This window comes from Leptodactylus fuscus, chromosome 5 (assembly GCF_031893055.1).
Source record: "Leptodactylus fuscus isolate aLepFus1 chromosome 5, aLepFus1.hap2, whole genome shotgun sequence".
Lineage (NCBI taxonomy): Eukaryota > Metazoa > Chordata > Amphibia > Anura > Leptodactylidae > Leptodactylus > Leptodactylus fuscus.
The window spans coordinates 1,083,407-1,227,585 of NC_134269.1; the positions used below are offsets into that span (position 1 = coordinate 1,083,407).

A 144,179-nucleotide genomic window follows, 5' to 3' on the forward strand; every position below is an offset into this window, starting at 1 on the left:
AGACTCCATGGACTGTTATAACCAAACCCCCCCCCCATACCCACCACCCACCCAACCCAACTCCCCCCCCCACCCACCCACTTTACTAGCTTTGGCAATGCCAAATACCTATTCGGACGTGCCAATAAAGCATTTTTTGATTTGATTTGATATATATATATATATATATATATATATATATATATATATATATATATATATATATATATATATAGTCCTAGCAGTCCTGACAGTGTCATACACTATGTATTATAGATATATATATAGTCCTAGCAGTCCTGACAGTGTCATACACTATGTATTATAGATATATATAGTCCTAGGAGCCCTGACAGTGTCATACACTATGTATTATAGATATAATTAGTCCTAGGAGCCCTGACAGTGTCATACACTATGTATTATAGATATATATAGTCCTAGGAGTCCTGACAGTGACATACACTAAGTATTATAGATATATATAGTCCTAGGAGTCCTGCAGTGTCATACACTATGTATTATAGATATATATAGTCCTAGGAGTCCTGACAGTGTCATACACTATGTATTATAGATATATACAGTCCTAGGAGTCCTGACAGTGTCATACACTATTTATTATAGATATATAGTCCTAGGAGCCCTGACAGTGTCATACACTATGTAATATATATATATATATATATATATATATATATATATATATATATATATATATATATATATATAGTCCTAGGAGTCCTGACAGTGACATACACTATGTATTATAGATATATAGTCCTAGGAGCCCTGACAGTGTCATACACTATATATTATAGATATATATATAGTACTAGGAGCCCTGACAGTGTCATACACTATGTATTATAGATATATATATATATATATAGTCCTAGCAGTCCTGACAGTGTCATACACTATGTATTATAGATATACAGTCCTATGAAAAAGTTTGGGCACCCCTATTAATCTTAATCATTTTTAGTTCTAAATATTTTGGTGTTTGCAACAGCCATTTCAGTTTGATATATCTAATAACTGATAGACACAGTAATATTTCAGGATTGAAATGAGGTTTATTGTACTAACAGAAAATGCGCAATATGCATTAAACCAAAATTTGACCGGTGCAAAAATATGGGCACCTCAACAGAAAAGTGACATTAATATTTAGTACATCCTCCTTTTGCAGAGATAACAGCCTCTAGTCGCTTCCTGTAGCTTTTAATCAGTTCCTGGATCCTGGATGAAGGGATTTTGGACCATTTCTTTCTACAAAACAATTCAAGTTCAGTTAAGTTTGATGGTCGCCGAACATGGACAGCCCGCTCTCAAATGATCTGAAAACAAAGATTGTTCAACATAGTTGTTCAGGGGAAGGATACAAAAAGCTGTCTCAGAGATTTAACCTGTCAGTTTCCACTGTGAGGAACATAGTAAGGAAATGGAAGAGCACAGGGACAGTTCTTGTTAAGCCCAGAAGTGGCAGGCCAAGAAAAATATCAGAAAGGCAGAGAAGAAGAATGGTGAGAACAGTCAAGGACAATCCACAGACCACCTCCAAAGAGCTGCAGCATCATCTTGCTGCAGATGGTGTCACTGTGCATCGATCAACTATACAGCGCACTTTGCACAAGGAGAAGCTGTATGGGAGAGTGATGAGAAAGAAGCCGTTTCTGCACGTACGCCACAAATAGAGTTGCCTGAGGTATGAAAAAGCACATTTGGACAAGGCAGCTTCATTTTGGAAACAAAAATTGAGTTGTTTGGTTATAAAAAAAGGCGTTATGCATGGCGTCCAAAAAGAAACAGCATTCCAAGAAAAACACATGCTACCCACTGTAAAATGTGGTGGAGGTTCCATCATGCTTTGGGGCTGTGTGGCCAATGCCGGCATCGGGAATCTTGTTAAAGTTGAGGGTCGCATGGATTCCACTCAGTATCAGCAGATTCTTGAGAATAATGTTCAAGAATCAGTGACGAAGTTGAAGTTACGCCGGGGATGGATATTTCAGCAAGACAATGATCCAAAACACTGCTCCAAATCGACTCAGGCATTCATGCAGAGGAACAATTACAATGTTCTGGAATGGCCATCCCAGTCCCCAGACCTGAATATCATTGAACATCTGTGGGATGATTTGAAGCGGGCTGTCCATGCTCGGCGACCATCTAACTTAACTGAACTTGAATTGTTTTGTAAAGAGGAATGGTCCAAAATCCCTTCATCCAGGATCCAGGAACTGATTAAAATCTACAGGAAGCGACTAGAGGCTGTTATCTTTGCAAAAGGAGGATCTACTAAATATTAATGTCACTTTTCTGTTGAGGTGCCCATACTTTTGCACCGGTCAAATTTTGGTTTAATGCATATTGCACATTTTCTGTTAGTACAATAAACCTCATTTCAATCCTGAAATATTACTGTGTCCATCAGTTATTAGATATATCAAACTGAAATGGCTGTTGCAAATACCAAAATATTTAGAACTAAAAATGATTAAGATTAATAGGGGTGCCCAAACTTTTTCATAGGACTGTATATAGTCCTAGGAGTCCTGACAGTGTCATACACTATGTATTATAGATATATAGTCCTAGGAGTCCTGACAGTGTCATACACTATATATTATAGATATATAGTCCTAGGAGCCCTGACAGTGTCATACACTATGTATTATAGATATATATATATATATAGTCCTAGCAGTCCTGACAGTGTCATACACTATGTATTATAGATATATATAGTCCTAGGAGTCCTGACAGTGTCATACACTATGTATTATAGATATATATAGTCCTAGGAGCCCTGACAGTGTCATACACTATGTATTATAGATATATATAGTCCTAGGAGCCCTGACAGTGTCATATACTATGTATTATAGATATATAGTCCTAGGAGTCCTGACAGTGTCATACACTATATATTATAGATATATAGTCCTAGGAGCCCTGACAGTGTCATACACTATGTATTATAGATATATATAGTCCTAGGAGCCCTGACAGTGTCATACACTATGTATTATAGATATATATAGTCCTAGGAGCCCTGACAGTGTCATATACTATGTATTATAGATATATAGTCCTAGGAGCCCTGACAGTGTCATACACTATGATATATATATATATATATATATATATATAGATATATATATATATATATATATATATATATATATATATATATATATATATATATATATATATATATACACACTCACCGGCCACTTTATTAGGTACACCTGTCCAACTGCTCGTTAACACTTAATTTCTAATCAGCCAATCACATGGCGGCAACTCAGTGCATTTAGGCATGTAGACATGGTCAAGACAATCTCCTGCAGTTCAAACCGAGCATCAGTATGGGGGGGAAGAAAGGTGATTTGAGTGCCTTTGAACGTGGCATGGTTGTTGGTGCCAGAAGGGCTGGTCTGAGTATTTCAGAAACTGCTGATCTACTGGGATTTTCACGCACAACCATCTCTAGGGTTTACAGAGAATGGTCCGAAAAAGAAAAAACATCCAGTGAGCGGCAGTTCTGTGGGGGGCGGAAATGCGTTGTTGATGCCAGAGGTCAGAGGAGAATGGCCAGACTGGTTCCAGCTGATAGAAAGGCAACAGTGACTCAAATAGCCACCCGTTACAGCCAAGGTAGCCAGAAGACCATCTCTGAACGCCGCACAGTACGTCCAACTTTGAGGCTACAGATGGGCTACAGCAGCAGAAGACCACACCGGGTGCCTCTCCTTTCAGCTAAGAACAGGAAACTGAGGCTACAATTTGCACAAGCTCATCGAAATTGGACAATTGAAGATTGGAAAAATGTTGCCTGGTCTGATGAGTCTCGATTTCTGCTGCGACATTCGGATGGTAGGGTCAGAATTTGGCGTCAACAACATGAAAGCATGGATCCATCCTGCCTTGTATCGGTAACGGTTCAGGCTGGTGGTGGTGGTGTCATGGTGTGGGGAATATTTTCTTGGCACTCTTTGGGCCCCTTGGTACCAATTGAGCATCGTTGCAACGCCAAAGCCTACCTGAGTATTGTTGCTGACCATGTCCATCCCTTTATGACCACAATGTACCCAACATCTGATGGCTACTTTCAGCAGGATAATGCAATGCCATGTCATAAAGCTGGAATCATCTCAGACTGGTTTCTTGAACATGACAATGAGTTCACTGTACTCCAATGGCCTCCACAGTCACCAGATCTCAATCCAATAGAGGAGCATCTTTGGGATGTGGTGGAACGGGAGATTCGCATCATGGATGTGCAGCCGACAAATCTGCGACTGCAACTGTGTGATGCCATCATGTCAATATGGAGCAAAATCTCTGAGGAATGCTTCCAGCACCTTGTTGTATCTATGCCACGAAGAATTGAGGCAGTTCTGAAGGCAAAAGGGGGTCCAACCCGTTACTAGCATGGTGTACCTAATAAAGTGGCCGGTGAGTGTATATATATATATATATATATATATATATATATATATATATATATATTTATATATATATATATATATATATATATATAGATATATAGTCCTAGGAGCCCTGACAGTGTCATACACTATGTATTATATATATATAGTCCTAGGAGCCCTGACAGTGTCATACACTATGTATTACGGATATATATTCCGAGGAGCACGGACAGTCTCAGACAGACGTAACTCATCTTATATCCAGACTACAGGTGTAACATCTGTGGTAAATGTACTGCTATATACCATACAGAGTCTGTATATACCTCCATTTCCTGCCGTATCTCATCTTGCTATTACTTCCACAGATTATTGTTACATTATATAGAAGCTTCTCCCATTTTTACAACCACTTCTTGGGCAGATTTTGTTTTTGTCAGTGACTACTTTTGGAGTTACATAAGACTGCACCCACCTGTATTATCACAATGGAGTTAATTGACTCTGATAACAGGTGACTGTGCAGAGACTCTTCCCTAATAATTGACAGCTTGTGATTTTATTACACAGAGGACAGGTAGGTCACACCTACCTCAGTTATGTCACCGCTCACACGGTATTCTGCCCTCATCCGAATAACAGTTACAGAGAGACAGAGACAGAGCTGACTACATGGCGCGCCGCTGGCGTCTCGTCCTCATACCAGTCCTGGTACTGACCTGTCTCATATCCAATCTGTACCTACAGAATCGAGTGGGGAATAGTCATAGGTAAGTCAGTAGTATGGAGGTGCAAGAGACTGCGTGTGAGAGAGAAGAGACTGTGTGAGAGAGCAGAGACTGTGTGTGTGAGAGAGAAGAGACTGTGTGTGAGAGAAGAGACTGTGTGTGAGAGAGGAGACTGTGTGAGAGAAGAGACTGTGTGAGAGAGCAGAGACTGTGTGTGTGAGAGAGAAGAGACTGTGTGTGAGAGAAGAGACTGTGTGTGAGAGAGGAGACTGTGTGTGAGAGAAGAGACTGTGTGAGAGAGAAGAGACTGAGAGAGAGAAGAGACTGTGTGAGAGAGAAGAGACTGTGTGTGAGAGAAGAGACTGTGTGTGAGAGAAGAGACTGTGTGTGAGAGAGGAGAGACTGTGTGAGAGAGCACAGAGTGTGTAAGAGAGCACAGACTGTGTAAGAGAGAAGAGACTGTGTGAGAGAAGAGACTGTGTGAGAGAGAAGACACTGTGTGAGAGAGGAGAGACTGTGTGAGAGAGCACAGACTGTGTAAGAGAGCACAGACTGTGTAAGAGAGAAGAGACTGTGTGAGAGAAGAGACTGTGTGAGAGAGAAGACACTGTGTGAGAGAGGAGACTGTGTGTGAGAGAGGAGACTGTGTGTGAGAGAGGAGACTGTGTGTGAGAGAAGAGACTGTGTGAGAGAAGAGACTGTGTGAGAGAGAAGACACTGTGTGAGAGAGGAGACTGTGTGTGAGAGAAGAGACTGTGTGTGAGAGAAGAGACTGTGTGAGAGAGAAGAGACTGTGTGAGAGAGCACAGACTGTGTAAGAGAGAAGAGACTGTGTGAGAGAAGAGACTGTGTAAGAGAGAAGAGACTGTGTGAGAGAAGAGACTGTGTGAGAGAGAAGACACTGTGTGAGAGAGGAGACTGTGTGTGAGAGAGGAGACTGTGTGTGAGAGAAGAGACTGTGTGAGAGAAGAGACTGTGTGAGAGAGAAGACACTGTGTGAGAGAGGAGACTGTGTGTGAGAGAGGAGACTGTGTGTGAGAGAAGAGACTGTGTGAGAGAGGAGACTGTGTGTGAGAGAAGAGACTGTGTGAGAGAAGAGACTGTGTGAGAGAGAAGACACTGTGTGAGAGAGGAGACTGTGTGTGAGAGAAGAGACTGTGAGAGAGAAGAGACTGTATGTGAGAGAGAAGAGACTGTGTGTGAGAGGGGGGGAGAGAGAGATGAAGAGAGAGACAGGGGCGAGGGGGAGATATTATCTATATTTTCAAATAGAATCCTGTAGTTCTGATCCATTCACAAAGATCAATAATATACTGAGACTTCTCTGCAGCAGACACGTCCCTTCATTATTGTATTTTGCTTACATATTTGGCGCCATCTTCTTCCTCTGCCCCTATTAGATGTTGTCCGCACTGTCTCAGGCGCACAATCTGCATTCTTTATCAGTATGTTTTTGAAAACAAACACAAGGAAAACATGCAAAGTCCTCGTAGTTGTCATCTTTGGCTTAATTCCACTCCAGGACTCCAGCAAAGCAAGACAATAGTGCTAACCAATGAGCTAGCCTACTAACCACTGAGCCAGCATACTAACCACTGAGCCAGCGTACTAACCACTGAGCCTGAATACTAACCACTGAGCCGGCGTACTAAGCACTGAACCAGCGTACTAACCACTGAGCCTGAATACTAACCACTGAGCCAGCGTACTAACCACTGAGCCAGCGTACTAACCACTGAGCCTGAATACTTACCACTGAGATAGCCTAATAACCACTGAGCCAGCATACTAAGCACTGAACCAGTGTACTAACCACTGAGCCAGCTTACTAAGCACTGAGCCAGTGTACTAACCACTGAGCCTGAATACTAACAACTGAGCCAGCCTACTAAGCACTGAACCAGCGTACTAAGCACTGAACCACCATAGTAAGCACTAAGCCAGCCTACTTACCACTGAGCCAGTGTACTAAGCACTGAACCAGCATAGTAAACACTGAGCCAGCCTACTAACCACTGAGCCAGTGTACTAACCACTCATCAAGCCTTACTAACCACTGAGAAGACTACTAACCACTGAACCAATGTACTAAGCACTGAACCAGCTTACTAACCACTGAACCAGCCTACTAACCACTGAGCCAGTGTACTAAGCACTGAACCAGTGTACTAACCACTGAGCCAGCTTATTATCTACTCAGACAACATACTAACCACTGAGCCAGGATACTAAGCACTGAACCAGAGTACTAACCACTGAGCCAGCTTACTATCTACTCAGACAGCATACTAACCGCTGAGCCACAATACTAACCACTGAGCCAGCCTACTAACCACTGAGCCAGCCTACTAACCACTGAGCCAGTATACTAAGCACTGAACCAGCGTACTAAGCACTAAGACAGTATACTAAGCACTGAGCCAGCTTACTAACCACTTAACCAGCCTTACTAACCACTGAGAACCCTACTAACCACTGAGCCAGCCTACTAACCACTGAGCCAGCATACTAAGCACTAAACCAGCGTACTAAGCACTAAGACAGTGTACTAAGCACTGAGCCAGCTTACTAACAACTGAGCCAGTGTACTAACCACTTAACCAGCCTTACTAACCACTGAGAACCCTACTAACCACTGAGCCAATGTACTAAGCACTTAACCAGCTTACTAACCACTGAACCAGCCTGCTAAACACTGAGGCAGTGTAATAAGCACTGAACCACCATACTAACCACTGAGCCAGCTTACTATCTTCTCAAACAACACACTAACCACTGAGACAGCGTATTAAGCACTGAACCAGCATACTAACCACTGAGCCAGCTTACTATCTACTGATACAGCATACTAACCACTGAGCCAGCATACTAATCACTGAGGCAGCCTACTAACCACTGAGTCAGCATACTAATCACTGAGCCAGTCTACTAACCATTGAGTAAGTTTAGTAATGACTGAGACAGCCTACTAACCAATGAGCTAGTGTACTAAGCATTGAGCCATCCTAATAACCACTGAGTGAGTTTGATAACCACTGAACCAGCATACTAACCTCTGAGGCAGCATATTAACCACTGAGTCAGTGTACTAACCACTTAACCAGCCTTACTAACCACTGAGAACTCTACTAACCACTGAGCCAGCCTACTAACCACTGAGCCAGCATACTAAGCACTGAACCAGCGTACTAAGCACTAAGACAGTGTACTAAGCACTGAGCCAGCTTACTAACAACTGAGCCAGTGTACTAACCACTTAACCAGCCTTACTAACCACTGAGAACCCTACTAACCACTGAGCTAATGTACTAAGCACTTAACCAGCTTACTAACCACTGAACCAGCCTGCTAAACACTGAGGCAGTGTAATAAGCACTGAACCACCATACTAACCACTGAGCCAGCTTACTATCTTCTCAAACAACACACTAACCACTGAGACAGCGTATTAAGCACTGAACCAGCATACTAACCACTGAGCCAGCTTACTATCTACTGATACAGCATACTAACCACTGAGCCAGCATACTAATCACTGAGGCAGCCTACTAACCACTGAGCCAGAATACTAATCACTGAGCCAGTCTACTAACCATTGAGCCAGTGTACTAACCATTGAGTAAGTTTAGTAATGACTGAGACAGCCTACTAACCACTGAGCCAGTGTACTAAGCATTGCGCCATCCTAATAACCACTGAGTCAGTTTGATAACCACTGAACCAGCATACTAACCTCTGAGGCAGCATATTAACCACTGAGCCAGTGTACTAAGAACTGAACCAGCATACTAACCAATGAGCTCGCTACAGCACACTGATGGTCCATCATGTCAATGTGTTTCACAATAACATCACTGTGTGACATCACAGCGTATCTACTGCCCTCTGTGCAATGATGTTAGGTTACAGAGCATGCCTAGGAAATGTTCCCATATAAGTTAATAGGGTCAGCTTCAGTCCTTTGGGGAAATTTATCGATTCCTCTACTCCAGTGGGTCAAGTAGAGTGTAGTAGTCAGAGACAGGGTGAGGCGCCGTGACATACACATTATACCTCACACCATTATACCTCATACCTATCTGTCATGGATCTCCATCCTGGTGTGCAGCCTCTTTATAGAGCCCTCACCATTTAGGGTCTGGTGTAGGGGACGTCACACTCATGGTCAATTTCTTCTGCTGCTTCTGTGAAGGTCGAGGAGGACGCACCGGAAAATGCCAGAAGCCGAATGTCTGCACCTGAAATCCGTCATATTAAATTCCATAAAGAACAAGTAAGTAAATCTCAGAGATTCACATCATTCAGAACTAAGGCCTGAATCTCGTGGAGCCTCGCCAAGGTGCGCCAGTGACATCTATCTCATGGCCGTACTAAGAGCACATTGATTTCTATGAGGTTATTTGCATGTTAAAAATCTAGAACGTGTCCTATTATTTCCCAATGATTTATTTGGGGAGAAGGGTCCCAGAGGATTTCTGAATATAGGTCTGGTTGTAGCATATCAACCACCAAAACTACCAACCCTTATAGCTCAGGAATGGTGGGGGCGACAGATAAAAGAATCCAGCTGTGCCAAAATCAGTGGAACGTATGGAGCCGGACTCGGTGTTGTGCTGGTCCTCGTTCATGTTCTTTCTCCCCTCTAGATGGGACCTTCCACAGTTATATGCGGTGATTGACGCTCTGCAGGGATGTCCTTGGAAGTCGAATCGTACAGCGCGAGACCTGAGGCAGTAAGTACATAGGTGACATTGTAAAGAATCAAATATTACAAAGAAATATATTATGGGAGATAAAGGGTTAAGTAAATCTGTCGCCATTCCTTCTCTCTGGCTTTGCTCAGTAACAAAGAGGAAAGCCCTATGCCGGGGATAAAGGGGCGCCCAATGCCAAACTGGCCCGGTGACACTGAGATTCACTACGGATGTAACATACATTTTCCGATAGTTGTAATGTTACTTCTAATAACCCTGTAAAAGAAGGTAAATATAGTGCAAAATAGAGATAAGACACCCCCTGCAAAGGACAAGACGTATCTACTACAAGACAGACTCTACCAAAGTCACCGCACTGTCACAAAATGTACAACCGTAATAAAAAGGGACTTTAATTTACAAAGTAATAAAAATAAGTGACCATAAAGCTGTAAAGCTGTGCGTCATAATCCTGCGAATACATTACCGTGGATCTGCCCAATATCTGACTCACCCACAAGATCAGATAAGTCCAAACCAGAAGTGTTCTCAATATACTTTGTAGTCTCTTCATACCTCAAGGTATAAAAATTGGAGACTCGGGCCAGAGCGGAAAAGGAGTAAACAATGAAACTCACTTCCTCCAGCACTCCCTCGGGGTTCTCTTAGGTAATATTACAAAGTCTTCACATTGCTTGGAAAGAACTTCAAGAAAACCCTAAACATCCACAAAGGAGGCGAGGTAAGGAAATGATCAGTACTTTTGGTTTTACTTTCCCGAAGCTGTCCCTTAATATATTCTGGGGTCGGAATAAGTTCAGAGATTTAAATTGATTCATCGGTGGCGAACCCAAAAAATTCTAGATTTGTAGAGCATTTGTAACCAATAAGTCTAGATAGGAACTACATTTCACATCTACATCTATAATGACTCAGAAGAACAAGAGTAAAGCTATATAATACTAACTCATGTGTAAAACAATATAACTACTATAATACTACTCCTATGTACAAGAATATAACTACTATAATACTACCTCTTATGTACAAGAATATAACTACTATAATACTACCTCCTATGTACAAGAATATAACGACTATAATACTACTCCTATGTACAAGAATATAACTACTATAATACTACTCCTATGTACAAGAATATAACTACTATAATACTACCTCCTATGTACAAGAATATAACTACTATAATACTACTCCTATGTACAAGAATATAACTACTATAATACTACTCCTATATACAAGAATATAACTACTATAATACTACTCCTATGTACAAGAATATAACTACTATAATATTACCTCCTATGTACAAGAATATAACTACTATAATACTACTCCTATGTACAAGAATATAACTACTATAATACTACTCCTATGTACAAGAATATAACTACTATAATACTACTCCTATGTACAAGAATATAACTACTATAATACTACTCCTATGTACAAGAATATAAATACTATAATACTACTCCTATATACAAGAATATAACTACTATAATACTGCTCCTATGTACTAGAATATAACTACTATAATAGTACTCCTATGTACAAGAATATAACTACTATAATACTGCTCCTATGTACAAGAATATAACTACTATAATACTGCTCCTATGTACAAGAATATAACTACTATAATACTACTCCTATGTACAAGAATATAACTACTATAATACTGCTCCTAGGTACAAGAATATAACTACTATAATACTACTCCTATGTACAACAATATAACTACTATAATGCTACTCCTATGTACAAGAATATAACTACTATAATACTACCTCCTATGTACAAGAATATAACTTCTATAATACTGCTCCTATATACAAGACTATAACTACTATAATACTGCCTCCTATGTACAAGAATATAACTACTATAATACTACTCCTATGTACAAGAATATAACTACTATAATACTACTTCTATTTACAAGAATATAACTACTATAATACTACTCCTATGTACAAGAATATAACTACTATAATACTGCTCCTATATGCAAGACTATAACTACTATAATAAAACTCCTATGTACAAGAATATAACTACTATAATACTGCCTCCTATGTACAAGAATATAACTACTATAATACTACTCCTATGTACAAGAACATAACTACTATAATACTACTCCTATGTACAAGAATATAATTACTATAATACTACTCCTATGTACAAGAATATAACTACTATAATACTACTCCTATGTACAAGAATATAACTACTATAATACTGCTCCTATGTACAAGAATATAACTACTATAATACTACTCCTATATACAAGAATATAACTACTATAATACTACTCCTATGTACAAGAATATAACTACTGTAATACAACTCCTATGTACAAGAATATAACTACTATAATACTGCCCCCTATGTACAAGAATATAACTACTATAATACTACCTCCTATGTACAAGAATATAACTACTATAATACTGCTCCTATGTACAAGAATATATCTACTATAATACTGCTCCTATGTACAAGAATATAACTACTATAATACTACTCCTATGTACAAGAATATAACTACTATAATACTACTCCTATGTACAAGAATATAACTACCATAATACTGCCTCCTATGTACAAGAATATAACTACTATAATACTGCTCCTATGTACAAGAATATAACTACTATAATACTACTCCTATGTACAAGAATATAACTACTATAATAGTACTCCTATGTACAAGAATATAACTACTATAATACTGCTCCTATGTACAAGAATATAACTACTATAATACTGCTCCTATGTACAAGAATATAACGATTATAATACTACTTCTATGTACAAGAATATAACTACTATAATACTACTCCTATGTACAATATAACTACTATAATACTACTCCTATGTACAAGAATATAACTACTATAATACTGCTCCTATGTACAAGAATATAACTACTATAATACTACTCCTATGTACAAGAATATAACTACTATAATACCACTCCTATGTACAAGAATATAACTACTATAATACTGCTCCTATGTACAAGAATATAACTACTATAATACTGCTCCTATGTACAAGAATATAACTACTATAATACTACTCCTATGTACAAGAATATAACTACTATAATACTACTCCTATGTACAACAATATAACTACTATAATACTACTCCTATGTACAACAATATAACTACTATAATACCGCTCCTATATACAAGACTATAACTACTATAATACTGCCTCCTATGTACAAGAATATAACTACTATAATACTACTCCTATGTACAAGAATATAACTACTATAATACTACTTCTATTTACAAGAATATAACTACTATAATACTACTCCTATGTACAAGAATATAACTACTATAATACTGCTCCTATATGCAAGACTATAACTACTATAATAAAACTCCTATGTACAAGAATATAACTACTATAATACTGCCTCCTATGTACAAGAATATAACTACTATAATACTACTCCTATGTACAAGAACATAACTACTATAATACTACTCCTATGTACAAGAATATAATTACTATAATACTACTCCTATGTACAAGAATATAACTACTATAATACTACTCCTATGTACAAGAATATAACTACTATAATACTGCTCCTATGTACAAGAATATAATTACTATAATACTACTCCTATATACAAGAATATAACTACTATAATACTACTCCTATGTACAAGAATATAACTACTGTAATACAACTCCTATGTATAAGAATATAACTACTATAATACTGCCCCCTATGTACAAGAATATAACTACTATAATACTACCTCCTATGTACAAGAATATAACTACTATAATACTGCCCCCTATGTACAAGAATATAACTACTATAATACTACCTCCTATGTACAAGAATATAACTACTATAATACTGCTCCTATGTACAAGAATATAACTACCATAATACTGCCTCCTATGTACAAGAATATAACTACTATAATACTGCTCCTATGTACAAGAATATAACTACTATAATACTACTCCTATGTACAAGAATATAACTACTATAATACTGCTCCTATGTACAAGAATATAACTACTATAATACTACCTCCTATGTACAAGAATATAACTACTATAATACTGCTCCTATGTACAAGAATATAACTACCATAATACTGCCCCCTATGTACAAGAATATATCTACTATAATACTGCTCCTATGTACAAGAATATAACTACTATAATACTACTCCTATGTACAAGAATATAACTACCATAATACTGCCTCCTATGTACAAGAATATAACTACTATAATACTGCTCCTATGTACAAGAATATAACTACTATAATACTACTCCTATGTACAAGAATATAACTACTATAATAGTACTCCTATGTACAAGAATATAACTACTATAATACTGCTCCTATGTACAAGAATATAACTACTATAATACTGCTCCTATGTACAAGAATATAACGATTATAATACTACTTCTATGTACAAGAATATAACTACTATAATACTACTCCTATGTACAATATAACTACTATAATACTACTCCTATGTACAAGAATATAACTACTATAATACTGCTCCTATGTACAAGAATATAACTACTATAATACTACTCCTATGTACAAGAATATAACTACTATAATACCACTCCTATGTACAAGAATATAACTACTATAATACTGCTCCTATGTACAAGAATATAACTACTATAATACTGCTCCTATGTACAAGAATATAACTACTATAATACTACTCCTATGTACAAGAATATAACTACTATAATACTACTCCTATGTACAACAATATAACTACTATAATACTACTCCTATGTACAACAATATAACTACTATAATACTGCCTCCTATGTACAAGAATATAACTACTATAATACTACTCCTATGTACAAGAATATAACTACTATAATACTACTCCTATGTACAAGAATATAACTACTATAATACTGCCTCCTATGTACAAGAATATAACTACTATAATACTACTCCTATGTACAAGACTATAACTACTATAATACTACTCCTATGTACAAGAATATAACTACTATAATACAACTCCTATGTACAAGAATATAACTACTATAATACTGCCCCCTATGTACAAGAATATAACTACTATAATACTACCTCCTATGTACAAGAATATAACTACTATAATACTGCTCCTATGTACAAGAATATAACTATTATAATACTGCTCCTATATACAAGAATATAACTACTATAATACTACTCCTATGTACAAGAATATAATTACTATAATACTACTCCTATGTACAAGAATATAACTACTATAATACTACTCCTATGTACAAGAATATAACTACTATAATACAACTCCTATGTACAAGAATATAACTACTATAATACTGCCCCCTATGTACAAGAATATAACTACTATAATACTGCCCCCTATGTACAAGAATATAACTACTATAATACTGCTCCTATGTACAAGAATATAACTACTATAATACTACTCCTATGTACAACAATATAACTACTATAATACTACTCCTATGTACAAGAATATAACTACTATAATACTACCTCCTATGTACAAGAATATAACTACTATAATACTGCTCCTATATACAAGACTATAACTACTATAATACTACTCCTATGTACATCAATATAACTACTATAATACTACTCCTATGTACAAGAATATAACTACTATAATACTGCTCCTATGTACAAGAATATAACTACTATAATACTACTCCTATGTACAACAATATAACTACTATAATACTACTCCTATGTACAAGAATATAACTACTATAATACTACCTCCTATGTACAAGAATATAACTACTATAATACTACTCCTATGTACAAGAATATAACTACTATAATACTGCTCCTATGTACAAGAATATAACTACTATAATACTGCCTCCTATGTACAAGAATATAACTACTATAATACTGCTCCTATGTACAAGAATATAACTACTATAATACTACTCCTATGTACAAGAATATAACTACTATAATACTGCTCCTATATGCAAGACTATAACTACTATAATAAAACTCCTATGTACAAGAATATAACTACTATAATACTACTCCTATGTACAAGAACATAACTACTATAATACTACTCCTATGTACAAGAATATAATTACTATAATACTACTCCTATGTACAAGAATATAACTACTATAATACTACTCCTATGTACAAGAATATAACTACTATAATACTGCTCCTATGTACAAGAATATAACTACTATAATACTACTCCTATATACAAGAATATAACTACTATAATACTACTCCTATGTACAAGAATATAACTACTGTAATACAACTCCTATGTACAAGAATATAACTACTATAATACTGCTCCTATGTACAAGAATATAACTACTATAATACTGCTCCTATGTACAAGAATATAACTACTATAATACTACTCCTATGTACAAGAATATAACTACTATAATACTGCTCCTATGTACAAGAATATAACTACTATAATACTACTCCTATATACAAGAATATAACTACTATAATAGTACTAATATGTACAAGAATATAACTACTATAATACTGCTCCTATGTACAAGAATATAACTACTATAATACTGCTCCTATGTACAAGAATATAACTATTATAATACTACTTCTATGTACAAGAATATAACTACTATAATACTACTCCTATGTACAAGAATATAACTACTATAATACTACTCCTATGTACAATATAACTACTATAATACTACTCCTATGTACAAGAATATAACTACTATAATACTACTCCTATGTACAAGAATATAACTACTATAATACCACTCCTATGTACAAGAATATAACTACTATAATACTACTCCTATGTACAAGAATATAACTACTATAATACTACTCCTATGTACAAGAATATAACTACTATAATACTACTCCTATGTACAAGAATATAACTACTATAATACTACTCCTATGTACAAGAATATAACTACTATAATACTACTCCTATGTACAAGAATATAACTACTATAATACTGCCTCCTATGTACAAGAATATAACTACTATAATACTACTCCTATGTACAAGACTATAACTACTATAATACTACTCCTATGTAAAAGAATATAACTACTATAATACAACTCCTATGTACAAGAATATAACTACTATAATACTGCCCCCTATGTACAAGAATATAACTACTATAATACTGCCCCCTATGTACAAGAATATAACTACTATAATACTGCTCCTATATACAAGAATATAACTACTATAATACTACCTCCTATGTACAAGAATATAACTACTATAATACTACTCCTATGTACAAGAATATAACTATTATAATACTGCTCCTATATACAAGAATATAACTACTATAATACTACTCCTATGTACAAGAATATAATTACTATAATACTACTCCTATGTACAAGAATATAACTACTATAATACTACTCCTATGTACAAGAATATAACTACTATAATACAACTCCTATGTACAAGAATATAACTACTATAATACTGCCCCCTATGTACAAGAATATAACTACTATAATACTGCCCCCTATGTACAAGAATATAACTACTATAATACTGCTCCTATGTACAAGAATATAACTACTATAATACTACTCCTATGTACAACAATATAACTACTATAATACTACTCCTATGTACAAGAATATAACTACTATAATACTACCTCCTATGTACAAGAATATAACTACTATAATACTGCTCCTATATACAAGACTATAACTACTATAATACTACTCCTATGTACAACAATATAACTACTATAATACTACTCCTATGTATAAGAATATAACTACTATAATACTGCTCCTATGTACAAGAATATAACTACTATAATACTACTCCTATGTACAACAATATAACTACTATAATACTGCTCCTATGTACAAGAATATAACTACTATAATACTGCCTCCTATGTACAAGAATATAACTACTATAATACTGCTCCTATGTACAAGAATATAACTACTATAATACTACTCCTATGTACAGCAATATAACTACTATAATACTACTCCTATGTACAAGAATATAACTACTATAATACTACCTCCTATGTACAAGAATATAACTACTATAATACTACTCCTATGTACAAGAATATAACTACTATAATACTGCCTCCTATGTACAAGAATATAACTACTATAATACTACTCCTATGTACAAGAATATAACTACTATAATACTACTCCTATGTACAAGAATATATCTACTATAATACTACTCCTATGTACAAGAATATAACTACTATAATACTACTCCTATTTACAAGAATATAACTACTATAATACTGCCTCCTATGTACAAGAATATAACTACTATAATACTACTCCTATGTACAAGAATATAACTACTATAATACTACTTCTATGTACAAGAATATAACTACTATAATACTACCTCCTATATACAAGAATATAACTACTATAATAGTACTAATATGTACAAGAATATAACTACTATAATACTGCTCCTATGTACAAGAATATAACTACTATAATACTACTCCTATGTACAAGAATATAATTACTATAATACTACTCCTATGTACAAGAATATAACTACTATAATACTACTCCTATGTACAAGAATATAACTACTATAATACAACTCCTATGTACAAGAATATAACTACTATAATACTGCCCCCTATGTACAAGAATATAACTACTATAATACTGCCCCCTATGTACAAGAATATAACTACTATAATACTGCTCCTATGTACAAGAATATAACTACTATAATACTGCTCCTATTTACAAGAATATAACTACTATAATACTGCCTCCTATGTACAAGAATATAACTACTATAATACTACTCCTATGTACAAGAATATAACTACTATAATACTACTTCTATGTACAAGAATATAACTACTATAATACTACCTCCTATATACAAGAATATAACTACTATAATAGTACTAATATGTACAAGAATATAACTACTATAATACTGCTCCTATGTACAAGAATATAACTACTATAATACTACTCCTATGTACAAGAATATAATTACTATAATACTACTCCTATGTACAAGAATATAACTACTATAATACTACTCCTATGTACAAGAATATAACTACTATAATACAACTCCTATGTACAAGAATATAACTACTATAATACTGCCCCCTATGTACAAGAATATAACTACTATAATACTGCCCCCTATGTACAAGAATATAACTACTATAATACTGCTCCTATGTACAAGAATATAACTACTATAATACTACTCCTATTTACAAGAATATAACTACTATAATACTACCTCCTAGCTGTGAGGACGTGTTTTTGTAGCTCTCCTGAGGCTCCTGATGTCTGGAGATAGCCCAGGGCGGGGCCACCCTGGGTGGGGAAGTTCCCCTGCCAAGGCCCAGGCTCCAAGGCCTTCTCTGGGAAGCAATTCCCAGGCAACTAAAAAAATGGATGGAAATCCTAAAGTCCCCAGTAATGGGAATCGTGTCCAGTGTGTCAGCAGTCCTAGTGCAGCAAGCCAAGATGGGAAGAAAGTTGTAAAGGAAGAAGTAACGGAAGCAAGCAGTAGTACGGTGCAACAACCAAGCAAAATGGTTGAATGTAAGGAGCAAACTTTGCAGCCTGTGCAGACTCCATTGCAGGTTGCAGGTGTCCAGTCCACCCCACCCTCCTGCAGACAGAGGAGAACATCCCTGGAGAAGCAGACCATGCAGGAGAACATGCAGCAGTCTGTATTGGTACGGTCTGAGCGGACAAGATCTGGAAGCGGTAACTACAAAAATGTAGTGAAGGCAGTGGAGGAGATCAAAGGGAGACCAGCGGGGAAGCTTCAAGGTACCAGCAGTACAGTCACTGGAAATAAACTGGGACATAGTCCCCAGTCTGGACATTGTGGGCCCATGGCAGTGACAACAGCCGTAGCATGTCAGAAATCACAGGCTACACCAACCAGAAGCCATACTGGGGGTAACCAACCTGCAAAGCTTTCCAACAATGCACAGACTGTCACAGCTACTGAGCGAGCACCAGAACTGCGCCTGGCAGATGAGATACCAGCACTGGTCAAGCGACTGGAGACATTGAAGGCCAGTAAAATATATCTGCAGAGACAGATTGAATGTGCGTATAATCTAAAAAAGTCTGCATGCCCTGAGAAACTGGTGTTACTGGACAGGAAGCTGAGCGCACTGGCGAAAGAGCTCGCCGAGAACGTACGGGAGACCGAGACTGTACTGGAGCAAATGGGACCGGTGGGAGAATCATACAGAAACCAGCAGCGGTTCCAGGAATACCAGAAGTCACCATCACCTTGTGCTAAAGCTGGGTCTGAACCCTCTCAAGGTGGCAGCCAGCAGTCCCATGTAAAACCAGTTCTGCAGCCAGCAAGTTTCCCTTTTAAGGAAGGGAATTTGTACGGGAAAGCGACCAGTGTTCAGCAACAGCAAAAACCTGCAGCAGTTCTCAGCAAGGCACCACAAGTCCCAGCAACCAGCACTTTGCAACCAGGTCATGGACCCCTGCCTAATGGTAATGAAGTAGCAGCTGTGCAGACACCACAAGTCCCAGGAGACAAGTCATTGCAGCAGGACTATGGACTCTTACCTGAAGGTACTGGGGGAGTAACATATTTGGGGTTACAGGTTGTGGACTCTGTTGTGCAGGACTCTGCTGCCGCTGACTGTAGTGGTAATATTGGCTCTGCTATGCAGGACTCTGCTGCCGCTGACTATAATACTAATATGGACTCTGCTGTGCAGGACTCTGCTGCCGCTGATTGTCTGACTAATGTGCCTGATATTATGGATATTCCTGTATGTGACAATAGCCCAGCAGGGGAAGGTGTTTCTGGGGGGGATCCTTCACTATCTATGGCGTCAGACCCCTCTGCAGTCCAGTCTCTGGAGTCTGGTGATATTGCAGACATAGAGGTTGATGGTGGGGCGGACACAGGACAGTCCAGTGTGCAGGACTTTCCCCCTCTGGATACTCGCACAGTAGCAGAACCACATGGTACAGGTGCTCAGCAGCCCACACAGCGCCCACAAACACGCCAAGATGGCGGATCCGGCCGTACCTCCTCAGGGAATGCCTGGAGCCGCGGTGCTCCATCTTTTGCATCAAACTCCAATTATACAGGCCAGGCTTTCAGGAGGAGGAATGTAGTCAGGTTTAGGCACGGAGGTGCCAAGGAGGATCTGCCGGATAGGAGGTTTGTGGTCAGAGAGCTCCTATGTACCCAGATGGGCTTTGTGCCGACTGATATCCTGGCCGTCATAAACCTTCCTGACCGCCAGGGGTATGATGTTAGTTTTAAGCTGATGTCTGATCTGGACCGGTTCTGGGCCAATCTCACCAGGTTGAGAGATACGGAAGGTTGGGATAAGTTCAGTTTCATCCCCATCTCTAGGCCAGATACAGCCTCTGTCACAATTGTATTTTGGAATGAAGCCGTTCCCTCTCAGGACATAGTCATCTGGCTCAGGAGGCATTGTGACCTCATGTCCGATCTTAGTAAGAACAGGGATGAAGACGGGGTCTGGACCGGTGGGTGGAGGGTCCTGGTGAAGTTGCGTCAGCAGAACAACATAACCCAACATCTGCCCAATTCGTTCTTTATAGGCCGAGAAAAAGGGATCTGCTTCTATGCGGGTCAGCCTCGCCGGTGCTTCAAGTGTGGGAAGGCCGGCCATGTGGCCAGTGTATGCTCCATGGTAAAGTGTAGCCTATGTAATGAAATGGGCCACGTGAGTGCCACATGCCAAAGCATTAGGTGTAACCTGTGCGGTCGGATCGGTCACCCCCACAGAGATTGTCCTGATGCCTGGCATAACATCTGTAAGGATAGCCCTGATGAGGACTTGCTGGCAGCGGCTGATGACATACAGGAGGAGGAGGAGGCGCTATTGTCAGGGTCAGTAGTCACGGAGGCGGAGCCTCAACCACATACAGGTGATACCACCCAAGACCAGGCCGAGTCAGGTCCCATTGAGACGACCATGGAGGTTGTCGAGCAGGTTGTACAACCCTCAGTGGTCGTCTCTTCTCCTGCCCGATCATCCAACAATAATAAAAGGAGGAAGAAGGATAAAGCCAGCCGTAAGCCTGAGGGTGAGTGGACCACGGTAGAAAAGCCCACAAAGATGAGAGTAAGTAGTGCAGGCGAGGTCACTGCAACGGGGAATAGATTTAGTGTCCTATCAGAGTCAGACGGAGAAGCAGAACTAGACAGAGAACTCTCACGAATGATGGCGGAGTATGAGGATGAACCAGAGGGCGATCCTCCCAATAAGAGGAGACCCCACCGAGATGAGGGGCAGTCCGAATCAGACATGGAAACAGCTGGTCACCAGGACACCTCTGACTCTGATCTATGACAATGGGGCCCATCTCTCTGTTTCTCATATTCCTAGTTGTTCTGATGGCAGGTTTCTATCTTAAAGTTATCTCTAGTAATGTGAATAGCATCCGAGCAAGGAGGACAAGACACGCAGTGTATGAACATCTGAGATATCTTGATGCCGATGTCTATTTCTTACAAGAAACCCGTTTAAATACTTTAGGACTAATACGAGAAGCAGAGAGAGAATGGGAATCTGGCCCGTCCTTCTGGTCTCTGGCTGTGGAACCTTATGCCGGGGTTTCTATACTGTTTAACACCCCTGATGTCACCATACACAGATTCACTGAGGTTCTGATGGGGAGGTGCCTGGTTTTAGAAGTTACCATCCGAGGCAGAAGGCTCCGACTCATTAATATCTATGGTCCACCGCAGTCGGTGATTGAAAGGGCACGTCTGTTTGATGAAGTCAAGCAGTACTTGTTTACATCTGTTCCGGTAGTCATGGCAGGGGACTTCAATGCCACCATGTCATCCAGTGACAGACCTACTGGTAGGCCTCTCACCAGGGACTGCAAGGTCTTAAGCAGAATTATTTCACAGGCTGGTCTGTCTGATGTGTTTACTGAGGGTGGTAGGAAACCCAAATTCACTTACTCCTGCGCTGGTAGATGCAGTCGGATAGACTTAGCTCTGGTCAGTCCCGCTGAGCATGTTAGTGAGAAAAGTGAAAAGACAGTCCCTTATTCTGACCATCTGGCTTTGTATTTTTGCTTGGGCTCCACAAAACGCCCTGATATTGGGAGAGGCCTATGGAAGCTCAATTCCAGCCTCTTGGACGATGACTGTGTCCGGAGTTGTGTCCACTCTCTATTTCAGAACCAGCTTGAGAGAGTGGTGTTTTATGACAACATGGCAGACTGGTGGGAGGATGTCAAGGAGGAGATCAGATCCCTCTTAAGGAGACTGTCAGTTAAGAAGGGGAAGAGTAAGTATAGCCAGTATCTCAGGCTGCGGAAAGAATTAGAGTCACTCTATTCGGCGGGCGGGGATAACCAACAGAAGATTGACCGGCTGAAATCTGAGATCAGTCAGTATCAGTACCGCAGGTATACATCCCTGGTTCTTGAACGGGATTATGGGTCCTTAGGGGCTCCGGATCCTTTTGAGAATTGCAGGGAGCGGGTGGCAAATAAATCGGTCACAGGTCTCACTGACTCCCAGGGTGTTTTACAGGAGTCTCGGGAGGGTATCCTGGGGGTGGTGAGAACTTACTATGCTGACTTGTTTCAGAAGAAGGTTTTGGATAGAGAGAAGGTGGCTCAATTCTTGGAGGCAACTCCAGGTCCTGATACTAATGATTTGGACTTTTCTCCTTTGACAGCAGAGTTAACAGTGGAGGAGGTGAAAGAGGCCATAGATAAGTTACATCTGAAGAAGGCACCAGGTCCAGATGGGATTACAGCTGAGTTCTATAAGAAATTCCGAGACCTCTTGGCACCAATTCTCGTGGATGTATACAAAACTAGTCTAGAAAACCACCTGATGCCTCCATCCATGAGAGTGTCCTCCCTGATCCTGCTGTCTAAAGGTAAAGAGCCTAGTGACATCAAGAACTGGAGGCCGATTGCCCTCTTGAATGTCGATAGGAAGATTCTTGCAAAAATTCTGTTCTCTAGATTAGTTTGTTTGTCCCCGGCACTGTTGGCAGGCTCACAGTTTGGCACAGTTAAAGGGCGGAACATCTCTGGAGCAGTTATCTCGATAAGGGAGATGTTTGAGAGATGTAAAGCTCTGAGGTGTGGGAGATATGTTGTGAGTCTTGACCAGGCTAAGGCCTTTGACAGAGTAGACCATGAGTATCTATGGGCGACTTTGACAAAGTACGGTATTCCGGGACAATTTGTGGATTGGCTGAGAACTTTGTACCGTGAGGCGGAGAGCTTTCCTCTGATTAATGGTTGGCAGGGTGATGCTTTCAGGGTTGAGGCAGGGGTGAGACAAGGTTGCCCACTGAGTCCATTACTGTATGTGTTTGCCATAGACCCGTTTCTTAGGTCACTGCAGGAGTGTGATTTTCAGGGGGCGCCGGTCCCCCACTGCTTGCCCCTGAGAGTTGTTGCCTACGCGGATGATGTGACAGTGGTGATATCTGAGCCTCGTGAGGTGGAGATGTTGTCTGCAGCCATCAGAAGTTACTCAGAGGCCTCCGGGTCTCTTGTCAACCTTGAGAAGAGTCAAGCTCTCTGGACGGGTCATACTGGTCCTACATTTGATCTGCCGCAGTTTGCACAGGCCTCCTCCTATATTAAGATCCTTGGGGTGAAATTCGGGAGGGATGATAATTGCAGACTAAATTGGGAAGAAAAGTTGGAATCCGGAAATGCAAAGGTTCAGCGATGGAAGAACTGGAGGCTGACCTATAGAGAAAGGGTTAAAATGTTGAAGACTTACCTGGTCCCTGTCTTCTTGTACGTCTCTGTTGTCTTTCCTTTGCCAGAATCTTTCTCCGCTAGGCTCTTTAGCCTGTTCTTCCAACTTTTGTGGGGGAACAGGTTGAACCCAGTAAAAAGAGGGATAACCTACCTACAGAGGAGAGAGGGTGGGCTGGATATGTTAAATCCAAGGGTGTTTTTTGACTCCATGTTTCTAAAAGTAAATTTTGGTTGCCTGGACTCAGATAACAGCTCCCTGTGGGTAAATAGTATCAGGAATTGGATATTGCCTTTTGCAGAATCCTGGGTGCGAGGCGGCAGCCTTAAGAGGGGTCGATCGACTCGTGACTACCTCCCCCAGTATCTGGACTATGGCATAAGGTGCCTGAAAAAATGGGGTATTGAAAAGACCTATCTGGTGAGTAAGACCAGGAGAGATCTATACACCAGGGTATGTAAGACCTTCTATTGTCTCCAGCCAGCATTGAGGGACTGCACATCTATAACCCTGCAGGATAGTCTGAGGCTCCTCACTGGTCTGAGGCTCCCTGCAAAGTTCTTTGACATTGCCTGGCTATCTCTGCATGGGAAACTTTTTGTAAGAGGCAACCTAAAACATCTCAGTGTGACAGATCGGGCATGTCCATTAGGTTGTCAGCAGGAGGAGACCATGGCACATTTTATATCAGAGTGCGGGGGAGGGCGAAAGATCTGGCAGGAAATATCCCGGAGGCTGAAAATTCCCCGATTACAATCACTCAAATACCCCGAAATCATATATGGCATCCCAACTAATATAGGTGACATTAACCGGGAGACCCTGTATATTATTATTACTGTCATCAAATATTATCACTGGCATACAAGGACCCAGGAGTCCCTACACAGAGAGCCCTTCCGTCATATGACCGCTGTCACATATATCATGTCTGAACTGAGGTGGATAAAGTCTCTGGAGGTCAGAAAAAAGTCTGATAATGTAAAATTGTGGAGAAATGTATATATCGATTGCTGAATATTCTGATAACACTGCAAATAAGTCTGTTCATTTATTTATGGATTTATTTTTTTTTCCCCCTCTTTATCCTGCCAGCAATGGACTCTTAAGTTAAAGTGATTCTCATTTTTGTTATCTGACAGACATGTCTGATTTATGTTATATTATTATTATTATTATTAGTTATTAATTCTGCTGGAATGTAATGTATTTTTGTTTTGTTTTTACTAATAAAAATTACCTCCTATATACAAGAATATAACTACTATAATACTACCTCCTATGTACAAGAATATAACTACTATAATACTACTCCTATGTACAAGAATATAACTACTATAATACTGCTCCTATGTACAAGAATATAACTACTATAATACTGCTCCTATGTACAAGAATATAACTACTATAATACTACTCCTATATACAAGAACATAACTACTATAATACTACTCCTATGTACAAGAATATAACTACTGTAATACAACTCCTATGTACAAGAATATAACTACTATAATACTGCCCCCTATGTACAAGAATATAACTACTATAATACTACCTCCTATGTACAAGAATATAACTACTATAATACTGCTCCTATGTACAAGAATATATCTACTATAATACTGCTCCTATGTACAAGACTATAACTACTATAATACTACTCCTATGTACAAGAATATAACTACTATAGCACAACTCCTATGTACAAGAATATAACTACTATAATACTGCCCCCTATGTACAAGAATATAACTACTATAATACTACCTCCTATGTACAAGAATATAACTATTATAATACTGCTCCTATATACAAGAATATAACTACTATAATACTACTCCTATGTACAAGAATATAATTACTATAATACTACTCCTATGTACAAGAATATAACTACTATAATACAACTCCTATGTACAAGAATATAACTACTATAATACTGCCCCTATGTACAAGAATATAACTACTATAATACTGCCCCCTATGTACAAGAATATAACTACTATAATACTGCTCCTATGTACAAGAATATAACTACTATAATACTACTCCTATGTACAACAATATAACTACTATAATACTACTCCTATGTACAAGAATATAACTACTATAATACTACCTCCTATGTACAAGAATATAACTACTATAATACTGCTCCTATATACAAGACTATAACTACTATAATACTACTCCTATGTACAACAATATAACTACTATAATACTACTCCTATGTACAAGAATATAACTACTATAATACTGCTCCTATGTACAAGAATATAACTACTATAATACTACTCCTATGTACAACAATATAACTACTATAATACTACTCCTATGTACAAGAATATAACTACTATAATACTACCTCCTATGTACAAGAATATAACTACTATAATACTACTCCTATGTACAAGAATATAACTACTATAATACTGCTCCTATGTACAAGAATATAACTACTATAATACTGCCTCCTATGTACAAGAATATAACTACTATAATACTACTCCTATTTACAAGAATATAACTACTATAATACTGCCTCCTATGTACAAGAATATAACTACTATAATACTACTCCTATGTACAAGAATATAACTACTATAATACTACTTCTATTTACAAGAATATAACTACTATAATACTACTCCTATGTACAAGAATATAACTACTATAATACTGCTCCTATATGCAAGACTATAACTACTATAATAAAACTCCTATGTACAAGAATATAACTACTATAATACTACTCCTATGTACAAGAACATAACTACTATAATACTACTCCTATGTACAAGAATATAATTACTATAATACTACTCCTATGTACAAGAATATAACTACTATAATACTACTCCTATGTACAAGAATATAACTACTATAATACTGCTCCTATGTACAAGAATATAACTACTATACTACTCCTATATACAAGAATATAACTACTATAATACTACTCCTATGTACAAGAATATAACTACTGTAATACAACTCCTATGTACAAGAATATAACTACTATAATACTGCCCCCTATGTACAAGAATATAACTACTATAATACTACCTCCTATGTACAAGAATATAACTACTATAATACTGCTCCTATGTACAAGAATATATCTACTATAATACTGCTCCTATGTACAAGAATATAACTACCATAATACTGCCTCCTATGTACAAGAATATAACTACTATAATACTGCTCCTATGTACAAGAATATAACTATTATAATACTACTTCTATGTACAAGAATATAACTACTATAATACTACCTCCTATGTACAAGAATATAACTACTATAATACTACTCCTATGTACAATATAACTACTATAATACTACTCCTATGTACAAGAATATAACTACTATAATACTGCTCCTATGTACAAGAATATAACTACTATAATACTACTCCTATGTACAAGAATATAACTACTATAATACCACTCCTATGTACAAGAATATAACTACTATAATACTACTCCTATGTACAAGAATATAATTACTATAATACTACTCCTATGTACAAGAATATAACTACTATAATACTACTCCTATGTACAAGAATATAACTACTATAATACTGCTCCTATGTACAAGAATATAACTACTATAATACTACTCCTATATACAAGAATATAACTACTATAATACTACTCCTATGTACAAGAATATAACTACTGTAATACAACTCCTATGTACAAGAATATAACTACTATAATACTGCCCCCTATGTACAAGAATATAACTACTATAATACTACCTCCTATGTACAAGAATATAACTACTATAATACTGCTCCTATGTACAAGAATATATCTACTATAATACTGCTCCTATGTACAAGAATATAACTACTATAATACTACTCCTATGTACAAGAATATAACTACCATAATACTGCCTCCTATGTACAAGAATATAACTACTATAATACTGCTCCTATGTACAAGAATATAACTACTATAATACTACTCCTATGTACAAGAATATAACTACTATAATAGTACTCCTATGTACAAGAATATAACTACTATAATACTGCTCCTATGTACAAGAATATAACGATTATAATACTACTTCTATGTACAAGAATATAACTACTATAATACTACTCCTATGTACAATATAACTACTATAATACTACTCCTATGTACAAGAATATAACTACTATAATACTGCTCCTATGTACAAGAATATAACTACTATAATACTACTCCTATGTACAAGAATATAACTACTATAATACCACTCCTATGTACAAGAATATAACTACTATAATACTGCTCCTATGTACAAGAATATAACTACTATAATACTGCTCCTATGTACAAGAATATAACTACTATAATACTACTCCTATGTACAAGAATATAACTACTATAATACTACTCCTATGTACAACAATATAACTACTATAATACTACTCCTATGTACAACAATATAACTACTATAATACTGCTCCTATATACAAGACTATAACTACTATAATACTGCCTCCTATGTACAAGAATATAACTACTATAATACTACTCCTATGTACAAGAATATAACTACTATAATACTACTTCTATTTACAAGAATATAACTACTATAATACTACTCCTATGTACAAGAATATAACTACTATAATACTGCTCCTATATGCAAGACTATAACTACTATAATAAAACTCCTATGTACAAGAATATAACTACTATAATACTGCCTCCTATGTACAAGAATATAACTACTATAATACTACTCCTATGTACAAGAACATAACTACTATAATACTACTCCTATGTACAAGAATATAACTACTATAATACTACTCCTATGTACAATATAACTACTATAATACTACTCCTATGTACAAGAATATAACTACTATAATACTGCTCCTATGTACAAGAATATAACTACTATAATACTACTCCTATGTACAAGAATATAACTACTATAATACCACTCCTATGTACAAGAATATAACTACTATAATACTGCTCCTATGTACAAGAATATAACTACTATAATACTGCTCCTATGTACAAGAATATAACTACTATAATACTACTCCTATGTACAAGAATATAACTACTATAACACTACTCCTATGTACAACAATATAACTACTATAATACTACTCCTATGTACAACAATATAACTACTATAATACTGCCTCCTATGTACAAGAATATAACTACTATAATACTACTCCTATGTACAAGAATATAACTACTATAATACTACTCCTATGTACAAGAATATAACTACTATAATACTGCCTCCTATGTACAAGAATATAACTACTATAATACTACTCCTATGTACAAGACTATAACTACTATAATACTACTCCTATGTACAAGAATATAACTACTATAATACAACTCCTATGTACAAGAATATAACTACTATAATACTGCCCCCTATGTACAAGAATATAACTACTATAATACTACCTCCTATGTACAAGAATATAACTACTATAATACTGCTCCTATGTACAAGAATATAACTATTATAATACTGCTCCTATGTACAAGAATATAACTACTATAATACTACTCCTATGTACAAGAATATAACTACTATAATACTGCTCCTATATGCAAGACTATAACTACTATAATAAAACTCCTATGTACAAGAATATAACTACTATAATACTACTCCTATGTACAAGAACATAACTACTATAATACTACTCCTATGTACAAGAATATAATTACTATAATACTACTCCTATGTACAAGAATATAACTACTATAATACTACTCCTATGTACAAGAATATAACTACTATAATACTGCTCCTATGTACAAGAATATAACTACTATAATACTACTCCTATATACAAGAACATAACTACTATAATACTACTCCTATGTACAAGAATATAACTACTGTAATACAACTCCTATGTACAAGAATATAACTACTATAATACTGCCCCCTATGTACAAGAATATAACTACTATAATACTACCTCCTATGTACAAGAATATAACTACTATAATACTGCTCCTATGTACAAGAATATATCTACTATAATACTGCTCCTATGTACAAGACTATAACTACTATAATACTACTCCTATGTACAAGAATATAACTACTATAGCACAACTCCTATGTACAAGAATATAACTACTATAATACTGCCCCCTATGTACAAGAATATAACTACTATAATACTACCTCCTATGTACAAGAATATAACTACTATAATACTGCTCCTATGTACAAGAATATAACTATTATAATACTGCTCCTATATACAAGAATATAACTACTATAATACTACTCCTATGTACAAGAATATAATTACTATAATACTACTCCTATGTACAAGAATATAACTACTATAATACTACTCCTATGTACAAGAATATAACTACTATAATACAACTCCTATGTACAAGAATATAACTACTATAATACTGCCCCTATGTACAAGAATATAACTACTATAATACTGCCCCCTATGTACAAGAATATAACTACTATAATACTGCTCCTATGTACAAGAATATAACTACTATAATACTACTCCTATGTACAAGAATATAACTACTATAATACTACCTCCTATGTACAAGAATATAACTACTATAATACTGCTCCTATATACAAGACTATAACTACTATAATACTACTCCTATGTACAACAATATAACTACTATAATACTACTCCTATGTACAAGAATATAACTACTATAATACTGCTCCTATGTACAAGAATATAACTACTATAATACTACTCCTATGTACAACAATATAACTACTATAATACTACTCCTATGTACAAGAATATAACTACTATAATACTACCTCCTATGTACAAGAATATAACTACTATAATACTACTCCTATGTACAAGAATATAACTACTATAATACTGCTCCTATGTACAAGAATATAACTACTATAATACTGCCTCCTATGTACAAGAATATAACTACTATAATACTACTCCTATTTACAAGAATATAACTACTATAATACTGCCTCCTATGTACAAGAATATAACTACTATAATACTACTCCTATGTACAAGAATATAACTACTATAATACTACTTCTATTTACAAGAATATAACTACTATAATACTACTCCTATGTACAAGAATATAACTACTATAATACTGCTCCTATATGCAAGACTATAACTACTATAATAAAACTCCTATGTACAAGAATATAACTACTATAATACTACTCCTATGTACAAGAACATAACTACTATAATACTACTCCTATGTACAAGAATATAATTACTATAATACTACTCCTATGTACAAGAATATAACTACTATAATACTACTCCTATGTACAAGAATATAACTACTATAATACTGCTCCTATGTACAAGAATATAACTACTATACTACTCCTATATACAAGAATATAACTACTATAATACTACTCCTATGTACAAGAATATAACTACTGTAATACAACTCCTATGTACAAGAATATAACTACTATAATACTGCCCCCTATGTACAAGAATATAACTACTATAATACTACCTCCTATGTACAAGAATATAACTACTATAATACTGCTCCTATGTACAAGAATATATCTACTATAATACTGCTCCTATGTACAAGAATATAACTACCATAATACTGCCTCCTATGTACAAGAATATAACTACTATAATACTGCTCCTATGTACAAGAATATAACTATTATAATACTACTTCTATGTACAAGAATATAACTACTATAATACTACCTCCTATGTACAAGAATATAACTACTATAATACTACTCCTATGTACAATATAACTACTATAATACTACTCCTATGTACAAGAATATAACTACTATAATACTGCTCCTATGTACAAGAATATAACTACTATAATACTACTCCTATGTACAAGAATATAACTACTATAATACCACTCCTATGTACAAGAATATAACTACTATAATACTACTCCTATGTACAAGAATATAATTACTATAATACTACTCCTATGTACAAGAATATAACTACTATAATACTACTCCTATGTACAAGAATATAACTACTATAATACTGCTCCTATGTACAAGAATATAACTACTATAATACTACTCCTATATACAAGAATATAACTACTATAATACTACTCCTATGTACAAGAATATAACTACTGTAATACAACTCCTATGTACAAGAATATAACTACTATAATACTGCCCCCTATGTACAAGAATATAACTACTATAATACTACCTCCTATGTACAAGAATATAACTACTATAATACTGCTCCTATGTACAAGAATATATCTACTATAATACTGCTCCTATGTACAAGAATATAACTACTATAATACTACTCCTATGTACAAGAATATAACTACCATAATACTGCCTCCTATGTACAAGAATATAACTACTATAATACTGCTCCTATGTACAAGAATATAACTACTATAATACTACTCCTATGTACAAGAATATAACTACTATAATAGTACTCCTATGTACAAGAATATAACTACTATAATACTGCTCCTATGTACAAGAATATAACGATTATAATACTACTTCTATGTACAAGAATATAACTACTATAATACTACTCCTATGTACAATATAACTACTATAATACTACTCCTATGTACAAGAATATAACTACTATAATACTGCTCCTATGTACAAGAATATAACTACTATAATACTACTCCTATGTACAAGAATATAACTACTATAATACCACTCCTATGTACAAGAATATAACTACTATAATACTGCTCCTATGTACAAGAATATAACTACTATAATACTGCTCCTATGTACAAGAATATAACTACTATAATACTACTCCTATGTACAAGAATATAACTACTATAATACTACTCCTATGTACAACAATATAACTACTATAATACTACTCCTATGTACAACAATATAACTACTATAATACTGCTCCTATATACAAGACTATAACTACTATAATACTGCCTCCTATGTACAAGAATATAACTACTATAATACTACTCCTATGTACAAGAATATAACTACTATAATACTACTTCTATTTACAAGAATATAACTACTATAATACTACTCCTATGTACAAGAATATAACTACTATAATACTGCTCCTATATGCAAGACTATAACTACTATAATAAAACTCCTATGTACAAGAATATAACTACTATAATACTGCCTCCTATGTACAAGAATATAACTACTATAATACTACTCCTATGTACAAGAACATAACTACTATAATACTACTCCTATGTACAAGAATATAACTACTATAATACTACTCCTATGTACAATATAACTACTATAATACTACTCCTATGTACAAGAATATAACTACTATAATACTGCTCCTATGTACAAGAATATAACTACTATAATACTACTCCTATGTACAAGAATATAACTACTATAATACCACTCCTATGTACAAGAATATAACTACTATAATACTGCTCCTATGTACAAGAATATAACTACTATAATACTGCTCCTATGTACAAGAATATAACTACTATAATACTACTCCTATGTACAAGAATATAACTACTATAACACTACTCCTATGTACAACAATATAACTACTATAATACTACTCCTATGTACAACAATATAACTACTATAATACTGCCTCCTATGTACAAGAATATAACTACTATAATACTACTCCTATGTACAAGAATATAACTACTATAATACTACTCCTATGTACAAGAATATAACTACTATAATACTGCCTCCTATGTACAAGAATATAACTACTATAATACTACTCCTATGTACAAGACTATAACTACTATAATACTACTCCTATGTACAAGAATATAACTACTATAATACAACTCCTATGTACAAGAATATAACTACTATAATACTGCCCCCTATGTACAAGAATATAACTACTATAATACTACCTCCTATGTACAAGAATATAACTACTATAATACTGCTCCTATGTACAAGAATATAACTATTATAATACTGCTCCTATGTACAAGAATATAACTACTATAATACTACTCCTATGTACAAGAATATAACTACTATAATACTGCTCCTATATGCAAGACTATAACTACTATAATAAAACTCCTATGTACAAGAATATAACTACTATAATACTACTCCTATGTACAAGAACATAACTACTATAATACTACTCCTATGTACAAGAATATAATTACTATAATACTACTCCTATGTACAAGAATATAACTACTATAATACTACTCCTATGTACAAGAATATAACTACTATAATACTGCTCCTATGTACAAGAATATAACTACTATAATACTACTCCTATATACAAGAACATAACTACTATAATACTACTCCTATGTACAAGAATATAACTACTGTAATACAACTCCTATGTACAAGAATATAACTACTATAATACTGCCCCCTATGTACAAGAATATAACTACTATAATACTACCTCCTATGTACAAGAATATAACTACTATAATACTGCTCCTATGTACAAGAATATATCTACTATAATACTGCTCCTATGTACAAGACTATAACTACTATAATACTACTCCTATGTACAAGAATATAACTACTATAGCACAACTCCTATGTACAAGAATATAACTACTATAATACTGCCCCCTATGTACAAGAATATAACTACTATAATACTACCTCCTATGTACAAGAATATAACTACTATAATACTGCTCCTATGTACAAGAATATAACTATTATAATACTGCTCCTATATACAAGAATATAACTACTATAATACTACTCCTATGTACAAGAATATAATTACTATAATACTACTCCTATGTACAAGAATATAACTACTATAATACTACTCCTATGTACAAGAATATAACTACTATAATACAACTCCTATGTACAAGAATATAACTACTATAATACTGCCCCTATGTACAAGAATATAACTACTATAATACTGCCCCCTATGTACAAGAATATAACTACTATAATACTGCTCCTATGTACAAGAATATAACTACTATAATACTACTCCTATGTACAAGAATATAACTACTATAATACTACCTCCTATGTACAAGAATATAACTACTATAATACTGCTCCTATATACAAGACTATAACTACTATAATACTACTCCTATGTACAACAATATAACTACTATAATACTACTCCTATGTACAAGAATATAACTACTATAATACTGCTCCTATGTACAAGAATATAACTACTATAATACTACTCCTATGTACAACAATATAACTACTATAATACTACTCCTATGTACAAGAATATAACTACTATAATACTACCTCCTATGTACAAGAATATAACTACTATAATACTACTCCTATGTACAAGAATATAACTACTATAATACTGCTCCTATGTACAAGAATATAACTACTATAATACTGCCTCCTATGTACAAGAATATAACTACTATAATACTACTCCTATTTACAAGAATATAACTACTATAATACTGCCTCCTATGTACAAGAATATAACTACTATAATACTACTCCTATGTACAAGAATATAACTACTATAATACTACTTCTATTTACAAGAATATAACTACTATAATACTACTCCTATGTACAAGAATATAACTACTATAATACTGCTCCTATATGCAAGACTATAACTACTATAATAAAACTCCTATGTACAAGAATATAACTACTATAATACTACTCCTATGTACAAGAACATAACTACTATAATACTACTCCTATGTACAAGAATATAATTACTATAATACTACTCCTATGTACAAGAATATAACTACTATAATACTACTCCTATGTACAAGAATATAACTACTATAATACTGCTCCTATGTACAAGAATATAACTACTATACTACTCCTATATACAAGAATATAACTACTATAATACTACTCCTATGTACAAGAATATAACTACTGTAATACAACTCCTATGTACAAGAATATAACTACTATAATACTGCCCCCTATGTACAAGAATATAACTACTATAATACTACCTCCTATGTACAAGAATATAACTACTATAATACTGCTCCTATGTACAAGAATATATCTACTATAATACTGCTCCTATGTACAAGAATATAACTACCATAATACTGCCTCCTATGTACAAGAATATAACTACTATAATACTGCTCCTATGTACAAGAATATAACTATTATAATACTACTTCTATGTACAAGAATATAACTACTATAATACTACCTCCTATGTACAAGAATATAACTACTATAATACTACTCCTATGTACAATATAACTACTATAATACTACTCCTATGTACAAGAATATAACTACTATAATACTGCTCCTATGTACAAGAATATAACTACTATAATACTACTCCTATGTACAAGAATATAACTACTATAATACCACTCCTATGTACAAGAATATAACTACTATAATACTACTCCTATGTACAAGAATATAATTACTATAATACTACTCCTATGTACAAGAATATAACTACTATAATACTACTCCTATGTACAAGAATATAACTACTATAATACTGCTCCTATGTACAAGAATATAACTACTATAATACTACTCCTATATACAAGAATATAACTACTATAATACTACTCCTATGTACAAGAATATAACTACTGTAATACAACTCCTATGTACAAGAATATAACTACTATAATACTGCCCCCTATGTACAAGAATATAACTACTATAATACTACCTCCTATGTACAAGAATATAACTACTATAATACTGCTCCTATGTACAAGAATATATCTACTATAATACTGCTCCTATGTACAAGAATATAACTACTATAATACTACTCCTATGTACAAGAATATAACTACCATAATACTGCCTCCTATGTACAAGAATATAACTACTATAATACTGCTCCTATGTACAAGAATATAACTACTATAATACTACTCCTATGTACAAGAATATAACTACTATAATAGTACTCCTATGTACAAGAATATAACTACTATAATACTGCTCCTATGTACAAGAATATAACTACTATAATACTGCTCCTTTGTACAAGAATATAACGATTATAATACTACTTCTATGTACAAGAATATAACTACTATAATACTACTCCTATGTACAATATAACTACTATAATACTACTCCTATGTACAAGAATATAACTACTATAATACTGCTCCTATGTACAAGAATATAACTACTATAATACTACTCCTATGTACAAGAATATAACTACTATAATACCACTCCTATGTACAAGAATATAACTACTATAATACTGCTCCTATGTACAAGAATATAACTACTATAATACTGCTCCTATGTACAAGAATATAACTACTATAATACTACTCCTATGTACAAGAATATAACTACTATAATACTACTCCTATGTACAACAATATAACTACTATAATACTACTCCTATGTACAACAATATAACTACTATAATACTGCTCCTATATACAAGACTATAACTACTATAATACTGCCTCCTATGTACAAGAATATAACTACTATAATACTACTCCTATGTACAAGAATATAACTACTATAATACTACTCCTATGTACAAGAATATAACTACTATAATACTGCTCCTATATGCAAGACTATAACTACTATAATAAAACTCCTATGTACAAGAATATAACTACTATAATACTACCTCCCATGTACAAGAATATAACTACTATAATACTGCCTCCTATGTACAAGAATATAACTACTATAATACTACTCCTATGTACAAGAACATAACTACTATAATACTACTCCTATGTACAAGAATATAACTACTATAATACTACTCCTATGTACAATATAACTACTATAATACTACTCCTATGTACAAGAATATAACTACTATAATACTGCTCCTATGTACAAGAATATAACTACTATAATACTACTCCTATGTACAAGAATATAACTACTATAATACCACTCCTATGTACAAGAATATAACTACTATAATACTGCTCCTATGTACAAGAATATAACTACTATAATACTGCTCCTATGTACAAGAATATAACTACTATAATACTACTCCTATGTACAAGAATATAACTACTATAATACTACTCCTATGTACAACAATATAACTACTATAATACTACTCCTATGTACAAGAATATAACTACTATAATACTGCCTCCTATGTACAAGAATATAACTACTATAATACTACTCCTATGTACAAGACTATAACTACTATAATACTACTCCTATGTACAAGAATATAACTACTATAATACAACTCCTATGTACAAGAATATAACTACTATAATACTGCCCCCTATGTACAAGAATATAACTACTATAATACTACCTCCTATGTACAAGAATATAACTACTATAATACTGCTCCTATGTACAAGAATATAACTATTATAATACTGCTCCTATGTACAAGAATATAACTACTATAATACAACTCCTATGTACAAGAATATAACTACTATAATACTGCCCCCTATGTACAAGAATATAACTACTATAATACTACCTCCTATGTACAAGAATATAACTACTATAATACTGCTCCTATGTACAAGAATATATCTACTATAATACTGCTCCTATGTACAAGAATATAACTACTATAATACTGCTCCTATGTACAAGAATATAACTACTATAATACTGCTCCTATGTACAAGAATATATCTACTATAATACTGCCTCCTATGTACAAGAATATAACTACTATAATACTGCTCCTATGTACAAGAATATAACTATTATAATACTACTTCTATGTACAAGAATATAACTACTATAATACTACCTCCTATGTACAAGAATATAACTACTATAATACTACTCCTATGTACAATATAACTACTATAATACTACTCCTATGTACAAGAATATAACTACTATAATACTGCTCCTATGTACAAGAATATAACTACTATAATACTACTCCTATGTACAAGAATATAACTACTATAATACCACTCCTATGTACAAGAATATAACTACTATAATACTACTCCTATGTACAAGAATATAATTACTATAATACTACTCCTATGTACAAGAATATAACTACTATAATACTACTCCTATGTACAAGAATATAACTACTATAATACTGCTCCTATGTACAAGAATATAACTACTATAATACTACTCCTATATACAAGAATATAACTACTATAATACTACTCCTATGTACAAGAATATAACTACTGTAATACAACTCCTATGTACAAGAATATAACTACTATAATACTGCCCCCTATGTACAAGAATATAACTACTATAATACTACCTCCTATGTACAAGAATATAACTACTATAATACTGCTCCTATGTACAAGAATATATCTACTATAATACTGCTCCTATGTACAAGAATATAACTACTATAATACTACTCCTATGTACAAGAATATAACTACCATAATACTGCCTCCTATGTACAAGAATATAACTACTATAATACTGCTCCTATGTACAAGAATATAACTACTATAATACTACTCCTATGTACAAGAATATAACTACTATAATAGTACTCCTATGTACAAGAATATAACTACTATAATACTGCTCCTATGTACAAGAATATAACTACTATAATACTGCTCCTATGTACAAGAATATAACGATTATAATACTACTTCTATGTACAAGAATATAACTACTATAATACTACTCCTATGTACAATATAACTACTATAATACTACTCCTATGTACAAGAATATAACTACTATAATACTGCTCCTATGTACAAGAATATAACTACTATAATACTACTCCTATGTACAAGAATATAACTACTATAATACCACTCCTATGTACAAGAATATAACTACTATAATACTGCTCCTATGTACAAGAATATAACTACTATAATACTACTCCTATGTACAAGAATATAACTACTATAATACTACTCCTATGTACAAGAATATAACTACTATAATACTGCTCCTATGTACAACAATATAACTACTATAATACTACTCCTATGTACAACAATATAACTACTATAATACTGCTCCTATATACAAGACTATAACTACTATAATACTGCCTCCTATGTACAAGAATATAACTACTATAATACTACTCCTATGTACAAGAATATAACTACTATAATACTACTTCTATTTACAAGAATATAACTACTATAATACTACTCCTATGTACAAGAATATAACTACTATAATACTACTCCTATGTACAACAATATAACTACTATAATACTGCCTCCTATGTACAAGAATATAACTACTATAATACTACTCCTATGTACAAGAATATAACTACTATAATACTACTCCTATGTACAAGAATATAACTACTATAATACTACTCCTATGTACAAGAATATAACTACTATAATACTGCCTCCTATGTACAAGAATATAACTACTATAATACTACTCCTATGTACAAGAACATAACTACTATAATACTACTCCTATGTACAAGAATATAACTACTATAATACTACTCCTATGTACAATATAACTACTATAATACTACTCCTATGTACAAGAATATAACTACTATAATACTACTCCTATGTACAAGAATATAACTACTATAATACTACTCCTATGTACAAGAATATAACTACTATAATACTACCTCCTATGTACAAGAATATAACTACTATAATACTACTCCTATGTACAAGAATATAACTACTATAATACTACTCCTATGTACAAGAATATAACTACTATAATACTACTCCTATGTACAAGAATATAACTACTATAATACTACCTCCTATGTACAAGAATATAACTACTATAATACTACTCCTATGTACAAGAATATAACTACTATAATACTACCTCCTATGTACAAGAATATAACTACTATAATACTACCTCCTATGTACAAGAATATAACTACTATAATACTACTCCTATGTACAAGAATATAACTACTATAATACTACTCCTATGTACAAGAATATAACTACTATAATACTACTCCTATGTACAAGAATATAACTACTATAATACTACTCCTATGTACAAGAATATAACTACTATAATACTACCTCCTATGTACAAGAATATAACTACTATAATACTACTCCTATGTACAAGAATATAACTACTATAATACTGCTCCTATGTACAAGAATATAACTACTATAATACTACTCCTATGTACTAGAATATAACTACTATAATACTACCTCCTATGTACAAGAATATAACTACTATAATACTACCTCCTATGTACAAGAATATAACTACTATAATACTACTCCTATGTACAAGAATATAACTACTATAATACTACTCCTATGTACAAGAATATAACTACTATAATACTACCTCCTATGTACAAGAATATAACTACTATAATACTACCTCCTATGTACATGAATATAACTACTATAATAATACTCCTATGTACAAGAATATAACTACTATAATACTGCTCCTATGTACTAGAATATAACTACTATAATACTACCTCCTATGTACAAGAATATAACTACTATAATACTACCTCCTATGTACAAGAATATAACTACTATAATACTACCTCCTATGTACAAGAATATAACTACTATAATACTACTCCTATGTACAAGAATATAACTACTATAATACTACTCCTATGTACAAGAATATAACTACTATAATACTACTCCTATGTACAAGAATATAACTACTATAATACTACTCCTATGTACAAGAATATAACTACTATAATAATGCTCCTATGTAAAAGAATATAACTAGTATAATACTACCTCCTATGTACAAGAATATAACTACTATAATACTACTCCTATGTACATGAATATAACTACTATAATACTACTCTTACGTAAGTGTCACTCTCTATAGATTAATCTGCAGAATAACAAGGCTCCTGTACTGTGTTGAATATGCAGCATTGTCATATTCAGTGTCTGATCTTCTCTATTGTCTTCTGCTTTTCTCTCTCTTGCCTGTACACATATCACAGGTCACAGTTCATACAGTGCTGTAATGCGTCTCATACTCTGCTGCTGACTCAGGAGAACAGTCCGTTCGGAGACGTCATTAAGTACGATGCAGAGAGAAGAACAAGAAATGTCACAGAGAGTCTCCATGTTCTGTTTCCAAAGGTAATGACATATATATATATATATATATATATATATATATATATATATATATATATACTAGAGGGAGGACCCGGCTTCGCACGGGTATATTACATTTTATGTTTGTGTAGTGGCCCCATAAGAATTGTCCAATTTTGCACTGGTGTATTGTGTATGTGGTTTGTGTGTATGTCCATAAGCGTCATGTGATTATGTGTATCTCATTTTGGATGTCAGTGAAAAACCTGTGATCAGTTGTTATGGATACCTGGAGTAAAGCTGTATCTAATCCTTCCCCGTGTAGTACTGTGTTTAGACTCAAGTATCTAATCCTTGTTGGTGTGGTACTGTTTGCAGATGCACATATCTAATCCTCCGGCGTGTGGTACTGTGTGCAGATGTGTGTATCTAATCCTCCCCTGTGTGGCATTGTGTGAAGAGGCGCGTATCTAATCCTCCGGTAAGTGAAACTGTGTGCAGACGTGCATATCTAATCTTACGTCATGTGGTACTATGTGCAGTTGCGCATATCTAATCTTCTGGCGTTGTGGTACCGTGTGCAGACAGGTGTATCTAATCCTCTGGCATGAGGTACTTTGTGCAGATGCGTGTATCTAATCCTCCCCAGTGTGGTACTGTGTGCTGAGACGCGTATCTAATTATCTGGCATGTGGTACTGTGTGCAGAGGCATGTATCTAATCCTCCAAAGTGTGGTACTGTGTGAAGAGGCGCGTATCTAATCCTACGGCGTGTGGAACTGTGTGTAGACACGCGTATCTAATCCTACAGCATGTGGTACTGTATGCAGACGCATGTATCTAATCCTATAGCGTGTACAACTGTGTGAAGACGTGCGTATCTCATCGTCTGGCATGTGAAACTGTAAGCAGACGCGTGTATCTAATCCTACGGCATGTAGTACTGTGTGCAGACGTGCTTATCTAATCCTCTGGTGTGTGGAACTGTGTGCAGATGTGCGTATCTAATCCTCCCTTGTGTGGTATTGTGTGAAAAGGCGCGTATCTAACCCTACGGCGTGTGTAACTGTGTGTAGACGTGTGTATCTAATCCTACAGCATGTGGTACTGTGTGCAGATGCGCGTATCTAATCCTCTGGCGTGTGGTACTGAGTGCTGAGATGCGTATCTAATTCTCTGGCTTGTGGTACTGTGTGCAGAGGCATATATCTAATCCTCCCCTGTGTGGTATTGTGTGAAGAGGCACATATCTAATCCTGAGGCATGTGGTACTTTGTGCAGATGCGCGTATCTAATCCTCCCCGTGTTGTACTGTGTGCTTATTTAATCCTACGGCGTGGGGAACTGTGTGTAGACACACATATCTAATCCTGCGGCATGTGGTACTGTGTGCAGATGTGCATATCTTACGCTCTGGTGTGTGGGACTGTGTGTAGACACGTGTATCTAATCCTATGGCGTGTACAACTGTCTGCAGACGTGCGTATCTAATCCTCTGGAGTGTGGAACTGTGTGTAGACGCGCGTATCTAATCCGACGACATGTGGTACTGTGTGCAGACGTGCATATCTTATCCTCTGGTGCGTGAAACTGTGTGCAGATGCGTGTATCCAATCCTTTGCCATGTGGTACTGTGTGCAGACGCATGTATCCAATCCCCCGGGGTGTGGTACTTTGTGCAGACGCGTGTATCTAATCCTTCGGCATGTGGAACTGTGTGCAGACGCACCTATCAAATCCTTCAGTGTGTGGAACTGTGTGCAGAAGTGCGTATTTAATCCTCTGGTGTGTGGGACTGTGTGCAGACCCGTGTATCTAATCCTCTGGCATGTGATACTGTGTGCTGATCTGTGTATCTAATCCTCTGATGCGTGTATCTCAGTTTGGATATCAGTGTTGTATTGTGCATGTGGAGTGACCGTGTGTATTGCAGTTGGAATATGAGTGAAAGACTTGCAGGTTTGTATTGGCTAAGGGGGGGGGGGGGCACTGTGTTTGGAATGCTGTATCTCAGCAACGGTACGTCCGAGCGAGTTGGAGTCTCATCTTAAACCTTCCCGGATACCTGAAGTATCTCTGTACCAAATTTGGTGAAGATCGGTCCAGTCGTTTGGTTCGCATTAGAGTACAGACAGACAGACAGACAGACAGATAGATAGATAGACAGACAGACAGACAGAAATTCATTTTTATAATATAGGGAGATATACCCAGGTTATACCGGCTGTACATTTATCATTATATACAGTATATACCCAGGTTATACCGGCTGTACATCTATAATTATATACAGTATATACCCAGGTTACACCGGCCGTACGTATATAATTATATACAGTATATACCCAGGTTATACCAGCTGTACATATATAATTATATACAGTATATACCCAGGATATATCGGCTGTACATATATAATTATATACAGTATATACCCAGGTTATACCGGCTGTACATATATAATTATATACAGTATATACCCAGGTTATACCGGCTGTACATATATAATTATATACAGTATATACCCAGGTTATACCGGCTGTACATATATAATTATATACAGTATATACCCAGGTTATACCAGCTGTACATATATAATTATATACAGTATATACCCAGGTTATACCGGCTGTACATATATAATTATATACAGTATATACCCAGGTTATACCGGCTGTACACATATAATTATATACAGTACTAGAGGGAGGACCCGGCTTCGCACGGGTATATTACATGTTATGTTTGTGTAGTGGCCCCATAAGAATTGTCCAATTTTGCACTGGTGTATTGTGTATGTGGTTTGTGTGTATGTCCATAAGCGTCATGTGATTATGTGTATCTCATTTTGGATATCAGTGAAAAACCTGTGATCAGTTGTTATGGATACCTGGAGTAAAGCTGTATCTAATCCTTCCCCATGCAGTACTGTGTTTAGACACAAGTATCTAATCCTTGTTGGTGTGGTACTGTGTACAGATGTGTGTATCTAATCCTCCCCCATGTGGCATTGTGTGAAGAGGCACGTATCTAATCCTCCGGTAAATGAAACTGTGTGCAGACGTGCATATCTAATCTTACAGCATGTGGTACTATGTGCAGACGCGTGTATCTAATCCTCTGGCGTGTGGTACTGTGTGCAGACAGGTGTATCTAATCCCTGGTGTGTGGTACTGTGTGCAGACGCGCGTATCTAATCCTCCAAAGTGTGGTACTGTATTCAGACGCATGTATCTAATCCTCCCCTGTGTGGTATTGTGTGAAGAGGCGCGTATCTAATCCTTTGGCGTGTGGAACTGTGTGTAGACGCGCGTATCTAATCCTACAGCATGTGGTACTGTGTGCAGATGTGTGTATCTAATCTTATGGCGTGTATAACTGTGTGCAGACGTGCGTATCTAATCCTCTGGAGTGTGGAACTGTATGTAGATGCGTGTATCTAATCCTACGGCATGTGGTACTCTGTGCAGACGTGTGTATCTAATCCTATGGCGTGTACAACTGTGTGAAGACACGTGTATCTAATCCTCCCCTGTGTGGTATTGTGTGAAGAGGTGCGTATCTAATCCTATGGCGTGTGGAACAGTGTGTAGACGCGCGTATCCAATCCCCCGACATGTGGTACTGTGTGCAGACGTGCGTATCTAATCCTATGGCATGTGGTACTGTGTGTAGACGCGCGTATCCAATCCCCCGGCATGTGGTACTGTGTGTAGACGCGCGTATCTAATCCTCCCCCGTGTGGTACTGTGTGCAGACACGTGTATCTAATCCTCCCCCGTGTGATACTGTGTGCAGAAACGCGTATCTAATTCTCTGGCTTGTGTTATTGTGTCCAGAGGCATGTATCTAATCTTCCAAAGTGTGGTACTGTGTGCACACACACGTATCTAATCCTCCCTTGTGTGGTATTGTGTGAAGAGGCGCATATCTAATCCTTTGGTGTGTGTAACTATGTGTAGACGCGTGTATCTAATCCTATGGCATGTGATACTGTGTGTAGACGCGCATATCTAATCCTCCCCCGTGTGATACTGTGTGCTGAGACGCGTATCTAATTCTCTGGCTTGTGGTACTGTGTGCAGAGGCATGCATCTAATCCTCCAAACTGTGGTACTGTGTTCACACACACGTATCTAATCCTCCCCTGTGTGGTATTGTGTGAAGAGGCGCGTATCTAATCCTTCCACTTGTGGAACTATGTGTAGACGCGCGTATCTAATCCTACTGCATGTGGTACTGTGTGCAGACGCGTGTATCTAATCCTATGGTGTGTACAACTGTGTGCAGACGCGCGTATCTAATCCTCTGGAGTGTGGAACTGTATGTAGACGCGCGTATCTAATCCTACGGCATGTGGTACTCTGTGCAGACGCGTGTATCTAATCCTATGGCGTGTACAACTGTGTGAAGAAACGTGTATCTAATCCTCCCCTGTGTGGTATTGTGTGAAGAGGCGCGTATCTAATCCTATGGCGTGTGGAACAGTGTGTAGACGCGCGTATCCAATCCCCCGGCATGTGGTACTGTGTGCAGACGCGCGTATCTAATCCTATGGCATGTGGTACTGTGTGTAGACGCGCGTATCTAATCCTCCCCCGTGTGGTACTGTGTGCAGACGCGTATCTAATTCTCTGGCTTGTGGTACTGTGTGCAGAGGCATGCATCTAATCCTCCAAACTGTGGTACTGTGTTCACACACACGTATCTAATCCTCCCCTGTGTGGTATTGTGTAAAGAGGCGCGTATCTAATCCTTCCACTTGTGGAACTATGTGTAGACGCGCGTATCTAATCCTACTGCATGTGGTACTGTGTGCAGACGCGTGTATCTAATCCTATGGTGTGTACAACTGTGTGCAGACGCGCGTATCTAATCCTCTGGAGTGTGGAACTGTATGTAGACGCGCGTATCTAATCCTACGGCATGTGGTACTCTGTGCAGACGCGTGTATCTAATCCTATGGCGTGTACAACTGTGTGAAGAAACGTGTATCTAATCCTCCCCTGTGTGGTATTGTGTGAAGAGGCGCGTATCTAATCCTATGGCGTGTGGAACAGTGTGTAGACGCGCGTATCCAATCCCCCGGCATGTGGTACTGTGTGCAGACGCGCGTATCTAATCCTATGGCATGTGTTACTGTGTGTAGACGCGCGTATCTAATCCTCCCCCGTGTGGTACTGTGTGCAGACGCGCGTATCTAATCCTCCCCTGTGTGGTACTGTCTGCAGACGCGTGTATCTAATCCTCCCCCATATGGTACTGTGTGCAGATGCGCATATCTAATCCTCCCCCGTGTGGTAATGTGTGGGGAGACGCGTATCTAATTCTCTGACTTGTGGTACTGTTTGCAGAGGCATGTATCTAATCCTCCAAAGTGTGGCACTGTGTGCACACACACGTATCTAATCCTCCCCTGTGTGATATTGTGTGAAGAGGCGCGTATCTAATCCTTCGGCTTGTGGAACTATGTGTAGATGCGCGTATCTAATCCTTTGGCATGTGGAACGTGTGCAGATGCGCGTATCAAATCCTTCAGTGTGTGGAACTGTGTGCAGAAGTGCGTATCTAATCCTCTGGTGTGTGGGACTGTGTGCAGACCCATTTATCTAATTCTACGGCATGTGATACTGTGTGTAGACGCGCGTATCTAATCCTATGGCGTGTACAACTGTGTGAAGACACGTGTATCTAATCCTCCCCTGTGTGGTATTGTGTGAAGAGGCGCGTATCTAATCCTACGGTGTGTGGAACTGTGTGTAGTGGTGTGTATCCAATCCCCCGGCATGTGGTACTGTGTGCAGACGCACGTATCTAATCCCCCGGCATGTGGTACTGTGTGCAGACGCGCGTATCCAATCCCCCGGCATGTGGTACTGTGTGCAGACGCGCGTATCTAATCTTATGGCATGTGGTACTGTGTGCAGAGGCATGTATCTAATCCTCCCCTGTGTGGTATTGTGTGAAGAGGCGCGTATCTAATCCTACGGCGTGTGGAACTGTGTGTAGACGCGTGTATCCAATCCCCCGGCATGTGGTACTGTGTGTAGACGCGTGTATCCAATCCCCCGGCATGTGGTACTGTGTGCAGGCGCGCGTATCTAATCCTATGGCATGTGGTACTGTGTGCACACACACATATCTAATCCTCCCCTGTGTGGTATTGTGTGAAGAGGCGCGTATCTAATCCTTCGGCGTGTGGAACTATGTGTAGACACGCGTATCTAATCCTACTGCGTGTGGTACTGTGTGCAGATGCGTGTATCTAATCATCTGGAGTGTGGAACTGTGTGTAGACGCATGTATCTAATCCTAAGGCCTGTGGTACTCTGTGCAGACGCATGTATCTAATCCTATGGCGTGTACAAATATGTGCAGATGCGCGTATCTAATCCTCTGGAGTGTGGAACTGTGTGTAGACGCCTGTATCTAATCCTTCGGCATGTGGAACCGTGTGCAGACGCACTTATCAAATCCTTCAGTGTGTGGAACTGTGTGCAGAAGTGCGTATTTAATCCTCTGGCGTGTGATACTGTGTGCTGATCTGTGTATCTAATCCTATGGCGTGTACAACTGTGTGAAGACACGTGTATCTAATCCTCCCCTGTGTGGTAGTGTGAAGAGGCGCGTATCTAATCCTACGGCATATGGTACTGTGTGCAGACGCGTGTATCTAATCCTATGGCGTGTACAACTGTGTGAAGACACGTGTATTTAATCCTCCCCTGTGTGGTATTGTGTGAAGAGGCGCGTATCTAATCCTACGGCATGTGGTACTGTGTGCAGACGCGTGTATCTAATCCTATGGCATGTACAACTGTGTGAAGACACGTGTATCTAATCCTCCCCTGTGTGGTATTGTGTGTAGACGCGTGTATCCAATCCCCCGGCATGTGGTACTGTGTGCAGACGCGCGTATGTAATCCTATGGCATGTGGTACTGTGTGTAGACACGCGTATCTAATCCTCTGGAGTGTGGAACTGTGTGTAGACGCCTGTATCTAATCCTTCGGCATGTGGAACCGTGTGCAGACGCGTGTATCTAATCCTTCAGTTTGTGGAACTGTGTGCAGAAGTGCGTATTTAATCCTCTGGTGTGTGGAACTGTGTGCAGACCCGTGTATCTAATCCTGTGGCGTGTGATACTGTGTGCTGATCTGTGTATCTAATCCTCTGATGCGTGTATCTCAGTTTGGATATCAGTGTTGTATTGTGCATGTGGAGTGACCATGTGTATTGCAGTTGGAATATGAGTGAAAGTCTTGCAGGTTTGTATTGGCTAAGGGGGGGGGGGCACTGTATTTGGAATGCTGTATCTCAGCAATGGTACGTCCGAGCGAGTTGGAGTCTCGTCTTAAACCTTCCCGGATACCTGAAGTATCTCTGTACCAAATTTGGTGAAGATCGGTCCAGCCGTTTGGTTCGCATTAGAGAACAGACAGACAGACAGAAATTCATTTTTATAATATAGGGAGATATATATATTAGCTTTGCACGGGTATATGTCATTTTTTGTTTGTGTAGGGGCCACAAAAGAATTGTCCAGTTTTGCACTGGTGTATTGTGTTTGTCATTTCTGTGTGTGTCAATAATCGTCATGTGATCTTGTGTATCTCAGTTTGGATATCAGTGGAAATCCTGCGATTGGTTGTTATGGAGACCTGGAGTAAAGCTGTGTGTATGTGACCTTGTGTAACAGTGTCATCCAGAGCGTCCTGCCCCATTAAAGCTGATCTACAGCAGTGAAGAAAAATCGCTGGGTTGCTATGGAAACCTGGCTCTGATGTGTGGTACTGTGTGCTGAGCTACGTATCTAATCCTCCAACGTGTGATACTGTGTGCTGAGCTGTGTATGTAATCTTTGGACATGTGGAACTTTGTGCTGAGCTGTGTATCTAATCCTCCAATGTGTGATATAGTGTTTCTGAGATGTATCTAATCCTCTGACGTTTGATACTGTGTGCTTAACTGTGTATCAAATCTTCCAACGTGTGATACTCCGTGCTGAGCTGTGTATCTAATCTTCTGATGGTTGGATATCAGAGTTGGACACACCTGGAGTAATGCTGTGTGCATGTGGAGTGACCGTGTGTATGGCACTTGGAATATGAGTGAAAGACTTGCAGTTTTGTATTGACTAATGCAGGTCATTGTTTTGGTAATGGACATGTACATACATACTACATATCTGTACATACAGGTGAGCTATACATACATACTACATATCTGTACATACAGGTGAGCTATACATACATACTACATATCTGTACATACAGGTGAGCTATACATACATACTACATATCTGTACATACAGGTGAGCTATACATACATACTACATATCTGTACATACAGGTGAGGACATATACATACATACTACATATCTGCACATACAGATGAGCTATACATACAAACTACATATCTATACATACAGGTGAGGACATATACATACAAACTACATATCTATACATACAGGTGATGACATATACATATTACATATCTGTACATACAGGTGATGTATATACTTCAGTTCTCTAGTCATACATGCACAGGTATTTACATACACACGTCTATACTTCCATGTATACTGTACATATATACTCTCGGCTTTTGTTAAGTATTTCTATGTGACTTTTTGCTGCGGAGTGTTTTACATAGAAGTGGGTATTCCTGTGTATTACTGGATGGGTTTGTTACCAATTTCAGATTCACATGATCCACATCACAGGCCTCACACATCACCTGATACACATCACAGACCACACACGTCACCTGATACACGTCACAGGCCGCACACATCACCTGATACACGTCACAGGCCTCACACATCACCTGATACACATCACAGACCACACACGTCACCTGATACACATCACAGGCCGCACACATCACCTGATACACGTCACAGGCCTCACACATCACCTGATACACATCACAGACCACACACGTCACCTGATACACGTCACAGGCCGCACACATCACCTGATACACGTCACAGGCCTCACACATCACCTGATACACATCACAGACCACACACGTCACCTGATACATGTCACAGGCCGCACACATCACCTGATACATGTCACAGGCCGCACACATCACCTCATACACATCACAGACCACACACGTCACCTGATACACGTCACAGGCCGCACACATCACCTGATACACATCACAGGCCTCACACATCACCTGATACACATCACAGACCACACACGTCACCTGATACACGTCACAGGCCGCACACATCACCTGATACACGTCACAGGCCTCACACATCACCTGATACACATCACAGACCACACACGTCACCTGATACATGTCACAGGCCGCACACATCACCTGATACACGTCACAGGCCACACACATCACCTCATACACATCACAGACCACACACGTCACCTGATACACGTCACAGGCCGCACACATCACCTGATATACGTCACAGGCCGCACACGTCACCTGATACACGTCACAGACTGCATACATCACCTCATCCATGTCATGGGCCGCACACATCACCTGATACACGTCACAGGCCGCACACATCACCTGATACACGTCACAGGCCGCACACATCACCTGATACACGTCACAGGCTGCACACATCACCTGATACACGTCACAGGCCGCACACATCACCTCATACACATCACAGGCTGCACACATCACCTGATACACGTCGCAGGCCGCACAAATCACCGGATACACGTCACAGGCTGCACACATCACCTGATACACGTCACAGGCCGCACACATCACCTGATACACGTCACAGGCTGCACACATCACCTGATACATGTCGCAGGCCGCACACACCACCTGATACACGTCACAGGCCGCACACATCACCTGATACACGTCACAGGCCGCACACATCACCTGATACACGTCGCAGGCCGCACCATCACCTGATACACGTCACAGGCCGCACACATCACCTGATACACGTCACAGGCCGCACACATCACCTGATACACATCACAGGCCGCACACATCACCTGATACACGTCACAGGTCACACACATCACCTGATACACATCACAGACCACACACGTCACCTGTTACACGTCACAGGCTGCACACATCACCTGATACACATCACAGGCCGCACACATCACCTGATACACGTCACAGGTCACACACATCACCTGATACACATCACAGACCACACACGTCACCTGTTACACGTCACAGGCTGCACACATCACCTGATACACATCACAGGCCGCACACATCACCTGATACACGTCACAGGTCACACACATCACCTGATACACGTCACAGGCCGCACACGTCATCTGATTCACGTCACAGGCCGCACACGTCACCTGATACACATCACAGACCACACACGTCACCTGTTACACGTCACAGGCTGCACACATCACCTGATACACGTCACAGGCCGCACACATCACCTGATACACGTCACAGGCCACACACATCACCTGATACACATCACAGGCCGCACACGTCACCTGATACACATCACAGACCACACACGTCACCTGTTACACGTCACAGGCTGCACACATCACCTGATACACGTCACAGGCCGCACAAATCACCGGATACACGTCACAGGCTGCACACATCACCTGATACACGTCACAGGCCGCACACATCACCTGATACACGTCACAGGCTGCACACATCACCTGATACATGTCGCAGGCCGCACACACCACCTGATACACGTCACAGGCCGCACACATCACCTGATACACGTCACAGGCCGCACACATCACCTGATACACGTCGCAGGCCGCACCATCACCTGATACACGTCACAGGCCGCACACATCACCTGATACACGTCACAGGCCGCACACATCACCTGATACACATCACAGGCCGCACACATCACCTGATACACGTCACAGGTCACACACATCACCTGATACACATCACAGACCACACACGTCACCTGTTACACGTCACAGGCTGCACACATCACCTGATACACATCACAGGCCGCACACATCACCTGATACACGTCACAGGTCACACACATCACCTGATACACATCACAGACCACACACGTCACCTGTTACACGTCACAGGCTGCACACATCACCTGATACACATCACAGGCCGCACACATCACCTGATACACGTCACAGGTCACACACATCACCTGATACACGTCACAGGCCGCACACGTCATCTGATTCACGTCACAGGCCGCACACGTCACCTGATACACATCACAGACCACACACGTCACCTGTTACACGTCACAGGCTGCACACATCACCTGATACACGTCACAGGCCGCACACATCACCTGATACACGTCACAGGCCACACACATCACCTGATACACATCACAGGCCACACACATCACCTGATACACATCACAGGCTGCACACATCACCTGATACACGTCACAGGCCGCACACATCACCTGATACACGTCACAGGCCGCACACATCACCTGATACACGTCACAGGCCGCACACATCACCTGATACACGTCACAGGCCGCACCATCACCTGATACACGTCACAGGCCGCACACATCACCTGATACACGTCACAGGCCGCACACATCACCTGATACACATCACAAGCCACACTCATCACCTGATACACAGCACAGGCCACACACATCACCTGATACACGTCACAGGCCGCACACATCACCTGATACACATCACAGGCCGCACACATCATCTGATACACGTCACAGGCCGCACACATCACCTGATACATGTCACAGGCCGCACACATCACCTGATACACGTCACAGGCCACACACATCACCTGATACACATCACAGGCCGCACACATCACCTGATACACGTCACAGGTCACACACATCACCTGATACACGTCACAGGCCGCACACGTCATCTGATTCACGTCACAGGCCGCACACGTCACCTGATACACATCACAGACCACACACGTCACCTGTTACACGTCACAGGCTGCACACATCACCTGATACACGTCACAGGCCGCACACATCACCTGATACACGTCACAGGCCACACACATCACCTGATACACATCACAGGCTGCACACATCACCTGATACACGTCACAGGCCGCACACATCACCTGATACACGTCACAGGCCACACACATCACCTGATACACATCACAGGCTGCACACATCACCTGATACACGTCACAGGCCGCACACATCACCTGATACACGTCACAGGCCACACACATCACCTGATACACATCACAGGCTGCACACATCACCTGATACACATCACAGACCACACACGTCACCTGATACACGTCACAGGCTGCACACATCACCTGATACACGTCACAGGCCGCACACATCACCTGATACACGTCACAGGCCACACACATCACCTGATACACATCACAGGCTGCACACATCACCTGATACACGTCACAGGCCGCACACATCACCTGATACACGTCACAGGCCACACACATCATCTGATACACATCACAGGCTGCATACATCATGAGCAGCTATTGATGCAGCTAAGAAGAGGAGAAGGAGGGCTGATTTTAGAAGAAGGGGCGTTGCTGTAAGCAGGCACAGGGTTTGTGCTTTTCCTTTTTGTGCTATCTTTTACTTCTTTCACCTCCTCCGGGTGATTCTTGGTTTTCTTTCACATTTACTGACATGCTTTGTCTCTTCTCACAGACGTCTCCCTTCACTGAGCCCATCAGACATTGTGCGGTGGTCGGTAATGGCGGCATCTTGAGGAACAGCTCATGTGGTGAGGACATTGACAAGGCAGACTTTGTCATCAGGTAAGAGTGGAGTAGTAAAACCATCGATCTGAGGTGTCTCCTGCGCTCCACTGGTGGCTCAGTCCCTAAGGCCGGTCCATGATTTCTTAGGCCCCGTTCTTTGTTTGGGTTTCTGTTTGGGGAGTTTGCATGGGGACCCCCTGAACAGAAGCCTATCTGTATAAAAAAGCATTTACCAAAGGAAATCCTTGGCGCCCATAGACTATAATGGGGTCCGTGTGGTTTCCACTCGGTCTCCACATGAAAAATGTGGAGAGAAAAGCGTTGCTTGCAGGACTTTTCTCTCCACATGTTTCATGCAGATAAGCGAATGGAATGGCCCTTACGTCTTATATTTGGTGATTTCTAAGCAGGTTTGGTCAAGTCTGGCCAAAGAGATAGGATTTTACTAAGTCTGTGTTCAGATTATTAATTTTTATTGAGGCTTATGGCAGTAATTTGAGGGACATAAACACAAGTAGCAACGGCATCGAGCAAAGTCCGGTCATACTGAGCGGTTACCAAAACAGTATCTATAAGCAGATGATGTAAAACACACGTGAAGCAGTCGTAAAAATAAGAAAGGTAGCAAAGTCACCCGAAATAAGACAGTGAGAGATGGGACAGTGCACTGGTAGGACGCCATAATAAGACAGTGAAGGATGGGACAGTGCACTGGTAGGACGCCATGATAAGACAGTAAAGGATGGGACAGTGCACTGGTAGGACGCCATGATAAGACAGTAAAGGATGGGACAGTGCACTGGTAGGACGCCATGATAAGACAGTAAGGGATGGGACAGTGCACTGGTAGGACGCCATGATAAGACAGTAAGGGATGGGACAGTGCACTGGTAGGACGCCATGATAAGACAGTAAGGGATGGGACAGTGCACTGGTAGGATGCCATGATAAGACAGTAAGGGATGGGAAAGTGCACTGGTAGGACTCCATGATAAGACAATAAGGGATGGGACAGTGCACTGGTAGGACACTAATATAAGACAGTAAGGGATGGGACAGTGCACTGGTAGGACGCCATGATAAGACAGTAAGGGATTGGACAGTGCACTGGTAGGACGCCATGATAAGACAGTAAAGGATGGGACAGTGCACTGGTAGGACGCCATGATAAGACAGTAAAGGATGGGGCAGTGCACTGGTAGGACGCCATGATAAGACAGTAAGGGATGGGACAGTGCACTTTTAGGACGCCATGATAAGACAGTAAGGGATGGGACAGTGCACTGGTAGGACGCCATGATAAGACAGTAAGGGATGGGGCAGTGCACTGGTAGGACGCCATGATAAGACAGTAAGGGATGGGACAGTGCACTGGTAGGACTCCATGATAAGACAATAAGGGATGGGACAGTGCACTGGTAGGACGCCATGATAAGACAGTAAGGGATGGGACAGTGCACTGGTAGGACGCCATGATAAGACAGTAAGGGATGGGACAGTGCACTGGTAGGACACTAATATAAGACAGTAAGGGATGGGACAGTGCACTGGTAGGACGCCATGATAAGACAGTAGGGGATTGGACAGTGCACTGGTAGGACGCCATGATAAGACAGTAAGGGATGGGACAATGCACTGGTAGGACGCCATGATAAGACAGTAAGGGATGGGACAGTGCACTTTTAGGACGCCATGATAAGACAGTAAGGGATAGGACAGTGCACTGGTAGGACGCCATGATAAGACAGTAAGGGATGGGACAGTGCACTGGTAGGACGCCATGATAAGACAGTAAGTAGCAACGGCATCGAGCAAAGTCCGGTCATACTGAGCGGTTACCAAAACAGTATCTATAAGCAGATGATGTAAAACACACGGGAAGCAGTCGTAAAAATAAGAAAGGTAGCAAAGTCACCCGAAATAAGACAGTGAGAGATGGGACAGTGCACTGGTAGGACGCCATGATAAGACAGTAAGGGATGGGACAGTGCACTGGTAGGACGCCATGATAAGACAGTAAGGGATGGGACAGTGCACTGGTAGGACGCCATGATAAGACAGTAAAGGATGGGACAGTGCACTGGTAGGACGCCATGATAAGACAGTAAAGGATGGGACAGTGCACTGGTAGGACGCCATGATAAGACAGTAAGGGATGGGACAGTGCACTGGTAGGACACCATGATAAGACAGTAAGGGATGGGACAGTACACTGGTAGGACGCCATGATAAGACAGTAAGGGATGGGACAGTGCACTGGTAGGACGCCATGATAAGACAGTAAAGGATGGGACAGTGCACTGGTAGGACGCCATGATAAGACAGTAAGGGATGGGACAGTGCACTGGTAGGACGCCATGATAAGACAGTAAGGGATGGGACAGTACACTGGTAGGACGCCATGATAAGACAGTAAGGGATGGGACAGTGCACTGGTAGGATGCCATGATAAGACAGTAAGGGATGGGAAAGTGCACTGGTAGGACTCCATGATAAGACAATAAGGGATGGGACAGTGCACTGGTAGGACACTAATATAAGACAGTAAGGGATGGGACAGTGCACTGGTAGGACGCCATGATAAGACAGTAAGGGATTGGACAGTGCACTGGTAGGACGCCATGATAAGACAGTAAAGGATGGGACAGTGCACTGGTAGGACGCCATGATAAGACAGTAAAGGATGGGGCAGTGCACTGGTAGGACGCCATGATAAGACAGTAAAGGATGGGACAGTGCACTGGTAGGACGCCATGATAAGACAGTAAGGGATGGGACAGTGCACTTTTAGGACGCCATGATAAGACAGTAAGGGATGGGACAGTGCACTGGTAGGACGCCATGATAAGACAGTAAGGGATGGGGCAGTGCACTGGTAGGACGCCATGATAAGACAGTAAGGGATGGGACAGTGCACTGGTAGGACTCCATGATAAGACAGTAAGGGATGGGACAGTGCACTGGTAGGACGCCATGATAAGACAGTAAGGGATGGGACAGTGCACTGGTAGGACGCCATGATAAGACAGTAAGGGATGGGACAGTGCACTGGTAGGACACTAATATAAGACAGTAAGGGATGGGACAGTGCACTGGTAGGACGCCATGATAAGACAGTAAGGGATGGGACAGTGCACTGGTAGGACGCCATGATAAGACAGTAAGGGATGGGACAGTGCACTGGTAGGACACTAATATAAGACAGTAAGGGATGGGACAGTGCACTGGTAGGACGCCATGATAAGACAGTAAGGGATTGGACAGTGCACTGGTAGGACGCCATGATAAGACAGTAAGGGATGGGACAATGCACTGGTAGGACGCCATGATAAGACAGTAAGGGATGGGACAGTGCACTTTTAGGACGCCATGATAAGACAGTAAGGGATAGGACAGTGCACTGGTAGGACGCCATGATAAGACAGTAAGGGATGGGACAGTGCACTGGTAGGACGCCATGATAAGACAGTAAGTAGCAACGGCATCGAGCAAAGTCCGGTCATACTGAGCGGTTACCAAAACAGTATCTATAAGCAGATGATGTAAAACACAAGGGAAGCAGTCGTAAAAATAAGAAAGGTAGCAAAGTCACCCGAAATAAGACAGTGAGAGATGGGACAGTGCACTGGTAGGACGCCATGAAAAGACAGTAAGGGATGGGACAGTGCACTGGTAGGACGCCATGAAAAGACAGTAAGGGATGGGACAGTGCACTGGTAGGACGCCATGATAAGACAGTAAAGGATGGGACAGTGCACTGGTAGGACGCCATGATAAGACAGTAAAGGATGGGACAGTGCACTGGTAGGACGCCATGATAAGACAGTAAGGGATGGGACAGTACACTGGTAGGACGCCATGATAAGACAGTAAGGGATGGGACAGTGCACTGGTAGGACGCCATGATAAGACAGTAAAGGATGGGACAGTGCACTGGTAGGACGCCATGATAAGACAGTAAGGGATGGGACAGTGCACTGGTAGGACGCCATGATAAGACAGTAAGGGATGGGACAGTACACTGGTAGGACGCCATGATAAGACAGTAAGGGATGGGACAGTGCACTGGTAGGATGCCATGATAAGACAGTAAGGGATGGGAAAGTGCACTGGTAGGACTCCATGATAAGACAATAAGGGATGGGACAGTGCACTGGTAGGACACTAATATAAGACAGTAAGGGATGGGACAGTGCACTGGTAGGACGCCATGATAAGACAGTAAGGGATTGGACAGTGCACTGGTAGGACGCCATGATAAGACAGTAAAGGATGGGACAGTGCACTGGTAGGACGCCATGATAAGACAATAAAGGATGGGACAGTGCACTGGTAGGACGCCATGATAAGACAGTAAAGGATGGGACAGTGCACTGGTAGGACGCCATGATAAGACAGTAAGGGATGGGACAGTGCACTTTTAGGACGCCATGATAAGACAGTAAGGGATGGGACAGTGCACTGGTAGGACGCCATGATAAGACAGTAAGGGATGGGGCAGTGCACTGGTAGGAGTCCATAATAAGACAGTAAGGGATGGGACAGTGCACTGGTAGGACTCCATGATAAGACAATAAGGGATGGGACAGTGCACTGGTAGGACGCCATGATAAGACAGTAAGGGATGGGACAGTGCACTGGTAGGACGCCATGATAAGACAGTAAGGGATGGGACAGTGCACTGGTAGGACACTAATATAAGACAGTAAGGGATGGGACAGTGCACTGGTAGGACGCCATGATAATACAGTAAGGGATTGGACAGTGCACTGGTAGGACGCCATGATAAGACAGTAAGGGATGGGACAATGCACTGGTAGTACGCCATGATAAGACAGTAAGGGATGGGACAGAGCACTTTTAGGACGCCATGATAAGACAGTAAGGGATGGGACAGTGCACTGGTAGGACGCCATGATAAGACAGTAAGGGATGGGACAGTGCACTGGTAGGACGCCATGATAAGACAGTAAAGGATGGGACAGTGCACTGGTAGGACGCCATGATAAGACAGTAAAGGATGGGACAGTGCACTGGTAGGACGCCATGATAAGACAGTAAGGGATGGGACAGTGCACTTTTAGGACGCCATGATAAGACAGTAAGGGATGGGACAGTGCACTGGTAGGACGCCATGATAAGACAGTAAAGGATGGGACAGTGCACTGGTAGGACGCCATGATAAGACAGTAAGGGATGGGACAGTGCACTTTTAGGACGCCATGATAAGACAGTAAGGGATGGGACAGTGCACTGGTAGGACGCCATGATAAGACAGTAAGGGATGGGGCAGTGCACTGGTAGGACGCCATGATAAGACAGTAAGGGATGGGACAGTGCACTGGTAGGACTCCATGATAAGACAATAAGGGATGGGACAGTGCACTGGTAGGACGCCATGATAAGACAGTAAGGGATGGGACAGTGCACTGGTAGGACGCCATGATAAGACAGTAAGGGATGGGACAGTGCACTGGTAGGACGCCATGATAAGACAGTAAGGGATGGGACAGTGCACTGGTAGGACACTAATATAAGACAGTAAGGGATGGGACAGTGCACTGGTAGGACGCCATGATAATACAGTAAGGGATTGGACAGTGCACTGGTAGGACGCCATGATAAGACAGTAAGGGATGGGACAATGCACTGGTAGTACGCCATGATAAGACAGTAAGGGATGGGACAATGCACTGGTAGGACGCCATGATAAGACAGTAAGGGATGGGACAGTGCACTTTTAGGACGCCATGATAAGACAGTAAGGGATGGGACAGTGCACTGGTAGGACGCCATGATAAGACAGTAAGGGATGGGACAGAGCACTTTTAGGACGCCATGATAAGACAGTAAGGGATGGGACACTGCACTGGTAGGACGCCATGATAAGACAGTAAGGGATGGGACAGTGCACTGGTAGGACGCCATGATAAGACAGTAAAGGATGGGACAGTGCACTGGTAGGACGCCATGATAAGACAGTAAAGGATGGGACAGTGCACTGGTAGGACGCCATGATAAGACAGTAAGGGATGGGACAGTGCACTTTTAGGACGCCATGATAAGACAGTAAGGGATGGGACAGTGCACTGGTAGGACGCCATGATAAGACAGTAAAGGATGGGACAGTGCACTGGTAGGACGCCATGATAAGACAGTAAAGGATGGGACAGTGCACTGGTAGGACGCCATGATAAGACAGTAAGGGATGGGACAGTGCACTGGTAGGACGCCATGATAAGACAGTAAGGGATGGGACAGTGCACTGGTAGGACGCCATGATAAGACAGTAAGGGATGGGACAGTACACTGGTAGGACGCCATGATAAGACAGTAAGGGATGGGACAGTGCACTGGTAGGATGCCATGATAAGACAGTAAGGGATGGGAAAGTGCACTGGTAGGACTCCATGATAAGACAATAAGGGATGGGACAGTGCACTGGTAGGACACTAATATAAGACAGTAAGGGATGGGACAGTGCACTGGTAGGACGCCATGATAAGACAGTACGGGATTGGACAGTGCACTGGTAGGACGCCATGATAAGACAGTAAAGGATGGGACAGTGCACTGGTAGGACGCCATGATAAGACAGTAAAGGATGGGACAGTGCACTGGTAGGACGCCATGATAAGACAGTAAGGGATGGGACAGTGCACTGGTAGGACGCCATGATAAGACAGTAAGGGATGGGACAGTGCACTGGTAGGACGCCATGATAAGACAGTAAGGGATGGGACAGTACACTGGTAGGACGCCATGATAAGACAGTAAGGGATGGGACAGTGCACTGGTAGGATGCCATGATAAGACAGTAAGGGATGGGAAAGTGCACTGGTAGGACTCCATGATAAGACAATAAGGGATGGGACAGTGCACTGGTAGGACACTAATATAAGACAGTAAGGGATGGGACAGTGCACTGGTAGGACGCCATGATAAGACAGTAAGGGATGGGACAGTGCACTGGTAGGACACTAATATAAGACAGTAAGGGATGGGACAGTGCACTGGTAGGACGCCATGATAAGACAGTAAGGGATTGGACAGTGCACTGGTAGGACGCCATGATAAGACAGTAAGGGATGGGACAATGCACTGGTAGGACGCCATGATAAGACAGTAAGGGATGGGACAGTGCACTTTTAGGACGCCATGATAAGACAGTAAGGGATGGGACAGTGCACTGGTAGGACGCCATGATAAGACAGTAAGGGATGGGACAGTGCACTGGTAGGACGCCATGATAAGACAGTAAGGGATGGGACAGTGCACTGGTAGGACTCCATGATAAGACAATAAGGGATGGGACAGTGCACTGGTAGGACACTAATATAAGACAGTAAGGGATGGGACAGTGCACTGGTAGGACGCCATAATAAGACAGTAAGGGATGGGACAATGCACTGGTAGGACGCCATGATAAGACAGTAAGGGATGGGACAGTGCACTTTTAGGATGCCATGATAAGACAGTAAGGGATGGGACAGTGCACTGGTAGGACGCCATGATAAGACAGTAAGGGATGGGACAGTGCACTGGTAGGACACCATGATAAGACAGTAAGGGATGGGACAGTGCACTGGTAGGACGCCATGATAAGACAGTAAGGGATGGGACAGTGCACTGGTAGGACGCCATGATAAGACAGTAAGGGATGGGACAGTGCACTTTTAGGACGCCATGATAAGACAGTAAGGGATGGGACAGTGCACTGGTAGGACGCCAGGATAAGACAGTAAGGGATGGGACAGTCCACTGGTAGGACGTCATGATAAGATAGTAAGGGATGGGACAGTGCACTGGTAGGACGCCATGATAAGACAGTAAGGGATGGGACAGTGCATTGGTAGGACGCCATGATAAGACAGTAAGGGATGGGACAGTGCACTGGTAGGACACCATGATAAGACAGTAAGGGATGGGACAGTGCACTGCTAGGACGCCAGGATAAGACAGTAAGGGATGGGACAGTCCACTGGTAGGATGCCATGATAAGACAGTAAGGGATGGGACAGTGCACTGGTAGGATGCCATGATATGACAGTAAGGGATGGGACAGTGCACTGGTAGGATGCCATGATATGACAGTAAGGGATGGGACAGTGCACTGGTAGGACGCCATGGTAAGACAGTAAGGAATGGGACAGTGCGTGCACTGGTAGGACGCCATGGTATGACAGTAAGGGATGGGACAGTGCACTGGTAGGACGCCAGGATAAGACAGTAAGGGATGGGACAGTCCACTGGTAGGACGCCATGATAAGACAGTAAGGAATGGGACAGTGCACTGGTAGGACGCCATGATAAGACAGTAAGGGATGGGACAGTGCACTGGTAGGACGCCAGGATAAGACAGTAAGGGATGGGACAGTCCACTGGTTGGATGCCATGATAAGACAGTAAGGGATGGGACAGTCCACTGGTAGGACGCCATGATAAGACAGTAAGGAATGGGACAGTGCACTGGTAGGACGCCATGATAAGACAGTAAGGGATGGGACAGTGCACTGGTAGGACGCCATGATAAGACAGTAAGGGATGGGACAGTGCACTGGTAGGACTCCATGATAAGACAGTAAGGGATGGGACAGTGCACTGGTAGGACGCCAGGATAAGACAGTAAGGGATGGGACAGTGCACTGGTAGGACGCCAGGATAAGACAGTAAGGGATGGGACAGTGCACTGGTAGGACGCCAGGATAAGACAGTAAGGGATGGGACAGTCCACTGGTTGGATGCCATGATAAGACAGTAAGGGATGGGACAGTGTACTGGTAGGACGCCATGATAAGACAGTAAGGGATGGGAAAGTGCACTGGTAGGACGCCATGATAAGACAGTAAGGGATGGGACAGTGCACTGCTAGGACGCCATGATAAGATAGTAAGGGATGGGACAGTCCACTGGTAGGACGCCATGATAAGACAGTAAGGGATGGGACAGTGCACTTTTAGGACGCCATGGTAAGACAGTAAGGAATGGGACAGTGCGTGCACTGGTAGGACGCCATGGTAAGACAGTAAGGGATGGGACAGTGCACTGGTAGGACGCCATGGTAAGACAGTAAGGGATAGGACAGTGCACTGGTACAGTAGGACCCCAGGATAAGACAGTAAGGGATGGGACAGTGCACTTTTAGGACACCATGATAAGACAGTACGGGATGGGACAGTGCACTGGTAGGACGCCATGATAAGACAGTAAGGGATGGGACAGTGCACTGGTAGGACGCCATGATAAGACAGTAAGGGATGGGACAGTGCACTGGTAGGACGCCATGATAAGACAGTGAGGGATGGGACAGTGCACTGGTAGGACGCCATGATAAGACAGTAAGGGATGGGACAGTGCATTGGTAGGACGCCATGATAAGACAGTAAGGGATGGGACAGTGCACTGGTAGGACGCCATGATAAGACAGTAAGGGATGGGACAGTGCACTGGTAGGACGTCATGATAAGACAGTAAGGGATGGGACAGTGCACTGGTAGGACGCCATGATAAGACAGTAAGGGATGGGACAGTGCACTGGTAGGACGTCATGATAAGACAGTAAGGGATGGGACAGTGCACTTTTCGGACGCCATGATAAGACAGTAAGGGATGGGACAGTGCACTGGTAGGACGCCATAATAAGACAGTAAGGGATGGGACAGTGCACTTTTAGGACGCCATGATAAGACAGTAAGGGATGGGACAGTGCACTGGTAGGACTCCATGATAAGACAATAAGGGATGGGACAGTGCACTGGTAGGACACTAATATAAGACAGTAAGGGATGGGACAGTGCACTGGTAGGACGCCATGATAAGACAGTAAGGGATGGGACAGTGCACTGGTAGGACGCCATGATAAGACAGTAAGGGATGGGACAGTGCACTGGTAGGACGCCATGATAAGACAGTAAGGGATGGGACAGTACACTGGTAGGACGCCATGATAAGACAGTAAGGGATGGGACAGTACACTGGTAGGACATCATGATAAGACAATAAGGGATGGGACAGTGCACTGGTAGGACACTAATATAAGACAGTAAGGGATGGGACAGTGCACTGGTAGGACGCCATGATAAGACAGTAAGGGATGGGACAGTACACTGGTAGGACGCCATGATAAGACAGTAAGGGATGGGACAGACTAAGTCTGTGTTCAGATTATTAATTTTTATTGAGGTTTATGGCAGTAATTTGAGGGACATAAACACAAGTAGCAACGGCATCGAGCAAAGTCCGGTCATACTGAGCGGTTACCAAAACAGTATCTATAGGCAGATGATGTAAGACACACGGGAAGCAGTCGTAAAAATAAGAAAGGTAGCAAAGTCACCCGAAATAAGACAGTGAGAGATGGGACAGAGCACTGGTAGGACGCCATGATAAGACAGTAAAGGATGGGACAGTGCACTGGTAGGACGCCATGATAAGACAGTAAGGGATGGGACAGTGCACTTTTAGGACGCCATGATAAGACAGTAAGGGATGGGACAGTGCACTGCTAGGACGCCATGATAAGACAGTAAGGGATGGGACAGTGCACTTTTAGGACGCCATGATAAGACAGTAAGGGATGGGACAGTGCACTGCTAGGACGCCATGATAAGACAGTATGGGATGGGACAGTGCACTGGTAGGACGCCATGATAAGACAGTAAGGGATGGGACAGTGCACTGGTAGGTCGTCATGATAAGACAATAAGGGATGGGACAGTGCACTGGTAGGACACTAATATAAGACAGTAAGGGATGGGACAGTGCACTGGTAGGACGCCATGATAAGACAGTAAGGGATGGGACAGTACACTGGTAGGACTCCATGATAAGACAATAAGGGATGGGACAGTACACTGGTAGGACGCCATGATAAGACAGTAAGGGATGGGACAGTGCACTGGTAGGACGCCATGATAAGACAATAAGGGATGGGACAGTACACTGGTAGGATGTCATGATAAGACAGTAAGGGATGGGACAGTACACTGGTAGGACTCCATGATAAGACAATAAGGGATGGGACAGTACACTGGTAGGACGCCATGATAAGACAGTAAGGGATGGGACAGTACACTGGTAGGACTCCATGATAAGACAATAAGGGATGGGACAGTACACTGGTAGGACGCCATGATAAGACAGTAAGGGATTGGACAGTGCACTGGTAGGACGCCATGATAAGACAGTAAGGGATGGGACAGTGCACTTTTAGGACGCCATGATAAGACAGTAAGGCCCACGCCCGTTTAAAAGTTAATGGCACTCTGTCTGACCGTTTCGATATTACCAATGGCACACGTCAGGGTTGTCCCCTTTCACCTACTCTTTTCATCTTGGTTCTCGAGACTTTATTACTAAAGGTTAGGCAACACCCATCTATTTGTGGATTTCGGGTGAGGGATTCAACGTTGCATCTTACGGCTTTTGCAGATGATATTCTATTCACTATCACTCACCCTGAACGGAGCCTCCCGGCCCTGATGAGTGTCATTGAGCAGTACAGCCTGATATCAAATTACAAGATAAATGCAACCAAGTCCGAAGTACTCAACATTTCAGTTCCCTATGATGCTCAGCAGAGACTGATGTCCTCCCTTCCCTTTGTGTGGAAAACGACTTCTATAAAATATCTTGGAGTTCAACTCCCACCCAGTCTGAACATGATCTATGATCTAAACTTCGCACCTCTCCTCCAGTCCACCTCAGCTCTCCTTAAGGACTATGATTTGCCGTATATTTTGTGGATTGGACGACGGAACCTACTTCAGATGTACGTCGTCCCGAAATTTACATATCTGATGCAAATGCTCCCGATTGCTCTTCCTCGCCACTTCTTCGCCTCAGTGAATCGTCTGTTCTCGTCATTTATCTGGCGATCCAAGAAACCGAGGATTGCTCGTGCAATCTTGTTACGAAAGAAAAAAGAGGGCGGTATCGACCTTCCCGACATTGAGTCTTACTATAGAGCCATTCAACTATCAAGATGGTGCTCGTATGTAACCCCGCAGAAATCCAGACTGGTACATGCCTTGAGGACCGAACATTTTGGCCCAGATATTTTGCGGACTGTTTGGCTCCCTTCATCTTCCGCTCCCTCACCTGTATTTGCACCTAAACGTGACCCCCTTCTTGACGGAATCACTACCACTTGGAGGAAAGTTCGCGACCATCTGTCTCCACATGTATCTCCACTCCTTCCTGCCTCCCTTATTCCCTTTACATTGCCTGGTTTGCCGTTGCAAGAAAGTATTGATTTGGATATCTGGGACAAATTCAACAATCTTCGAGTTTCTGACTTGTTTGTGGATGGTAAACCTCTCCCTCTCACGGACCTTCAAGCCTTAATACCTGACACACCTCTGAACTTTCTGCACCACGCCAGAATACGGTCATCTCTCCTCTGTCTTCTCAAGCTATACTCCCCCTGCAGGAAATTTACGCCTTTTGAATGTTCTCTTAAAAAAGCAGAAGTTGTACCTATTTCCATTTCTATTTGTCGTAAATTTCTTCAAAATGATGAAGTGATGGAGAAACCACCATATTTAGCAGCATGGGAGGCTGAATTGAACCAGTCTTTTGACGATTCTGAAATTGCCTCCATCCTTTCCAATTCCCATGGCTTCTCTACATGCGTCAGATTCCAAGAAATGCACTACAAGCTCCTGGCGAGATGGCATAGAACGCCTGTATGGCTACACAGACACAATCTTACTGACTCAGACCTTTGTTGGCGCTGTAAAACGCTTCCCGGCTCTCATTTACATGTATGGTGGTCATGTGAAAAGATACGACCGTTCTGGGAACAAGTCGAATCACATATCTCACTTATCGTTGGACATTGCCCCCCTTTGACTCCAGAACTGGTGCTTCTATCTCTACCGCAGAATGAGTTTTGTCCTTCCTCAAAAGACTTACCAACCATTCTTTTGGAAGCAGCAAAAATCCTTATTCCTCTCTTCTGGTTACAACAACGCCCGCCCTCGATCAAACTCTGGTTGGAGAAAGTGTTTCAACTCTCTAAATTTGAGGAAATTGTGAGTTGGACCAACAGGACCCATGATCGCTACCTCAAATTATGGTCTCCATGGCTTTCCTTTGTTGATAGTCGTCGCTACCTAAGACAACTGATACTGGCTGATTGACCTTTTTCCATCTCCGTCTTCCCGTTTTCTTTCATACTTCTACTCTCCCTTTTATGTGCTTACCTCCTCCTCCCCCTCTTCCTTCCACCCAATTACTTGGAATACCAACTACTGAAATATAAGAGCTGTTGTTCTCATACTTTCAATGTGTTATATTACATTATTGCACTATTTCCTTATTGCCTTTTTGCGTTTACTAGGCTCTCATATTTTGTTCTTTGTTTATCATATGTCTCGACTACATTATTCCACAATTTTGTAATTTTGTATTATTTCTGCCTTGATACTGACACTTTCTCATGGAAAATTGTAAAACCTTGCACAAAATAAAGTATATATATAAAAAAAAAAAAAAAGACAGTAAGGGATGGGACAGTACACTGGTAGGACGCCATGATAAGACAGTAAAGGATGGGACAGTGCACTTTTAGGACGCCATGATAAGACAGTAAGGGATGAGACAGTGCACTTTTAGGACGCCATGATAAGACAGTAAAGGATGGGACAGTGCACTTTTAGGACGCCATGATAAGACAGTAAGGGATGAGACAGTGCACTTTTAGGACGCCATGATAAGACAGTAAGGGATGGGACAGTGCACTGGTAGGACGCCATGATAAGACAGTAAGGGATGGGACAGTGCACTGGTAGGACGCCATGATAAGACAGTAAGGGATGGGACAGTGCACTTTTAGGACGCCATGATAAGACAGTAAGGGATGGGACAGTGCACTGGTAGGACTCCATGATAAGACAATAAGGGATGGGACAGTGCACTGGTAGGACGCCATGATAAGACAGTAAGGAATGGGACAGTGCACTTTTAGGATGCCATGATAAGACAGTAAGGGATGGGACAGTGCACTGGTAGGACGCCATGAAAAGACAGTAAGGGATGGGACAGTGCACTGGTAGGACGCCATGATAAGACAGTAAGGGATTGGACAGTGCACTGGTAGGACGCCATGATAAGACAGTAAGGGATGGGACAGTGCACTGGTAGGACGCCATGATAAGACGGTAAGGGATGGGACAGTGCACTAGTAGGATGCCATGATAAGACGGTAAGGGATTGGACAGTGCACTGGTAGGACGCCATGATAAGACAGTAAGGGATTGGACAGTGCACTGGTAGGACGCCATGATAAGACAGTAAGGGATGGGACAGTGCACTTTTAGGACGCCATGATAAGACGGTAAGGGATGGGACAGTGCACTAGTAGGATGCCATGATAAGACAGTAAGGGATGGGACAATGCACTGGTAGGACACTAATATAAGACAGTAAGGGATGGGACAGTGCACTTTTAGGACGCCATGATAAGACAGTAAGGGATGGGACAATGCACTGGTAAGACGCCATGATAAGACAGTAAGGGATGGGACAGTGCACCGGTAGGACGCCAGGATAAGACAGTAAGGGATGGGACAGTGCACTGGTAGGACGTCATGATAAGATAGTAAGGGATGGGACAGTGCACTGGAAGGACGCCATGATAAGACAGTAAGGGATGGGACAGTGCATTGGTAGGACGCCATGACAAGACAGTAAGGGATGGGACAGTGCAGTGGTAGGACGCCATGATAAGACAGTAAGGGATGGGACAGTGCACTGCTAGGACGCCAGGATAAGACAGTAAGGGATGGGACAGTCCACTGGTAGGATGCCATGATAAGACAGTAAGGGATGGGACAGTGCACTGGTAGGATGCCATGATAAGACAGTAAGGGATGGGACAGTGCACTGGTAGGACGCCATGGTAAGACAGTAAGGAATGGGACAGTGCGTGCACTGGTAGGACGCCATGGTAAGACAGTAAGGGATGGGACAGTGCACTGGTAGGACGCCAGGATAAGACAGTAAGAGATGGGACAGTCCACTGGTAGGACGCCATGATAAGACAGTAAGGAATGGGACAGTGCACTGGTAGGACGCCATGATAAGACAGTAAGGGATGGGACAGTGCACTGGTAGGACGCCAGGATAAGACAGTAAGAGATGGGACAGTCCACTGGTAGGACGCCATGATAAGACAGTAAGGAATGGGACAGTGCACTGGTAGGACGCCATGATAAGACAGTAAGGGATGGGACAGTGCACTGCTAGGACGCCATGATAAGACAGTAAGGGATGGGACAGTCCACTGGTAGGACGCCATGATAAGACAGTAAGGGATGGGACAGTGCACTGGTAGGACGCCATGGTAAGACAGTAAGGAATGGGACAGTGCGTGCACTGGTAGGACACCATGATAACACAGTAAGGGATGGGACAGTGCACTGGTAGGACGCCAGGATAAGACAGTAAGAGATGGGACAGTCCACTGGTAGGACGCCATGATAAGACAGTAAGGAATGGGACAGTGCACTGGTAGGACGCCATGGTAAGACAGTAAGGGATGGGACAGTGCACTGGTAGGACGCCAGGATAAGACAGTAAGAGATGGGACAGTCCACTGGTAGGACGCCATATTAAGACAGTAAGGAATGGGACAGTGCACTGGTAGGATGCCATGATAAGACAGTAAGGGATGGGACAGTGCACTGGTAGGACGCCATGATAAGACAGTAAGGGATGGGACAGTGCACTGGTAGGACGCCAGGATAAGACAGTAAGGGATGGGACAGTCCACTGGTTGGATGCCATGATAAGACAGTAAGGGATGGGACAGTGCACTGGTAGGACGCCATGATAAGACAGTAAGGGATGGGACAGTGCACTGGTAGGACGCCATGATAAGACAGTAAGGGATGGGACAGTGCACTGCTAGGACGCCATGATAAGACAGTAAGGGATGGGACAGTCCACTGGTAGGACGCCATGATAAGACAGTAAGGGATGGGACAGTGCACTGGTAGGACGCCATGGTAAGACAGTAAGGAATGGGACAGTGCGTGCACTGGTAGGACACCATGATAACACAGTAAGGGATGGGACAGTGCACTGGTAGGACGCCAGGATAAGACAGTAAGGGATGGGACAGTCCACTGGTTGGATGCCATGATAAGACAGTAAGGGATGGGACAGTGCACTGGTAGGACGCCATGATAAGACAGTAAGGGATGGGACAGTGCACTGGTAGGACGCAATGATAAGACAGTAAGGGATGGGACAGTGCACTGGTAGGACGCCATGATAAGACAGTAAGGGATGGGACAGTGCACTGGTAGGACGCCATGATAAGACAGTGAGGGATGGGACAGTGCACTGGTAGGACGCCATGATAAGACAGTAAGGGATGGGACAGTGCACTGGTAGGACGCCATGATAAGACAGTAAGGGATGGGACAGTGCACTGGTAGGACGCCATGATAAGACAGTAAGGGATGGGACAGTGCACTGGTAGGACGCCATGATAAGACAGTAAGGAATGGGACAGTGCACTGGTAGGACGCCATGATAAGACAGTAAGGGATGGGACAGTGCACTGGTAGGACGCCAGGATAAGACAGTAAGAGATGGGACAGTCCACTGGTAGGACGCCATGATAAGACAGTAAGGAATGGGACAGTGCACTGGTAGGACGCCATGATAAGACAGTAAGGGATGGGACAGTGCACTGGTAGGACGCCAGGATAAGACAGTAAGAGATGGGACAGTCCACTGGTAGGACGCCATGATAAGACAGTAAGGAATGGGACAGTGCACTGGTAGGACGCCATGATAAGACAGTAAGGGATGGGACAGTGCACTGCTAGGACGCCATGATAAGACAGTAAGAGATGGGACAGTCCACTGGTAGGACGCCATGATAAGACAGTAAGGAATGGGACAGTGCACTGGTAGGACGCCATGATAAGACAGTAAGGGATGGGACAGTGCACTGGTAGGACGCCATGGTAAGACAGTAAGGAATGGGACAGTGCGTGCACTGGTAGGACGCCATGGTAAGACAGTAAGGGATGGGACAGTGCACTGGTAGGACGCCAGGATAAGACAGTAAGAGATGGGACAGTCCACTGGTAGGACGCCATGATAAGACAGTAAGGAATGGGACAGTGCACTGGTAGGACGCCATGATAAGACAGTAAGGGATGGGACAGTGCACTGGTAGGACGCCAGGATAAGACAGTAAGAGATGGGACAGTCCACTGGTAGGACGCCATGATAAGACAGTAAGGAATGGGACAGTGCACTGGTAGGACGCCATGATAAGACAGTAAGGGATGGGACAGTGCACTGCTAGGACGCCATGATAAGACAGTAAGGGATGGGACAGTCCACTGGTAGGACGCCATGATAAGACAGTAAGGGATGGGACAGTGCACTGGTAGGACGCCATGGTAAGACAGTAAGGAATGGGACAGTGCGTGCACTGGTAGGACACCATGATAACACAGTAAGGGATGGGACAGTGCACTGGTAGGACGCCAGGATAAGACAGTAAGAGATGGGACAGTCCACTGGTAGGACGCCATGATAAGACAGTAAGGAATGGGACAGTGCACTGGTAGGACGCCATGGTAAGACAGTAAGGGATGGGACAGTGCACTGGTAGGACGCCAGGATAAGACAGTAAGAGATGGGACAGTCCACTGGTAGGACGCCATATTAAGACAGTAAGGAATGGGACAGTGCACTGGTAGGATGCCATGATAAGACAGTAAGGGATGGGACAGTGCACTGGTAGGACGCCATGATAAGACAGTAAGGGATGGGACAGTGCACTGGTAGGACGCCAGGATAAGACAGTAAGGGATGGGACAGTCCACTGGTTGGATGCCATGATAAGACAGTAAGGGATGGGACAGTGCACTGGTAGGACGCCATGATAAGACAGTAAGGGATGGGACAGTGCACTGGTAGGACGCCATGATAAGACAGTAAGGGATGGGACAGTGCACTGCTAGGACGCCATGATAAGACAGTAAGGGATGGGACAGTCCACTGGTAGGACGCCATGATAAGACAGTAAGGGATGGGACAGTGCACTGGTAGGACGCCATGGTAAGACAGTAAGGAATGGGACAGTGCGTGCACTGGTAGGACACCATGATAACACAGTAAGGGATGGGACAGTGCACTGGTAGGACGCCAGGATAAGACAGTAAGGGATGGGACAGTCCACTGGTTGGATGCCATGATAAGACAGTAAGGGATGGGACAGTGCACTGGTAGGACGCCATGATAAGACAGTAAGGGATGGGACAGTGCACTGGTAGGACGCAATGATAAGACAGTAAGGGATGGGACAGTGCACTGGTAGGACGCCATGATAAGACAGTAAGGGATGGGACAGTGCACTGGTAGGACGCCATGATAAGACAGTGAGGGATGGGACAGTGCACTGGTAGGACGCCATGATAAGACAGTGAGGGATGGGACAGTGCACTGGTAGGACGCCATGATAAGACAGTAAGGGATGGGACAGTGCACTGGTAGGACGCCATGATAAGACAGTAAGGGATGGGACAGTGCACTGGTAGGACGCCATGATAAGACAGTAAGGGATGGGACAGTGCACTGGTAGGACGCCATGATAAGACAGTAAGGGATGGGACAGTGCACTTTTAGGACGCCATGATAAGACAGTGAGGGATGGGACAGTGCACTGGTAGGACTCCATGATAAGACAATAAGGGATGGGACAGTGCACTGGTAGGACACTAATATAAGACAGTAAGGGATGGGACAGTGCACTGGTAGGACGCCATGATAAGACAGTAAGGGATGGGACAGTGCATTGGTAGGACGCCATGGTAAGACAGTAAGGAATGGGACAGTGCGTGCACTGGTAGGACGCCATGGTAAGACAGTAAGGAATGGGACAGTGCGTGCACTGGTAGGACGCCATGGTAAGACAGTAAGGGATGGGACAGTGCACTGGTAGGACGCCAGAATAAGACAGTAAGGGATGGGACAGTGCACTGGTAGGACGCCATGATAAGACAGTAAGGGATGGGACAGTGCATTGGTAGGACGCCATGATAAGACAGTAAGGGATGGGACAGTGCACTGGTACAGTAGGACCCCATGATAAGACAGTAAGGGATGGGACAGTGCACTTTTAGGACGCCATGATAAGACAGTAAGGGATGGGTCAATGCACTGGTAGGACGCCATGATAAGACAGTAAGGGATGGGACAGTGCACTGGTAGGACGCTATGATAAGACAGTAAGGGATGGGAGAGTGCACTGGTAGGACGTCATGATAAGACAGTAAGGGATGGGACAGTGCACTTTTAGGACGCCATGATAAGACAGTAAGGGATGGGACAGTCCACTGGTAGGACGCCATGATAAGACAGTAAGGGATGGGACAGTGCACTGGTAGGACGCCATGGTAAGACAGTAAGGAATGGGACAGTGCGTGCACTGGTAGGACACCATGATAACACAGTAAGGGATGGGACAGTGCACTGGTAGGACGCCAGGATAAGACAGTAAGGGATGGGACAGTCCACTGGTTGGATGCCATGATAAGACAGTAAGGGATGGGACAGTGCACTTTTAGGACGCCATGATAAGACAGTAAGGGATGGGACAGTGCACTGGTAGGACGCAATGATAAGACAGTAAGGGATGGGACAGTGCACTGGTAGGACGCCATGATAAGACAGTAAGGGATGGGACAGTGCACTGGTAGGACGCCATGATAAGACAGTGAGGGATGGGACAGTGCACTGGTAGGACGCCATGATAAGACAGTAAGGGATGGGACAGTGCACTGGTAGGACGCCATGATAAGACAGTAAGGGATGGGACAGTGCACTGGTAGGACGCCATGATAAGACAGTAAGGGATGGGACAGTGCACTTTTAGGACGCCATGATAAGACAGTGAGGGATGGGACAGTGCACTGGTAGGACTCCATGATAAGACAATAAGGGATGGGACAGTGCACTGGTAGGACACTAATATAAGACAGTAAGGGATGGGACAGTGCACTGGTAGGACGCCATGATAAGACAGTAAGGGATGGGACAGTGCACTGGTAGGACGCCATGGTAAGACAGTAAGGAATGGGACAGTGCGTGCACTGGTAGGACGCCATGGTAAGACAGTAAGGGATGGGACAGTGCACTGGTAGGACGCCAGGATAAGACAGTAAGGGATGGGACAGTGCACTGGTAGGACGCCATGATAAGACAGTAAGGGATTGGACAGTGCACTGGTAGGACGCCATGATAAGACAGTAAGGGATGGGACAGTGCACTGGTAGGACGCCATGATAAGACAGTAAGGGATGGGACAGTGCTCTGGTAGGACGCCATGATAAGACAGTAAGGGATGGGACAGTGCACTGGTAGGACGCCATGATAAGACAGTAAGGGATGGGACAGTGCACTGGTAGGACGCCATGATAAGACAGTAAGGGATGGGACAGTGCACTGGTAGGACGCCATGATAAGACAGTAAGGGATGGGACAGTGCACTGGTACAGTAGGACCCCATGATAAGACAGTAAGGGATGGGACAGTGCACTTTTAGGACGCCATGATAAGACAGTAAGGGATGGGACAGTGCACTGGTAGGACGCCATGATAAGACAGTAAGGGATGGGACAGTGCACTGGTAGGACGCCATGATAAGACAGTAAGGGATGGGACAGTGCACTGGTAGGACGCCATGATAGGACAGTAAGGGATGGGACAGTGCACTGGTAGGACGCCATGATAAGACAGTGAGGGATGGGACAGTGCACTGGTAGGACGCCATGATAAGACAGTGAGGGATGGGACAGTGCACTGGTAGGACGCCATGATAAGACAGTGAGGGATGGGACAGTGCACTGGTAGGACGCCATGATAAGACAGTAAGGGATGGGACAGTGCACTGGTAGGACGCCATGATAAGACAGTAAGGGATGGGACAGTGCACTGGTACAGTAGGACCCCATGATAAGACAGTAAAGGATGGGACAGTGCACTTTTAGGACGCCATGATAAGACAGTAAGGGATGGGACAGTGCACTGGTAGGACGCTATGATAAGACAGTAAGGGATGGGACAGTGCACTGGTAGGACACCATGATAAGACAGTAAGGGATGGGAGAGTGCACTGGTAGGACGTCATGATAAGACAGTAAGGGATGGGACAGTGCACTTTTAGGACGCCATGATAAGACAGTAAGGGATGGGACAGTGCACTGGTTGAACAGTAATATAAGACAGTAAGGGATGGGACAGTGCACTGGTAGGACTCCATGATAAGACAATAAGGGATGGGACAGTGCACTGGTTGAACAGTAATATAAGACAGTAAGGGATGGGACAGTGCACTGGTAGGACGCCATGATAAGACAGTAAGGGATGGGACAATGCACTGGTAGGACGCCATGATAAGACAGTAAGGGATGGGACAGTGCACTTTTAGGACGCCGTGATAAGACAGTAAGAGATGGGACAGTGCACTGGTAGGACGCCATGATAAGACAGTAAGGGATGGGACAGTGCACTGGTAGGATGCCATGATAAGACAGTAAGGGATGGGACAGTGCACTGGTAGGACGCCATGATAAGACAGTAAGGGATGGGACAGTGCACTGGTAGGACGCCAGGATAAGACAGTAAGGGATGGGACAGTCCACTGGTTGGATGCCATGATAAGACAGTAAGGGATGGGACAGTGCACTGGTAGGACGCCATGATAAGACAGTAAGGGATGGGACAGTGCACTGGTAGGACGCCATGATAAGACAGTAAGGGATGGGACAGTGCACTGCTAGGACGCCATGATAAGACAGTAAGGGATGGGACAGTCCACTGGTAGGACGCCATGATAAGACAGTAAGGGATGGGACAGTGCACTGGTAGGACGCCATGGTAAGACAGTAAGGAATGGGACAGTGCGTGCACTGGTAGGACACCATGATAACACAGTAAGGGATGGGACAGTGCACTGGTAGGACGCCAGGATAAGACAGTAAGGGATGGGACAGTCCACTGGTTGGATGCCATGATAAGACAGTAAGGGATGGGACAGTGCACTGGTAGGACGCCATGATAAGACAGTAAGGGATGGGACAGTGCACTGGTAGGACGCAATGATAAGACAGTAAGGGATGGGACAGTGCACTGGTAGGACGCCATGATAAGACAGTAAGGGATGGGACAGTGCACTGGTAGGACGCCATGATAAGACAGTGAGGGATGGGACAGTGCACTGGTAGGACGCCATGATAAGACAGTAAGGGATGGGACAGTGCACTGGTAGGACGCCATGATAAGACAGTAAGGGATGGGACAGTGCACTGGTAGGACGCCATGATAAGACAGTAAGGGATGGGACAGTGCACTGGTAGGACGCCATGATAAGACAGTAAGGGATGGGACAGTGCACTTTTAGGACGCCATGATAAGACAGTGAGGGATGGGACAGTGCACTGGTAGGACTCCATGATAAGACAATAAGGGATGGGACAGTGCACTGGTAGGACACTAATATAAGACAGTAAGGGATGGGACAGTGCACTGGTAGGACGCCATGATAAGACAGTAAGGGATGGGACAGTGCATTGGTAGGACGCCATGGTAAGACAGTAAGGAATGGGACAGTGCGTGCACTGGTAGGACGCCATGGTAAGACAGTAAGGGATGGGACAGTGCACTGGTAGGACGCCAGAATAAGACAGTAAGGGATGGGACAGTGCACTGGTAGGACGCCATGATAAGACAGTAAGGGATGGGACAGTGCACTGGTAGGACGCCATGATAAGACAGTAAGGGATGGGACAGTGCACTGGTACAGTAGGACCCCATGATAAGACAGTAAGGGATGGGACAGTGCACTTTTAGGACGCCATGATAAGACAGTAAGGGATGGGTCAGTGCACTGGTAGGACGCCATGATAAGACAGTAAGGGATGGGACAGTGCACTGGTAGGACGCTATGATAAGACAGTAAGGGATGGGAGAGTGCACTGGTAGGACGTCATGATAAGACAGTAAGGGATGGGACAGTGCACTTTTAGGACGCCATGATAAGACAGTAAGGGATGGGACAGTCCACTGGTAGGACGCCATGATAAGACAGTAAGGGATGGGACAGTGCACTGGTAGGACGCCATGGTAAGACAGTAAGGAATGGGACAGTGCGTGCACTGGTAGGACACCATGATAACACAGTAAGGGATGGGACAGTGCACTGGTAGGACGCCAGGATAAGACAGTAAGGGATGGGACAGTCCACTGGTTGGATGCCATGATAAGACAGTAAGGGATGGGACAGTGCACTTTTAGGACGCCATGATAAGACAGTAAGGGATGGGACAGTGCACTGGTAGGACGCAATGATAAGACAGTAAGGGATGGGACAGTGCACTGGTAGGACGCCATGATAAGACAGTAAGGGATGGGACAGTGCACTGGTAGGACGCCATGATAAGACAGTGAGGGATGGGACAGTGCACTGGTAGGACGCCATGATAAGACAGTAAGGGATGGGACAGTGCACTGGTAGGACGCCATGATAAGACAGTAAGGGATGGGACAGTGCACTGGTAGGACGCCATGATAAGACAGTAAGGGATGGGACAGTGCACTTTTAGGACGCCATGATAAGACAGTGAGGGATGGGACAGTGCACTGGTAGGACTCCATGATAAGACAATAAGGGATGGGACAGTGCACTGGTAGGACACTAATATAAGACAGTAAGGGATGGGACAGTGCACTGGTAGGACGCCATGATAAGACAGTAAGGGATGGGACAGTGCACTGGTAGGACGCCATGGTAAGACAGTAAGGAATGGGACAGTGCGTGCACTGGTAGGACGCCATGGTAAGACAGTAAGGGATGGGACAGTGCACTGGTAGGACGCCAGGATAAGACAGTAAGGGATGGGACAGTGCACTGGTAGGACGCCATGATAAGACAGTAAGGGATTGGACAGTGCACTGGTAGGACGCCATGATAAGACAGTAAGGGATGGGACAGTGCACTGGTAGGACGCCATGATAAGACAGTAAGGGATGGGACAGTGCACTGGTAGGACGCCATGATAAGACAGTAAGGGATGGGACAGTGCACTGGTAGGACGCCATGATAAGACAGTAAGGGATGGGACAGTGCACTGGTAGGACGCCATGATAAGACAGTAAGGGATGGGACAGTGCACTGGTAGGACGCCATGATAAGACAGTAAGGGATGGGACAGTGCACTGGTACAGTAGGACCCCATGATAAGACAGTAAGGGATGGGACAGTGCACTTTTAGGACGCCATGATAAGACAGTAAGGGATGGGACAGTGCACTGGTAGGACGCCATGATAAGACAGTAAGGGATGGGACAGTGCACTGGTAGGACGCCATGATAAGACAGTAAGGGATGGGACAGTGCACTGGTAGGACGCCATGATAGGACAGTAAGGGATGGGACAGTGCACTGGTAGGACGCCATGATAAGACAGTGAGGGATGGGACAGTGCACTGGTAGGACGCCATGATAAGACAGTAAGGGATGGGACAGTGCACTGGTAGGACGCCATGATAAGACAGTGAGGGATGGGACAGTGCACTGGTAGGACGCCATGATAAGACAGTGAGGGATGGGACAGTGCACTGGTAGGACGCCATGATAAGACAGTAAGGGATGGGACAGTGCACTGGTAGGACGCCATGATAAGACAGTAAGGGATGGGACAGTGCACTGGTACAGTAGGACCCCATGATAAGACAGTAAAGGATGGGACAGTGCACTTTTAGGACGCCATGATAAGACAGTAAGGGATGGGACAGTGCACTGGTAGGACGCTATGATAAGACAGTAAGGGATGGGACAGTGCACTGGTAGGACGCCATGATAAGACAGTAAGGGATGGGAGAGTGCACTGGTAGGACGTCATGATAAGACAGTAAGGGATGGGACAGTGCACTTTTAGGACGCCATGATAAGACAGTAAGGGATGGGACAGTGCACTGGTTGAACAGTAATATAAGACAGTAAGGGATGGGACAGTGCACTGGTAGGACTCCATGATAAGACAATAAGGGATGGGACAGTGCACTGGTTGAACAGTAATATAAGACAGTAAGGGATGGGACAGTGCACTGGTAGGACGCCATGATAAGACAGTAAGGGATGGGACAATGCACTGGTAGGACGCCATGATAAGACAGTAAGGGATGGGACAGTGCACTTTTAGGACGCCGTGATAAGACAGTAAGAGATGGGACAGTGCACTGGTAGGACGCCATGATAAGACAGTAAGGGATGGGACAGTGCACTGGTAGGACGCCAGGATAAGACAGTAAGGGATGGGACAGTCCACTGGTAGGACGTCATGATAAGATAGTAAGGGATGGGACAGTGCACTGGTAGGACGCCATGATAAGACAGTAAGGGATGGGACAGTGCATTGGTAGGACGCCATGATTAGACAGTAAGGGATGGGACAGTGCACTGGTAGGACGCCATGATAAGACAGTAAGGGATGGGACAGTGCACTGGTAGGACGCCATGATAAGACAGTAAGGGATGGGACAGTGCACTGGTACAGTAGGACCCCATGATAAGACAGTAAGGGATGGGACAGTGCACTGGTAGGACGCCATGATAAGACAGTAAGGGATGGGACAGTGCACTTTTAGGACGCCATGATAAGACAGTAAGGGATGGGACAGTGCACTGGTAGGACTCCATGATAAGACAGTAAGGGATGGGACAGTGCACTGGTAGGACGCCATGATAAGACAGTAAGGGATGGGACAGTGCACTGGTAGGACGTCATGATAAGACAGTAAGGGATGGGACAGTGTACTGGTAGGACGCCATGATAAGACGGTAAGGGATGGGACAGTGTACTGGTAGGACGTCATGATAAGACAATAAGGGATGGGACAGTGCACTGGTAGGACGCCATGATAAGACAGTAAGGGATGGGACAGTGCACTTTTAGGACGCCATGATAAGACAGTAAGGGATGGGACAGTGCACTGGTAGGACGCCATGATAAGACAGTAAGGGATGGGACAGTGCACTGGTAGGACGCCATGATAAGACAGTAAGGGATGGGACAGTGCACTGGTAGGACGCCATGATAGGACAGTAAGGGATGGGACAGTGCACTGGTAGGACGCCATGATAAGACAGTGAGGGATGGGACAGTGCACTGGTAGGACGCCATGATAAGACAGTGAGGGATGGGACAGTGCACTGGTAGGACGCCATGATAAGACAGTAAGGGATGGGACAGTGCACTGGTAGGACGCCATGATAAGACAGTAAGGGATGGGACAGTGCACTGGTACAGTAGGACCCCATGATAAGACAGTAAAGGATGGGACAGTGCACTTTTAGGACGCCATGATAAGACAGTAAGGGATGGGACAGTGCACTGGTAGGACGCTATGATAAGACAGTAAGGGATGGGACAGTGCACTGGTAGGACGCCATGATAAGACAGTAAGGGATGGGAGAGTGCACTGGTAGGACGTCATGATAAGACAGTAAGGGATGGGAGAGTGCACTGGTAGGACGTCATGATAAGACAGTAAGGGATGGGACAGTGCACTTTTAGGACGCCATGATAAGACAGTAAGGGATGGGACAGTGCACTGGTGGGACTCCATGATAAGACAATAAGGGATGGGACAGTGCACTGGTTGAACAGTAATATAAGACAGTAAGGGATGGGACAGTGCACTGGTAGGACGCCATGATAAGACAGTAAGGGATTGGACAGTGCACTGGTAGGACGCCATGATAAGACAGTAAGGGATGGGACAATGCACTGGTAGGACGCCATGATAAGACAGTAAGGGATGGGACAGTGCACTTTTAGGACGCCGTGATAAGACAGTAAGAGATGGGACAGTGCACTGGTAGGACGCCATGATAAGACAGTAAGGGATGGGACAGTGCACTGGTAGGACGCCAGGATAAGACAGTAAGGGATGGGACAGTCCACTGGTAGGACGTCATGATAAGATAGTAAGGGATGGGACAGTGCACTGGTAGGACGCCATGATAAGACAGTAAGGGATGGGACAGTGCATTGGTAGGACGCCATGATTAGACAGTAAGGGATGGGACAGTGCACTGGTAGGACGCCATGATAAGACAGTAAGGGATGGGACAGTGCACTGGTAGGACGCCATGATAAGACAGTAAGGGATGGGACAGTGCACTGGTACAGTAGGACCCCATGATAAGACAGTAAGGGATGGGACAGTGCACTGGTAGGACGCCATGATAAGACAGTAAGGGATGGGACAGTGCACTTTTAGGACGCCATGATAAGACAGTAAGGGATGGGACAGTGCACTGGTAGGACTCCATGATAAGACAGTAAGGGATGGGACAGTGCACTGGTAGGACGCCATGATAAGACAGTAAGGGATGGGACAGTGCACTGGTAGGACGTCATGATAAGACAGTAAGGGATGGGACAGTGTACTGGTAGGACGCCATGATAAGACAGTAAGGGATGGGACAGTGTACTGGTAGGACGTCATGATAAGACAATAAGGGATGGGACAGTGCACTGGTAGGACGCCATGATAAGACAGTAAGGGATGGGACAGTGCACTTTTAGGACGCCATGATAAGACAGTAAGGGATGGGACAGTGCACTGGTACAGTAGGACCCCATGATAAGACAGTAAGGGATGGGACAGTGCACTTTTAGGACGCCATGATAAGACAGTAAGGGATGGGTCAGTGCACTGGTAGGACGCCATGATAAGACAGTAAGGGATGGGACAGTGCACTGGTAGGACGCCATGATAAGACAGTAAGGGATGGGACAGTGCACTGGTAGGACGCCATGATAAGACAGTAAGGGATGGGACAGTGCACTGGTAGGACGCCATGATAAGACAGTAAGGGATGGGACAGTGCACTGGTAGGACGCCATGATAAGACAGTGAGGGATGGGAAAGTGCACTGGTAGGACGCCATGATAAGACAGTGAGGGATGGGACAGTGCACTGGTAGGACGCCATGATAAGACAGTAAGGGATGGGACAGTGCACTGGTAGGACGCCATGATAAGACAGTAAGGGATGGGACAGTGCACTGGTACAGTAGGACCCCATGATAAGACAGTAAAGGATGGGACAGTGCACTTTTAGGACGCCATGATAAGACAGTAAGGGATGGGACAGTGCACTGGTAGGACGCTATGATAAGACAGTAAGGGATGGGACAGTGCACTGGTAGGACGCCATGATAAGACAGTAAGGGATGGGAGAGTGCACTGGTAGGACGTCATGATAAGACAGTAAGGGATGGGACAGTGCACTTTTAGGACGCCATGATAAGACAGTAAGGGATGGGACAGTGCACTGGTGGGACTCCATGATAAGACAATAAGGGATGGGACAGTGCACTGGTTGAACAGTAATATAAGACAGTAAGGGATGGGACAGTGCACTGGTAGGACGCCATGATAAGACAGTAAGGGATTGGACAGTGCACTGGTAGGACGCCATGATAAGACAGTAAGGGATGGGACAATGCACTGGTAGGACGCCATGATAAGACAGTAAGGGATGGGACAGTGCACTTTTAGGACGCCGTGGTAAGACAGTAAGAGATGGGACAGTGCACTGGTAGGACGCCATGATAAGACAGTAAGGGATGGGACAGTGCACTGGTAGGACGCCAGGATAAGACAGTAAGGGATGGGACAGTCCACTGGTAGGACGTCATGATAAGATAGTAAGGGATGGGACAGTGCACTGGTAGGACGCCATGATAAGACAGTAAGGGATGGGACAGTGCACTTTTAGGACGCCATGATAAGACAGTAAGGGATGGGACAGTGCACTGGTAGGACGCCATGATAAGACAGTAAGGGATGGGACAGTGCACTGGTAGGACGCCATGATAAGACAGTAAGGGATGGGACAGTGCACTGGTAGGACGTCATGATAAGACAGTAAGGGATGGGACAGTGTACTGGTAGGACGCCATGATAAGACAGTAAGGGATGGGACAGTGCACTGGTAGGACGTCATGATAAGACAATAAGGGATGGGACAGTGCACTGGTAGGACGTCATGATAAGACAGTAAGGGATGGGACAGTGCACTGGTAGGACGCCATGATAAGACAGTAAGGGATGGGACAGTGCACTGGTAGGACGTCATGATAAGACAGTAAGGGATGGGACAGTGCACTGGTAGGACGCCATGATAAGACAGTAAGGGATGGGACAGTGCACTTTTAGGACGCCATGATAAGACAGTAAGGGATGGGACAGTGCACTGGTAGGACGCCATGATAAGACAGTAAGTGATGGGACAGTGCACTGGTAGGATGCCATGATAAGACAGTAAGGGATGGGACAGTGTACTGGTAGGACGCCATGATAAGACAGTAAGGGATGGGACAGTGCACTGGTAGGACGCCATGATAAGACAGTAAGGGATGGGACAGTGCACTGGTAGGACGCCATGATAAGACAGTAAGGGATGGGACAGCTTTAATAAATAAATAAATAAATAAATAAATAAATAAATAAATAAATGATACAATTCCTTTAACAAAGATAACATACATTCCATCCTACGTTGATCTGCTGCAATTTTTTTCTTTCAGGCTGAATTTTCCTCCATTGAATTGGACTGAAGATGTCGGGACCAAGACCCATCTTGTCGCAGCAAACCCGAGCATCATAATCGATAAGTAAGTTCTTCGGTTCATGATAATCCCATGTCCATTTCTCACATACGTGTTCCGTCCATATGGCCAGATATAATACCGACACATTCATGTCATTGATCACGTGTCCATTTTATTTATGGACATGAGCCAGTAGAAATGAATAATGGAGACTTGGTCCATTACACAGGTCACTGATGGATATCTAAAGGGGTTGTTTGCCAAAATCAACTTACCTCACTCCTTTTAGGGGTTTCATCATTCAGGACCCAATGGGTTCCGACCCCAGTCATCCCCGTCCCCTGGCTGCTCCGCCTCCTCCGTCTGCTCCCGATTCCATGGGTAATTATATAATTATCATTGACACGGGCGTGTAATCCGTCATGTCATGTAAACAGCAGCTAACGTCCCATAGTGTGCAGCATCCCCTGCTGGCAAACTTACATAGGGCATGCAAAATGGAAAAAAACTATATGAGAAAAACCAAAAACTCTCCATTCAGAAGATGTGCCCTGGAAAATATCCTGTGTGGAACTGTAAAAAAGAAAATAATCAGTAATGACCACTAGTTTTTTGGGGTTTTTTGTCGTCTTGTACCACGGCCTGTTCATCCATCTATGTAACTATATTAGGGCTTGTTTTTTGTGGGACAAGTTGTGATATCTAATGTCAATATTTTGGGGTAGATTTACCTCGTTGATGTATTTTTATGTCTCTTTTATGGAAAGGAATTAAAAAATTTTTTCCTTTGACTTTTTATGCAATAAAATTTTTGCCATTGAAAATGCAGCTGAAATAACCTTCTAAACTTATTCCCTGGGTCGATACAATCCGAAATGCTACTAAATTTTATATTTGCCTTTTTTTTTAGGTTTTATTACCTTTACAAAAATCTATTTTGTAATTTTTTTATTTTCCTTAAATGTCAAGTTGCAACATTTTATTTCAAGTTCTGATAGAAGTCAAATTGTTAAGGGGAGTTCACACGGAGTAACATGCGGCGTGATGTGGCATGTATGCGGCGTGTGAGACTTTGAGCGTCGTATATGCTCACATTGACCCGCAAAATCACAGCCGCAAAATAACGCGGCGCATACGATCCAGGCTCCCATTGAAATCAATGGGAGCGTATACGGTGCTCAGTTATACTCTGGGTGGATTATAATCGGTGCAGGCCCAGGGAAGGTGTAAAAAATCTACAACATTTATACTCACCCTTCCTTGCCTCGTTCAGATCTCCTTGTGGTGTTCAGCATTCTTTCTCAGTCTCCTCGGTGATGTCACCCACCCCCTATTGATCTCTGTGTCCTGTCCCAGGACATAGCAGTGACCCCGAGCGTATGACCAAGAAGATTAAAAAGAATGTTGGATGCCATGAGGAGTCCTCTTGGCATCCACCTTTGAAGACCCTTCAAAGTGTAATAATTTACCAACTTTCATATTGCACTGACTATTTCAGTTGGTCCGAAACAGGCAGGAGATGTGCAGCTGTGTAGGGGTAGTGGTACGTTACCATAACCATGTCCTGTAGATGTGATCACTTGTGATGTATAATGTTCTTCTAATCTCTCCTTGAATAGGTATAAAAGCCTTATGGATTATAGGAAACCATTCACCAACATGGTAAAGGCTTATGGCTCCGCCATGGTTCTCCTGCCGGCCTTCTCATACGCATTTAGTACAGTAGTCTCTCTGCGCACACTCTACACCTTGGAAGACTTCGGCTTGAAGAGCAGGGTGGTCTTCTTCAATCCAAAGTATCTCCAAAACCTTGCTACTTACTGGAAAAAAATTGGGCTGAAGTTCAGGCGTATGTCTTCAGGTCTCATGCTGGTCAGTGCAGCCTTCGAGGTTTGCGAGAAGGTGACACTCTACGGATTCTGGCCATTTTCTAAAAATCTTGAAGGAACCCCGATCCTCCACCACTACTATGACAATGCACCTCCAAAGCCTGGTGTCCACGCTATGCCGGATGAGTTTTATCAATATCTACGGATGCACAGTGAAGGAGCTCTGGAGCTCAAAGTAGGACAATGCTAAGGTTGGCTGACTACATGCACCAGCACTAGGAAGACGGTCAAGGGTGACAGCAATATTTTGATTTGCTATGAACAGGAACTTTTATGAGAATGTGGATTTCTTTCTTCTAAGACAGGGGTCCTCAAACTTTTCAAACAGTGGGCCGGAGGCAGAGCAGGTCGCACAGACATCAGGAGCGGTGCCCTCCAAAAGGTAAAGTGAAGTGCACTCCATGGCCTGGCCCGAGCTCCCCAGGAGCTTCATTATAAATGCACGCCTGCCGGCGTTGTCGGCGGGGCAAGACAGAAGTGCTTGGCAGGCCGCATGTGGCCCGCGGGCCGCAGTTTGAGGGCCCCTGTTCTAAGAAGACTAGTAGAACACTTCAATCCACGTAATAAAAAAGACACTTTGGAGGATCACAAAAACATTGTCCAAAGAGAGAAGAACCTCAGCTGGTTGCTTGAGGCTAAAGACAATGGAACCAATACAATATGTTAGAGAAGAAGACATCAAGCACTGGAAGTCACCATTGTTGGGTCTCTCCATAAACTAGACATAGTACACAAACAGCAGGAAGGCAAGTCCTGGAAAAAAGTGGTAAACAATGTTAGAGATGACCTTATAGTTTGAGGAGGAACCAAAAATTTGGAAAGCTGATTGTCCAAGAGTTGGTCATAAGTTGGTAGAGACGTGTTTCCTGATTTTCCTGATGATGACGGGATCATGGAACACTTTAGTGATTGGGAATGATTTGTTATGGATTTTTGTATTATTATCCAGCTCAGTGTTTTGCATGTTTTGATACCTGATAGATATGATCCTTTACTACACCACTATCCTCAACTGCTTCTGGACTGCCCGGTGACTTTATACGTCCATGCAGTCCAGTCTTAACACTTCAAGGAAGTATATATAAGTGGGGACCTCCTATAGAGAAGCCTTCCTGAGTGCTGTGCCCTGGTCCACGAGGGCCACAATGATATGGCTCCACTTCCGACCACATGGTCACAAGACATCCAGGAAGATCAGGAACTTCATGAGCTGCTGAATCCTAGAGGATCAGAGGCCTCATTCTTCCTATTACTTGGGCTAACGTATCAGCCTAACCCTAATGTCTCAGCCTAGTTAGAGGAGAAACCAGCCAAAACATTTTTAAAATTAAGTGTTAAAATGCCCGAGAAAAACCAGGAAGATCTTATGATTTCAAAGATTAAAGTCAGTTTTCGAGCAGTCATGTGACCAGAAGTGTTATTCATTGCCGTGAACGCCATTATATATTATTATTAGTATTTATTCTTGTGTTATTTATTGTAATTTCTAACGTCTTATCCATACGAGTGACCGATTGTCCTAGTTTCTGGCCTACAGTATGTTCTGTAGCAAAAAGAATATATGAAGAAGATTTCACTAATAGGAATTGTCTTGCGTGCGCTGAATCTTGGCTTTAATTATCAAATGAGGAGAAATTTTGAAAAATTAAAAAAAAAAAAAATTTTTTATTATATTTGTTACTTTGTTTTCTTGTGGTATATGGGGCTTATGGACATCACATGATGTGGGAGGGGGAATTCAGTTCAGGATCATCTTCATGTTCCAGAGAGGAGAAAAAATCTAGAAGAACATTTCCCGTTCTGTTGGATCTAATGTTGTCATCCATGTCAGAAGTCTTCTTCTCTACCAGTATCTACTAGTGACACGTCCATGGTCCTTCCTGATTCCTATCGATGAAACACTGCCCCATATCATTGAGCATAGAACCCAAACCGTACAGTCTGGAGATCACCTCAATATTCTTCATCAACTGCACCTCAGAGCTTGTGATATAGTTTTTTGAGAACCCTCGTGGCCTACGATATCTGAGCCTAACTTCACAATCACTTCACAATAGGATGAAGACCCAATATAACCAAGTCGGGCTACCCAACACATTGGGTTTTCCAACAATTCCCTTTGCACCATCAGTCTGAACCCAATTTGCTTATGTTGTGGATCCCTTTAGGACAGATTCAAGTAGAGCACCCCCATAGATTGGGGCAGGTCATCAAAAGAGACCATCTCCAGATTTTTAGATTGGTAGTCCCAATGTTTTATAGGGGTCCTATGGCTCCAAATGGAGCTTTCATACTGATGACCTTCCTGTAGGATACATGATCTGTGTCACCAGTATGTGATCTGTGAGGGTCCGACACCTCTAAGTACCATAGTAGTATGGCAGCGTGAGAAAACTGCCCCTGTTCAGGTAATAGTCGTTGTAATGCATTTCTCCAGACCCACCGCTATACAGTGTACGGAGCTGCGCTGCTCTTATTACCTGTATATGAGTAACCTGACCATTCTCTTGTCCACTGCACCAGTTTCTGACAACTACAGACTGCCAGACTAACTGATCTGTGTGGGTGTCAGACCTCCAGAGATCACATACTGATGACTTATCATGAGGGGCTTTTCAAACTTCCGGTCTTTAAACATGGCGTCTTCTCTACCCTCCCCCATAACACCCCTCCCCCAGCTCACGTTATATGTTGCCACAGCTCCTGTACAGGGTGAAATTATTAAAACATCAAAAACTGTATAAATCTGGTGTTGTCAAAATCCCACTGACCTGCGGAGCACAGGAGACGTCATATATACCGCAAACTGGAACAAACAATTCTAATTCCACCGCATTCTGATGTATTTTTTTGATCATCCCAGAACATCACATGGACTCTTCACTGGTACCGTTATCAAGCGCACTTTGTCCCACAAAAAATAAAACCTCTTATTTTTTTTGTAATTCTATTTATTTTTTACCTTTTTTTTTCAAAGCCTCATTTCAATCCATTGGCCGAAACTTTTGCTTGTTTCTTATCATTGACCCGTCCTACATACAGTTCAGGAGTAGGTGGTAGGACATTATGGAGGGGGGGGGGGGAGATGTGATCTCTGCTCTCTCTTATCTTATCTCTCACTTTTATTGCCTCTTTTCACTCTCCTTTGTCTCCTCTCTAGATCCAGGAGATTTATAATCCGTCTTTGAGAATCTAACGCTGAGATTTTCAGGTTTTATTTTATATATTTTATACTTTGTTACATTATTTTAATTTTTCCATTCATTGAGCCTTATACAGTCTCATTTTTTGCTGGACAAATTGTATTTTATAATGGCATTACAGATGGGCGAACCTCAAACGATTTCTGTCCTTGTATAATTGTAAACTTTCACCTTCCCATTCATTCCTACCTACCAGAAGTGTTATTATTGTATTCTAGAATCTCCTCGTCCCCCAGAGTGTAATAAGTGGAGGCGCAGGAGAGGAATAAAAAGAACCAGTTATACCCCTCGCTCCTCAAAATCCTCGCAGGATCCAGCGGTCTTCGACATCCTCTTCAAGCCTCTTTTGGGGTCTGGAAGGTGTCAGATGTAGGGTTGAGTGATCGGGATCGGGAAAGATAAGATCCCGATCGGCAATCGAGCAAATTTTACAATTGCGATCGGGATTTGCTGGAAAATGATCGGAAATCGAATTCTAAAATCGATCCTGAAATCTCAAGATCGGCTCAACCCGTCACCTGCCCTGTAATTGGGCCTAAGTGATGTGGGAGACATGACATTAGCCAGAGGCCAGACGAGAACACCAGGGAATTGCTGGGTGACCAGGAGAGGTGAATATAATGGTTTATTATTTTTATTCCCCTCCCATGGGCCCCCACTTATTATACTCCGGGGAATGAGGAGATCTTAAAGTATAATAGTGAATCATGGGCGATGAACCCCAAAAGGTTTGTCTTGTGGTAGAGCCCAAAACGTTTTAAAAATTCAAGTCAAATCCATCTCGATTTATAGACAGATTGTTTATTATTATTATTTATTTACAGTCCTATGAAAAAGTTTGGGCACCCCTATTAATCTTAATCATTTTTAGTTCTATATATTTTGGTGTTTGCAGCAGCCATTTCAGTTTGATATATCTAATAACTGATGGACACAGTAATATTTCAGGATTGAAATGAGGTTTATTGTACTAACAGAAAATGTGCAATATGCATTAAGCCAAAATTTGACCGGTGCAAAAGTATGGGCACCTCAACAGAAAAGTGACATTAATATTTAGTACATCCTCCTTTTGCAAAGATAACAGCCTCTAGTCGCTTCCTGTAGCTTTTAATCAGTTCCTGGATCCTGGATGAAGGGATTTTGGACCATTTCTTTCTACAAAACAATTCAAGTTCAGTTAAGTTTGATGGTCGCCGAACATGGACAGCCCGCTCTCAAATGATCTGAAAACAAAGATTGTTCAACATAGTTGTTCAGGGGAAGGATACAAAACGTTGTCTCAGAGATTTAACCTGTCAGTTTCCACTGTGAGGAACATAGTAAGGAAATGGAAGACCACAGGGACAGTTCTTGTTAAGCCCAGAAGTGGCAGGCCAAGAAAAATATCAGAAAGGCAGAGAAGAAGAATGGTGAGAACAGTCAAGGACAATCCACAGACCACCTCCAAAGAGCTGCAGCATCATCTTGCTGCAGATGGTGTCACTGTGCATCGGTCAACAATACAGCACACTTTGCACAAGGAGAAGCTGTATGGGAGAGTGATGAGAAAGAAGCCGTTTCTGCACGTACGCCACAAATAGAGTTGCCTGAGGTATGAAAAAGCACATTTGGACAAGGCAGCTTCATTTTGGAAACAAAGATTGAGTTGTTTGGTTATAAAAAAAGGTGTTATGCATGGCGTCCAAAAAGAAACAGCATTCCAAGAAAAACACATGCTACCCACTGTAAGATTTGGTGGAGGTTCCATCATGCTTTGGGGCTGTGTGGCCAATGCCGGCACCGGGAATCTTGTTAAAGTTGAGGGTCGCATGGATTCCACTCAGTATCAGCAGATTCTTGAGAATAATGTTCAAGAATCAGTGACGAAGTTGAAGTTACGCCGGGGATGGATATTTCAGCAAGACAATGATCCAAAACACCGTTCCAAATCCTCAGGCATTCATGCAGAGGAACAATTACAATGTTCTGGAATGGCCATCCCAGTCCCCAGACCTGAATATCATTGAACATCTGTGGGATGATTTGAAGCGGGCTGTCCATGCTCGGCGACCATCTAACTTAACTGAACTTGAATTGTTTGTCCAAAATACCTTTATCCAGGATCCAGGAACTGATTAAAAGCTACAGGAAGCGACTAGAGGCTGTTATCTTTGCAAAAGGAGGATCTACTAAATATTAATGTCACTTTTCTGTTGAGGTGCCCATACTTTTGCACCGGTCAAATTTTGGTTTAATGCATATTGCACATTTTCTGTTAGTACAATAAACCTCATTTCAATCCAGAAATATTACTGTGTCCATCAGTTATTAGATATATCAAACTGAAATGGCTGCTGCAAACACCAAAATATTTAGAACTAAAAATGATTAAGATTAATAGGGGTGCCCAAACTTTTTCATAGGACTGTATAATTTTTATTTTTTTTAGAGACTTGAACCCTAGGAGGTCTGATCACCTATACAATGTACTGTCTCTGTATTGCAGTATATTGTATAATGGCTTCAGTAGTGACGGCCTTCAGAGCCTTTAATAGGGTCTCAGCACTGGGGTTGAGCCGATCTTGAGATTTTAGGATCAATTTTTAAAATCCGCTTTCCGATCATTTTCCAGCCGATCCCGATCGTGAAATTTGCTCAATCGCCAATCGGAATACAATCTTTCCTGATCCTGATCACTCAACCCTAGTCAATGCTTCTCTATGGGAGAAGTCACTAGTAGGATTGAGCCGATCTCGGGATAACCTCCAACCTTGATCCCACTAGAAAAGATCGTGATCGGAATTCCGATCACGATCGTGAAATTTACTCGATCGCCAATCAGGATCCGATCTTTTCTGATCCCGATCGCTCAACCCTACTCGGCACTTCTGAAATCCAATAGCTGTCCCTGTTGATGCTGTTGGGGGACCAATAAATGATGTCACATGGCGGCGCCTATACAGATCTGCTGTCTAGATGCCGCAGCTTCAGCCATGATCAGTGCAGGCGTGGTTACCATTGGGTGTTGGTTATTTGATATAGCGGGCACCCACTATGTATTCAGCACAAGAAGGTATTACTTTAAAACATAATATTTATTTCAAAAACTTTTTTTAAAAAATAGTACCAGATGTAGAAAAAATATGCATAGCACTTACATGGTAGATTCCATAAATAAACGCATGTTTTTGAGAAAAGTCAACCAGCCTACGCGTTTCAGGACATCCGTCCCTTACTCATGGCGATGTACTCAATGCCCAAACCCTCAGGGCAATATAAAGTTTAACACACAGGTGTCAATACTACAAGTGATTACCATTTAATTAAAAACAAACTAAAACCAAAACAAAACAAACAAAAACAAATATAAACAAATGCAAAATATCAAGAAAATATGAAAGGATGATCCTGCAAAGAAATATTGACCCAAGAGATATAGCAAAAAAATAAAAAAAGAGAAAAAGGGAGAAAAACCACACACACAAAATTCGCACTCACAATATTAAATGGTCACCTATATGACATGTGAGTAACTAAAGAAAGAAATAAGCCAAATCGGAAAAAAGAAAAAGGAAAACAAGACATAATCCATGATCCGTTAAGTAAGTGACCATGGGCATATAAATAAAATAACCCATGAATATGCATTTATAAGGGTAAACCCCAGAAAGGTACTCACCCCAGCATGTAGAAACAGAGAGACGCCTAAGACTGCCCCTCCTGACACTATAGAGTCGAAAAACACCACAAAGACAGAGAAAGGCGCAATTCAGATTCCTTCATAGTAGAGAAACAAAGAATTACCTAGACAACGGTCACATGATACATCACATGACCGGGACCCAACCTTTGTATCAGAAGGGAGTATGCCAATGAAACCGGTCACGTGACACATCACATGATCGGAACCAGACTATTACATCCAAGACAAGCATACCGGTAAGAAATAGATAAATAGAAACTTCTTAAATTGAAAATCTCAAAAAGAATATAATAACACTAAGAGCAAATCTCAAAAATAGATATAAAATAGATAACAATATAGACAAACCAAAATTTCATAAACACCACAATTGAATGATATATTAATAAAAGTAAATTAAATCAGATTTAAAGTTTAACCCCCTAGGTGTCCTTGTATCAAGCTCAAAGATCCAATAAGCCTCCCGTTTAAGCACTTTTCTACGCCAGTCACCACCTCGAGCTGGGCATTCAACACGTTCGATTGCACAAAAACGAAAAGAGGAAGTATTACCCTCATGATGAGTAATAAAGTGCTTGGAAGCCCCAGAGGTGTTACTGGTAGTGGTCTTGCTACAATCTGACAGATGTTCCGAGATTCGAACTTTTAAAGGTCGAATTGTACACCCTACATAAAACAAATGGCAGATATTGCACCAAACCAAATAAATAACGTGATCAGTTTTGCAATTAAGAAAGTGCTTAATACGATGCTTCTTATGAGTGTGTATGTTCTCAAAGGAGGCAGATTTCTCAGCAAAACGACACACTTGGCACCTTGGTGCACCACACTTAAAGAAGCCCTGTACATCAAGCCAGGTCTTGCTGCCAACCATATTTGAGTCAGTATACATGCTTGGAGATAATGTACTGCCCAAGGATCTCCCACGACGCGAAATAAACCTACACCCCCTTTCCAAAATCCTAGTGGCTATATCATCCTGCCTCAAAATGGGAAGGTGTTTTTTTACTATCTTTACAACCTCATCGTAATCCCTACTGTAGCTGGTACAAAAGAAGATACTATCCACAAATTTACCATTCTCCCTACCCCTGATGTTGTCTGATAGGAGGAGGTCCCTAGGTTTTTTATCTACAATGGCAGAGGCTCTCTGTAACTGCCAGTTACGATATCCCCTATGTTTCAACCTGGTGTGGACTTCCCGTTTTTGTTTTTGAAAATCAGTGTCTAGAGAACAGGCTCGTTTAGTTCTGAGAAGCTCTCCCACTGGAATTGACCTGATAGTATGACGAGGATGACAACTGGTCGCGTGTAGGACCGTATTTCCTGATAAATCCTTCCGGAAAACTTTGGACAGGACCAAACCTCTTTCCAAGTCACCCACTAGGGAGACATCTAAAAAATCAATAGAGACCCTTTCCACTCTGTAGGTGAATTTCAAGTTCATAGTGTTGTTATTAAAGTGCTCCATCAGCACTGGTACGGCCGCCACACCGCCCGACCACACCATAAGTAGGTCATCAATGTAGCGGCCGTACCAGCGCAGATGCCCCCCATGTGGATTTGTACTGTTGTAAACAAAAGTTTCCTCCCACCATGCCATATATATATTGGCCAGGGTGGGTGAAAAACGGGACCCCATAGGGGTTGCGCCTTTCTCTGTCTTTGTGGTGTTTTTCGACTCTATAGTGTCAGGAGGGGCAGTCTTAAGCGTCTCTCTGTTTCTACATGCTGGGGTGAGTACCTTTCTGGGGTTTACCCTTATAAATACATATTCATGGGTTATTTTATTTACATGCCCATGGTCACTTACTTAACGGATCATGGATTATGTCTTGTTTTCCTTTTTCTTTTTTCCGATTTGGCTTATTTCTTTCTTTAGTTACTCACATGTCATATAGGTGACCATTTAATATTGTGAGTGCGAATTTTGTGTGTGTGGTTTTTCTCCCTTTTTCTCTTTTTTTATTTTTTTGCTATATCTCTTGGGTCAATATTTCCTTGCAGGATCATCCTTTCATATTTTCTTGATATTTTGCATTTGTTTATATTTGTTTTTGTTTGTTTTGTTTTGGTTTTAGTTTGTTTTTAATTAAATGGTAATCACTTGTAGTATTGACACCTGTGTGTTAAACTTTATATTGCCCTGAGGGTTTGGGCATTGAGTACATCGCCATGAGTAAGGGACGGATGTCCTGAAACGCGTAGGCTGGTTGACTTTTCTCAAAAACATGCGTTTATTTATGGAATCTACCATGTAAGTGCTATGCATATTTTTTCTACATCTGGTACTATTTTTAAAAAAAAGTTTTTGAAATAAATATTATGTTTTAAAGTAATACCTTCTTGTGCTGAAGACTGTTTGTTTTTCTGGTTACATTATTGCCCTAGCCGGGGGTATATCTTTCGTGCACATTTAGGTTTAGCCAACTCTGTTTATTCTGGGTGAGCTGTGAACCTTCTACATTTTTTCTACCCACTATGTATGGTGAGGGCACAGCTCAGGAGCCTTCTCCGTACTGAATAGAGAACCTCCGGTGAATCCTTCAAATATTTGTGATGTTCGGCGCCTTGTCTTGTTTCAAGCCACATGACCACTGAGGCCCAAGAGTATAATAAAGAGTACGAGAAGTGTCGAGCCCCTAAAAGTTTCAGGTTTTCGTTGAGTATAAAACTTCAGAAAATTTGTGCCAAATCTGATTCAATCCATCTGTACAGGATATGAAACAATGGAATAAGACATCTGGTGTGATGGATCGCATGTTACATGATGTGACTGGGCAGGGGAGTGATCGTCACTTGCCTGGGGAAGGAATAGCCCCAGATTCAGTATGGGGAGAAGTTCCCAATATAGGGAGTGATGGGTGCTGGGTGATATTTTTCTGGATATCTGGTCCTGGCATTACACCCCCTCGTCGTTTCATGGCACCCCAATCTCTACATAACTTCATTATGTAGTGCAAGGTTTAGAATATACAGTGTCCTTCATCAGGCAGATAGTAGGCAATCCTGCCTGTACTGTGGAGTGACATACTGCCCCCTGCTGGTGGGATGATGTAGGGCCATCATATAGGACAGTTGGTCACCTCTAGTAGTGGGACAAGGAAACAAACAGCTCAATGATATGTACAGGACATCCCTTGGCCACATGTGTTATCTGTCATGGCAGGGCGGACAACTGGCACCAGGAGGATAATGCTTCCCCACACACACCATGGTCCTCCAGTAATGTCTGCACCAGATTACATCACTTCCTAGTCCTGCCTGGTCGCCAGATTTATCACCAATCCACTATTTATGGTACCAGCTGGGATGTCACCAACCTACAAGTGTCCAGGATCTACAGGACGCAAGATACCATCCATCACCTGTATACCATCCAGGCTGGAGATGTTATAGTACTACATACCTCCCAACTTTTGAAGAACCGAAAGAGGGACAAATTTAGCCCTGCCCACTTTTGTGTTGACTCCGCCCATTCTCATAAATTTTTCATGTGCCCGCACACAGTATAATCCTACAGTCACCCGTAAATTATATGTCCCCCCTCCATCTCTGCCCCAGTTTCATATACACCCTTCATCTGCCACCAGTTTCATGTCCCCCCTCCATCTCTGCCCCCAGATTCATGTCCCCCCTGCATCTCTGCCCCCAGATTCATGTCCTCTCCATCTCTGCCCCCAGATTCATGTCCCCCATCTCTTCCCCCAGATTCATGTCCCCTCCATCTCTGCCCCCAGATTCATGTCCCCCATCTCTGCCCCCAGATTCATGTCCCCCCTGCATCTCTGCCCCCAGATTCATGTCCTCTCCATCTCTGCCCCCAGATTCATGTCCCCCATCTCTTCCCCCAGATTCATGTCCCCTCCATCTCTGCCCCCAGATTCATGTCCCCCATCTCTGCCCCCAGATTCATGTCCCCTCCATCTCTGCCCCCAGATTCATGTCCCTCCATCTCTGCCCCCAGATTCATGTCCCCTCCATCTCTGCCCCCAGATTCATGTCCCTCCATCTCTGCCCCAGATTCATGTCCTCTCCATCTCTGCCCCCAGATTCATGTCCCCCATCTCTGCCCCCAGATTCATGTCCCCTCCATCTCTGCCCCCAGATTCATGTCCCTCCATCTCTGCCCCCAGATTCATGTCCTCTCCATCTCTGCCCCCAGATTCATGTCCTCTCCATCTCTGCCCCAGATTCATGCCCCCTCCATCTCTGCCCCCAGATTCATGTCCCCTCCATCTCTGCCCCCAGATTCATGTCCCCTCCATCTCTGCCCCCAGATTCATGTCCCCCATCTCTGCCCCCAGTTTCATGTCCCCTCCATCTCTGCCCCAGTTTCATGTCCCCCATCTCTGCCCCCAGATTCATGTCCCCTCCATCTCTGTCCCCCATCTCTGCCCCCAGATTCATGTCCCCCATCTCTGCCCCCAGATTCATGTCCCCTCCATCTCTGCCCCCAGATTCATGTCCCCTTCATCTCTGCCCCCAGATTCATGTCCCCTCCATCTCTGCCCCAGATTCATGTCCCCTCCATCTCTGCCCCCAGATTCATGTCCCCTCCATCTCTGCCCCCAGATTCATGTCCCCTTCATCTCTGCCCCCAGATTCATGTCCCCTCCATCTCTGCCCCAGATTCATGTCCCCTCCATCTCTGCCCCCAGATTCATGTCCCCTCCATCTCTGCCCCCAGATTCATGTCCCCTCCATCTCTGCCCCCAGATTCATGTCCTCTCCATCTCTGCCCCCAGATTCATGTCCCCTCCATCTCTGCCCCCAGATTCATGTCCCCTCCATCTCTGCCCCCAGATTCATGTCCCCTCCATCTCTGCCCCCAGATTCATGTCCCTCATCTCTGCCCCCAGATTCATGTCCCCTCCATCTCTGCTCCCAGATTCATGCCCTCTCCGTCTCTGCCCCCAGATTCATGTCCTCTCCATCTCTGCCCCCAGATTCATGTCCTCTCCATCTCTTCCCCCAGATTCATGTCATCTCCATCTCTGTCCCTAGATTCATGTCCTCTCCATCTCTGCCCCCAGTTTCATGTCCCCTCCATCTCTGCCCCCAGATTCATGTCCTCTCCATCTCTGCCCCCAGATTAATGTCCCTCCATCTCTGCCCCCAGATTCATGTCCTCTCCATCTCTGCCCCCAGATTAATGTCCCTCCATCTCTGTCCCAGATTCATGTCCCTCCATCTCTGCCCCCAGATTCATGTCCCCTCCATCTCTGCCCCCAGATTCATGTCCCCCATCTCTGCCCCCAGATTCATGTCCCTCCATCTCTGCCCCAGTTTCATGTCCCCTCCATCTCTGCCCCCAGATTCATGCCCCCTCCATCTCTGCCCCCAGATTCATGTCCCCCATCTCTGCCCCCAGATTCATGTCCCCTCCATCTCTTCCCCCAGATTCATGTCCCCCATCTCTGCCCCCAGATTCATGTCCCCCCATCTCTGCCCCCAGATTCATGTCCCCTCCATCTCTTCCCCCAGATTCATGTCCCCCCTCCATCTCTGCCGCAGATTCATGTTCCCTCCATCTCTGCCTCCAGATTCATGTTCCCCCCATCTCTGCCCCCAGTTTCATGTTCCACCTCCACATTACACTTACCTTCTTCTCGTTCCGCCGCTGCACTCTGTGCGCCTCTCTCTCACTGGCGCACAGTTGTAGACGCAATGTGACGTCATCACATCTCATCTACAAGCCAGTAGCCGGCGGCAGCGGCGAAGCGAGGAGCTGACCTTTGTCAGCCGCATATGTGTCCAACTCAGATCTGCGTCCTCTGGACGCAGATCTGAGTTGAAATCGGGACATACCTCCCTCCATCCGCGACATTCACGATTCCGGTGACATGTCCCGCGGAAATCGGGACGGTTGGGAGGTATGGTACTATATTCCCTTGTCTAGTCTTCTGCACAATCCTTCTCCTTTGTCTGTAATACTGTAATAACTTCCATATATCATCATTACAGTCACACTGAGAAATACTCCGAGTGTTACACAGCACTGCACTACTACATTATTACATTGGGATGAAATGACACACTCAGCTCTTCTACATCTATATGACACCTGTAGATGACAAAGGTTGTTGAGCAGAGACTCTTCCCTGATAAGGTGACATTGTGTGTAGTTGTGTCACACAGGATGGGTAGGTCACACCTATCTCTGTTATCTCACTGCTCCGCTATGTCTCTGCTCACACTATATCCTGACAGACAGAGCTGAATAATGGCGCGTCGCCGACACCTCGTCCTCATACTGGTCCTGGTACTGACCTGCTTCATCTTCTACCAGAACCTACAGCACCAAGTGGGGAACAGTCATAGGTAAGTCAGTACTAAGGAGGTGCAAGAGACTGTGGGAGAGAGGAAGAGACCGTGTGTGTGAGAGAAGAGACTGTGTGTGAGGGAAGAGACTGATAGAGAGGAAGAGACTGTGTGTGAGAGAAGAGACTGAGAGAGAGAGAAGAGACTGTGTGTGAGAGAAGAGACTGTGTGTGAGAGAGAAGAGACTGTGTGTGTGAGAGAAGAGACTGTGTGTGTGAGAGAAGAGACTGCGTGTGAGAGAAGAGACTGTGAGAGAGAAGAGACTGTGTGTGAGAGAAGAGACTGAGAGAGAGAAGAGACTGTGTGTGAGAGAAGAGACTGAGAGAGAGAAGAGACTGTGTGTGAGAGAAGAGACTGAGAGAGAGAAGAGACTGTGTGTGAGAGAGAAGAGACTGTGTGTGTGAGAGAAGAGACTGCGTGTGAGAGAAGAGACTGTGAGAGAGAAGAGACTGTGTGTGAGAGAAGAGACTGTGTGAGAGAAGAGACTGAGAGAGAGAGAAGATACTGTGTGTGAGAGAAGAGACTGTGTGAGAGAGAAGAGACTGTGTGTGTGAGAGAAGAGACTGCGTGTGAGAGAGAAGGGACTGTGTGTGAGAGAGAAGAGACTGAGAGAGAGGAAGAGACTGTGTGTGAGAAAGAGGCTGTGTGAGAGAGAAGAGACTGTGTGAGAGGAGACTGTGTGAGAGAGAGGAGACTGTGTGCGAGAGAAGAGACTGTGAGAGAGAAGAGACTGTGAGAGAAGAGACTGTGTGTGAGAGAGAAGAGACTGTGTGTGAGAGAAGAGACTGTGAGAGAGAAGAGACTGCATGTGAGAGAGAAGAGACTGTGTGTGAGAGAATAGGCTGTGTGAGAGGAGACTGTGTGAGAGAGAGGAGACTGTGTGTGAGAGAAGAGACTGTGAGAGAGAAGAGACTGTGAGAGAAGAGACTGTGTGTGAGAGAGAAGAGACTGTGAGAGAGAAGAGACTGTGTGTGAGAGAGAAATGTCTCAGCATTATCCACTTTATAATGCCATTAACCTCTAGACCCCCAGGGATGTTACCCCATTATAGTGTAAGGACATTGGATAGGGAGGGAAGATACGGCCAAAATAATATAAAACTTCACTTTTATTTGATATAAGATAAAATCATATAGAAAGCCGAGACACTAAATCCCACTACATGTATGTGAATAGTGAGAGTAGAGATCAGAGATCAGGACAAACAATACAGTGCTGGCCAAAAGTCTTGTCCCCCCTGCAGTTCTGTCAGATAATCCTCGCTGTCCCCCAGATAATGATTACACAGCACAGACTCTTATATAGTATATAAGTGACACAGGGTATATACAGTATAAGTATCGCCCCCTGCAGTCCTGTCAGATAATCCTCGCTGTCCCCCAGATAATGATTACACAGCACAGACTCTTCCAGTCCTATGAAAAAGTTTGGGCACCCCTATTAATCTTAATCATTTTTAGTTCTAAATATTTTGGTATTTGCAACAGCCATTTCAGTTTGATATATCTAATAACTGATGGACACAGTAATATTTCAGGATTGAAATGAGGTTTATTGTACTAACAGAAAATGTGCAATATGCATTAAACCAAAATTTGACCGGTGCAAAAGTATGGGCACCTCAACAGAAAAGTGACATTAATATTTAGTAGATCCTCCTTTTGCAAAGATAACAGCCTCTAGTCGCTTCCTGTAGATTTTAATCAGTTCCTGGATCCTGGATGAAGGGATTTTGGACCATTCCTCTTTACAAAACAATTCAAGTTCAGTTAAGTTAGATGGTCGCCGAGCATGGACAGCCCGCTTCAAATCATCCCACAGATGTTCAATGATATTCAGGTCTGGGGACTGGGATGGCCATTCCAGAACATTGTAATTGTTCCTCTGCATGAATGCCTGAGGATTTGGAGCTTTGGTGTTTTGGATCATTGTCTTGCTGAAATATCCATCCCCGGCGTAACTTCAACTTCGTCACTGATTCTTGAACATTATTCTCAAGAATCTGCTGATACTGAGTGGAATCCATGCGACTCTCAACTTTAACAAGATTCCCGATGCCGGCATTGGCCACACAGCCCCAAAGCATGATGGAACCTCCACCAAATTTTACAGTGGGTAGCATGTGTTTTTCTTGGAATGCTGTTTCTTTTTGGACGCCATGCATAACGCCTTTTTTTTATAACCAAACAACTCAATTTTTGTTTCCAAAATGAAGCTGCCTTGTCCAAATGTGCTTTTTCATACCTCAGGCAACTCTATTTGTGGCGTACGTGCAGAAACGGCTTCTTTCTCATCACTCTCCCATACAGCTTCTCCTTGTGCAAAGTGTGCTGTATTGTTGACCGATGCACAGTGACACCATCTGCAGCAAGATGATGCTGCAGCTCTTTGGAGGTGGTCTGTGGATTGTCCTTGACTGTTCTCACCATTCTTCTTCTCTGCCTTTCTGATATTTTTCTTGGCCTGCCACTTCTGGGCTTAACAAGAACTGTCCCTGTGGTCTTCCATTTCCTTACTATGTTCCTCACAGTGGAAACTGACAGGTTAAATCTCTGAGACAACGTTTTGTATCCTTCCCCTGAACAACTATGTTGAACAATCTTTGTTTTCAGATCATTTGAGAGCGGGCTGTCCATGCTCGGCGACCATCAAACTTAACTGAACTTGAATTGTTTTGTAGAAAGAAATGGTCCAAAATACCTTCATCCAGGATCCAGGAACTGATTAAAAGCTACAGGAAGCGACTAGAGGCTGTTATCTCTGCAAAAGGAGGATGTACTAAATATTAATGTCACTTTTCTGTTGAGGTGCCCATATTTTTGCACTGGTCAAATTTTGGTTTAATGCATATTGCGCATTTTCTGTTAGTACAATAAACCTCATTTCAATCCAGAAATATTACTGTGTCCATCAGTTATTAGATATATCAAACTGAAATGGCTGCTGCAAACACCAAAATATTTAGAACTAAAAATGATTAAGATTAATAGGGGTGCCCAAACTTTTTCATAGGACTGTAAGTGACACAGGGTATATACAGTATAAGTATCGCCCCCTGCAGTCCTGTCAGATAATCCTCGGTGTCCCCCAGATAATGATTACAAGCACAAACTGTTTGGTAATTTCTTCATTTATTTTGTTTGCAATGAAAAAACACAAAAGAGAATGAAAAAAAAGTCACATCATTGATCATTTTACACAAAACTCCAAAACTGGTGCGGACAGAAGTATTGGCGCCCTCAGCCTAATACTTGGTCGCACAACCTTTAGACACAATAACTGCGCACAACCGCTTCCGCTAACCAGCAATGAGTTTCTTACAAGGCTCTGCTGGAATCTTAGACCCTTCTTCTTTGGCAAACTGCTCGCGGTCCCCCCTGAGATGTGAAGGGGGCCTTCTCCAAACTGCCACCAAGAGATCTCTCCCCCTCCCCCACAGGTGTTCTATGGGATTCAGGGCTGGACTCATTGCTGCCACTTTACAAGTCTCCAGGGCTTTCTCTCACCACCATTTTCTAGTGCTGACCTGAAGTGTGTTTTGGGTCCTTGTTCTGCTGGAAGAGCCCTGACCTCTGAGGGAGACCCGGCTTTCCCACACTGGGCCCTACATGATGCTGCACAATGTGTTGGTCATCTTCAGACTTCATAATGCCATGCACATGGTCAAGCAGTCCAGTGCCAGAGGCAGCAAAGCAACCCCAAACCATCAGGGACCTCCGCCATGTCTGACTGTAGGGGGCGTCTTCTTGAGGCCTTCTCCTACTTTTGTCTCATCTGACCAGAGAACATTCTTCCAGAACGGTTTTGGCTTTCTCAGGTAAGTTTTGGCAAACTCCAGCCTGGCTTCTGTCTCTGGGTAAGAAGTGGGGTCTTCCTGGGTCTCCTACCATACAGTCCCTTCTCATTCAGACGCTGACGCTAGATAGTACGGGGTGACACTGTTGTACCCTCGGACTGCAGGGCAGCTTGGACTTGTTTGGATGTTAGTCGAGGTTCTTTATCCGCCATCCGCACAATCTTGCGGTGAAATCTCTCCTCAATGTTTCTTTTGCGTCCACATCTAGGGAGGTTAGCCACAGGGCCATGGGCTTTACACTTCTTGATGACACTGCGCACGGTAGACACAGGAACATTCAGGGCTTTGGAGAGGGACTTGTAGCCTTGAGATTGCTCAGGCTTCCTCACAATTTTGCTACTCAAGTCCTCAGACAGTTCTTTGGTCTTCTTTCTTTTCTCCATGCTCAATGTGGTCACACAAGGACACAGGACAGAGGTGGAGTCAACTTTAATCCATTTCAACTGGCTGCAAGTGTGATTTAGTTATTGCCACCACCTGTTAGGTGCCTCAGGTAAGTAACAGGTGCTGTTAATGACACAAATTACAGAAGCATCACATGATTTTTCACACAGTGCCAATACTTTTGTCTACCCCTTTTTTATGTTTGCTGTGGAATTATATCCAATTTGGCTTTTTGACAATTCTTTTTGTGGTTTTCCATTGAAGACAAAATAAATGAAGAAAATACCAAAGAATTTGTGATTGCAATCATTATCTGGAAGAGCACGAGTATTATCTGACAGAACTGCAGGGGGGCCCCAGCCGCACTTAGTAAGCCGCTATAATACGCGGACACTTCCTGCTCTATGGGAGGTTTCTCGCCTATATCTCGTGCAGGTAGATAAGACTCCGAAACCACAAGTCCCATCTTATCACGGTGACCTCTGCACCCCACATGGCGCACCTACCAAGCTCCTGTATATGGGTCTATCTCCAGGAAACAGGAACTGGCCGAATATTTATGGGGCTGCCGGAGTTTTACGACTCATTGTTAATATAGATAATAAGATGGAAAAAAATTACAAAAATTTATTCGAATAAACTTTATGTGTAAATGGTCTACAGAAAACATAGAAGCCGCCTGGTGACCTAAGGGGCGGCCTGAGTGAGAGAACCCATTATCAGGTGATATTAGGAAAGAAGCCCCCGACCCTAAGTCACGGCCTTGGTCAATTCTTCCTGAAAGTCCCTGTTTTAACCAAACTTCTGTTTCTTGTATAAAGGTTGAGAAGAACGCACAAGAATCTTCCGGAAGCCGAGTGTCAGCGCCTGAAATCCGTCATATTAAACTCCATAAGGAAAAAGTGAGTGAACCCCGGAGACTCAGGATAGTTACAGGCCTGATCCTTCCTGCTTCCCCCACCGATGTGGAATCTGAGATAGCATGCTACACCCCATGGCAACGTCGCCATTTTTCGACTTTCATTTTTTGACCCCCCTCCTTCCAAATCCCATAACTTTTCTACTTTCGGGCTAGTTCACACGTGAACTGCCCGTGCGGGTTTTGACACAGAGAGAGACGCGGCGAGCCGCGTCTCTCTCTTGTCAAAACCCGCCCGCCGCGACCATCGCTGTCGCGGCTTAACGCTCTGCTGTCGGCTCAAATGAATGAGCCGACATAGGAGGGAGCTGCCGGGGGCGGAAGCCGCGCGACTGAGCCTGCGCGGCTTCCGCCTGAAGAAAGGACATGTCCTTTCTTTTCTCCGCTAGCAACAGCTCGCCGCTAGCGGAGAACAGAAGCCCGGCGGTCTCCATAGACCACCATTATAAGGGCAGGTTTTGGACGCGAAATCCGCTGTCAAAAACCTCCCCTTATACTCACGTGTGAACTAGCCCTTCCTGTTCCCAGAGCCTTATGTCATGTTTGCAGGTCGAATTGTTCTTCATATTGGGGCCATTTAATATTGTGTGGGGTGTAAAAAAAATCAGAATGGGGTGGAATTGGGAAAAAAACTGGGTTTGTGCGACTTGCAGGCTTTGTTTTTACGGCATTGACAATGTGAAGCCAAAGTGACCTCTGACCTGTATTGTATGCGCCGGTACGATTCCGGGGATGCTACATTTGTATAGATCTTTGTTACATTGAATCCAAAATTATTCAAAAAATAAAAATCCTTGGAATTGCCGCAGCGATAAGACAGGTTCAGAATGTTTCCTGCTACAACGTTCACTGTATATTTAAATTTGTAGAGCGGGCGTTGTTCTGCACAGGGATACCCAAGGTGGAGGTGTTATACTTGTTATACTTAGGGTTGAGCCGATCTTGAGATTTCAGGATCGATTTTAAAATCCAATTTACGATCATTTTCCAGCCGATCCCGATTGTGAAATTTGCTCGATCACTGATCGGGATCCGATCTTTCCCGATCCCGATCGCTCAACCCTAGTCAATGCTTCTCTATGGGAAAGTCACTTTTAGGGTGGAGCCGATCTTGAGATTTCAAAATCTGATTTTGGATCACTTTCCAGCCGATCCCGCTCCAGGTCGCGATCGTAATCCAATCTTTTCCAATCCCGATACTTTATTTTACTCTACTTTGATATGTGTCCTAGGGAAAGGATTTTTTATTTTTTTTTTTTACTGTAGTTATTGGACTCCTTACTAATGCCCTGTGGTCCCTGGTTTAGGGCGTTCGCTCCAGGTCTGTATAATCCAGCGCTGATAGTCCCTAAACAAACATGAATTGTGCGCAGTGCACTTACACATTAACCTTTATTATCCCCATAATGTTAGGTAGTCAGGTATCTATAGTGAGACGACTCTATCATAACAGGGCCATAAAAAACGACGGTAGCACCGTGACCGCTCCTCTGTGTATATAGTGTCATACATCTCCTAGTGGCCATGTCATGTAACTACAGCCTGGTCCTATACATATCTATGTGACAAGGCTGGAATTACAACACATGATCACTATAGACAGACAGCGTGTGATATATACAGGCGCCATAGCCCCCCATAAAGCTGGTCAGTGTGGGGGGTGTTACTGATTTGTTATTGATGATCTATTTGGAGGAGAGATCATCAATAAAAATGAGCTGAAAACTCTTTAAGGCTGGGGCTGAGTATTGCGAATACACAGCTTTTTTTCTTGCAGATTTAGTTGTGCCCCTGATTCCCTCTGAGATAAATACTGCGACCCTAATGAAACCTTATATAAATGACCTCCCCCTTTAATGCCCCCTAATAGTCCTTAAATAATCGACCCTCCCCTATCATCCTAATGCCCTCTAATAAATCCTCCCTTATATTTCCCCCTCCTAATAACCCCTTATACTATTAAATTATCCACAACTGCACTAATAAAACATTATACTCACCTACCTGCGATCCTTTCCTTAACGGAGCTGCCACCTCTTCTTCTCCATGCACATGGTCCACACATAGGACGTCTATGTCCTGATGCAGGAGGTAGGATGACACATCGCGCTAGCTTGTGCTGAGAGCTGTCATGTTTTGTCTGCTCTCGGTGTATTGTAGACCGCAGGTCTGTATTGGCTGGCAGACAAGACAAGGACAGGTTTTAACTAGATCAGGGTCTATAGACACCGATCTAGTTAAAAGCAAAGCAGTAATGGTAGCCCCAGGGTGGTCCCCACAGAGTCAGTATTCCTGGGGTAGTCGCACCCTCTGCCGCCCACTAGCTACGTCTCTGAGTAATGGTAGTGTCATTCAAAGCAAATATCGACGTGGGGATCACGAGGGGGAACAAGGAGTCTGTGACATATCACTCTTGGATCGAGGGTGGTAGAATACTTCTGTATTTGTATTGGATGTAACATGGAAATTGCCCTTATTTTTTTTCCCCTTTAGATGGACAAGTTCCAATTTTGTTGCAGTGGCTAAATCTCTGCAGGGATGTCCTTGGGAGGCGAATCATACAGCGCGAGACCTGAAGAAGTAAGTACATAGGTGATATATGGAAGGGTGAAGGAAATGTTCTGCTATCTCTGACCTCTGGCCTCGCTGGGAAAATGAAGTCCTTGGTCCTTCTGAGCTCCACAACCTTGTTCAGTTACGTTCATGTTATCAGATATAAAGTATAATTGGAGGCCCAGGAAAGATGGGGAAATAATAAACAGTAATCTCCACCTCTCCCTACCTATCTTGGGTTCCAACATGGTGTCCAATGTTTGTTCCCAGAAAGCTTCCAGCTTCTTCCAGTCTGTTGGGTGACATCTGAGACCCAATGGCATAGCACAGATCTGTGACTGGGCCTCAGCTGTCACATGGAGTTCATCGATGTCATAAAACTATAACACAATCCTCATGACATGGATGAACCTCTGAGGTCAAATCACACATGTCACCCAGGAGGCCAGAGAAGGCTAGAAGACATCGGGAAACCAATACCCGATGCCACAAGGGAGCCCAGGAGTATATTTATTGACAAACCCCAACATTTTAGGTTCAGCCGAACCCAAAACTTTAGAAAATTCATAAGAAACCCAACTTGTTATGAACCAGTTTTCCCATCTCTAATAGTAACAATCATTTTATGGCTTTTAAAATTAAAAAAAAGTTTCAAAAATGATCCTTTTACTTAGTTTTCTATCAGTATTTTCAACGTCTATGACTATAGTGTGATAGGTGGAGGTGAAAAGTGATGAAACGACAGGTTATATGGGGTCAGTGTGCACTCTTTTTTGGGGTTCTGTCTGGATACAATCTGCTCCATCCATAGACTATGAGTGCGAGTGGGAGCATTGCCTGTGTATGAGGATGGGGGGAGGGGTGCATTTGTCAACTCCCGTAAACTCTGGAAAGCCAAAGTCATTTTGCGAATTGTAGTAACTGTTCTGTTTGACTTGTGTTTAACGTATTCTGGAATCAAGGCACGTAAATTTGGTTATGGTATAGGGGTTGTTGGTTGGTTCTTTTGTACATGACTTAGGTTAGTTGTTGGTTGGCTCTTTTGCTCATAAGCGGTTGGATTAGTTCTTGGGTGGTTCTTTTGAACATGACTTGGGTTAGTTCTTGGGTTAGTTGTTGGCTGGTTCTTTTGCACATGATTTGTTGGGTCAATTGTTGGGTCTTTCTTTTCTATATGACTTGGATCAGTTGTTGGATCAGTTGTTGGATCAGTTGTTGGGTTAGTTGTTGGGTTAGTTGTTGTGTTAGTTGTTGGCTGGTTCTTTGGCTCATAAGTGGTTGGATTAGTTTGTGGCCGGTTCTTTTGCAGCACCAGCCTGTGCCGATATTACACTTTGTCCAATCTAAAACGCAAAGTCATGTTTAGGCAAGACTCGCTTTATTTGCTTCCAAGCTTCTGAAAAGCACCAAAGCTGGAAAGGACCTCCATTCAATGACATTGATCAGACGTAGTATTTGCGCTACCCTGGGCTTATCTACTGATCTGACACCCATTGCGTCCCCCATGTTGTTACTTCCAATAATTCCTAAACTACCAAAAAAAAAAAAAAAGAAGTGAACAGTATGGACTAAGAAGGAGTCCTCAAAAGCAGAGCACAAGGCATATCTGTGATATATGTTGTATATTATATTACAGGCAGGGATTGTACTCGGGTCATAAACTGCACAAATAACCATAAAGCTGTAAAACACAAAGTGCACCTAGAAGAAACTCTCCAAGAAATTCTTCTAATACAAGAAGGGTAAACTCTCCCAGCATTCCCTGGCCCACATTGTGACCTTCAAGAGGAACAGATGAGGTTATGGCATGAAATATATGTATCCTGTATCCACTGTGACTCCCCCCCCAAGGCTACGGTTCTCCCGGTTGCTTGTGCACCTTTTTCCATTCACTCCACTTTCCATTCTTATGCTTGGATGAGGGTTACGGCTTCTGTAGCGATGACCTTTCGTACCTTAGCCTGCTTACAGAGGGAGTTGGTAATCTTGAACCTACTGAACTAGACTAAAGGACCATGTAAAGGCTTAGGAAACCTCGGTTGTGACACCAGGGGTCTACAATATTCAGATTTTTTACAATGAATTTTTTTAACCCAAAACCAAACAGATCTTTAGAGATTTGTCTATCTCTATAGTGAAACTCTAGCCTAAAAAGGTCCACCTGATAGATGGGAGCCTACGTAACATACTGGATGCTGAAACTCACTCTGCAGCAATGGGGTCTACATAAATAATCCCATGTGCAGCAGAACCAGCAGAGCCACAGCTATAGCCGGATGCAAAGAGTTGGACTTGATGGAAGTGATGAGAGGTCCTCTCTATTAGATCTATCTGCTCCTCATGCTCCTCCACCATTATACCCAGACAGCACCCACATAACACTATAGAGAGCACTGAGCATAGATGTGTCCTCTCATTATATGTCATATCTGCTTCTCATGCTCCTCCACCATTACACCCAGAGACTGTCACATAACACTATAGAGAGCACTGAGTATAGATGTGTCCTCTTATTATGTCATATCTCCTCCTCATGTTCCTCCACCATTATACCCAGACAGCACCCACATAACACTATAGAGAGCACTGAGTATAGATGTGTCCTCTCACTATATGTCATATCTGCTCCTCATGCTCCTCCACCATTATACCCAGAGAGTGCACACATAACACTATGTACAGTACTGAGTATAGATGTGTCCTCTCATTATATGTCATATCTGCTCCTCATCCTCCTCCACCATTACGCCCAGAGACTGTCCACATAACACTATAGAGAGTAGTGAGTATATATGTGTCCTCTCATTATATGTCATATCTGCTCCTCCTCCTCCATCATTACACCCAGAGACTGTCCACATAACACTATAGAGAGTACTGAGTGTAGATGTGTCCTCTCATTATATGTCATATCTGCTCCTCATGCTCCTCCACCATTATACCCAGACAGCACCCACATAACACTATAGAGAGCACTGAGTATAGATGTGTCCTCTCACTATATGTCATATCTGCTCCTCATCCTCCTCCACCATTACACCCAGAGACTGTCCACATAACATTATATATAGTACTGAGTGTAGATGTGTCCTCTCATTATATGTCATATCTGCTCCTCATGCTCCTCCTCCATTATACCCAGAGACTGTCCACATAACATTATATATAGTACTGAGTGTAGATGTGTCATCTCATTATATGTCATATCTACTCCTCATCCTCCTCCACCATTACACCCAGAGACTGTCCACATAACACTATAGAGAGTACTGAGTATAGATGTGTCATCTCATTATATGTCATATCTGATCCTCCACCATTACACCCAGAGATTGTCCACATAACACTATAGAAAGTACTGAGTATAGACGTGTCGTCTCATTATATGTCATATTTGCTCCTCATCCTCCTCCACCATTACACCCAGAGACTGTACACATAACATTATATATAGTACTGAGTATAGATGTGTCCTGTCATTATATGTCATATATGCTCCTCATGCTCCTCCACCATTATACCCAGAGATCGCCCACATAACACTATGTACAGTAGTGAGTATAGACATGTCGTCTCATTATATGTCATATCTGATCCTGTTTCTTGCTCAATGCTCGCTTCTTGTTATTATCATCACAGGTCACAGTTCATACAGTGCTGTAATGCGTCTCATACTCTGCTGCTGACTCAGGAGAACAGTCCGGTCGGAAACCACATTATATACGATGCAGATAATACGATTAGAAATGTCACAGAGAGTCTCCATGACCTGTATCCAAAGGTAATGAGATATACAGTGTGTAAACTATACATATACACCTATACATACAACTGTATACTAGCAAACTGCACATATACATACAACTACATACATAAATCTTGTATATACACACACTTATACATACACATATATTCATGCATATTGTGCGTACACATATACTTATGCAGACAAATGTATACTGCACATACATACATGTATCCATGCATACTGTACTTGCATATACACATATATACTGTACATGCTTACATACTGTACATGCACCATCAATAGCCATTGCTTCCTTGCTCCCACTATTCTGTAACAATATCTCCACTGACATGCTTGCATTTTATTCATGAACCAGACAGCTCAGGATGAGCACTGCATTAGTCAGTAACCACATAGGGTAGTCCTCTCATTGTAATATGGGGCACTAGAGGGGGGGGGGGGAGGAAACGTAAGTACATGAAAGCCCAACATGATATTACAGATCTGATAGACGACACTTTATTGAGTTTACTCGTTACCTTCTCACAGATGTCTCCCTTCACTAAGCCCATCAGACATTGCGCGGTGGTCGGTAATGGCGGCATCTTGAGGAACAGCTCGTGTGGTGAGGACATTGACAAGGCAGACTTTGTGTTCAGGTGAGAACAAATCAGATTCCACCCAAATAATTAGAGATGAGCGAGTAGTACTCGATCTAGTAGGTATTGGATCAAATACTACGGTATTCGAAATACTTGTACTCGATCGAGTACGACTCGCTGTTCGAATGTAAAAGTTTGATGCAGAACCAGCATTGATTGGCCGAATGCAATACAGTCGGCCAATCAACGCTGGTTCTTCTCCTACCTTTAGGCCGGGTTCACACGGAGTTACGTGCCGCGAGATTTGGCACGTAGACGCCGCGTGACCCTTTGCGTGCCGTACACGCTCCCATTCATTTCAATGGGAGCGGGGAGCGTATGCGCAACGCTAGTTTGCGGCCGTGAATAAATGCACGGCCGCAAACTAGAGCGGCGCATACGCTCCCCGCTCCCATTGAAATGAATGGGAGCGTGTACGGCACGCAAAGGGTCACGCGGCGTCTACGTGCCAAATCTCGCGGGACGTTACGCCGTGTGAATGCTCCCTTAGAAGTCTTCTCCGTGCAGCTTCCACGCGGCGTCTTCCGGCTCTGAATTCACTCTGCCAGAGTGAATTCAGAGCCGGAAGACGCCGCAGGGACGCTGCGCAGAGAAGACTTCTCAGAGGATCCAGCCCAACCCTCACTCGTGGACTTGGTAAGTATAATTTGATCGAATGTTGCCTACCCCTGAAACGAGAATTTTCCCCCCATAGACTATAATGGGGTTCGATATTCGATTTGAGTAGTCGAATATTGAGGGGCTACTCGAAACGAATATCGAACCTCGAACATTTTACTGTTCGCTCATCTCTACAAATAATCCAAGTTATTAATCTCTTACCATTTTGGGCTTCCTCACAGCGTCCAGCACTCTGTCTCTATCTTCTCGGTGACATCTGGCTCTCTCCTTTGATGTCATGATGCTTAGCCGGCCCATGTCATAGCTGAGAACCAATTACAGGTCTCACTGGTGACCCCGGGTGTATTACATCACAGCAGAAAGTCAGATGTCACCGAGAAGGCAGAGAAAGTGCACCGGATGCCACAAAGAGGTCCAAAAGAGGTCATTGAGGTGAGTACAAATGTTATTTTCTGGACTCTGTTTGAGGTCACCTGCCCTGGGATCACTGCTGAGGCTTGTGATTGGACCTTGGGGGGCACATGGGGCGTATAACGTGTTATTAAGGCTATTTTGGGGAAGATTAGAAGAGTATTATTAGTGCATGGTCCACTTACATCCCACCAATAGGAGAGTTTTCCTCTATACCAAAATACAGCGCTCCCCTGATCCAGCTAGATCTGAGCCCCACCAATCTGCAAGTTACCCCCACCACATTCAAGAAACCAAACTTACATATTATTGGTCAGCTACACATGTTCTATTTTTTTCAGATTGAATTTTCCTCCACTGAATTGGACTGAGGACATCGGGACTAAGACACATCTTGTGACTGCAAACCCGAGTATCTTACGTGATAAGTAAGTTTCCCAATCTCACGATTGTCAATGATCATATACAATACAGATATCTCCAGTTCCTGTATATAAGTCGGGTGCCCATACTGTGGCTCAGCTCCCTTTGATGTCAGTACAGGCTCCCGGCCTCTATACTGGGCATGGAGCCAAAAGCTTCCAGTCCTGCATTGTGTATAGTATGGGATGTTGGAGGTTGGTCTAATCATAGACCTTTGCCACGACCAGATCCTGTAGATGTGATCACTCATGATGTATAATGTTCCTGTAATTCTAATGAAGATCTCTCCTTCTATAGGTATAACAGTCTTATGAATTATAGGAAACCATTCATCAACATGGTAAAGGCTTACAGCTCCGCCATGGTTCTCCTGCCGGCCTTCTCATACAAACAGAATACAGATATCTCTCTGCGCACGCTCTACACCTTGGAAGACTTCGGCTTGAAGAGCAGGGTGGTCTTCTTCAACCCAGATTATCTCAGAAATCTTAGTGCTTACTGGAAACGTCTTGGCCTCAAGTTCAGGCGTATGTCCTCAGGTCTCATGCTGGCCAGTGCAGCCTTCGAGGTTTGCGAGAAGGTGTCACTTTATGGTTTCTGGCCATTTTCTCAAGATTTTGAAGGTTCCCCGATCCTCCACCACTACTATGATGATAAGACTCCTAAGCCTGGTTTTCACTCTATGTCCGATGAGTTTTATCAATATCTACGGATGCACAGTGAAGGAGCTCTGGAGCTTAGACTACATTGCTAATACTAATTTATTATAGGTATGCGCCACAAGGACGGTCAAAGGTGAGGATAGTATTCTGAACAGGAACTTTTATAAAATTCAATGTGAATCTTATTTTATCTGAGTAAACTTGTAGAAGACTAAACAATCCAAGTAAGAGAGAAAGGAACTACAGGTGACCCAAAACCATTGTCCAAAGAGAGAACATGAGCTGGTTGTGTGAGACTAAAGACAATGGGAACAATACAATATGGTGGCGCAGTGGCCCTCAAGCACTGGAAATCATCATTGTTGGGTCTCTATCAGCTAGACCTTGGACACGAACGACAATGGCAGAGAAGACCTCATAGCTTGAGAAGCATGCCAAAATATTGAAATCTTGTTGGCCAACAGATGGTAATATCTTACTATTGATGTGTTTTGGGCTCTGACATGATCTATCTAATTTTTACAGCCTTCGTCCAAGCATCTTTGAAAATCCCATTTGCCAAAATTGTAATTTAAACTAGTCAAGGACTGCACAGGTTTTAGGTATATCCCAATTTTCTGTTATGAATTATAGTATATTGGTCTGGCCAAGGTATCTCCTTCCTGGCCCACCTTAACCTGTGCCCTGCTCTGCCTGATTTTCTAAAAAAGTGGCTCATTTTGGGTCTGGACAAGAAAATGTGGCTAAATCGGTCCTCTACCAAATCCAATGTGATCAAAGGGACTATGGCCACATAGTGATCCACACAAGAACTTTCTGGTTGATCCACACTAAAGCTTTACATGATGCCCATTGAAACTCGGAGACTGTCCATGTTGGGTCCTCCAGAGCGAAAAGCGTAAAGAGATGGAAAAAATGAAAAAAAATAAAGAATTCTAGGAATCAGTCATGTGACCAGAAGTGTTATTCACGGCAGTGATGTCCACTCACATAACATCACCAGTGTTTATTCCTGTATTATTTATTGTATTATGTAACTTTTTGTCTATTGCTATAGTTACACGAGTGACTAGACCGTGATACAAATAATGTATCTTATCGATGGGAGGAATCCGATTGGGTGAATTGCGTTTGGAATTTAATTTTTAAATTATGGGAAATTTACAGAATTTTTTTTTAAAAAAATCAATCATATTTGTGATACAATACTGTGTAATATTGGAATTTCATTGTGTTTTCTTGTGCCATCTGGAGCGTATGAACACCACATGGTGCGGGGGTTGTTAATTCAGGATCATCCTCCATGTGCAAATCTATTAGAACAGTTTTGATTCTGGTGGATTCTGACAAGTCTCTGCATTATATGGCTGGGCTCCTTTCTAATACTATAGTACACAGATGTCTGTGGCTGCCCAGTGCCATCAAGGTCTCATACATGGGGTGGGATTTGTTCTCTTGCATGGAGGTCACCACGGACAGTGTCCTTTTGTCACCCACCACCTGTACTGGGTCCAAGGGGCTCCCCAGGACAGAGCTGGCCCTCCTGATCAGCCTGTCAAGTCTATTTCTGTCCCTGGTTGATATACTGCTCTCCCAGCAGGCCACACCGAAAAAGATGGCTGAAGCAACCACAGAGTTGAAGAAGGCCCTAAGAAGTGTCCCCTGGACTTCGAAGGCCCTAAGAAGTGTCCCCTGGACTCCAAAGACCCTCAGCCTCCTGAGCAGGTAGAGTCTGCTGTGGCCCTTTCTGTGCAGCGCCTCCAGGTGATCGGCCCAGTCTAGTTTATTATTGAGGATCACGCCCAGATATTTATAGGTCCTGACTATCTCAATACATGTTCCTTGGATCTCCACCGGGGACGGAGCACTTCTCCGTTTACTAAAGTCCACCACCATCTCCTTGGTCTTCCCAGCATTAATCCTCAGGTGGTTCTGCTGACACCAGTCCACACAGTCCCAGTATAAGTCTCTGTATTCCCTATCGTCACCATCAGTGATAAGGCCTACTATAGCAGAGTCATCGGAGGACTTCTGTAAGTAACAGCTGGAGGAGTTGTGCCTAAAGTAAGCAGTGTACAGTGTGACCAGGGGCGAGAGCTGGACCTTGTGGTGCCCCCGTACTACAGATCACAGTGTCAGACACACCGTCCAGGGCTCTCACATACTGAGGGCAGGTTGTCAGGTAGTCTAGGATCCAGTTGGACAGGTGACGGTTCACTCCACCAAGGTTCATCTTCTCCCTCTCTCACAGGACCAGTCTCTAGGACCTTTATTAGGTGGGACGTCAGTGCTACAGGTTGGTAGCTATTGAAGTGCGTTGGGTTGGGTTTCTTTGGGACTGGTACCACGCAAGATGTTTTCCACAGTTGTGGTACCACTCCCAGCTTTAGACTCATATTGTACATGTGCGTAATAACACCGCACAGCTGGTCTCCACACCTAATGGTGCTCTGTATGCCACGTGGAAGCCTAGGAGAGGTGAGGGGAGGTGAGTAGCAGAGTCTATTATTTTACCGCACCTCCTCTAGCCTTTGTTTGATATACACTAGAGTCTGAAGGGAGTATAATAGTAATTTTTTGGGTGGAAAACTCAAGAAAACCTTGGTTTTAGCCAAACCTAAGATTTTTGGAAAGTTTGTAATGTTACTAACTGAGTTGCTCATTTATAGATGCCTTATTATAGAGCCATATTCCTCAGTATGAAGACCTTTACAGATATGGCAAACTTTATGTTGATATGTTATACAATATATAAAAAGTTACAGAGAATATCATTCTATTCCTTATGTATTGCTGTGATTTGATATAGAAGTTCATGAACTGAGACCTATCGAACAGGTTTATTCCTTCTCTGCCTGCAAATGCCAAACCAGGTGTGAACTTTCTCAGGTCCAACCTCAACTTTAATTGAGTTACAGACTCAAATTTCTTATTAAACCAATACCATAGAATATTGGAACTTGCTAACAAAACCCAGGACACATGTAGGATAGCACCAAACAGTAGAAATGGTTTTCATCACGGAGGAGTCTCTGGAAGGTTTGCAAATGACCAAATATCTATTACAGGCCAGCAACACGTCCATCTGAAGCCCCCCCCCCCCCCCAATAATATTGAGTGTTACACAAAGACTACGATATGGACCTTCCATTCCGCCATACAGTATACACCATGTTTGGCATAACGATGAGCGCGAGACATCCCATAGGCCGATAACATACAAAAATAGAAGTACATGGGGACTGGGGGGTTGTTAAATGGTGCACCAATGGCGACGTACGTGGCCAGAGCCATGGACTTTTGCTTATTGTAGACGTAACAGAGGATAACACTGTGCATTTGGCAGCTCTTTATGGTACAATCATTCATATAAAAACCTCAGCATCTCATTCCATATTAAACATTGATGTCCGAAACCAAAAATAAGACCTGATACAAGATTTCATCTCTTGATTCCTGAAACTGTATATGATGGGGTTTAGCAGTGGGGTCACAATGGTGTATAACAGAGAGAGGACCTTATTTAGCTTGACCGAGTACTGTTGAGAAGGAACCAGATATATAATGAATATGCTCCCGAAATACGTGCAAACTGAAGCCAAATGTGAGCTGCAAGTAGAAAAAGTCTTCTGCCGCCCAGTCTTGGTGGAAATTTTCAAAATGGTAAGAAATATGGAAATGTAGCTCACGATGATCAACACAAATGGGAATAGACTAAAGCCGATGGTTATCACTATGGACATGATCTCCACCAAGAAAGTGTCAGTCGAAGATAAATTTAGTATTGGAGCAAGATCACAAAATAGATGGTCAATGGTGTTAAATCCACAAAACTTCAAGTTACATATGGAAGCTGTTAGGTTGATCATCACAATGAACCCAGAGAGCCAAGACCACGCGGCCAGATGGTTACGAGTCTTCACATTCATGATGGTGGAATATCTCAAGGGGTTACATATAGCCAGAAACCTGTCATATGACATGACCGTGAGCAAAAGGCACTCAGTACATCCAGTAGAGGTACCCAAGTAGAACTGAGCAATACAACACCAGAAAGACATGAATCCCCCATTCCCCCACAAAATGTACAACATATTGGGCATAATGATGGTGGTAAAAAAAATTTCACAGAAAGATAAGTTACACAGGAAGAAATACATTGGGGAGTTGAGTCTTGGACTGGTGGATATTACACGTATGATCAGAGTATTTCCAATCAGAGTGGTTATGTATAAAACCAAGAACAAAGCAAAGATGAAGTTCTTAAGATGTTGAACGTTTCGAAACCCAAGAAGAACCAGCTCCATCACCATTGTCTTGTTCTGCTCACATGTGGCCTGGTCAAGAAATAGAATGGACTGTGTAAATGATATGGAAAGTATATAAGCAATGAGCACCATCTACCAAAGAACAGTGGACAAGCCATGACGTTGTCCCACTGGTCAACCACTTAGTCAGACTTTGGTATTCACAGTATTCTAAGGGTTGATGGGGATGTTCTGCTATCTAACTGCGCTTCCAGTTGGTTGGATACACCAGAACACATTTACACTCACGTTTGATAAGAGTTAGATTTATTCTGGCCTCCTGGGGCAATTGGTTGAAACTCAAACCCAAAAATTAATTACAATATTTTTAGATAGCTTTATGTACGTTTGCTTCAAAAATAGCATTGACATGTGATACCATATTCACACAATACCACAGATGGCAGAGAGTCATCACTTTGATCCAGGACCTAGAGGCCAAGTCACTTCTTCAGGAGAGAGAAGAACAAGGTGGGCCAAATGGTCAAAGTGAGACCGAAAGACAACACTCTATGAAGAGCATGAACCTTGGCCACAGTTTACATTACAATCCTATCTGAAGAACTGATCTGGTGAGAACATTGCGTGACATTAGTATATAATTGTCTTACAGATGATGTCACTGAGTCAAAGATGTCCTGGATTTTGGGTGGCATCTTGAGTTTTAGCAATTTTTATCAAATTAAAATTGTAATTTTGAAAAATATAAATACATTTTAGGAAATCAAAAACCTAAATCCTTCATTCATTCCCGTCCACATCGATCCATTCATTTGTCCATTTCTCATTCTTACCATGGTGGGAAATTTTTGTTCCTTTGGTCACATCATTGGCTCCCGAGCAGTCAGTCAGTGATACATAGTCCTCACACATCACCTTCACATCCTCAGCACAATATACAGCAGAAGGAAGAGGATTTATATAATTGTACTAATCAGAGGTATAAAACCACAGGGAATATGACAAGTAATGAGGAAACATCACAAGGGGGCAATTTGTCACTGGTTAGGAATAACAAAGAGGAAAATAAACAATAGAACAAACTTTATCAAAAATGTATTACTAAATATCATGAAAATTAAAAAAAAAATACATAAAAAATAGTAATATAGTAGAATAGTACAGGTTACATAGTAGATGAGATTGAATGAAGACATCAGTCCATCAAGTCCAACCTACAACTCTACTGTCCCCTACAGTCCAGAAGAAGGCAAAAAAAAAAAAAAAAAAAACATAAGACTTATGCCTATTGCCCCATTTCAGGGGAAAAATCCCATCCTGCCTCCAATCTGGCAGCCAGTATAAAACCCTGGATCAACGTGTCCTTAACAAAATCTAGAACCCATAACCTGCAATATTGTTCTGTTCGAAAAATGCAACTGGTCACTCTATGAACTTGCTCAATGAATCCACCACCACCACTTCCTGGGGCAGAGACTTCCATAGCCTCGTTGTCCTTACTGTAAGGAATCTCCTTCTATGTTGCTGGTGAAACTTTCTGTCCTCCAGATGTAGAGGATGTCCCCTTGTCACTGTCACTGGTCTAGATGTAGAGGATGTCTCCTTGTCACTGTCACCGGTCTAGCTGTAGAGGACGTCCCCTTGTCACTGTCACTGGTCTAGGTGTAGAGGACGTCCCCTTGTCACTGACACTGGTCTAGGTGTAGAGGACGTTCCCCTGTCACTGGTCTAGGTGTTGAGGACGTCTCCTTGTCACTGTCACTGGTCTAGGTGTAGAGGACATCCCATTGTCACCGGCCTAGGTGTAGAGGACATCTCCTTGTCACTGTCACTGGTCTAGGTATAGAGGACTTCCCCTTGTCACTGTCACCGGTCTAGGTGTAGAGAACGTCCCCTTGTCACTGTCACTGGTCTAGGTGTAGAGGACATCCCCTTGTCACTGTCACCGGTCTAAGTGTAGAGGAAGTCTCCTTGTCACTGTCACTGGTCTAGGTGTAGAGGACGTCCCCTTATCACTGTCACCGGTCTAGGTGTAGAGGATGTCCCCTTGTCACTGTCACTGGTCTAGGTGTAGAGGACATCCCATTGTTACAGTCATTGGTCTAGGTGTAGAGGACATCCCCTTGTCACTGTCACCGGTCTAGGTGTAGAGGAAGTGTACATAATCAGACATTTTATTTCATCAAACAAAATGCATAACCTTACGTTTGTCAACGTTTAGTATCATCTGCAAATATGGACACTCTGCTTTGTAAACCTGCTACAGGTCATTATTAAAGATATTGAACAGGAGAGAACCCAATACTGACCTCTGTGGCACTCTACTGGTGACTGTGGCCCAGAAAGAATATTTACCATTAGCAAACATCTTCGGTTTCCTAGCATAAAGCCAGTTGCGAACCCAAATGCAGATGTTTTCCCCCAGGTCCAACATTCTCATTTTGCTTACTGTTTATGTGGCACAGTATCAAAAGCCTTTGAGAAATCCAGAAACACCACGTCCACTCCATTACCCATAGCCAGATACACCATGCCCACTGCATTATTCATGTCTATATACACCACGTCTACTGCATTACCCATGTCCAGATACACCACGTCTACGGCATTACTCATGTCCAGATACACCACGTCCACTGCATTACCCATGTCCAGATACACCACATCCACTGCATCACCCATGTCCAGATACACCACGTTCACTGCATTACCCATGTCCACATACACCACGTCTACGGCATTACTCATGTCCAGATACACCACGTCCACTGCATTACACATGTCCAGATACACCACGTCCACTGCATTACCGATGTCCATATACACCACGTCCACTCCATTACCCATAGCCAGATACACCATGCCCACTGCATTATTCATGTCTATATACACCACGTCTACTGCATTACCCATGTCCAGATACACCACATCCACTGCATCACCCATGTCCAGATACACCACGTCTACGGCATTACTCATGTCCAGATACACCACGTCCACTGCATTACCCATGTCCAGATACACCACATCCACTGCATCACCCATGTCCAGATACACCACGTTCACTGCATTACCCATGTCCACATACACCACGTCTACGGCATTACTCATGTCCAGATACACCACGTCCACTGCATTACACATGTCCAGATACACCACGTCCACTGCATTACCGATGTCCATATACACCACGTCCACTGCATTACCCATGTCCAGATACACCACATCCACTGCATTACCCATGCCCAGATACACCACATCCACTACATTGCCCGTGTCCAGATACACCACATCTGCTGCATTACCCATGCCCAGATACACCACATCCACTACATTGCCCGTGTCCAGATACACCACATCTACTGCATTACCTATGTCCAGATACACCACGTCCACTGCATTACCCATGTCCAGATACACCACATCCACTGCATTACCCATGTCCAGGTACACCACGTCCACTGCATTACCCATGTCCATATACACCACATCCACTGCATTACCCATGCCCAGATACACCACATCCACTACATTACCCGTGTCCAGATACACCACATCTACTGCATTACCCATGTCCAGATACACCACGTCCACTGCATCACCTATGTCCAGATACACCACGTCCACTGCATTACCCATGTCCAGATACACCACGTCCACTGCATTACCCATGTCCAGTCTTGAACTGACCCCCTCATAGAAGCTGATCAGATTAGTCTGACAGGACCGATTCCTCATAACCCCATGCTGATTGGGTGTTATAAGATTATTTACATTGAGATACTCCAGTATGGCATCTCTTAGAAAGCCCTCAAATATCTTTCCCACCACAGAAGTTAAACTTACTGGCCTATAGTTTCCAGGTTCCCTTTTACACCCCTTTTTGAAAATTGGCACCACATTTGCTATTCGCCAATCCTGTGGAACAGACCCAGCCAATACTGAATCCTTAAATATTAGAAGCAAGGGTCTATCTATGACCAGGCTTAATTCCCTCAGAACTTGGGGGTGTATTCCATCTGGATCGGGCGATTTCTCTATTTTAGTGTTTTGCAGGCGGCGCTGCACTTCTTCCTGGGTTAAGCAGGTGACATGTAATTGAGAGATAACATTCCCCCTAATCATGCTGCTGGCCAATGGATTGTCTTGTGTAAACACTGTAGAGAAGAAGGCATTCAATACTTGTGCTTTTTCCTCATCCTCCTCCACCATTACTCCCAGATTCTGGCGCAATAACTGACACGCACTGAAATAAAAGACTCCATTGACTTCAATGGGTTCCGTTTTCCGCATGGGGATCTCACCTCATATGGGGCTCACTGAGATAATGACATTACCCTGGAGGCCAGAAGAGGACTCAGAGACAGCACCAGACCCTGTGAGGAGGCCTACAAGAGGTGAGCATAACTGGTTGTTATTTTCCATCTATCATACTCTGAGGTCTTACTTGTTTGGACAGATTAGAAGAGTAATTATTATACTGAGTCCCCAGAATATAATGGCTGAAGATCTATGGGGAAACATTTATATACCTTCCATTACCTTTCTAGTTGTGTCCGGTGCGCTGGGTCTTTCTCCTAGTGACAGCTAGCACTTTTCTTTGACGTCATGCACCCTGGGTCACCACTGAGGCCTGTGATTGGTGACCTGGGCACACCAAGTGTCATGACCCTGGCTCTGGCACTATTCTGTGATGTCATCCACCTGGAGGAGACTGACATGGATCAGTTGACACTGCCAGGAGGTGTAATGGAAGGTGAGTATAGATGTTTTTTTTTTTATTTTTGTCACCTCCCCTGGACCTTCAGCTATAGACTATAATAATATAACACTGGCGGCCATTTACAATTACAAATTGTTTGGTTTCATTAAAAAATAACAATTTTTATTAACATTAAAGAACAATTTGGAATAGTCTTGTCAAATCCAACTCAGTACAAGTCAATTTGTCCATCTCCACTTAGAATTACGAGGTCTCATCTGGGCTCTGAATTTATTTTTGGATCTGATGTAGAGGTATAACATTTTTCTTTGGCAGCTGGTCTGAAATCTGAATTAATTTCACGTTTTCCCTCAATTTGATCATTTCTGACAATATGGTTTATATCTAGAGATGAGCAAACTGGTTTGTAATGGGTCGGGTTCATGACAGATTTTACAAAAAATTTCATGTTGAGCTGAATCCAAAATCTTAGACTTGCATTACCAGTTTGGCTGCTGTAGAGGGCAGCACATGACTTCACAATAAAGCTGTCAGTGACTAATGCCTTATTCACACAGTCACATTTCATGGCCATATGGTGTCTGCACTTTCTCAGATGCCATATGTGTCCATTCATCTAAAAAATATTCAAAATATAAAAAAGCAAAATATATTTTTTTAAAAAAAATTAACCAATTTTATTTAGTAAAAGTTACAAACATTCATGTTATACATCCGCACACTCATTGCACCATTGCCTCTTACTTCGGGCTTGGTCTTGCTCCTTTGGCTTTCTTGTATGGTCATTGTGGTCTAGCCTACTGGTTTGTAAACTGGGAAACTGGTGAGATAGTAAGTCCAACCAAGGACGGGAAACAACACGTCTGATGGGCCGAGTAAAGGAACAAGTATTCTATACATTCCATAGGCATCAATGCCGTCTTCATTTAAAAATGTATCTAAGCTATAAACAGGCAACAAATGAAACTAGCGCTCCCTAAATCATTCCCTAAACTTTACTCTAGCACAAGGCTCCATTGCATTCATTGTCACTAAAGATATCCCTAACCTGCAACGCAGAGCCAAACACAAACAAGACTATCACTAGGACCTAGAGACAATAAAGCCAAATAAAGAAGAACAGAACTAAGACGCAAGGAAGGGCCGATACAACCAGAGGCCTATGTAGGGGCAGATAGTTATCGGGTCAGTCTTCTTCATCCGTCAATCATCTTCCAGGTGGTTGTCCAAGACTACATATTGATGACTTATCGTGGGGGTGACAGGTGGTGTTGAATGGGGTCTATGTCATAGTGTGACATGGCCACTACACAGTGTATGGAGGTCCCTACTGTACAGATATCAGGTGATTGGTGGCAGAATTACCTAGTAATGAGATTGGTAGGGGAAGGACATCTGGCACATTCTAATTGTATCAGAGCAAGTTACTGCACATCAGCCCCATTCCCTTGAATTGGAACTAACCTGCAGTGACTTGGTGCAACCACTACATAGATAAAGGCGCTGTCTGATTCCTGCTCCATTCTCTGTATATCAGCTGATAATAACCATATTGGGGGGCGGAGCCTGACCGTCGATGCGGATGGAAGCTTGAGCCTGGAGCTCCGTCCGACATAGAGCCCAAAACCATCCTCACAGCCTCTACCAGCGCCTACAAATGGGCAAAAACAACAAAGAAAGACCGGGGGAACAGCCTGGCACCCCCTCGAACAGACTTCACTCGGCGGAGGTCCACAAATTCTTCAGAAAGAAGACCCTGCATTCTCCCGGCCCCTCTCACAAAATGGCGCCGACAGACTCACCTTCCGGAGAGACGGCAGAGGACTCAGACATGGACAGTCTATCAGGTATGGACCAGCAAGAACCCCCTTTACACGCTAGTACTAAGGCTTTCTTCAGAAAGGCATTAGCCCAAGCCATAGCCCCAGTTTTGTCTGAAATAGCGGGCATGAGAACAGACATGCAGGCCATGATGGGGAGAGTGGAATCCCTGGAATCGACAAGCACAGCTTTAGCAGCACATACTACCACTGCTGCCTTACATATCTCTAACCATCACTCCAATCTCAACAAAATGTATGATATGATAGAAGATCTTGAAAATAGAAATAGGAGACGCAATATTAGATTGAAAGGCTTACCAGAATCCTTCCTGCCAGAATCCCTGAGAGAGGTGATGTCCGCCATCTTTGTTTCACTATTAGGCTCAGAGAGAGCAGCTTCTGTTCAAATTGAAAGGGTTCACCGTTCCCTCAGAGCCAAACCAGTAACAAATGACCCACCCAGGGACATTATATGCGGGCTTCTCTCCTCTATCGACACCACAGCCATATTAAATGCCGCAAGAGACAAGAGACCCATTTCGCATGAGGGCTCTGAAGTCCAATTATATCAGGACCTTTCACCCACAACGCTAGCTAAGCGTAGAATTCTTCGGCCCTTGCTGGAAGCATTAAGAGAAAAAGGTCTTCCATATACATGGCTATTTCCTTTTGGCCTTTCCGTGGTCAAACAAGGCCGCAGAATTAATATTCGTTCCCCGGAAGACTTGGAGTTCGCCTGGGCCCAGCTGGATATAGCCCCTGTTCAACTTCCCTCATGGCTTCAGGTCCCTGAGGACGTGACTGCTTGGCCGGACATTCCTGGTTTAGTACACCAAGAACAGCCGCGTAGACTTAAATCTCCCAAACCAAAAAAAGGCAACCCCAGGAGACTCATCTCAGACCAAGATTAACCTCTCAAGGACTCTTGCATCGCTACTGTTCCACCCCAGACTGGATTGTTTTCTTTTTTGCCATTTTTTGCCATTCCTTCCTTTCCTGATGCCACTTCTAACCCTGGGATTTTTGGCTTGTAAGACTCTCGATTGGAAATGATTTCAGATAAGTAATATAACTGCATTGCAAACTGACAGGTCAATTTGTTTCCTACTGTCGCAACTCTCCTTCTCGTATGGAAGACGAAGCTGTTTTCATTATCTTGCCATGGACTCCCATATATTATACAGTCAAATTTATTTTATTTTTCTTCTAATCTTTTCAGTTCTATTGTGCTCTGGGCTTACTCCCTTCTCCGGCGCTTCGGGGTCACCCCCCCATATTGGGGGCCGGCCCCGTGGCGGCGGGGGATGGGGGGTCCTTGACTAGCGAATATACTCTGCCACATCCCCCCCTTACCCTACCCCTGATTGCCTTATCTGATTGTAGCCTCATGTTCTACTTAAGTGCTTACTAACTTGCTGATATGAATGCCCGTATCACTTCTCTTCCCTTATGGTTGACTCGCTGTATTTTGGGTTCCTCCTCTCGCCCGGGGCCCTGGGGCCTCCTTGCAGGTAGGTGCCCCGCGGCCCTAGGTGACGGGGGGTCCCCACTCCCTACTCCCCTCTCCCCACTCCCTACTCCTCTACACCCCCCCTCCCCCATCTCCCTTCTCCCCATCTGATCCCAACATCGTATCTCTAACATAAATGCTCGGTCAATGTAATCACCGACCAGATGGTCGTCTAACGATCAGAGGTCCATCGCATCACTTTTTGTTGTGGTATCTCTCCTTACCCAGGCCTATTCACATTGGCTAGTATTATGTGTAGTCTAGCAGTATTTCTTGTTAACTTGCCATACATATTCCGTAGCTAGGCTGCATTTTCTTTTATCTCATCTCATCCACTGTCTCCTCTTACCTCTACCCACCTTTCTGTTCCTCCCTCTCTCTCCCCCCTCCTCCTCCTCTGTGAAGGCCCTACGTAAAATTACCCGGATTTATAAGAGGTCATCCTTATTTTCTATGTTTCATGTCAACCTTCACCGTCTCTTCATCCTTTCTCCTCCTCTCTTCGGATCCTTGTCTTCTCTCCAACCTCCTTTGTACAACCTAGGTCACTGACCTTTTGCCTTATGTCGCTTTATTCCATATTCTTCCCAGGTACACCCGATTAACGCTAGTACCCACTGGTTGTTGCTAAGATATATGATGCGGTTGTTTGTTCATTTGTTATCATCCTCAATGTAACGAGGATGGCGTTTAGGCTCGGTCACGATCAGGATTTTGTATCGTTTCCTCCCTCTGTTTTTTGGTTGTTTAACACCCGTTATCTAAATAGCGGCGAGTGTCAGGCTCTCTCGCCAACTTACCTCCATTTTGATTCAGAACTGTTTATAAGTGTATTTGATTCCTCTCTACATTCCCACCCCTTTTCCTCACCTAACCCTTTTACCTGGTCCTCTCCCTTTCTCCCTTTATCTAACACTTCTCAAGCCTTCTCTCCTGTTCTCCTCCTACCACCTGACTCTCGACTCTTCTGTCTCTTCGTCTCCCCATCTCCCTTTCACTCTTCTTCTTTTCCTGACTGCCTCTGGGGGCCACGGGTCTCTCTGCAATGGCGGATGTTACCGTCACCTCCTTCAATACTCACGGTCTAAATTCTCCGAACAAAAGATCACAGACTTTTACGTTACTACGCAAACTCAAAACCCAAATTGCTTTCTTACAAGAAACACATTTTAAGACAGGGAGAATCCCACGTATATCTAGTAAATACTTCTCTCTTAGCTTCCATGCCACCAATCCTTCTGCAGCCACGAGAGGCGTCTCTATCCTGTTCCATCATAGCATCCCATTCCAGTGCACCCAATTGTATGAGGACTCGGAGGGTAGGTTTCTATTCCTGAAAGGCACCATCTCTTCCTCTAAATTCACGTTTGCAAACTTATACGCTCCAAACCACAACCAGGTTGCTTGGATTGCAGAGGTACTGAAAAAATTGGAACTCTTTGCTGAAGGCTCCATTATCTTGGCTGGAGATCTAAACCTAACTATGGACCCACGTTTAGACTCCTCTTCTGGTGTTTCCTCCACTTCCCAAAAAGCTCTAGGTAAGGTTTCACAAGATTTTTCCGACTTGAACCTGATGGATATTTGGCGCACCCTTAACCCTTCTGTGAAGGATTATTCCTTTTATTCCAATCCGAGAAAATCTTACCAAAGATTGGATTACATTTTTCTCTCAAAAGATCTAGCCACTAGATCCATCCGGTCCAAAATCGAATCGATCACAATCTCAGACCATGCCCCGACTTGGGTTCGTCTCTCATTTTCCCAACTCCCCAGACCAGAATGTAACTGGAGACTAAATGAAGCCCTACTGGATAGAAAGGAAGTGACTGAACAGATCTCTCAACAGTTAGACTCTTACTTTAAAATTAACGCAAACCCTGATACTTGTCCCACTATCACTTGGGAGGCCCACAAATCAGTAATCAGAGGCATCTTCATATCCCTAGCTTCCAAGATTAAAAAGGAGTCTCAAAAAGAGCTAGATGAACTCTTAGTGAACATTACAAGAATTGAGAGACTAAGGAAAGCTACTCTGAGACACAATAGGGATGACGAGTTACGCTCCCTTCGAGAAAAATTGAAAAATCACATTAACGCCCGCTCGGCCAAGCAGTATCTTCACTTTCAACACAGGATTTATGCACATGGGGATAAATGTGGAAAACTCATGACTTCTCTCGTTCGACAAAGACAATCTAAGTGTTTTATCTCAGAAGTTAGGGATCATAGGGGTCAATCTCTGAAACTTACAGAAAACATTGCCTCCGCCTTCCAAAAATATTATTCTGATTTATACAATTTGGCCCCCCAACGCACCCCAGCAGACACGGCAGCTCACCTCCATAAAATTGATAACTTTTTATCGTCCGTTGCCCTGCCCTCCCTTTCAGAAGTGGAGTCAGACTCTCTGACAGACCCCATCTCGCACTCAGAGATCAAACAAGTACTAAATAGCTTCCCGAAGGGGAAGAGTCCAGGCCCTGACGGGTTCCCATTACAATATTATAAAACTTTCCAATCCATTCTTGTTCCCCATCTTTCCAACTCTTGTAATGCATTACTTTCAGGCAAAAAACTTCCTCTCCAAGCCCAGGAAGCACATATAACCTTGCTCCCTAAAGACGGTAAAGATCCGTTATTGTGTGGGAGTTATAGACCTATTTCGTTGCTCAACGTGGATCTTAAGGTGTGGGCGAAGGTCCTCGCTTTCCATATCAGGGATCTCATTCCCAAATTTCTTCACATTGAACAGACAGGTTTCGTCAAAGGCAGAGAAGGGAAAGACAACGCGCATCGCATTCTCCATGCTATCTCCCATGTTAAGAAACACAACATCGACTTAGTCCTGTTAGGACTAGACGCTGAAAAAGCGTTCGATAGAGTAGATTGGCATTTTATGAAAGCCACATTGCAGAAGTTCAATTTCCCTTCCACGTTCATTGAAGCAATATACTCCCTATACGAAAACCACATGCCAAACTCAAAGTCAACAACACTCTATCTCCCACCTTCACAATCTCTAATGGCACACGTCAGGGCTGCCCTCTTTCCCCTTCCCTCTTCATCATGACCCTGGAGCCCCTCCTCCAATCAATTAGAAATAACGCAGACATTCAGGGCTTAAAAATAGGCATAGACATACCCTTCAGTCTGCAGCCTTTGCTGATGATGTCTTACTTTTTGTCAGTAATCCCGAAATAGGTCTCCCCGCCGTAGTATCGATCCTACAAGAATATGGCTCAGTCTCGGGATACAAGGCTAATATAGACAAGTCGGAAGTTCTCAATATATCCCTTCCCCGTAACAAGGCATCACGACTTGCCACCTCCACCCCTTTTCACTGGGCCCGCGAGAAAATCAAGTACCTAGGAATATTCCTAACCCCAACTGTCGATAGCATTTACAGTGCCAACTTCCCACCTCTCTTAACAGAAATCAAGAAAATGATTCTTTCATATAAAGGTATTCCCTTTTCCTCGTTTGGCAGGAAAAATTTGTTAAAAGCATATGCGATGCCTAAAATCTTGTACAGACTTCACATGCTCCCGGTACATATCCCGCTTCTTTTCTTCAAATCGATTAAACGACTATTCTCCTCATTTTTATGGAGAGACAAATGTCCTAGATTAGCAATGTCGCTTATGATGAAAAAGAGACAAGAAGGAGGCCTGGGGGTTCCAGATGTTCAAGATTATTATAAGGCAGTCCAGCTTAAGAGATGGGTTGAACTTACAACTTTCGACTCTGACTCTCACCTGGCAGATTTCACACTAGACTCCTTTGGCCTACCTGCAATAGCGACCCTTTGGCTACATGGCACTCCTAACTATAAGTCCACTAATATACCCTCTCTTCTCCGAGGGGCATGTGAAGTTTGGAAGGGCCTGAGGTCCACATTATCACCCCATCCCTCACCCATCCTTCCACTAGGCATTCTTCCTGAACTTCTGGGGAAATCAGTCTCTATCAATCTCCCTCTCTGGTCTAAACTTCTCCCGCACCGCCTCATGGACGTTGTCAATCAAGAACGTAGGCTCGATGAGGAAGGCCTTTCTACTTTACTCCCAAATGATTCACATCCATCCTTTTTACATAAGGCACACACGACTGAAGTTGTTAGACAGGCAATAGCCCTTGGCCAAATAAGAATGGAATTCACTAACTTTGAGCGTTTTGTCTTAGCCAAGAATAAACGCTTAAAGAAAACTGCCTTTGTCCTCCCCAGTTTTGTAAGTCCTCTGCAAATCCAGAAACCTTCCTTTCTAGTGGCCTGGGAGCGGGAAACCTTCCGCTGACGGAAGAACAAGTGCAACAAGTTCTCAATACCTCCCATGGATTCTCACCTTGTGTTCGCTTGCAAGAAACACACTATAAACTTCTAACACAGTGGTACCGTACGCCTCAGTGGTTGTTCGATAGGAAACTTTCAGACTGCAACAGATGTTGGAGATGTGACCAACACGATGGCACCCTATCTCATATATGGTGGTTCTGCCCCAAGATCACTACATTCTGGGCTGATGTGCAAGACACGATCTCTGGCCTCTACACACAACATATTGACCTTACACACTCCATGGTTCTCCTAGCCCTACCCTCTTCCTCATATACACCCTCTAGGAAAAACTTAATATCCTTGCTAATCCTGGCAGCTAACTCTTTGATCCCTACCAAATGGCTCTCACAAGACCCCCCCACAAAGGCAGAATGGATAGAGAAAGTTAATCAAATCTCGAGATTTGAAGAAATTTCAAGTTGGAAACATAGATCCCATCACAACTTTGTGAAACTATGGTCGCCCTGGAGAAGGCGATTCTCGTGACTGTTTCGGTTAGCGGGATGCCCGTGCCCCCCCCCCCCCCCTGGGGCCAACACCCCTCTTTCTCTTTCCTTGCTTTCTCTTTCCTTGCTTCCCCCCCTTCCCCCCCAATCTATTCTCCCTTCTCATACTACCTCCCTCCCTCCATACCTACCTCAATCCCTCTCTTCCCCTCCCTCCCCTAGGAATCAAACCACCTAACTCTTTGAAATCATTAACATATTTCATATGTTTATGTTTACTATTAACACTTACCTTTCAGTATACCTTGCAAACTGTATTGTTAAGCTGTTTTTTGCATTTCATGTACCACGCTTTGTCCATCTCCTTGTCATTCCGCTTTTTTTTTCCATTTCATGTATTATATTGGTAAAAATTCTTCAATAAAAATAAAATAAATAAAAAAAAAAAAGATAACCATATTATCTATAGGGACATGTCCCCTTTTTAATTGTGTCACAAACCTTGTGGCCATCGTTGTACTCATAGGACATATCACCAATAAGGTCTAATAGGTTATCTGTAGAGATGAGCGAATGGCGTTTGATCAAATTGATATTCGATCGAATATAAGGCCGTTCGAGGTGTTCGATTCCAATCGAACACCAGGTGGCAAACTCACTAAAAATACGATTCCCCTCCCACCTTCTCTGGCGCGTTTTTTGCACCAATAACTGCGCAGGGGAGGCGGGACAGGAACTACGACAATGGAGGCATCGAAAAAAAATCGGAAAAAGGAATTGGCGGCCGGAAACAGATAACCTCCAATTTAGACAAATAGTGAATTTACCATTCAACTAATTTGGGACTGTGAACTATGTGACTATGAGACAGGGATAGATGTACAGGCAGGGTTAGCTAGGGATTATCTTTATTTAGGGGGGAGTGTTACTCACCCAGCTCTTTGGGGCTCTATCTTGTCGGGATCCCTGTCAGCTTGCGATGTGCGCAAGCTGACTTTTTCCCATTGGAATGCATTGGCCAGCGTTGATTGGCCGAATGCCTATACACTGGCCAATCAATGCTGATCAATGCATTTCTATAGTGAGATATAGCAGAGCCCATGCTCTAATTGGCCAGTCTACGGGATTCGGACAATCAACGCTGGTTCTGCCTGAGGAGGGGGAGTCTAAAATTGGACCAGAATGGAAACTGCTGTGGACCGATTCTAGACTCCGCCTCCTCAGGCAGAACCAGCGTTGATTGGCCGAATCCTGTAGACTGGCCAATCAACACTGGTCAATGGATTCTTATGCGAAAAAGTCAGCTCCGGCATATCGCAAGCTGACAGGGATCCCGACATAATAAAGGTACTTGATGCCCCCAGACATGCTTCCCCTGCTGTCCCAGTTGCATTGCAGAGGTGTTGGCATCATTTCCTGGGGTGTCATAGTGAACTTGGTGACCCTCCTGAGTCGAATGGTGGGATCTCCTGAAACGAAGCATTTTCTACCATAGACTATAATAAGGTTCAATATTCGATTGAATAGTCCAATATTGAGCGGCTATTCGAAACGAATAATGAACATCGAATATGTTACTGTTCGCTCATCTCTAGTTATCTGTAAAAAATAAAGTCTTGCAGCAATTGGGTACTACAACATATGTGAATTTCTTCTGCCGGACCTTTGGGCTCATTATTGATTATGGGTCCACTAGAAGACCTTCTAGTTTTCTTGTGGGCCAACCCAACCCTCACTGATGTCCATTTTTCCATCTTCTAGACCTTTTTGAAAACTTGGGCATTTTGGCACGAATGACAAACTATTCCATCAGAAACACTTTAAGATTTTATTTTTTTGTTTTCAAAATTTACTAGTTTTCTCTTTATAAATGAAGATGAAGGGGCCAGACGGTGGCTCAGTGGTGAACACTGCAGCCTTGCAGTGCTGGAGTCCTGGTGTTCAAATCCTGCCAAGGGCAAAAATCCATCTGCAAGGAGTTTGTATGTTCTACCCGTGTTCACGTGGATTTCCATCCCATATTCCAAAAGACATACTGATAGGGGAAAAAAATGTACATTGTAGCTCTATGTGGGGCTCACAATCTACATTAAAAAAATAAATAAATGAAGATGACATTTGGCAACAAATTTTAGATTTTCTATTTTATAAAACTTATGGTAATACTGTTTGTAATTTAAAAAATTGAAAATCTAAATTTTTCTAAGGCTCCGACTAACAAATTTATTGTATATTTAAGGCCGAACAGAAATATAATCTAAAGCATAATTTCATCTCTCGATTTCTCAGACTATAAATAACAGGATTTAATAAGGGAGTGCCGATGGTATATAGAAGGGAGAGAATTTTGTTAAATTTTTTGGAGGACTGTTCTGAAGGAACCAAATAGATGATGAAGATGGATCCAAAGTAGACACAAACGGACGCCAAGTGGGAGCTACATGTAGAAAAACTTTTTTGTCTACTGGATTTTGAAGGGATTTTAAGGATGGTAAATAATATGGACACGTAGCTCACGATGATCAACAAAAATGGGAAGAGACTAAGAGCGATGGTGATCAGAAGGGCTTCCGCCTCAAGCAGGGTGGTATCTGTTGGAGATAATTGTAAAATTGGGGCAAAGTCACAAAACAGATGGTCTATTGTGTCTCCTTTACAGAACTCCAAGTTGCAGACAGAAATAGTTGAGATGGACATGACGAAGAACCCAGTGATCCAAGCCGAGGCCACCAGGTGATTGCGGGTCGTAGTATTCATAATGGAGGAATATCTGAGGGGGTCACAAATGGCCAAGTAGCGGTCATATGCCATAGCGGTCAGGAGAAGACACTCAGCACTGCCAGATGATGCCCCCAAGTAAAGCTGAGTAATACAACCATAAAGGGATACTCTCCCACCATTCTCCCATATCACATGCAGCAAATTGGGCAAAATTACTGAGGTAAAGAGAATTTCACAAACTGATAAATTGCAGAGAAAAAAGTACATGGGAGAGTGAAGCTTCGGACTGAGAGTAATGAGAGTAATAATGAGAATATTTCCTAGGAGGGTAAGAAGGTAAATGATGAGAAACATTCCGAAGACGACATTTCTGAGCTGGTGGAGATGTCCAAACCCAAGAAGAGTCAACTCCGTCACCAACGTCTGGTTCTGTCCACACGAAACCTAAAAAAATTGGCCATTTAATTATAAATCATGATTTATTCATTTACCATGGCCATCTATCCCCGACCTATGAGGGGCGCTCTAGATAACAGAAGGGGGTGCGCTCGGCTCAGGTCGCCAGGAATAGAAGTTGTCGAATCTACAGGACTTATCCAGCCCCCTAATGTAAAGCGATAAGACCAAGTCCTCCTTACCTCGTACACTAACAATACTATCTACATGGATTGAGCACTCTCTCCCATGGTGGTGAAATTTTTATATTTCCCTTTATTCAAATATATGTTTTCAAATTAATTTCCAATTTTGAATAAACCACAATTTGTAGCCAGTCCATGTCGTCTCCTCCATTCTCTGACACTACAAGGAGTACGTACAACTCTGTATTATAGAATCTGAGGGTATCTCGGCCTTAGAAAGGTTATTCTTACAATTGGCAACAGCCAACGTTATTGCTCCACTCTGCGCTCAGACATGGACCTTAAGAGCTTAGGGTCTCACAAATGTTATTGTCCATACAAGTGGACCCATAACATGTCATCTATCTACTCATATCTCTGTTTTTATACATGGTAATACAGTACAGTAATTCAGTACATCCAGTAGATGACCCAAAGTAGAACTGACCAATACAGCCCCAGAGAGACATGAATCCCCCATTCCCCCACAAAATGTACAACATATTGGGCATAATGATGGTGGAAAAAAAAAATTCCACAGAAGGATAAGTTACACAGGAAGAAATACATTGGGGAGTTGAGTCTTGTACTGGTGGATATTACACTTATGATCAGAGTGTTTCCAATCAGAGTGGTTATTTATAAAACCAGGAACAAAACAAAGATGAAGTTCTTAAGATGCTGAATGTTTCGAAACCCAAGAAGAACCAGCTCCATCACCATTGTCTTGTTTTGCTCGCATGTGGCCTGGTCAAAAAATATAATGGACTGTGTAAATGATATGGAAAGTATATAAGCAATGAGCACCATCTACCAAAGAACAATGGACAAGCCATGATGTTGTCCAACTGGTCAACCACTTAGTCTGTCTTTGGTATTCACAGTATTCTAAGGGTTGATGGGGAGTTCTGCTATCTAACTGGCCTCCTGGGCAATTGGTTGAAACTCAAACCCAAAAATTAATTACAATATTTTTACATAGCTTTCTGTATGTTTGCTTCAAAAATAGCATTGGCATGTGATACCACAGAGGGCAGAGAGTCGTCACTTTGATCCAGGACCTAGAGGCCAAGTCACTTCTTCAGGAGATGAGAAGAACAAGGTGTGTCAAATGGTCAAAGTGGGACTGAAAGACAACACTCTATGAAGAGCATGAACCTTGGCCACAGTTTACATTACAATCCTATCAGAAGAACTGATCTGGTGAGAACATCACGTGACATTATTATGTAATTGTCTTACAGATGATGCCACTGAGTCACCGATGTCCTGGATTTTGGGTGGCATCTTAATTTTTAGTAACCATTCTCTCTTCATACTTCAAAAATGTCAACAAATGTCAAGTAATTTTGAAAAATATAAATACATTTTAGGAAGTAAAAAAACCTAAATCCTTCATTCATTCCCGTCCACATCGATCCATTCATTTGTCCATTTCTCATTCTTACCATGGTGGGAAATTTTTGATCCTTTGGTCACATCATTGGCTCCCGAGCAGTCAGTCAGTGATACATAGTCCTCACACATCACCTTCACATCCTCACCACAATCACCAGCAGAAGGAAGAGGATTTATATAATCAGAGGTATCAAACCACAGGGAATATGGCGAGTCATGAGGAAACATCACAAGGGGCAAATTATAAGGATGTAAATCATCACTGGTTATAGATAACATTAACAAAGAGGAAAAGAATAAAAAATAATAAGAAAAAACTTTATAAAATATATACTATTAAAATCATGAAAATTAAAACAATAACTAAATACATAGAAAATAGTATATATAGTAGAATAGTACAGGATACATATAGTAGGTGAGGTTGGATAACGACATCAGTCCATCAAGTCCAACCTATAACCCAACAGAACTCCAAGAAAAACCCAAATTCCAGCATTCCACAACATACTGTTGGTGTGTTCAAGTCCACACTGTGTTTCCGGCATAGAGTCACTTGGACAGATATGGTGAGATGAAAGATTTATTATTTTTTGGACATGTATAACCCTACAGTCCTCTACAGTGTTGATCCAATGGAAGGCAAAAAAAAAAAAAAAAAAAAACACAAGTCTTTTACCAATTGTCCCAGGAAAAAAAAATTCCATCCTGAGTCCAATCTGACCATCAGTATAAAACCCTGGATCAACGTGTCCTTAACAAAATCCAGTATCCGTAACCTGTAATATTGTTCAGTTTGAGAAAGGCATCCAGGCCCTCTATGAACTTGTTCAATGAATCCACCATCACCACTTCCTGGGGCAGAGAGTTCCATAGCCTCGTTGTTCTTACTGTAAAGAATCCCTGTCTATGTTGCTGGTGAAACTTTATGTCCTCCAGACATAGAGGACGTCCTTTTGTCACTGTCACCAGTCATGGTGTAGAGAACATCCCCTTATCACTGTCAATGGCCTAGCATTACTCATGTCCAGCCTTGAACTGACCTCCTCATAGAAGCTGATCAGATTAGTCTGACAGGACCAATTCCTCATACACCCATGCTGATTTGGTGTTATAAGATTATTTACATTGAGATACTCCAGTATGGCATCTCTTAGAAAGCCCTCAAATATATTTCCCACCACAGAAGTTAAACTTACTGGCCTATAGTTTCCAGGTTCCTTTTTACACCCCTTTTGAAAATTGGCACCACATTTGCTATTCGCCAATCCTGTGGAACAGACCCAGTCATTACTGAATCCTTAAATATTAGATACAAGGGTCTATCTATGACCATGCTTAATTCCCTCAGAACTCGGGGGTGTATTCCATCTGGACCGGGCGATTTCTCTATTTTCGTGTTTTGCAGGCGGCGCCGCACTTCTTCCTGGGTTAAGCAGGTGACATTTAATTGAGAAATAACATTCCCCATAATCATGTTGTTGCCAATGGATTGTCTTGTGTCAACACTGTAGAGAAGAAGGCATTTAATACTTGTGCTTTGTGCTAATCCTCCTCCACCATTACACCCAAATTATTTTTGAGAGTGCCCACATTGTCAGTTTTTACTCTCTTATTATTTATGTAATTGAAGAATAATTTTGGATTACTTTTACTTTCCTTGGCAATGTTTCTTTCAGCCTCGATCTTCGCCTCCTTTATTTGTCTTTTGCACAATTTATTTTTCTCCTTATAGTTTTTTAATGCTGTGTTGCTACTCTCTTGTTTTAGTGCTGTAAATGCTTCCTTTTTATCCCTCATTGCACTTCTTAGGGTAAGTTCACACAGAGTTTTTTTGGTCAGGGTTTTGAGGCCGTATCCGCCTCAAAACCCTGACCAAAAAGACGTCTCCCATTGAAATCAATGGGAGCCGCTCAGGTCTTTTTTCTGGGAGCCATTTGTTCCGGCTCCCAGAAAAAAGAAGCGAGGTGCTCATTCTTTAGGCCGAATCGTTTCGCTATTCGGCCTAAAGACACACCCTCCTCCGGACTAGGACCATTCATTGGGCCTAATCCAGAGCAGAGTGCGCGGTTGGATGCCAGTGCACAAAAAAGTGCAAAGTCTCAGGTAGACATTGACAAGTTTCTCAAGAAGCGCTCGCCACTTTACTCCACACCTGCAGCAAGGTGCTCTCTAGTTGTCGCTGATCCTGCAGAATTGTCTGACGCAGAAAGCCTCATGGATGATGAAAATACCTCCGACTCCACCTCCATAATCACCATATCCTCCAACGGTGTGCAGAAACTGAGAAAACATTACAGCTTGTCATGAAGGAGCTCAATGACATTAAACAAGATGTGCGGGACATTGGTTCCAGAGTTGAGCATCTGGAAGATATGCAGACGTCACTCTTGGCACATAGCAAAGCCACCACTATGGCTCTCAAAGCTTGCCAGGCCCATCTAAACTCTCTGCTTTACTACCTTGGAGATCAGGACAACAGAGGTAGGTGGAATAAACTACAAATCTGCGTAGTTCCAGAGGACTTCGTCATGAAGAGAATCTTGAAATCTCTCCTTGGAGGCAACTCGACATCAGAGGTTCAGCTTGAGCGGGCTTATAGGGCTCAGTGCCCAAAACCTAAGGAGTGTGCAGTTGGGAGGAATAAAAAATGCAGAAAGGGTGTGCTCCCTTGTTATGGAACCACAATTCACAAGTTTTAGTGGATACCTGATCTATCCTCCATATCTTGGGATATTCACTCTTCTCCTCAAATAGAGAGGGGGAAATCAAGGATGCGGCCGATATGCTGAATCAGGGTCGCCAGCGCCTGGATACCGGCCGTCAGGGAAGTCCAAGCCACAGTAAATAGACAGAAAACAACAGAATCTATAAAATTCCTTAAGAAAAAATCAAGATGACAACAGGAACCGAGTGGTATAAACCATTTTAATTTTATTTCATAACGTGATTTCAAGGTGCTACACAAAACACAACCCCTTCATCAGATCTATTCCAACTCTCCTGTATAGTGTACCGTGGGTGTATGGTAGACTATAAAGGAGAGCTGGACTAGATCTCTGGAACTGGATCCGGCCACCATCCCATCGTGGCCTTCCTTCACAAACATTGCCTTTCTACCTGATCTTCCTAGACTGGAGGTTTATTGAAAGGGCCAAAATCTAAAAACTAGAGGAAGAAGACACCTGTGGAGCAGGACTGAGCTGTCTCTCGTGATGTTCTGAGTATTTGACACCTTTGTTCTTTCTGACCTATGACCACGATTCATTGTTTGTTCTAATGTTGTATCTCACACATGTCACGATGTAGCTGGGGATGGGGCAAGTTTGCATATTCTTTGCCCTTATTTTCTTAAGGAGTTTATAATGTCCTTTTATCCCACTAACAATTGAACTCCCGACTCTACGGGCCGACCTCTCTGCTCTCCCACCCCACCACCATACAGCATTGTAGTTCAGTGCATTCTATACAACTATTTACCGTATTTTTCAGACTATAAGACGCACTTTTTTTCCCCAAAATTTCGGAGGAAAATTGTGGGGGGAGGAGCGGATTTACAGCATGGCCGCGCTACTGCCACCGCTGGTTTTCTTCAGCGGCAGGAGCGTGACAATCTGCAGGCCCCGGCAGCTAAGACACTCCCCGGCATCCGCCGGTCTATTACAGCAGATGCCGGGGACTGTCTTAGCTGCCGGGGCCTGCAGATTTCCACGCTCCTGCCACTGAAGAAAACCAGCGGTGGCAGTAGCGCGGCCATGCTGCAAATCCGCTCCTCCTCCGCAGGTCCCGGCAGTCAGTTAGCCCCGGGGCCGGTCCCCACCGGCCCCATACCTTTAGTGATGCAGTCCGGCTCCTGCATGGCGAGGCCGCAGGAGCCGACCTGTTCCGATGACAGCCGGGAGCTAATGACAGGCACTCCGCGATAGTAATGTATAGAATCTCCCATAGACGGCAATACACTTGTATTGCCGTCTATGGGACTTGCAGTCAAATGATTGCAGGTTCAAGCCCCCTAGGCGGGGGATAATAAAATAGTAAAAAAAAAAAAAAAACACTTAAAAAAAATATAATAAAAAATAAAATAAATAAAAGTTCACCTCCTTTCCCTAGAATACATATAAAAGTATAACATTACTGTGAAACATATACATTAGGTATCCCTGTGTCTGAAAATGCCCGGTCTACTAATATTTTTATGTACAGTGAACGTCAAAATCAAAAGTTCTAAACCGCCGGTTTTTCTCTCTGTTTTGCCTCTGAATTAAATAAAAGGTGATCTAAGCAATAAACATTTCCCAAAATGGTATATCTAAAAAGTACACCTGGCCCCACAAAAAAAACGCCCTATACATCCCCGTACAGCTGCAGGGTCACCTGTCAATGTGGCCTTGCAGCTGTTCCAAAATTACAACTCCCATACATTAAATATTTTACCATTTTTTGCCTGAAATTTTTTTTCCCTATTTTTCTCCTCTAAAACCTGGGTGCGTCTTATAGTCCGAAAAATAGGGTATGTTAGTATTGTTTCAATATTGCAACTGTTCTTCATACTTCCTAGTATTGCTCAGTTTCCATAGCACTTCATTGTTAACTGTTATTTATATCTTGTGTTAAGTTCACATCATGGAACGTCAAGGGTCTCAACTCTCCCACTGAGCGCTTCCAGGTACTCCACGCTCTTAGACAATCTCAATCCTCCATTCTGCTCCTCCAGAAAACAGGCTTCCCTGCAGGTAAAGTGATAATATGGCTCACAGATACTTGTGGATTATAAAAGTAGGAGGTCATGATGTGTGGAAAAATGTCTGTCTATTAAACATGTCTGCCGTGAGAAATGACGTAGACCTTCAGCGATGTTTTCATATCATTGTTCCTCAGACTGTAGATGACTGGATTAAGCAACGGAGTAAGAACAATAAAAGAAAGTGAAAGAATCTTCTTCAGTTTCTTGGAGTTTCCATGAGAAGGAACCAAATAAATAATAAACAACGAGCCAAAGTACAAGCCAACAGATGCCAGATGAGAGCTGCATGTGGAGAAGGTCTTCAGCTTTCCAGTCCTTGAAGAAATTCTGAGAATGGTGAAGAATATGGAGATATAGCTAGTAAGTATCAAGAGGAATGGGAAGAAACAAAAACAAACTGTTATAACCAGTGCTATAGTCCTCACTGTGAAGGTATCCACCGATGACAGTCCAATGATGGGCTCCAAGTCACAAAATACATGGTCAAGGTTAGAAGAACCGCAGAACTGTAGGTTGCATATGGCTGCTGTCGAGATAGACATCACAATGAATCCAGAAATCCAGTCAATACAGGCCAAAACATTCTGGGTGTGAGTGTTCACCATTGAGGAATATCTGAGAGGGTTGCAGATAGCCTGGTACCTGTCATAAGCCATTGTACTGAGGAGAAGTATCTCCACTGTTCCGGTGGATGCATAGAAATAAAACTGCATGATACATTGGTACCACGTAAGTGACCCACCATCGCTCCAGAGCACATGTAGAATGGTTGGGGTGACCACAGTGGTGAAGATGACTTCACACAAGGAGAGGTTACTAAGGAAAAAGTACATGGGAGAATGAAGCTTTGGACTTTCTAAAACTACCAGAATGATCAATATATTGCCAATGAGAGCAGCAACGTAAAACCCAAGGATAAGGATGAAAAGAGGAGTTTCCATTTGGTAGAGCTTCCCAAAGCCCAGAAGCCTCAGCTGAGAAACACTTGTCTGGTTCTCCAAGCACATGGTCTGAAGGAGAAAGATGGACAATGAAGATATCGAGAGGTAAGAAGAAGTAAAAAATATAAAATAGTAAGTATAAAAACGTAGAGCATAGAAACGTCCTGCCACAAGAGGTCCTACACACCCTAATGTTCTGCCTCCTACATGTGCATGTGAAGGAAACATAGTAAGAAAACAAAGAAGAAAAAATGATCATAAGGGCAAGAATGGGAAGAAAGATAAGGACAAGATGAAGAACAAGGATAACACAAGGATAAAGCCAAGAAGGTGAACCAGGAGAAGAACATGTGGATGAATCGTAAAAAGGGAACAAAGATAAGGGAAAGGAAACCAAAAAACTGAGAAGAACAATAATAAGTGTAAGAGGAAGAGCCAAGATAATGGCAAGAAGACAAAGAACAAGAAAAATGAGGAGGACAGAACAAAGATGAGGACAAAAAGAGAGACAAGAACAACAGATAGAAGACTAAACATAAAAAGGCAAAGAAATGAGGAACAAGGAGAAAGACAAAGGGAATTAAAAAAAAAAAAAACTTGATAAACTTAGGAAAGATAATCAGGATAAGATCAAAAAGAGTTATAAAAATACTAGCAGGAGAAGGATCAGGACAAGCAGGAGAAGGATCAGGACAAGCAGGAGAAGTAACAGGACAAGCTGGAGAAGAATCAGGACAAGCAGGATAAGTAACAGGACAAGCTGGAGAAGGATCAGGGCAAGCAGGAGAAGTAACAGGACAAGCTGGAGAAGTAACAGGACAAGCTGGAGAAGGATCAGGGCAAGCAGGAGAAGTAACAGGACAAGCTGGAGAAGTAACAGGACAAGCTGGAGAAGAATCAGGACAAGCAGGAGAAGTAACAGGACAAGCTGGAGAAGGATCAGGACAAGCAGGAGAAGTAACAGGACAAGCTGGAGAAGTAACAGGACAAGCTGGAGAAGGATCAGGGCAAGCAGGAGAAGTAACAGGACAAGCTGGAGAAGGATCAGGACAAGCAGGAGAAGTAACAGGACAAGCTGGAGAAGTAACAGGACAAGCTGGAGAAGGATCAGGGCAAGCAGGAGAAGTAACAGGACAAGCAGGAGAAGGATAAGGACAAGCAGGAGAAGTAACAGGACAAGCTGGAGAAGTAACAGGACAAGCTGGAGAAGGATCAGGGCAAGCAGGAGAAGTAACAGGACAAGCTGGAGAAGGATCAGGACAAGCAGGAGAAGTAACAGGACAAGCTGGAGAAGGATCAGGACAAGCAGGAGAAGTAACAGGACAAGCTGGAGAAGGATCAGGACAATCAGGAGAAGTAACAGGACAAGCTGGAGAAGGATCAGGACAAGCAGGAGAAGGATCAGGACAAGCAGGAGAAGTAATAGGACAAGCTGGAGAAGTAACAGGACAAGCTGGAGAAGGATCAGGGCAAGCAGGAGAAGTAACAGGAAAAGCTGGAGAAGGATCAGGACAAGCAGGAGAAATAACAGGACAAGCTGGAGAAGGATCAGGACAAGCAGGAGAAGTAACAGGACAAGCTGGAGAAGGATCAGGACAAGCAGGAGAAGTAACAGGACAAGCTGGAGAAGGATCAGGACAAGCAGGAGAAGTAACAGGACAAGCTGGAGAAGTAACAGGACAAGCTGGAGAAGGATCAGGGCAAGCAGGAGAAGTAACAGGACAAGCTGGAGAAGGATCAGGACAAGCAGGAGAAGTAACAGGACAAGCTGGAGAAGGATCAGGACAAGCTGGAGAAGGATCAGGACAAGCAGAAGTAACAGGACAAGCTGGAGAAGTAACAGGACAAGCTGGAGAAGGATCAGGACAAGCAGGAGAAGTAACAGGACAAGCTGGAGAAGGATCAGGACAAGCAGGAGAAGGATCAGGACAAGCAGAAGTAACAGGACAAGCTGGAGAAGTAACAGGACAAGCTGGAGAAGGATCAGGACAAGCAGGAGAAGTAACAGGACAAGCTGGAGAAGTAACAGGACAAGCAGGAGAAGTAACAGGACAAGCTGGAGAAGGATCAGGACAAGCAGGAGAAGGATCAGGACAAGCAGGAGAAGGATCAGGACAAGCTGGAGAAGTAACAGGACAAGCTGGAGAAGGATCAGGGCAAGCAGGAGAAGTAACAGGACAAGCTGGAGAAGGATCAGGACAAGCAGGAGAAGTAACAGGACAAGCTGGAGAAGGATCAGGACAAGCAGGAGAAGTAACAGGACAAGCTGGAGAAGGATCAGGAC

General features: G+C 42.6%; 3 protein-coding genes across 3 annotated transcripts; 2 read left to right on the forward strand and 1 right to left on the reverse strand.

Moving 5' to 3' along the window:
* Positions 1-5,053: 5,053 nt before the first annotated feature.
* Positions 5,054-88,536, forward strand: LOC142202308 (alpha-N-acetylneuraminide alpha-2,8-sialyltransferase-like). The gene is made up of 7 exons (XM_075272372.1): positions 5,054-5,191; positions 9,342-9,422; positions 9,796-9,882; positions 42,575-42,716; positions 55,315-55,424; positions 84,999-85,085; positions 86,642-88,536. Exons 1-7 carry the CDS (start codon positions 5,094-5,096, stop codon positions 87,099-87,101), a joined length of 1,065 nt encoding a protein of 354 aa, XP_075128473.1. The 5' UTR covers positions 5,054-5,093; the 3' UTR covers positions 87,102-88,536.
* An 11,489-nt stretch (positions 88,537-100,025) lies between these two features.
* Positions 100,026-114,593, forward strand: LOC142204228 (alpha-N-acetylneuraminide alpha-2,8-sialyltransferase-like). The gene is made up of 7 exons (XM_075275538.1): positions 100,026-100,123; positions 105,185-105,265; positions 107,776-107,862; positions 111,475-111,616; positions 112,133-112,242; positions 113,619-113,705; positions 113,998-114,593. Exons 1-7 carry the CDS (start codon positions 100,026-100,028, stop codon positions 114,452-114,454), a joined length of 1,062 nt encoding a protein of 353 aa, XP_075131639.1. The 3' UTR covers positions 114,455-114,593.
* A 26,429-nt stretch (positions 114,594-141,022) lies between these two features.
* Positions 141,023-141,961, reverse strand: LOC142204229 (olfactory receptor 10A7-like). The gene has a single exon (XM_075275539.1). It carries the CDS (start codon positions 141,959-141,961, stop codon positions 141,023-141,025), a length of 939 nt encoding a protein of 312 aa, XP_075131640.1.
* Positions 141,962-144,179: the final 2,218 nt, after the last annotated feature.

Coding starts and splice junctions, on each gene's coding strand:
- LOC142202308 (XM_075272372.1), top strand. CDS start 5,094: ATGGCGCGCCGCTGGCGTCTCGTCCTCATACCAGTCCTGGTACTGACC. Junction 9,883..42,574: donor ACAGCGCGAGACCTGAGGCA/GTAAGTACATAG, acceptor CACATATCACAG/GTCACAGTTCATACAGTGCT. Junction 42,717..55,314: donor TCCATGTTCTGTTTCCAAAG/GTAATGACATAT, acceptor CTCTTCTCACAG/ACGTCTCCCTTCACTGAGCC.
- LOC142204228 (XM_075275538.1), top strand. CDS start 100,026: ATGGCGCGTCGCCGACACCTCGTCCTCATACTGGTCCTGGTACTGACC. Junction 100,124..105,184: donor CAAGTGGGGAACAGTCATAG/GTAAGTCAGTAC, acceptor TCTTGTATAAAG/GTTGAGAAGAACGCACAAGA. Junction 111,617..112,132: donor TCCATGACCTGTATCCAAAG/GTAATGAGATAT, acceptor ACCTTCTCACAG/ATGTCTCCCTTCACTAAGCC.
- LOC142204229 (XM_075275539.1), bottom strand. CDS start 141,961: ATGTGCTTGGAGAACCAGACAAGTGTTTCTCAGCTGAGGCTTCTGGGC.